At 44.1% G+C, this 144,179-nt stretch overlaps 4 protein-coding genes across 4 annotated transcripts; 2 read left to right on the plus strand and 2 right to left on the minus strand.

Moving 5' to 3' along the window:
* The first annotated feature begins 14,977 nt into the window (after positions 1 to 14,977).
* LOC120019946 (neuronal tyrosine-phosphorylated phosphoinositide-3-kinase adapter 2-like) lies at positions 14,978 to 18,230 on the plus strand. The gene is made up of 3 exons (XM_038963357.1): positions 14,978 to 14,987; positions 15,487 to 16,566; positions 18,214 to 18,230. Exons 1-3 carry the CDS (start codon positions 14,978 to 14,980, stop codon positions 18,228 to 18,230), a joined length of 1,107 nt encoding a protein of 368 aa, XP_038819285.1.
* A 6,169-nt stretch (positions 18,231 to 24,399) lies between these two features.
* LOC120020086 (zinc finger CCCH domain-containing protein 13-like) lies at positions 24,400 to 28,212 on the plus strand. Its single transcript, XM_038963523.1, has 3 exons — positions 24,400 to 25,958; positions 27,272 to 27,369; positions 27,491 to 28,212. The coding sequence occupies exons 1-3, from the start codon at positions 24,671 to 24,673 to the stop codon at positions 27,731 to 27,733; spliced, it is 1,629 nt and encodes a 542-aa protein (XP_038819451.1). The 5' UTR covers positions 24,400 to 24,670; the 3' UTR covers positions 27,734 to 28,212.
* A 3,549-nt stretch (positions 28,213 to 31,761) lies between these two features.
* On the minus strand, positions 31,762 to 82,353 carry LOC120019947 (collagen alpha-4(IV) chain-like). The gene is made up of 40 exons (XM_038963358.1): positions 82,331 to 82,353; positions 80,321 to 80,383; positions 80,089 to 80,124; positions 79,956 to 79,983; positions 77,710 to 77,790; positions 77,366 to 77,410; positions 77,212 to 77,274; positions 76,296 to 76,340; positions 75,748 to 75,801; positions 68,712 to 68,778; positions 65,658 to 65,765; positions 62,836 to 62,982; positions 62,575 to 62,583; positions 61,722 to 61,811; positions 61,188 to 61,348; positions 59,374 to 59,446; positions 58,590 to 58,696; positions 57,973 to 58,156; positions 57,723 to 57,791; positions 55,723 to 55,830; positions 53,793 to 54,011; positions 51,986 to 52,144; positions 51,474 to 51,641; positions 48,543 to 48,692; positions 48,107 to 48,214; positions 46,347 to 46,528; positions 45,722 to 45,785; positions 44,627 to 44,701; positions 42,410 to 42,508; positions 42,146 to 42,256; positions 39,923 to 39,994; positions 39,672 to 39,800; positions 39,089 to 39,196; positions 35,708 to 35,863; positions 35,466 to 35,573; positions 35,228 to 35,371; positions 35,027 to 35,143; positions 34,629 to 34,817; positions 33,820 to 34,103; positions 31,762 to 33,733 (listed from the first exon to the last, which is right to left on the minus strand). Exons 1-40 carry the CDS (start codon positions 82,351 to 82,353, stop codon positions 33,473 to 33,475), a joined length of 4,464 nt encoding a protein of 1,487 aa, XP_038819286.1. The 3' UTR covers positions 31,762 to 33,472.
* Positions 82,354 to 89,831: 7,478 nt separating this feature from the next.
* On the minus strand, positions 89,832 to 96,452 carry LOC120019948 (collagen alpha-4(IV) chain-like). Its single transcript, XM_038963359.1, has 4 exons — positions 96,322 to 96,452; positions 92,928 to 92,970; positions 90,526 to 90,597; positions 89,832 to 89,984 (listed from the first exon to the last, which is right to left on the minus strand). Exons 1-4 carry the CDS (start codon positions 96,366 to 96,368, stop codon positions 89,832 to 89,834), a joined length of 315 nt encoding a protein of 104 aa, XP_038819287.1. The 5' UTR covers positions 96,369 to 96,452.
* Between the last annotated feature and the right edge of the window lie 47,727 nt (positions 96,453 to 144,179).

The raw sequence follows: 144,179 nt of genomic DNA on the forward strand, positions 1-144,179 counted from the left end.
GGCCCGAGGAGGTGTGGTATATGGCCAATATACCACGGCTAAGGGCTGTCCAGGCACTCTGCTTTGCGTCGTAAAACAATATACCACAAACCTCCGAGGTGCCTTATTGCTATTATAAACTGATTTACAACGTAATTAGAGCAGTAAAAATACATGTTTTGTCATACAATGTGGTATACGGTCTCATATACCATGGCTGTCAGCCAATCAGCATTCAGGGCTCGAACCACCCGGTTTATAAATATATTTAAAGAAAAGCTATTTTTTTTGGTCCATTAAAATAACATCAAATTGATCAGAAATACAGCGTAGACATTGTTAATGTTGTAAATGACTATTGTAGCTGGACATTTTTTATGGAATATCTACATAGGCGTACAGAGGCCCATTATCAGCAACCATCACTCCTGTGTTCCAATGGCACGTTGTGTTATCTAATCTAAGTTTATCATTTTAAAAGCCTAATTGATCATTAGAAAACCCTTTTGCAATTATGTCAGCACAGCTGAAAACTGTTGTCTGATTAAAGAAGCAATACAACTGGCCTTCTTTAGACTAGTTGAGTTTCTGGAGCCGGAAGAAATGGCAGCAGTTTTACGGCGCCCAACCAATTGTGCTATTATGTGTTTTTTTTCCCGCGTTATTTGTAACTTATTTTGTACATAATGTTTCTGTAACCGTATCTTACAGCAGAAAATAGCTTCTGGATATCAGGACAGCGATCACTCACCTCGGATTAGACAAAGATTTTTTCAACATCAAGCAAGACTCACATGATATTCTCCAAACACCCGGCAGGGCCGACATCCCAGTTATTCGCAAGAGGAAGCGACGCAGGTACAGAGGACGAAGAGCCGAATGCCTCGTCAGGACCCGCAGAAGGCGAGTAGGAAAGCTGCCGTTACCGTCAATATTACTCGCCAACGTGCAATCATTGGACAATAAATTAGACGAGGTACGATCACGAATATCCTACCAATGGGACATCAAAAACTGTAATATCTTATGTTTCACGGAATCGTGGCTGAATGACGACATGGATATTCAGCTAGCGGTATATACGCTGCACCGGCAGGGTAGAACAGCACACTCCGGTAAGACGAGGGGGGCGGTCTGTGCATATTTGTAAACAACAGATGGTGCACGAAATCTAAGGAAGTCCCTAGATTTTGCTCGCCTGAAGTAGAGTATCTTGTGATAAATTGCAGGCCACACTACTTGCCTAGAGCGTTCTCAGCTATACTTTTCGTGGCTGTTTATTTACCACCACAAACAGATGCTGGCACTAAGACCACACTCAGTCAGCTGTATAAGGAAATAAGCAAACAGGAAACCACTCACCCAGAGGCGGCGCTCCTAGTGGCCGGAGACTTTAATGCAGGGAAACTTAAATCAGTTCTACCAAATCTCTATCAACATGTTAAATGTGCAACCAGAGGGAAAAAAATTCTAGATCACCTGTACTCCACACACAGAGACCCGTACAAAGCTCTCCCTCGCCCTCCATTTGGTAAATCTGACCACAACTCAATCCTCCTGATTCCTGCTTACAAGCAAAAACTTAAGCAGGAAGCACCAGTGACTCGATCTATAAAAAAGTGGTCAGATGAAGCAGATGCTAAACTACAGTTTTGCTATCACAGACTAGAATATGTTCCGGGATTCTTCCGATGGCAGTGAGGATTACACCACATCAGTCACTGGCTTTATAAATAAGTGCATCGAGGACGTCGTCCCCACAGTGACTGTACGTACATACCCCAACCAGAAGCCATGGATCACAGGCAACATTCGCATTGAGCTAAAGGGTAGAGCTGCTGCTTTCAAGGCGCGGGACTCTAATCCGGAAGCTTACAAGAAATCCCACTATGCCCTGCGACGAATCATCAAACAGGCAAAGCGTCAATACAGGACTAAGATTGAATCATACTACACCGGCTCCGACGCTCGTCGGATGTGGCAGGGCTTGCAAACTATAACAGACTACAAAGGAAGCACAGCTGCGAGCTGCCCAGTGACACGAGCCTACCAGACGAGCTAAATCACTTCTATGCTCGCTTCGAGGCAAGCAACACTGAGGCATGCATGAGAGCATCAGCTGTTCCGGACGACTGTGTGATCACGCTCTCCGTAGCCGACGTGAGTAAGACCTTCAAACAGGTCAACATACATAAGGCTGCGGGGCCAGATGGATTACCAGGACATGTGCTCCGGGCATGTGCTGACCAACTGGCAGGTGTCTTCACTGACATTTTCAACATGTCCCTGATTGAGTCTGTAATACCAATACCATGTTTCAAACAGACCACCATAGTCCCTGTGCCCAAGAACACAAAGGCAACCTGCCTAAATGACTACAGACCTGTAGCACTCACGTCCGTAGCCATGAAGTGCTTTGAAAAGCTGGTAATGGCTCACATCAACACCATTATCCCAGAAACCCTGGACCCACTCCAATTTGCATACCGCCCAAACAGATTCACAGATGATGCAATCTCTATTGCACTCCACACCGCCCTTTCTCACCTAGACAAAAGGAACACCTATGTGAGAATGCTATCCATTGACTACAGCTCAGTGTTCAACACCATAGTACTCTCAAAGCTCATCAATAAGCTAAGGAACCTGGGACTAAACACCTCCCTCTGCAACTGGATTTTGGACTTCCTGACGGGCCGCCCCCAGGTGGTGAAGGTAGGTAGCAACACATCTGCCACGCTGATCCTCAACACTGGAGCTCCCCAGGGGTGCGTGCTCAGTCCCGTCCTGTACTCCCTGTTCACCCACGACTGCATGGCCAGGCACGACTCCAACACCATCATTAAGTTTGCAGATGACACAACAGTGTCGTGTGATCACCGACAAGGACGAGACAGCCTATAGGGAGGAGGTCAGAGACCTGGCCGGGTGGTGCCAGAATAACAACCTATCCCTCAGCGTAACAAAGGCTAAGGAGATGATTGTGGACTACAGGAAAAGGAGCACCGAGCACGCCCCCATTCTCATCGACGGGGCTGTAGTGGAGCAGGTTGAGAGCTTCAAGTTCCTTGGTGTCCACATCAACAACAAACTAGAATGGTACAAACACACCAAGACAGTTGTGAAGAGGGCATGACAAAGCATATTCCCCCTCAGGAGACTAAAAAGATTTGGCATGGGTCCTGAGATCCTCAAAAGGTTCTACAGCTGCAACATCGAGAGCATCCTGACTGGTTGCTCCACTGCCTGGTACGGCAATTGATCGGCCCCCGACCGCAAGGTACTTCAGAGGGTAGTGCGTACGGCCCAGTACATCACTGGGGCAAAGCTGCCTGCCATCCAGGACCTCTACACCAGGCGGTGCCAGAGGAAGTGTTATGCTGGTGAATGAGGACCCAAAAGCGACTTAATAGAAACAGAGTCTTTATTCCAGTCTTAACAAAACACGATACTCCTGGATATTATCTTAGGTAAATCCAAAACAGGAAAACTGAAATCCTCTCGTCAGTAGAGAGGAACGACTGGAGACGCGACCACAGACTGCAGGTCGCTTCGGGAAGGCACAGGCCGTAGCTGACATAGACACCTGCTCACACGCAGCATCTGAAGAAGGCAAAAACACGACAGGGCGGAACAAGGACACAGAACAGCAAACATCAAACAAGGATCCGACAAGGACAGAAGCGGAAAACAGAGGGAGAAATAGGGACTCTAATCAGAGGGCAAAATAGGGGACAGGTGTGAAAGAGTAAATGAGGTAGTTAGGAGAATGAGGAACAGCTGGGAGCAGGAACGGAACGATAGAGAGAGAGAGCGAGAGAGGGAGAGAGGGAGGGGGAGAGAGAGGGATAGAAAGAGGAAAAGAACCTAATAAGACCAGCAGAGGGAAACGAATAGAAGGGAAGCACAGGGACAAGACATGATAATCAAAGACAAAACATGACAGGAAGGCCCTAAAAATTGTCAAAGACCCCATTCACCCCAGTCATAGACTGTTCTCTCTACTACTGCATGGCAAGCGATACCGGAGTGCCAAGTCTAGGACAAAAAGGCTTCTCAACAGTTTTTACCCCCAAGCCATAAGACTCCTGAACAGGTAACCAAATGGTTACCCGGACTATTTGCACTGTGTGCCTCCCCCCTCTTTTATGCTGCTGCTCTCTGTTTATCATATATGCATAGTCACTTTAACTATACATTCTTGTACATACTACCTCAATTGGCCCAACCAACCAGTGCTCCCGCACATTGACTAAGTGGGCTTTCTGCGTTGTGTCCCACCACCCGCCAAACCCTCTTTTTACGCTACTGCTACTCTCTGTTCATCATATATGCATAGTCACTTTAACCATACCTACATGTACATACTACCTCAATAAGCCTGACTAACTGGTGTCTGTATATAGCCTTGCTACTGTTATTTTCAAATGTCTTTTTACTGTTGTTTTATTTCTTTACTTACCTACACACACACACACACACACACTCTTTTTTCGCACTATTGGTTAGAGCCTGTAAGTAAGCATTTCACTGTAAGGTCTACACCTGTTGTATTCGGCGCACGTGACAAATAAACTTTGATTTGATTAGCATGTGAGTTCGATTACAGGCTCAAAATGGCCAGAAACAAAGAACTTTCTTCTGAAACTCGTCAGTCTATTCTTGTTCTGAGAAATGAAGGCTATCCCATGCGAGAAATTGCCAAGAAACTGAAGATCTCTTACAACACTGTGTAAAAATCAGCCATTTCCAGCTACAATAGTCATTAACACCATTAACAATGTCTACACTGTATTTCTGATCAATTTTATGTTATTTTAATGGACAAAAAAAAGTGCTTTTCTTTAAAAAAACTAATACTTTTCTAAGTGACCCCAAACCTTTGAATGGTAGTGTATATATAAACTCCCAGTAATTTATTGGGTTAAAACACCAATGTTTCGGCATCACTGTGCCTTCTTCAAGAAGCGTTTATGCCGAAACGTTGGTCCTTCTTCTGACACCACCTGGTATAGAGGTCCTGGATGGCAGGGAGCTCAGCCCCAGTGATGTTCTGGGCCGTACGCACTACCCTCTGTAGCACCTTGCGGTCGGATGCCAAGCAGTTGACATTCCAAGCAGTGATGCAGCCAGTCAAGATGCTGTCAATGGAACAGCCATTCGTCCTGTATCATAACAAACATTTCTCTCTCTCTCCCTCTCTCTCTCTCTGTCAGGACGGGCGAAGAGGTGGTGACCGAGGAGAAGCACCTGCGTATGGGCTCCATGACCATGCCAGCCCCCCCACAGCTTGCTTGTGGGCCGGGCTTTGCCGTGCGCTCCCAGTCACTACACTCGGTGGGCGGGGGCAGTAACGGTGGTGGAGAGGAGGAGGTGGGCAGCCCCACCTCCCGCAAGCAGCCCCCACCCAAACCCAGGAGGGACCCGGCTACCAAGCTGAGCATTTCCTCTGAGACAGTGGACCACAGCCCCACCTTGGTCTGCAGGGGCTGCAGGGCCAATCCAGATGGTAAGTGTTGAACAACGAGACTAGATACGCAAACATAGCCTGTAACTCAAGTAGCTAGGGGAAGATAGGCCTACTAAACAGCAATGGAAAATGCTACTTAACGCACAGCTACGCAAACAAACAAGACCATTATGCAACAGCCAACAATCACGGGAAAATACTACACAACTACAACAAATAATGCTGCGTACCACAAAGCTAAGAAAACAAACTACACGACAACACACAACTACTCCAACATTCTACTCAACTACAGAAAAAAAACGACCAAATATGCACCAGGTGGTGTACACTGAGTGAACAAAACATTATGAACACCTGCTCTTTCCATGACATAGACTGACCAGGTGAAAGCTGTGATCCCTTATTGATGTCACTTGTTAAATTTTACATTTACATTTAAGTCATTTAGCAGACGCTCTTATCCAGAGCGACTTACAAATTGGAAAGTTCACACATATTCATCCTGGTCCCCCCGTGGGGAATGAACCCACAACCCTGGCGTTGCAAGCGCCATGCTCTACCAACTGAGCCACACGGGACCCGCTCCACTTCAATCAGTGTAGATGAAGAGTAGGATTGTGTATGTGTGTAGACAAAATATTTAAGTGCCTTTGAACGAGGTATGGTAGTAGGTGCCAGGCGCACCGGTTTGTGTCAAGCACTGTAACACTGCTGGGTTTTTCACGCTCAACAGTTTACCATGTATCAAGAATGGTCCACCACCCAAAGGACATGACTTAATTGTGGGAAGCATTGGGCCAGCATCCCTGTGGAATTCTTTTGACACCTTGTAGAATCCATGCAGTCTCTAAGGGCTGAGCTGTAAACAAATGAAACATCAGCAGCAGTGAGATTGAATGAGCCGAGCAGCCAGAGTGCCGTGTACATGAGGTTGAGCGCAGTGTACATGAGGTTGAGCGCAGTGTACATGAGGTTGAGCGCAGTGTACATGAGGTTGAGCGCAGTGTACATGAGGTTGAGTCCAGTGTACATGAGGTTGAGTCCAGTGTACATGAGGTTGAGTGCAGTGTACATGAGGTTGAGTGCAGTGTACGTGAGGTTGAGTGCAGTGTACGTGAGGTTGAGTGCAGTGTACATGAGGTTGAGTGCAGTGTACATGAGGTTGAGTGCAGTGTACATGAGGTTGAGCGCAGTGTACATGAGGTTGAGCGCAGTGTGCATGAGGTTGAGCGCAGTGTGCATGAGGTTGAGCGCAGTGTGCATGAGGTTGAGCGCAGTGTGCATGAGGTTGAGTCCAGTGTACATGAGGTTGAGCGCAGTGTACATGAGGTTGAGCGCAGTGTACATGAGGTTGAGCGCAGTGTACATGAGGTTGAGTCCAGTGTACATGAGGTTGAGTCCAGTGTACATGAGGTTGAGTGCAGTGTACATGAGGTTGAGCGCAGTGTACATGAGGTTGAGCGCAGTGTACATGAGGTTGAGTCCAGTGTACATGAGGTTGAGCCCAGTGTGCATGAGGTTGAGTGCAGCCATGTGGATGAACAAATCAAACATTGTCATCTAGTGAGTGTGGCTCTGCTCAGGTCATTCAAACCCACTGTTCCTGATGGTCATGAATGATGTTTATGTAGGCCAGATTTAATTTCAGCCCAGGTGGCCAATGTTTGCTACAATCATTGGATGTTGGATGTGCGTACAGACTTTTATTTCATCATAGGGCGGCCTTTAGGGCCATGGGGCGGCCTTTAGGGCCTTGGGGCGGCCTTTAGGGCCTTGGGGCTGCCTTTAGGGCCATGGGGCTGCCTTTAGGGCCATGGGGTGGGGGGCCTTTAGGGCCATGGGGCTGCCTTTAGGGTCATGGGGGGCCTTTAGGGCCATGGGGCTGCCTTTAGGGCCTTGTGGGGGGCTTTAGGGCCATGGGGGGCCATGGGGCTGCCTTTAGGGCCTTGGGGCGGCCTTTAGGGCCATGGGGCTGCCTTTAGGGTCATGGGGCTGCCTTTAGGGCCATGGGGTGGGGGGCCTTTAGGGCCATGGGGCTGCCTTTAGGGTCATGGGGGGCCTTTAGGGCCATGGGGCGGCCTTTACGTCCTTGGGGGGCCTTTAGGGCCATGGGGGGCCATGGGGCTGCCTTTAGGGCCTTGGGGCGGCCTTTAGGGCCATGGGGTGGGGGGCCTTTAGGGCCATGGGGCTGCCTTTAGGGTCATGGGGGGCCTTTAGGGCCATGGGGCTGCCTTTAGGGTCATGGGGGGCCTTTAGGGCCATGGGGCGGCCTTTACGTCCTTGGGGGGCCTTTAGGGCCATGGGGCTGCCTTTAGGGCCTTGGGGTCCTTTAGAGCCACGGGGCGGCCTTTAATGGGCGGCCTTTAGGGCCATGGGGGGCCTTTAGGGCCATGGGGCTGCCTTTAGGTCCATCGGGCGGCCTTTAATGGGCGGCCTTTAGGGCCATAGGGCGGCCTTTAGGGCCATGGGGATGCCAGTAGCAGTGCATGGGTAAAATCACTGGGGAAGCCAGTGAGTTGTGATAATTGCGTTGTTTACTCTATAACCTGTTAGTTCATATGCCTTGACACTGTGATATATACAGTGCCTTCGGAAAGTATTGAATTTTTCCACATTTTGTTAGGCTACAGCCTTACTCAAAAATGTATTAAATTGTTTATTTCCCTCATCAATCTACACACAATACCACATAATGACAAAGCAAAAACATTTGCAAATGTTAAAAAATAAAACAAAACTGAAATATAACATTTACATAAGTATTCAGACCCTTTACTCAGTACTTTGTTGAAGCACCTTTGGCAGCGATTACAGCCTCCAGTCTTCTTGGGTATGACGCTACAAAACTTGGCACACCTGTATTTGGGGAGTTTCTCCCATTCTTCTCTGCAGATCCTCTCAAGCTCTGTCAGGTTGGATGGGGAGCGTTGCTGCACAGCTATTTTCAGGTCTCCCCAGAGATGTTCGATCAGGTTGAAGTCCGGGCTCTGGCTTGGCCACTCAATGACAATCAGAGACTTGTCCCAAAGTCACTCCTGCGTTGTCTTGGCTGTGTGCTTAGGGTCGTTGTCCTGTTGGAAGGTGAACCCTCGCCCCAGTCTGAGGTCCTAAGCGCTCTGGAGCAGGTTTCATTCAAGGATCTCTCTGTACTTTCCTCCGTTCATCTTTGCCACTGAAAAACACCCCCACAGCATGATGCTGCCACCACCATTTTCTTTATTTTTTATTTAACTTTTATTTAACTAGGCAAGTCAGTTAAGAATAAATTCTTATTTACAACGACGGCCTAGGAACAGTGGGCTAACTGCCTTGTTCAGGGGCAGAACGACTGATTTTTACCTCTTCAGCTTGGGCATTCAATCTAGCAACCTTTCGGTTACTGGCCCAACACTCTAACCACTAGGCTACCATGCTTCACCATAGGGATAGTGCCAGTTTCCTCCAGACGCGACGCTTGGCATTCAGGCCTGGTTTCATCAGACCAGATAATCTTGTGTCGCATGGTCTGAGAGTCCTTAGGTGCCTTTTGACAAACTCCAAGCGGGCTGTCATGTGCCTTTTACTGAAGAGTGGCTTCTGTCTGGCCACACTACCATAAAGGCCTGATTGGTGGAGTGCTGCAGAGATGGTTGTCCTTCTGGAAGGTTCTCCCATCTCCACAGAGGAACTGTAGAGCTCTGTCAGTGACCATTGGGTTCTTGGTCATCTCCCTGATCGAGGCCTTTCTCCCCCGATTGCTCAGTTTGGCTGGGCGGCCAGCTCTAGGAAGACTCTTGGTGGTTCCAAACTTCTTCAATTTAAGAATGATGGAGGCCACTGTGTTCTTGGGGACCTTCAATGCTGCAGAAATGTTTTGGTACCCTTCCCCAGATCTGTGCCTCGACACAATCCTGTCTCGGAGCGCTACGAACAATTCCTTTGACTTCATGGCTTGGTTTTGGCTCTGAGATGCACTGTCAACTGTGGGACCCTATATAGACGGGTGTGTGCCTTTCTAAATCATGTCCAATCAATTGACTTTACCACAGGTGGACTCCAATCAAGTTGTACAAACATCTCAAGGATGACCAATGGAAACAGGATGCACCTGAGCTCAATTCCGAGTCTCATAGCAAAGGGTCTGAATACTTATGTAAATAAGGCATTTCTGTTTTTTTATTTTAATAAATTTTCCCAAATTTCTAACAACCTTTTTTGCTTTGTCATTATGGGGTATTGTGATGTCATTATGGGGTATTGTGTATAGATTGCTCAGGCTTTGTATTTATTTAATCAATTTTAGAATAAGGCTGTAACGTAACAAAATGTGGAAAAAGTCAAGGGGTCCGAATACTTTCCGAAGGCACTGTATGCCTTAGGCAGAGACAAGAAGAAGACACAATGGCAGAATAAATTCAACCACACCTTTGTTTCATCACAAAACCGGAGAGCAACCTATGTCTGGTGAAGTCCACAAAGCATATTGCATGTAACAAACAGTTACATGACCTACAGCATGGTCTAACAAGTTAATGTTTCTGACATTTTTGGACCTCTAAACAACTATTGATTTAGAACCACATAGAGTCCCAAAGAAAACATTCCAGCACAATTTCAACTTCAACATTTCAACATCATCAAATCACCTCTGCTTAGTCTAATACAGTGACAAGTAAAATATACCAAAAACGATTTAGTCCAATCAACGTAAGCTAAATATGATGCGGCTTTCCATGGTTCTGGTGTGTGTGTGTGTAGTAGAAAAGTAGAAAAAACATGTTGACTCACTCTACATGTAGAGAAACATCGATGCCATCCTCCTCTCTTTCATGTTGGTGAAACATTCTATGACTCTGTCATACTGTACACGCTTTTATTTGTTGTTGTCCTAGGCTACCTGGTTAAAATGCCTGCTCGCTAGCCTAACTTCCTTTCATGGGCAGTGTTAGCTAGTTCACATTAGCCTTCTACATCAAGCTACATGTTGAACTTCCATCCTCTCAGTCCCGGGGCACAATTTATGAATTTATGGTTGGATCAGAATCGGCGTTATAGTCATTGGCCAGTACGGAGAATTAAGTAAAACCACAAGGCCAAATCCCTATCTCTATCCATGGCTAATTTAGAAAAGGGACAATTTTTGCTAGCTAGCCACCGGAGGACAACAACACAATAATATGCGAACAATTCAAGTTGTTTCTGTCAATCACGTATTTCTATCGATGCGATTTAATAGGAGTGAAGCCAAATCCAAACTGGCTTCCCTTGACACTTTTTTATGGTGCGCAATGACCATTCATAATTGAGCTCATTCAGTTTAGCTCATAGATGATTGGCTATTATTTAATTTTTTTTAAATATCAAAGGAGGCCAAATGCTCTCTGTCTTCCCTTGCATTCAATGCTACAGGCGGCAACAATGTCATACTCTTTATGACCAGACAGCATCAGATAGATGGCCTACACATACAGAGACAGAGGGGCGCTGTTTTGCTCTCTCTAATGCTTTCTCCAGTGAGATGCATTCATCCTCTTGCGAAATGAAGGAAAATTATGAAACACAGAGAGTTGAAAGATAAATTGTTTGTTCTTGGTACATTTTTGGTGAAGCCTGGCTTCCCTTGGCATCCATGAATACACGCCTGGGGGCTGCCTGCAATCATGGGACTGCTGGTTAGCAAGATTTGATTTGGGCCTTCTCCTCTCCACACGGACATGTCGCAGTTCTAGATCCCACGATGATGTCACAGTGTTAGATCTCTCGATGATGTCGTGTCAAGGATGAGCAGTCCCTAAGTCAAGGTCATTCAGGTTTCTCTCACCCCCCCCCCGCCCCTCATTTTCCTCTGGGATTACACAGTAACACAACCTGACTACTGACTCATTCAGGCTTGAGAAGGTTTGAAAGGTGCGTGCGAAGTGACCGGTCCCATTTGTGATGTGGTGATGAAAGCGAACCACCTGCAAAATGCCTCCCCAGAGTATCTGCGTTCTACAGTATCTGCGTTCTACAGTATCTGCGTTCTACAGTATCTGCGTTCTACAGTATCTGCGTTCTACAGTATCTGTGTTCTACAGTATCTACGTTCTGCGTTCTACAGTATCTGCGTTCGACAGTATCTGCGTTCTGTGTTTTACAGTATCTGCGTTCTACAGTATCTGCCTTCTACAGAATCTGCGTTCTGCGTTCTACAGTATCTGTGTTCTACAGTATCTGTGTTCTGCGTTCTACAGTATCTGCGTTCTACAGTATCTGTGTTCTACAGTATCTGTGTTCTGCGTTCTACAGTATCTGCGTTCTACAGAATCTGCGTTCTACAGTATCTGCGTTCTACAGTATCTGTGTTCTACAGTATCTGCGTTCTGTGTTCTACAGAATCTGCGTTCTACAGTATCTGTGTTCTACAGTGTCTGTGTTCTGTGTTCTACAGTATCTGTGTTCTACAGTATCTGCATTCTACAGTATCTGCGTTCTACAGTATCTACAGAATCTGCGTTCTGCGTTCTACAGTATCTGTGTTCTACAGTATCTGCGTTCTACAGTATCTGTGTTCTACAGTATCTGTGTTCTACAGAATCTGTGTTCTACAGTATCTGTGTTCTACAGAATCTGCGTTCTACAGTATCTGTGTTCTACAGTATCTGTGTTCTACAGTATCTGTGTTCTACAGAATCTGCGTTCTACAGTATCTGTGTTCTACAGTGTCTGTGTTCTGTGTTCTACAGTATCTGCGTTCTACAGTATCTGCGTTCTACAGTATCTGCGTTCTACAGTATCTGCGTTCTACAGTATCTACAGTATTTGTGTTCTGCGTTCTACAATATCTACAGTATCTACAGAATCTGCGTTCTGCGTTCTACAGTATCTACAGAATCTACAGTATATGTGTTCTACGTTCTACAATATCTACAGTATCTGTGTTCTGCATTATACAGTATCTGCGTTCTACAGTATCTGCGTTCTACAGTATCTGCATTCTGCGTTCTACAGAATCTGCGTTCTGCATTCTACAGAATCTGCGTTCTACAGAATCTGCGTTCTGCGTTCTACAGTATCTGCGTTCTGCATTCTACAGAATCTGCGTTCTACAGAATCTGCGTTCTGCATTCTACAGAATCTGCGTTCTACAGAATCTGCGTTCTGCATTCTACAGAATCTGTGTTCTGCATTCTACAGAATCTGTGTTCTGCATTCTACAGTATCTGCGTTCTGCATTCTACAGAATCTGCGTTCTGCGTTCTACAGTATCTGCGTTCTGCGTTCTACAGTATCTGCGTTCTGCATTCTACAGAATCTGCATTCTACAGTACCTGCGTTCTACAGTATCTGTGTTCTACAGTATCTACGTTCTGCGTTCTACAGTATCTGCGTTCTACAGTATATGCATTCTATAGTATCTGCGGTCTACAGTATCTACGTTCTACAGTATCTGCTCATCTGTTTTCCTCGTAAGGCTTTTTAAAATCCTGCAAAGACCCTGTTTACATATGGCAAAGGAATTTGCGGTCACATCCGAAGAGATCAGGGTTGGTTTCCTGATAGCTTAGGCTTATGAGTGTTTTAACATGATGCATCTTTCCTACAAACGGACGGAGATGTAAAATACGTTTCCCAAATCACCACGCAGAGAGAACGGTTGCTAAGTGGGTTGTTGGAGCATGTCAATACTGATAGGATCGAAAGAAAGGAAGCGCTGCTCTCGGATCAGTTTTCTCCATTCAAATCTTTCCTTAACGTTATAATTATTTCACAATACTGACAACAGATCAGCCCCTAGAGAGAGATTCTCACATACGGCTGCAAATATTGAGGCGGCTTATTCTAATGCTTACCCCCCAAAAAACGCACTAATACACCAATTTGGCACATCATTGCACACGTTGTCACACATCATGAAATATGTTGAGACAAATTACAAACAGTAGCCTACAAGTAGCAAAATAAACCTCAATTGATTGAACATGAAATGTATTTCAATATGATTGAAATGGGCCTATAGCTTACTGTTTATATTTGAATGCAGTCATCTCAGTTTTCATTTGAACCATCTTTGTTTTATACGTCTCTTGTTTGTATTAATTGCAAAGACATTGGCAACTTTTGTATTTGACTGTCAACTTTGTTCTGATGTTATCGCAGTCACATAGACATGTTTAGCAGAGATCTTCTGTGTATAAAGTGGACAAAGAAAAGCATCTAACGACGCATTTATCTGTTCTACTGGTCTGAGCCGTTAGATTACGAATGTTTTCAAGTGCAACTTTAATAACGATGGTTTTTCGTGAAAAAGCTCAGAGATTTAACGATGCTCCTACGAAGGCTCTAACGATGAACTTAAGCCTTAAAATGCTCTTGGGGAAACTGGGCCCTGATCTTCATGTCCTGGTTGTGAGCCGTTTAGTTTAACTTTTATCCTCACCACGTAGATGAAAGTAATCTTCTCCGCATCTGTCGTGAGGAAAAGTGTAAGAGGACACTGCCAACTGTTACATGTTCACCTGCATTTACTAATAACAGTGGATCTCAAATGAAAACAGAGGAATGAAACGAATGATGGGAGTTGGACACATTGAGGGAAAAAAAGGATGGTGATAGAAAACGTAAGTAGAAAGTGTAGAGACGAGGTAACGAATGGATGGACATTTGACCATCTCTGATCAGATACGATTTGTCTTTACTTTATTCAAATCAAATATTACTGGTCACAAAGACATATATTTAGCGGATGTTACTGTGGGCGTAAGGAAATGCTTGTAATGCTGTAAAAGCAGTAGTGTGGCCTTGCGTTTACTGGTTAGGGGTGTAAACTAACGGAGCATAAGCACCTACCTATAAACTCAATCACTGTGCAGCTGTACAAATGTATGCCTATATCATGTAGCATGTAAACAACCAGATACTTTGACAGAACAGAAACCACCTGCTGATCAAGGAAACAACAAGTGCTGCAAAATGATCAAGAAATGAACAGGCTATTGAAAGTAATATAATATAGTAATATAGTCTTAAGGGGCTGTGAGAGACTTAAGGGTGAATATACGGTCGCATTTGACCGCGTTGCAGTTTGATGTGTATGACGGTTTGAGTTTGACGTGTTGTGACGGTTGGTTAGGGAGTTGCCTTGACTGCCTCAGATTGGAGGGGATCCCCGTGTGCACACAGTTCTTCCCCTGCGCCACGGCAACCATCCCACAGAAACAAGACCCCCCCCCCCAGTAGCCCGGCCAATCAGAACGACAGCAGGCAGCGTGTGCCAATGAGGCGGCGGCAACGGTGGCTCTCTAAGACGTCCAGGCCAATCGCCGTCTGAGTGTGGGGGGTGTCCCTCACCGAGGGGAGGGTTGTTACGTGTGCCAGATCGGGTTCTGAGCGGAGCAGGGGGAGGGACCAGTCAGAGGCAGAATTCATTCAGGAGAAGCGACTGACCTAGATTCCATTTCCCCCAGGATGGAGAGGGGGTGAACACATCCACTACGGGGGAGGGGGAGAGAGAGCCGGGGAGGATGAATTCATCATCAGTGCATGAAACAGATCTCAAGAGCCACCATGCAACCCAGTTAGCATAATGATAGTAATAATAACAAGTCATCCGAGTACAGAGACACAAGTTACACTGAGACGTCTATACACACATTGGACCACAGCTTGCTGAGCTCAAATCTCCTATTGTCACCTCAGGTTGAGATGCATGGCTAAAAAGAGTATATAGTGGTTGGATTAAGGTTCAGGGTGTATATGAAATATATGAAAGGGATAAATTGTGTGTGTGTGTGTGTGTGTGTGTGTGTGTGTGTGTGTGTGTGTGTGTGTGTGTGTGTGTGTGTGTGTGTGTGTGTGTGTGTGTGTGTGTGTGTGTGTGTGTGTGTGTGTGGTGAAGGTGGTTGAGTCATAGAGAGGAGCCCCTGGGACTGTCTCTGTATGTAGTCATGTATCAAATATATCTGACTCAATGAATGTCGTTCAGCTATTGTGACCTAATGCCATGTAACATGTAGTAATACAACGATAAGGTTTATGCTGATTGGCTGAACGCTTTTTGTTTTCTGTTCCTTCAGCGCCACAAGGCTGCGGCGAAGACTGCAAGAGCGTTCCTCCGCCCAAACCCAGGAGGAACCCCAACACCCAGCTGAGCACCTCCTTCGATGATTCCTGCATCAGGAAGCACATTGGCTCCAAGAGTCACTCCCCTTCTGGCGAGCGCGAGCGCAACCCCTCGCCGCCGAGCGACGAGAGCCCCAGCCACCACTCCGACTCGGATGAGCCTGTCTACATCGAGATGGGCGCCAGTGTTGGGGGCGGCGGGCACACAGAGGCACCCAAGAGTGAGGACGAGGAGCCGGGAGAATCTGTGTACGAGGAGATGAAGTACCCTCTCCTGGATGAAATGGACTACTGCTGGGCTCCCCTGGGGTGCCGCTCTGCCTGCCCCACCCCGGCACCACTGGACCCTGAGCCCCTCAGCCGCTGCTCCACCCCGCGTAACATCCCCCTCTGCGACATCCCTGCGCCGTTCCCCAACTTGCTCACCCACCGGCCGCCCCTCCTGGTGTTCCCCCCAGCGCCGGCCCAGTGCTCGCCAAACTCGGACGAGTCCCCGCTCACCCCTCTGGATCCCCTGACGACGCTGTCCATGATGGACAACCCCTGCGCCTACAACAAGTCGCCCACCTCCTCTTCCGAGCCCCCCTTGGCGCACCTCCGCAGGGAGCTGACAGCCACGCCCACCCTGACCGTGTCGGGACGCTCGTCGGCTCCACCCCTGCCCTGCACCCTCTACAAGTCCTCAGCCTCCTCAGCCCACGGCTATCAGCGCAGCCACTCAGCCTGCCCCTCTCCCGTCAGCATGGGCCGCTGCCTCACGCCGCTTAGCCTGATGCGCACACCGCCCTTCGACGCCCCCATGCCCTTCCCGGGCGGGCTGCCACGCAGCGCCTCCACCACGCCCCATGGAAAGGGCTCGCCCCCACAGGACTGCGTGGCTGGGGGCAGACTGCATGGGTCGATGCAGAATGTGTCCACGGGACGCTCACGCACACCGACTAGCCCCCTGGACGAGCTGACCAACCTGTTCACCGCCGGCAGGAACATGATGAAGAAGAACACCGGCGGCAGGAAGTCCAAGGAGCCCGGGGAGAGTGAGTGTCAATCAATCATTCAGTCAATACATCACACCATCATCTATTTGTCAATATAGTTACAGAGTCAGTCAATACATCACACCATCATCTATTTGTCAATATAGTTACAGAATCAGTCAATACATCACACCATCATCTATTTGTCAATATAGTTACAGAATCAGTCAATAGCTACATAGAGCTGAAATAACAGAATAGTTACTTCATATGTATCCAGTCTGATCCAATATGACTGCCGTGTCGTAACCCACACAGTGTAACATTGACACATTGACTCACAAAATACAGCCATGTTAATTTTTTAATTTATTTAAAATTAGTTGTTAGTGGTCTCATCCACGTCGTATCAACGTAACTCCCTTTTCATCTGGTAAAACAACGTCCAATCCCGCTAAAGTAGGAGATGCTGCTGATAGCAGGCATGCAGGACATGCCATGGGTGTTTTGTGGCTCTTTGCAAGCATTTCCTCCATTGATACAGATCATATGATTTTAATTTGGCAGGATTAGGGAGTAGAGCGGCCGGCATTAGGACCTCTCAAACCCTGCAGTGGCATTAAGCCACCGCACAGCATTACTGATAAATATGTAAACATCAGGTTTAAACACAGGAAGCCAGTGTGTCCAGTCCAGGACCCAGACAAAATGACATTAATGGTGAATTCAGATAGGTTCCCAACACCGGAGATGAACACATTTCTATATAGCTTCAGAAACCGTCCTATGAGCTGTATTTTCAATCATGAATTCATACTTAATTTGTATGCATAATTTAGCCATTACTTTTCTCCTAATGAACGATCTCTATTGAGACATAGCCTGAAACTTTAATGGGCCTCTAATACAAAGGAATAAAACATGAATTTGTGTTTAAAACCACGTAGGCTATGCATTGCATATGCACACTGTACTGCAATCCGTAAAGAAGTAACTCATGTGTAGGTATTCAGAATTTACACGTTTGTGTTCCTTAATAATGGGCACAAGAGCAGTGAAGTGTGTGAGTGGGTTTTTATCAGATTGGCAGAAAAGAGCAGCTGATGATTTGGAGAGAGATCTAACATACTGTAGCAACTAACTCAATAAGGGAATTCCCACCAGTTGAGTGCATTTGAATCCATTTAGTTCAAAAAGGACTGGGCATGTGTCAATCAATCTGCACTTAACTCCCAGAGCTTCATAGCAACCATCAACTCCAAACCAGTCATAGCAACAGAAGAAGGAGCCTCTCTTATTTCCCTCCCTGTGAGGAAGTGGGCCAATCACAGTGCAGGTCACGCCCGGCTTCCAAATGATCTTGTGCAAGGCAGTGGGCTCCTGAGAGACAGCCAAGGCTTTTACACCTGATCAAAGAGTTATATTCCTCTGTTGGCCCAATCAGCTAGTAGAGATTTAACCAATCAGGGAAACATCTTCACAGTCACCAATCAGGAGAGAGAAAGAACAGTTGCTGACTTCTATGACAGTTGCTTGACTTCCTGGAATTATACCACAATCTTCTCTGACTGTTGGAAATCTTAGTGGTTGTGGCAAATGTTTGCATCTTGCCTTTTATGCAATTTCTGTTTAATTCTTTGGCTTGTGGAAAAATGTATGCCTATGTAGTAATGTCTTATTGATGCATGGTTCTGATTTGTCCTTTAGCCCCATATGGCTCATAAACCATGTTTACTCACACTATGTAATGGCGGGCAATGCTGTGAAGTCTACAGTTAAAAAAAAAATCTTATTCGTTTCTATTGTAGCACCTGCGTCCAGCCAGCCTATTGGGGCTCACGTAATGGCAGGTCTGCTGAGCAACGTTCTATGATTGGTCACGTGCAGGCATCCTCTTTCTATCCGGGAGGATAGACGATAGGAACACAGCTGGCTAGCATGACCCACTTTTCCCCTGGTTCGTCACCTCTATGAGACCGTAACAACCAGCACGCGCTGGTGACACGCAGGCCTTGTGATATTGGACTTCTGTGAAAGCAGTAATGCACCAAAGCGCTCTGCTGGGAATCAACGATGCATGTTCGTTTTTGATTTTTTTTGTTGCAGAGATTGACCAATGTCTTTTATGGAAGGCAGATGTTAGTCTCTGTAGGCTGTTGCCTTTTGGTTGTCAAAACGTCGAGGAACGCTCTCTGACTTCTAACTTCCTTTACATAGTTTACAAATCTGGACAGAAGAACAGTGCTGCCCATAGACATTTTGTGAATGAGGGATCTAAACGAGAGAGAACATTACAATCATCATATAGGGCCACTTTCACCAAATTCGATAGATTAAGGGTTGCACACATCGCTACGAATGTGGATCGCTTAAAGATCGTCTGCCGATTTTTATTCGAACTGTGTTAAAGGGACATTTCTGAAATGTTCGATGTCATATTCATCATCAATGTCATCAATGTTCCATCTAAACTGCGCGTGTGCGCACCACCTCCACGACTGCCGCGCAGACACAAGCGATTGGACTTCACTTGAGTTCGACCCATTAGTTTGCACTTTATAGAATCAACATTATATCACACCCTTTTCAATGCAACAAACCAAAACAAATCTAACTTTGCAAGATTGAGTCTGTGATTTTGTTGTAGGCAGAGCCAGAGCGCAACGGAGTAGAATTCTATTGGTGGAGGTAGCCCACGAGCGGTCGTTCAAATACCCACGAATGAATGAGCTGCGCATGTGCACATTTGTTGACATTCTTTTCTAGTTAGCGAGTTATTAGCCCAGTTAGAGATACCGCTTCCTACAAGAGTACAAAACGTCTAGGCTATATTTCAAGCAGTCTTTGAAAAACCAGTCAGGTAAAAAGCTTATGTTTTAATTAAAGGGGCAGTGTTGTATTTTGAGACAGGCTTGACTATGCAAATAAGCGAATAGGCAGAGGGGTAGCCTACAGTGTCTAATTCTCTGTATGGTAATACTAATAAATGCTATTTTGTAAAGTGGTTTCTTGCATCATACAATACAATGCAATTTACAGTCATCTATTTGACCCATGGTGTTAAAGACCAAGTCAAAAATAATTTATAATTATCAAGCCCTTCATAATGTAAAAATCTATCAATCTATTTCCATGTGAAAATTGTATGGGATTTGCTCCATTGGTTTTGTTGGTTTAGGCCTGCATTATGCTCAAATAGCCACAATAGTCTATTGGCTACTATCTAAAACTGTAAGGGTACAGCCTCAGTGTTCACTGTGTTCATTGTTCTCTCTATCAGCATGTTAAATGTGCAACCAGAGGGAAAAAAAACTCTGGACCACCTTTACTCCACACACAGAGATGCATACAAAGCTCTCCCCCGCCCTCCATTTGGCAAATCTGACCATAATTCTATCCTCCTGATTCCTGCTTACAAGCAAAAATTAAACCAGGAAGCACCAGTGACTCGATCAATAAAAAAGTGGTTAGATGAAGCAGATGCTAAGCTACAGGACTGTTTTGCTAGCACAGACTGGAATATGTTCTGGGATTCTGATGGCATTGAGAACTACACCACATCAGTCATTGGCCTCATCAATAAGTGCATCGACGACGTTGTCCCCACAGTGACCGTACGTACATACCCCAACCAGAAGCCATGGATTACAGGCAACATCCGCACTGAGCTGAAGGCTAGAGCTGCCGCTTTCAAGGAGCTGGACTCTATATCCCGCTATGCCCTCAGACGAACCATTAAACAGACAAAGCGTTAATACAGGACTAAGATCGAATCGTACTACACCGGCTCTGACGCTCGTCGGATGTGGCAGGGCTTGCAAACCATTGCAGACTACAAAGGCAAGCACAGCCGAGACCTGCCCAGTGACACGAGCCTACCAGACGAGCTAAACTATTTCTATGCTTGCTTCGAGGCAAATAACACTGAAACATGCATGAGAGCACCAGCTGTTCCGGACGACTGTGTGAACACGCTCTCCGCAGCCGATGTAAGTAAGAGCTTTAAACAGGACAACATTCACAAGGCCGCAGGGCCAGATGGATTACCAGGACGTGTACTGCGAGCATGCACTGACCAACTGGCAAGTGTCTTCACTGACATTTTTAATCTCTCCCTGTCCGAGTCTGTAATAACAACATGTTTCAAGTAGACCACCATAGTGCCTGTGCCACAGAACACTAAGGTAACCTGCCTAAATGACTACCGACTCGTAGCACTCACATCTGTAGCCATAAAGTGCTTTGAAAGGCTGGTCTTGGCTTACATCAACACCATTATCCCAGAAACCCTAGACCCACTCCAATTTGCATACCGCCCCAACAGATCCACAGATGATGCAATCTCTATTGTACTCCACACTACCCTTTCCCACCTGGACAAAAGGAACACCTACAGTATGTGAGAATGCTATTCTTTGACTATAGCTCAGAGTTCAACACCATAGTGCCCTCAAAGCTCATCAATAAGCTAAGGACCCTGGGACTAAACACCTCCCTCTGCAACTGGATCCTGGACAACCTGATGGTCCGCCCCCAGGTGGTAAGGGTAGGTAGCAACACATCTGCCACGCTTATCCTCAACACGGGGGCCCCTCAGGGGTGTGTGCTCAGTCCCCTCCTGTACTCCCTGTTCACTCATGACTGCACGGCCAGGCAAGACTCCAACACCAGCATTAAGTTTGCCGATGACACAACAATGGTAGACTTGATCACCGACAACGACGAGACAGCCTATAGGGAGGAGGTCAGAGACCTGGACGTGTGGGGCAAGGACAACAACCTCTCTCTCAACATGATCAAGACAAAGGAGATGATTGTGGACTACAGGAAAAAGAGGACCGAGCACGCCCCCATTCTCATCGATGGGGCTGCAGTGGAGCAGGTTGAGAGCTTCAAGTTCCTTGGTGTCCACATCACCAACAAACTAACATGGTCCAAGCACACCAAGACAGTTGTGAAGAGGGCACGACAAAACCTATTCCCCCTCAGGAGACTGAAAAGATTTGGCATGGGTCCTCAGATCCTCAAAAGGTTCTACAGCTGCATCATTGAGAGCATCCTGACTGGTTGCATCACTGCTTGGTAGGGCAACTGCTCGGCCATCCGACCGCAAGGCACTACAGAGGCTAGTGCGAACCGCCCAGTTCATCACTGTGACCAAGTTTCCTGCCATCCAGGACCTCTATACCAGGCGGTGTCAGAGGAAGGCCCGAAAAATTGTAAAAGACTCCAGCCACCCTAGTCATAGACTGTTCTCTCTGCTACTGCACAGCAAGCGGTACCAGAGCACCGCCAAGTCTAGGTCCAAGAGGCTTCTAAACAGCTTCTACCCCAAAGACATAAGACTCCTGAACAGCTAATCAAATGGCCACCCAGACTATTTGCATTGCCTCCCCTCTCTTTTACACCGCTGCTACTCTGTTATTATCATCTATGCATAGTCACTTTATCTTCAGGCTGCAGGGTGAATATTGAAAAAACTGGAAAATATGCGCACATTTTCAAACGGCCTCTTAAGAATTTTTTGATCTTCCAATATGCATATATTTACTATTATTGGATAGAAAACAGTCTATAGTTTCTAAAAACGTTTGAATTGTTTCTCTAAGTTGAACAGAACTATTTTTACAGCCCATTTCCTATCCAGAATTGAGATTTCCAAATGCGAGGTCTCTCTTTAAGACCTTGTCTATATAAGGTCATGTCACTTAGGACCGTAGAAACACGTCACACGCCTTCATCTGGGTGTAATGCGGAAGTGAGAGAAGAAAGGAGTCGAATATCTCTTTCAGGGGCTGAACACCACAACTTCTTGTGAGACCTACGCAGTTTAATTTTTTTTCCGGGCGCGAGTCAGAACCTGGACTCGGCTCCTGGAATACGCTCGTTTAAGGTGAATATGACCTCTGCCTACGATATTATTTGATACATGTCACAAAATCATCCTAAAGTATGTTTTTTCAATATACTTTAATTATATTATTGCAATTTATTCTGGACTTTAGACGTGATGCTTTGGAAGAATTGTTTGAAGAAGGAGAGGTTAGCGCCGCACGGCCATTGTGCTTGCTAAACCAAGAGGGAAATAGTTCGTTCTGGAACCCAACTAAAGACTTTACTGGACAATGGACCCCGTTACAACATTCTGATGGAATATCAACAAAGATAAGGACCCAATTTGGGATGCTTTTTCATATATCTGTCGAACTGTGCTATGCTAGCGCTTGACTAGAATCAATGCTGCCGTATGCTAGCTAATGTTGTAAGCTAATATAACGATATATTGTGTTTTCGCTGTAAAACACTTCAAAAATCGGAAATATTGGCTCTATTCACACGATCTTTGTCTTTCATTAGCTATCCACCATATGTTTTTCTGAAATGTTTTATGAGGTGTAATTAGTAGTTGACGTTGGTGTCTGTATTTTCTCTGGCTACTCCCGTGCGATTTCAGACTGTAGCTATGATGGTAGCAGTAATGTAAAACTGATTTATAGCTAAAATATGCACATTTTATGAACAAAACATAGATTTATTGTGTAACATGTTATAGGACTGTCATCTGAGGTAGTTTTTTCTAGGTTGTTTAGGTTGGTTGTAGGTTAGTTAGGTTGGCTTGTGCATGCTACTTGAATCATACTTGTGCTGCTGCTACATGTCTGTCCACTTTTTTATTTGGTGGTGAGCTAACATAAATATATGTGGTGTTTTCTCTGTAAAACATTTAAAAAATCGGACATGTTGGCTGGATTGACAAGATGTTTATCTTTCAAATGCTGTATTGGACTTGTTAATGTGTGAAAGTTAAATATTTTTAAAAAATAGATTTTGAATTTCGCGCCCTGCAATAGAGCTGGATGTTGTCATAAGTGTACCGATATCGGGACAGCCCGCCTAACAGGTTAATACCCACTTTGAATACATTCTTATTTCAATGTCTTCTCTCTGTGTTAGGGCTCAGACACACCAATAGCATTTGCTGGCTGAAAGTACTTTAAAAAGGGACATTTCAAAATGTTTAAACTTCATATTCATCATCTCCAGCTCCAACCCCAACCTCAACATATGTGAAAATGGTGGGTTTCTATGTTCTGTAGTATAAAATATAGAGATAGATAAGTGCTTCCAATGACATTGTTGTGAGTCGTGTGATTTTTAACCAATTATGAGGAGGCATTGCCTACTAATTGCCTCCTAATTGGTTGATGATGTCATTGGAAACACTTGTCTTTCTCTATCTTTTTTACTACAAAACATAGAAACTTGCCATTTTCACATATATTGATATTGGGGTGGTGCTGGAGATTCAATTTTTTTGGGGCACTGAGCAAATTTTAGGACTTGTGAGCGGAAACTTGAACGTTGTGAGAATTTTGTGCAACTTCCGGTGCGCATTTCAAATCAAATCAAATGTTGTTAGTCACATGCGTTGAATACAACAGGTCGTAGACCTTACAGTGAAATGCTTACTTACGAGCCCCTAACCAACAATTCAGTTTTAAAAAATACGGATAAGAATAACAAATAAAAGAAACAAAAGAGAGCAGCAATAAAATAACAATAGCGAGACTATATACAGGGGGGTACCGATACAGAGTCAATGTGCAGGGGCACCGCTTAGTTGAGGTAATATATACATGAAGGTAGAGTTATTACTGCGCCTTTACCTAACCATTTGATAATAGCATCTATGCAAATCACATCCTGGATGTCTCCATGGCAACTGTGGAACGAAACAGCGTTATATCCCAGCATAACCATAGTTCATAGCTCCCACAGCGCATGGGTGACACCAAGTGGCCGTCCAGCGGTAGTGCAGTATAAATACATAGATATTACAGATGTACTTACATTTTTCATCTTCTTTATGGTATATAGGCTATGTTTACTAGTTATTTTTGTGTGGACATAACTTGGGATTTTTCGGTACGTTGACTGTTTGTCCTCTGTTACAGCCGAATCCAAGAGTAAGTCTCACAGTGAGTCAAAACGTGATGGCAAGGAGCGGCACAGTCACAAGGAGTCCAAACGGGAGAGGAAGGATCGTAGCAAAGAGTCTTCTTCTCACCTACGCAACACCAAGGACAGGAGCTGTAGCAGCGTGGAGCCGCTGCCCAGGCGATATAGCAAAGACCGGGGTTGTAACAGTGTGGAGCCCTTGGCTATGAAACGGGACAGCAGAGACCGGGGTTGTAACAGTGTGGAGCCCTTGCCTATGAAACGGGACAGCAGAGACCGGGGTTGTAACAGTGTGGAGCCCTTGCCTATGAAACGGGACAGCAGAGACCGGGGTTGTAACAGTGTGGAGCCCTTGCCTATGAAACGGGACAGCAGAGACCGGGGTTGTAACAGTGTGGAGCCCTTGCCTATGAAACGGGACAGTAAAGGCAGAGGATGTAAAAGTGTGGAACTCCCGCCTGTCAGACGGTACAGCAAAGACAGAAGTGTCCACGGCATGGAGCCGTTACTGCAACTGGACAGCAAAGACTCTCCCCGGAATGGTGTGGAGTCCAGACATGACAGCAAAGACTCTCCCCGGAATGGTGTGGAGTCCAGACACGACAGCAAAGAAAGGCTCAGCCACCAGAACCCACCGGAACTTCTACCAAGGCAAGATAGCAAAGACCAAACCAGGAACGGAATGGATTCGAGACATGACAACAAAGAACAAATGGACCAGCCACCAGAGCTTCTACCCAGGGAAGATAGCAAAGACCGAGTCAGGAACGGAATGGATTCGAGACATGACAACAAAGAACAAATGGACCAGCCACCAGAGCTTCTACCCAGGGAAGATAGCAAAGACCGAGTCAGGAACGGAATGGATTCGAGACATGACAACAAAGAACAAATGGACCAGCCACCAGAGCTTCTACCCAGGGAAGATAGCAAAGACCGAGTCAGGAACGGAATGGATTCGAGACACAACAGCAACGAACAAATGGACCAGCCACCAGAGCTCCTACCCAGACAAAAAAGCAAAGATTCACCCAGAAATGGCCTTGAGTGCAGACGTAATAGCAAAGACAGAGACAGGGAGAGCTACGGCCTAGAATCTAGACATGAGGGCAAAGAACGAAGTTACAATGGAATGGAGCCCTTTCCCTTACCCCGACAGGAAATCAAAGAGTCAGACAGAAATGGCCTTGAAGCCAGGCGTGACAGCAAGGACAGAAACTGCAATGGCTCAGAGTTGCCCCCCCGGCGCGACAGCTACGGCAAGAGTGCCAATGGGGTTGATCTTAGGTGCGTCAATAAAGACCGGGTTTGCCATAGCTCAGAGGCCTTGCCCAGGCGTGATGTCAGAGATAGGGGGACCTATAGCGTGGAGCAATCAAAAGCTCAAGCGAGGAACGGTGTATCAGGGCAACAACAATCATCGACTGCCACACCAACTCGGCATGGGAGACCTGCTGGCAGTCCGCCAATGGTGTTTGGAAGTGGCAATACAGGTGAGGATAGCCTAAATGAAATTGCAATCCTTCAACACAACCAGACAGACACCATGAAGTGACTATGGTAAATTATTTGCAGACGGTAAACATGTCCTCATCATGCACAATAATCTGCAAAGTTTACTGAGATGCTATACTGTTGATTGCAATTTAACATGCCATTTACTGAGAGTCAGTAGTCTATCCATAATTTAAAAAAAATAATTAAAGTGAGCATTCTCTGACTGGGTTGGGTAACTAACATGTATATAACCAAGGTAGTAAGGTTCACACTGGGCAAAAACTGGTTGAATCAATGGTGTTTCCACGTCATTTCCTCACAAAAAAAAATCTATGAATCAACTTGGAAAATTTATTGGATTTGCAAAAAGTTATCAATTTAAGGGAATTTCGTATTTTTTTTTCACACAACTTTTAACCTAAATCCAATGTTGATTTCCCATTTAAATTCATGGTAGTTGACAACTCAATCAAATGTAAATCAAAAATGTGCCCAGTGGGTTATTATTGATATTTGAAGTTATTGGCATAAAATAAACTTGCTGAAGTAAATTAAATATTTAGGCCTACTAGCTGAAGAAAACCATCCACACATCAGTTTAGCAAGTGTTTGTTAGTTTGGACAGGCCGGATTGCAGAATCTCATTGCTTTGACGGAATATAGGTTTTCAGCAATAGGTAAATTGGCTATTGAAATTGGTAGCTAAGTTAAGATAACTATTCAGCGACCCACTGTCGAAGTTAGTTTAAGCAAAGTTGTTAGGACTATGTGTAGCCTTCTGAGTGAGCTTGTTAGCTAGCTAGCTAGACATTGATAATAGGATATTTCATATTCTACCAGTAAAGTTACAAAGAATAAATAAAATTGTACACTTTATACATGAAATAAGCAACATACCTAGGCTACTTCACCAACTGTGCTCATCAAGTTGCAGTCTAAAACTCTATTTAAAACTCTATTTTTCTATGGTTTTGGTGGGAAGATAATCACACTGTGCACACCCTTCACCAGGTGCAGGTGCTTTTTGAAACATTGTATAGCCGAAAAAAGCTAGTAGCTTAGGCTACATAACATAAAAGTAAATGCGATTCCAAGCGTTATCTTATAGACAAGACAGAAAAACATGGTGAGAGTACAATATTTATTCTGGTCTTAAAAGATGGCAACGGGTATCAATGCATGTGGTGGGTTTGAGATTGTGTTTAGGCTTACAACTGTGTGTTGTTTCACCGTAACGTTTTGTTGTATGTAAACCATTAAAAGAGTGAGCTCAATTAATTAATTGAAATGCATTTGTCCCTCTTTGTAGAGCTGAAACCAGCACCTACGAAGTATGGCCACTCCTCCTCTGGCCCAGTTACACCCTCTCCCTTAGGGACCCCACAGAGGCAAGCATCAGAGGCACAGGTAAGTCGATGAGATAGGCCCCTCCTGCAGACCTGGATGAATATAGATTTAGTTTTCTTTCATTCTTGAGATGTGCTTTACTTTCCCTGGTTGCTTACCGCTCCACTCCGCTTTTCCCCAGGCGTCCCAGATGCCGTGGAAGTGTGGGGACAGCACCATGCTGGAGCAGATCGAGAGGAAACGCTCCCTGTGCATGGAGATCCGCTCCAGGCAGCGGCCAGACAGGAACCCCCCGGACAGGAACCTCTGTAAGCAGGACAGCATGCCTACCCTCCCCATCTGGGGGAAGAGCAACGGGGCCAAAAAGATCCGGCCTCCCCCCTACCCAACACAAACCACCGTGTTCTGGGACACAGCCATCTGACAATAACCCGCTTGGCCTCACGCCCATCCTCCTTCTGAACTCTGTGCCTACTGATTGGCCTTCTCCACATCAGAGGTGTCAGGGGCAGCCAATAAGAGCAGGGGGGGGGATCGCTGATGTCAAAGGACAATGGTGGTTACCATAGCAATATTTCAGCTTGTTCAGGTTTACATTTTTCTTATCATCACCAGTGATATTTGATATTTTTCTATTTCATGTGACTTCGTATGAATAGATATTTTCTAAACAAAAAGCTATGAAGCAGCAAAAAACGATGTAGTTGTAGATCAATCCGATGTAGTTTTTCAAATGTTTTTTTTGTATTTAACATTTTAAAGCATAGTCTTTCAAGCATAATTCTTTATGCCAAATGCTCTATTCATTTCCAATGCTAGACGTACTCTTTTGAATGGAGGATATTCTGACGGTCAACACGCTGTCACTGTTATGGGTTGAGGAGTTCAGTTGACATACAATACAGTACCAGTCAAAAGTTTGGACACACCTACTCATTCAAAGGTTTTTCTTTAATTCTTACAATTTTCTAGGTTGTAGAATAATAGTGAAGACATCAAAACTATGAAATAACACATATGGAATAAGGTAGTAACCAAAAAAGTATTTTATATTTGAGATTCTTCAAAGTAGCCACCCTTTGCCTTGATGACAGCTTTGCACACTCTTGGCATTCTCTCAACCATCTTCACCTGGAATGCTTTTCCAATAGTCTTGAAGGAGTTCCCATATATGCTGATCACATATTGGCTGCTTTTCCTTCACTTTGCGTTCCAACTCATCCCAAACCATCTCAATTGGGTTGAGGTCGGGTGATTGTGGAGACCAGGTCATCTGATGCAGCACTCCATCACTCTACTTCTTGGTCAAATAGCCCTTACACAGCCTGGAGGTGTGTTGGGTCATTGTCCTGTTGAAAAACAAATGATAGTCCCACTAAGCGCAAACCAGATGGGATAGTGTATTGCTGCAGAATGCCATGCTAGCCATGCTGGTTAAGTGTGCCTTGAATTCTAAATAAATCACTGACAGTGTCACCAGCAAAGCACCATCACACCTTCTCCATGCTTCACGGTGGGAAGCACACATGTAGAGATCATCCGTTCACCTACTCTGCGTCTCACAAAGACACAGTAGTTGGAACCAAAAATCCCAAATTCAGACTCATCAGACGTAAGGACAGATTTCCACCGGTCTAATGTCCATTGCTAGTGTTTCTTGGCCCAAGCAAGTCTCTTCTTCTTATTGGTGTCCTTTAGCAGTGGTTTCTTTGCAGCAATTCGACCATGAAGGCCTGATTCAAGCAGTCTCCTCTGAACAGTTGATGTTGAAATGCGTCTGTTACTTGAACTCTGTAAAGCATTTATTTGGGCTGTAATCTGAGGTGCAGTTAATTGCCGATTTCTGAGGCTGGTAACTCTAATGAACTTATCCTCTGCAGCAGAGGTAACTCTGGGTCTTCCTTTCCTGTGGCGGTCCTCATGAGAGTCAGTTTCATCATAGCGCATGATGGTTTTTGCGACAGCACTTGAAGAAACTTTCAAAGTTCTTGAACTTTTCCGGATTGACTGACTTTCATGTCTTAAAGTAATGATCGACTGTCATTTCTCTTTGCTTATCTGAGCTGTTCTTGCCATAATATGGACTTGGACTTTTATCAAATAGGGCTATCTTCTGTATACCACCCATACCTGATCACAATACAACTGATTGGCTCAAACGCATTAAGAAGGAAAGAAATTCCACAAATTTACTTTTAACAAGGCACACCTGTTAATTGAAATACATTCCAGGTGACTACCTCATGAAGCTGGTTGAGAGAATGCCAAGAGTGTGCAAAGATGTCATCAAGGCAAAGGGTGGCTACTTTGAAGAATCTCAAATATATTTGGATTTGTTTAACACTTTTTTGGTTACTACATGATTCCATATGTGTTATTTCATAGTTGTGATGTCTTCACTATTATTCTACAATGTAGAAAAACCCTTGAATGAGTAGGTGTGTCCAAACTTTTGACTGGTCTATAGGTTTCTATCTGAGCCATAAATGTTGATCTAAATTCCTGGCTCTGGTTGCCATGGGCCAATGTGTTCTAGAATGTATAATACTTAGTTCCAGAACAGGTCAGGAATCTTGTGCCTCAGTTTGTAAGTTCACTAGCTGTGTAGTCAGTCAGAGCCTTTGATGAGGATTAATTAGTAATGAGATGGGTTTGCTGGCATGTAGTGCACAAGTGACAATTTTCGATGACATTACACAACATTATCAGCCGGAACAATGATCGCCTGAGATTTTAGACAAATACGTATGCTTACATCAGAATATGTGTATATTATGCACTTGCTTGAGAAATATATTTGGAAAATATGCTTATATATTTTTTTGTGAGTAGTAGAGCTGTACCATGTAATGCGTTTTCATTGGTTGGATGAGTGGTATGGTCGCGGATGATTGGCTTTCTGTGACATGCCGTCACCCATGACTGGCTGTCTGTGACGCATTACCCCCTGTGATTGTCGGCTGCTTGGTGGCATCCATTTTAGGCATCAGATGATAAGGACCTATAGCGTGGCCGCAGCTCTGCCCAAGTATTAAGAACATAGAACAAGGGTTGCACAAGGACCTACAGATCAAGACTTAAGGTTAGTAATTAAAAACTGCACTACCCATAACACTCAATTAGGCTGTATCCATGACCACCTGCCTTTCCTCTATCTCAACCTCCTGCATCGACTGCAGTGATTCTTTTTTGTACGTAAGAAATGCAATGTCTGCATATAATAAAAAAAATCAGAATCCCCCTCTGATCTCCTTTTCCTGTCTTGTCCATAGACCTTGCCTGGCTACCCAGACTCCTTGCTCTGGCCAAAAGCTACATTAGTTTCTTCTCCACAATGAGTCTGGATCTGAGTACCTCCCCCGACAATTTCTAGAATGGAAATCCGTTCTTGACCATCTGATTGGTCCCAGAAACCAATGGGTTGGGCTACAGCCAAAACACACGTGGGTAAAGCGACATTTGACAACTTGTCATTGGCTTTGATACTCTGATTGGTTAGAGATGATCCAATCGCTGATGACTGTTTTGTACGACACCCCTCATTTTGACGTCACCACAAACGACTTCAATGATGTCAGTCTCAGACTGAAGTATGTAGAGATAAATTCAGTTTGAGTCGTCAGGCAAGCATAGACCAGCATGCACCTGAAGTCAAGGTGAGTCAGGAGTTGCCTCTAACTGCTGGTCCAGTGCCATCTTTTTTAATGATCTCCTAATGGTTAAGGTTAGGATTTGGGTAATCTGACCCCAGATCTGTGTTGCGGGCAACTTCTACATGAATCACTTTGAGGATATTTAAGGTGCAATGCACTGTAGTGATGTTGGGCATTGAAATGGGTTCGAGACCCAAATCTGTCCATCCATTGGCAGACATGAGCAGCAGGCCAATAGGAATGGAGGAAAGGAAACCTAAGAGTAGCATGAACAACCTAACTGGTTAAACCAGTGCAGTACCCCTTCCATTGAGAAATCAACACGGCGGTCCGCACCAAGTCCCTTATACCTGTGCGTGTGTGTTAGTGTGTGCCGAGCTACACTGTATGCAGGTCAACTCAAATGATTGTTTTAAAACATGAACTTTACAGCGCAGGTCCGAAATGTATAACGATGTTTAACTATCTTTTTTTGTTGTGTGTGTAAATAATGTGCAGTGTGAAAGCTAGAGAAAGAACACAGCACTGACTGTGCTCGTCATTCTAAAAAGGAAAAAAAGAAAAAAACATGTTTGAGAAAGTATGCTGATTGGTTCTGTTGTCGAGAGAAATAAATATTACCTTCGTCTCACTGTGGAAGAGCTGGGAGTCCCGGTGAAATATGTGATTGTGCTTTTGGTCTTTACATTTTACTCTGATTTACTTGGATACATATATGGTTTTCGATAAGAGTAACCTTAAAAAAAAAGTTCATGGAAAAGGTCCCTGAAAATGATGACATGATACACAAGGATTTTTTCATTGTGGATAAAACTTTTAAAAGAATAAAGACATTTGCGTATCTGCAATACAAACATGGCAGAGCTCGATTTGATAAGAAATGCAAAACAATAACAGCACGACTGTAATAATCAGCACCAACATCAACATAATTGATATTCACACCACGACACAAGAAACTAAATTAAACTATTTCATTTGTCATCACAATTTATACAACTGAAAACCGGTATATAAAACAGTTATGATGTATGAAAAAATGGGACCAGTGCATTTCAAAGCTGTAATAGCTGTAGTGTAAATGATACATTATAAACAGGGTAGGTCCTGGATGCTGATTGGCTGAAACAGCATTCCAGCCGTGCGTATATCAGACAATATACCACTGCGTTGACACAAAAATACTTCTTACCGACAAAAATAGAACAGTAAACACGTTTTTTTTAATAGCAATAAGGCACCTTGGGGGTTTGTGGTATATGGCCAATATATATCCAAGAACAGCCCTTAGCCGTGGTATATTGGCCATATACCACACCCCTCACGCCTTATTGCTTAATTCTAACATGGATATTGATACAACAATACTAGATCATTGGTTATTTTAACTACACATGTTAAGATTATTTCTGATTAAGGCACACTGTCTTTTGGCCTGTCGTCTTTGTGGGAGTGAATAGCTGGTTTTCCAATGATGAGCGCGCTCTGAGTAATCCAGTGTGTTCACATGGCTTACTCCTTTCCCACTGTGTGTCCACTGTCACTTCCTGGTCTGGGAGGTGCTCAGTGCAGGTTGATCAGTGCTGAACCATTGTACCAATAGATGGGTTAGCGGACAACGTCACGAAAACAATGAGCAATGGGCCAGAACGCTGTGTGTCGTTCTGATTCTGGACGGCCAAATACTGTAGCTAGCAACAATGACAAAAAGGCTGCCAGGTGGGGAATCGTAGGTGGCTCGTTATTTATCTTGTTCTTGATGTCTTGTTTTGAGGTGTTTTGATTGTCACGTCGATGCTAAAATGGCTCAAATTCGCTAGCTAACCAATAACTAACGTATTTGAGAGACAACAAGTGCCCATTGAGCACATTAATTTACGTTTTCAATAAACACGGGAGATGAAATATAGTTTACATGTTGTCAACCATCTAAGCCAACCCCGTCTGTTTTGCCCCATAGTTGCACACGCGTCGGTTTTGTTGCTAAACAACCAACCCGTCTATGACCTGGCCAATGGCCTCCATCACGAAGTCAGTTAAAGGGATAGTTCAGCAAAATGACATCATCCTCCACACTTGATAGATGTTTCCTTCCCTTGAAAGTGGCCTATGGACTAGTATAGACTGCAATCCACACTATGGTTTCGTTAAACTAGCCACCATAGTCAAAATGGTAAATGGTAGATAATGATTGTATGTATTCCTGACAAGTTAACAAGTGGGACTGGGCGCTGACAGGGCTAGCATAGCATAGCATTGGGACAGTGATGTAGTGGGGTCACGGGTAGTTTGGTAATCATATTATGAGGCAACTTGACTCATGGATGAAATAGGAGGTGACGTGGCCTGGGGTGGTCTAGTGGTCTGGAGCCGCTGGCCACTGCCAGTATGGATTGAAATCTGTCCTACTGCCTGTTCAGAACACGCTCTTCTCTGTCAATCCAATAAACATACAAAATACCAACAAACAAAAATATTTAAGAAAAGAAATAGGAGGTGACATAAGGTGTTCAGCCCTTGGTGCACACGTGGCAGCGGCTGGCCTGCTGGCGCTGTTGATCGGCGGCCTTCAACACGCTAGGGACGGGGCCGTGGCCAAACTGCTCGTCCAGGGAAACATGGGTCAGCCAGAAGCTGTAGACATTGGCGAAGTAGTGGCATGTGCCCCGCGGGCCCTGGCACTCCACAAAGGGCTGGGCACGGAAGTCTTGCAGGCAGCTGCCGGATGAGGTCAGAGATTGGCCGCCACCATCGTCGCCCGCTCCAGAGTGCTGGAGAGACGAGAGGATAGTGTGAGCGATATACAGTCATATACACACACACACAGATATCCCCCCCACCACCACCACACACTCACCATGAGGAAGGAGTAGCCAGCCCACAGACTCCTCCACCCAGGGGGGCAGGTGGGGGCGATATAATCCTGGCTGTGCACTGCCACAGCGGGCGAGGGTGTCTCACACACGACACAGCGGCTGATATGGGCGCGGATGTCGTGGCCCGACACGGGCATCATGGGCACGGCAGCGGTGGTGGAAAGCCAGTAGGACTTGTCGTTGCGGCTGGCGTAGTCACAGGTACCTGTGTTGCAGTAGGAGAAGGGCATGGTGCTGAAGATACGCAGACATGAGCCGGCCTGGCCTGGGGTGAGGAGAGAGAGAGAGGGGCGGGGGGGGGGGGGGGGGGGGGGGGGGAGGAGAGAGAAGGCGGGGGGAGAGAGAGAGAGAAAGAGAGAAGGGCAGGGGGAGAGAGAGAAAAGGGCAGAGCAAGAGAGAAGGGCGGGGGGAGGAGAGAGAGAGTTGTGTACATGTGAATCAAGGTTGCGGTCAATTCCTTTTTTAATTCAGCCAATTCAGGAAGTAAAAATAAATTCCAATTCTATTTTTTCCTCATAGGAAAACTGAAAAGGAATTGACCCCCAACTCTGATGTGAAGACATTGAAAGACAGACCTGAACACATTGATGAGCTGACACAAAATGGAGATACCTTATTAGTCACTATCCTCTCTCTCACTCCCATACACACACACAAACTCTACCCTCGGCCCACCCCTCCACCCTCAGCCCATCCCTCCACACCCCTACACTCGGCACACCCCTCGGCCCCTCACCCCTCCACACCCCTCGGCCCACCCCTCCACACCCATCTAGGGGTTCGTACGTACCCAGGTCCTGTGTGTGTGTCTTCTCCTGCCCCTCCAGGTAGAACAGGCTGTAGCCGGTCCACAGGGGGCTGCTGCCCTCGGGACACACAGGGACCTCCACCGACTGGCTGTGGATCACCAGCAGGAAGCCTGAACTCACAGAGCCAGTGGAACCGGGGTGGCCACGGTCACCCTGAGAACCCGGAGGACCTGTGAGGAGGAGGAGTATATGTGTTTACACCGAAAGACTAATGTATACACGTCAGATGCGAGGTTAGTATATTGCATTATGTTGAGGTGCACGGTGAGATGGCTTACTTCTGTTACTATTTGTTATATATTCTGTCTCTGTGTGTGTGTGTGTGTGTGTGTGTGTGTGTGTGCATGTATGTGTGCGTGTACATTGTGTGTGTCTTTACCCTGATGTCCCACAAAACCTTGCTGTCCATGATCACCTGGGTCTCCTAAAGGTCCAGGTGGACCTGGAGGTCCGTTTCTCCCTGGGGGCCCTCGTGACCCAGCCGGGCCCTTAGGACCTAGAGAGAATGACACACAAAACACCACCATCAGTCAGTGTGAAAATAACACACATACACATCATGTTTCTGTAGGTCACTTACCGTGAGGCCCAGGGTTCCCACGGGGCCCAGCCTTTCCGGGGGTCCCATTTGGACCTGATGGACCTGAGGGGCCATGGATCCCACGGTGGGGTTCCTGAGTGGTAAAGACATCATCCAAAACCTGACCGGGCAGGCCTTTGGGACCTGCAGGGGGATACAGAGGAACCTCATTGTCAGAAGAACAGGACAGGCTAAACAGCTAGAATTATCTGAGTTCTCTATTGGTCTCAGTCCTCACCTGCATCCCCAGGTCTGCCTTTGTCACCTTTGGGCCCCAGGAGGCCGTAGGCGCCTGGACGACCTCTTATTCCGTTGGGGCCCATGTGACCCACAGGGCCTCTGGCACCTATCAGAAAATAACATTAGGCACCAAACAGAGAAAACAGACTGCATCAGGGAGGGACTACCTCGACCATTTTTGTTATCCCATTTTAAATGTTTTACAGTTTTCTGTTTCGGAGTTGTGTGTTATGTGGTTACCTTTGGGTCCTTGTGATCCTGAGTAGTCTGTTGGCCCTAGGGGTCCTGGGGGGCCTCTCTGTCCTTTATGGCCATTGGGCCCTGGTGGCCCTTGGGGGCCTGGGTCTCCTGGAGATGGCTCTGCAGTACCAGTAGGACCCGGTTCACCGGGTGGTCCTGAAAACACTCAAATACTGAGACAAGAAAAACACATAGAAACACCTGACACCTGGTACACACTGACATCTGACACCATAAATGCAATTTATTTTTCGAAGTAGGGGATGGCTGCCGTCTACTTGGCTCTTAACCAACTATGATATTTTTTTTATTTTTTTTGCGTTGTTCGTAACTTGTTTTGTACATAATGTTGTTAATACCGTATATTATGACAGCAAAGAGCTTCTGGACATCGGAACTGTGATTACTCAGCTCAAATTGGACAAATAGTTTTTCTTCAAACGGGAGGGATATACTACAGACACACGACTAGGCCCAGATCCCTGTGATTCGCTGGAGAAGGAAACTGAGATTTCGTGGGAAAAGATCAGGGTGCCTTGTGAGGATCAGGCGACGAGTGGCTAATCTGCCTTTGCCTTCCGTCCTGCTAGCTAACGTTCAATCGCTGGAAAATAAATGGGACGAACTGAAAGCACGTATATCCTACCAACGGGACATTAAAAACTGTAATATCTTATGTTTCACCAAGTCGTGGCTGAACGACGACATTAAAAATATACCGCTGGCGGGTTATACACTCTATAGGCAGGATAGAACAGCAGCCACTGGTAAGACACGGGGCGGGGGGTTATACACTCTATCAGCAGGATAGAACAGCAGCCTCTGGTAAGACACGGGGCGGGGGGTTATACACTCTATAGGCAGGATAGAACAGCAGCCACTGGTAAGACACGGGGCGGGGGCCTATGCATATATGTAAACAACAGCTGGTGCACGATATCTAAGGAAGTCTTGAGGTTTTGCTCGCCTGACGTAGAGTATCTCATGATAAGCTGTAGACCACACTGTCTACTTAGAGAGTTTATCTGTATTTTTCGTAGCTATCTACATACCACCACAGACTGATGCTGGCACTAAGACCGCACTCAATGAGCTGTATACCTCCATAAGCAAACAGGAAAATGCTCATCCAGAGGCGGCGATCCTAGTGGCCGGGGACTTTAATGCAGGGAGGCTTAAATCAGTTTTACCTCATTTCCATCAGCATGTTAAATGTGCCACCAGAGGGAAAAAAATTCTAGACCACCTTTACTCCACACACAGAGACGCGTACAAAGCTCTCCCTCGCCCTCCATTTGGCAAATCTGACCATAATTCTATCCTCCTGATTCCTGCTTACAAGCAAAAGATTTAAGCAGGAAGCACCAGTGACTCGGTCTATAAAAAAGTGGTCAGACAAAGCAGATGCTAAACTACAGGACTGTTTTGCTAGCACAGACTGGAATATGTTCCCGGATTCTTCCGATGCCATTGAGGAGTACACCACATCAGTCACTGGCTTTATCAATAAGTGCAGAGAGGACATTGTCCCCACAGTGACTGTACGTACATACCCCAACCAGAAGCCATGGATCACAGGCAACATCCGCACTGAGCTAAAGGGTAGAGCTGCCGCTTTCAAGGAGCGGGACTCTAACACGGAAGCTTATAAGAAATCCCGCTATGTCCTCCGACGAACCATCAAATAGGTAAAGCGTCAATACAGGACTAAGATCGAATCGTACTACACCGCCTCCGATGCTCGTCAGATGTGGCAGGGCTTGCAAACTATTACAGACTACAAAGGGAAGCACAGCCAAGAGCTGCCCAGTGATACGAGCCTACCAGACGAGCTAAACTACTTCTATGCTCGCTTCGAGGCAAGTAACAAACATGCATGAAAGCACCAGCTGTTCCGGACGACTGTGTGATCATGCTCTCCGTAGCCGATGTAAGACCTTTAAACAGGTCAACATTCACAAGGCCGCAGGGCCAGATGGATTACCAGGACGTGTACTGCGAGCATGCGCTGACCAACTGGCAAGTGTCTTCACTGACATTTACAACCTCTCCCTGACCGAGTCTGTACTACCAACATGTTTCAAGCAGACCACCAACAGTTTTGCTTCCGTCCCTCTCCTCGCCCCAACCTGGGCTCGAACCAGGGACCCTCTGCACACATCAACTGCCTCCCACGAAGCATCGTTACCTATCGCTCCACAAAAGACGCGGCCCTTGCAGAGCAAGGGGAACAACTACTTCAAGGTCTCAGAGCGAGTGACGTCACCAATTGAAACGCTATTAGCGCTCACCCCGCTAACTAGCTAGTCATTTCACACCGGTTACACAAGGACAACAACCTCTCCCTCAACATGATCAAGACAAAGGAGAAGATTGTGGACTACAGGAAAAGGAGGAATGAGCATGCCCCCATTCTCATCGTTGAAGCTGCAGTGGAGCAGGTTGAGAGCTTCAAGTTCCTTGGCGTCCATCACCAACAAACTAACATGGTCCAAGTACACCAAGACAGTTGTGAAGAGGGCTCGACAAAACCAATTCCCCCTCAGGAGACTGACAAGATTTGGCATGGGTCCTCAGATCCTCAAAAGGTTTTACAGCTGCACCATCGAGAGCATCCTGACTGGTTGCATCACTGCCTGGTATGGGAAGTTCTCGGCCTCCGACTGCAAGGCACTACAGAGGGTAGTGCGAACGGCCCAGTACATCACCGGGGCCAAACTTCCTGCCATCCAGGACCTCTATACCAGGCGGTGTCAGAGGAAGGGCCAAACACTTCGCCACCCAGGTCATAGACTGTTCTCTCTGCTACCGCACAGCAAGCGGTACCGGAGCGCCAAGTCTAGGTCCAAGAGGCTTCTAAACAGCTTCTAACCCCAAGCCATAAAACTCCTGAACAGCTAATCAAATGGATACCCAGTCTATTTGCATTGCCCCACCCCCCTTTTCTACGCTGCTGCTACTCTCTGTTATTATCTATGCGTAGTCACTTTAATAACTCTACCTACATGTACATTACCTCAATTACCTCGACACCGGTCCCCTGCACATTGACTCTGTACCGGTACCACCTGTATATAGCCCCGCTATTGTTATTTACTGCTGCTCTTTAATTATTTGTTATTCTTATCTCTTACTTTTTTTCTTGTATTTTCTAAAAACTGCATTGTTGGTTAAGGGCTTGTAAGTAAGCATTTCATTATTCGGCACGTGACAAATAAAATTTGATTTGGTACACACTGACAGACTGTTTGACATCTGACACCTGGTGCACAATGACAGACATCTGACACTTGATACACACTGATAGACTAATAGACAGAGATATATACAGATACAGACAGACACAGATACAGACAGACAGACACACATGCACACACACACCTGGAGGTCCATGAATGCCTTGGTATCCTGGCTCTCCGTTGGGTCCTCTGTGACATTCTGTGCACTCTCCACCTGAACCACCAGGCTCACCAGTGACTCCTTTTGGTCCTGGGTGACATTACACTTTCAGTCAACCGTACAGGAGTCATACAGTAGCTAACATCATGTCAACACCCCATCCACTCAACACTCACATGTACCCCACTCCACCGGGGAACTACGCAGTAATGACACACAATGTACTGTATCTACTGTATAGAAACTTAAAAATCAAATCACACAGTTAAAATGGTTTTGTTTTTATTACATTTGGAAAAAAATGTCTAAAAACCTGTTTTTGCTTTGTCATTATGGGGTATTGTGTGTAGATTCATACATTTTTTAAATAAATCTGTAATGTAACAAAATGTGAAAAAAAAAGTCCAGGGGTCTGAATACTTTCCGAATGCACTGTATATAAACTTAAAATAAAATCGCACACCAACCTTTTGCTACATTCTGACGCATGATGGTCTCTTACATCAATCCATGCAATTACTATCTTGAAAAGCACGTTTTCACTCATGACTGATACAAACAATACCTTGGTAGCCTGGAGGGCCCCTTAGGCCTTTAGGTCCGGGGTAAGAAGCTCCCGGGGGTCCCTGGGAGCCTGTGTGACCTTTGACTCCGGTGAACCCAGATGGCCCTCGTGGGCCCAACACATCTGGTCCTGAGAGAGTGAGATGTGACACATAAGGACTACTGGTACCTGCTTCTATTAGTAACATACTTTACCTGGATTTAGATTTCTATTCAGAGACAGTTATTTATTGATAAGTGTTGTAATCTCACCTCTTGCTCCCTTCTCTCCTTTCTGGCCTTGTAGCCCGTTCAGACCATGCAAACCTGGGGGTCCTGGGAAACCTGTGGAGAAATTCACATCAAGTCAATCCCATATACATCAAAATCATGCCCGGGTCAACTGCACACATGTACAGTATCCATGTATACCATGTCAGCTAAATGTTTTTGATTGCTAGGTAAATGAGTCCAGCCAGCTATCTAAACCTTGTAGTAATCATGACTGAATTACTGACCGGGCACCCAGGGCACGGGGCCCTGACCTCCAGGGGGCCCCCATTGACTGTGTAAGTTACTCTCACCCAGATATTGTATGAACATGGCATTAAGTCATGGCAACATGTAGAATTTCAGGAAATTCGTTTTCAAACTACAAGATTTCTTTCCGCCCCATGGTAAAATCTGTAGAATTGCAGAAAATGTGTATTTAAAAACAGCAACATTTTCTCTATGCATGGCAAAATGTGTAGAATTGCAGGAAATTAACTTTGAAATAGCATTTAATTTTTTTTCGTCGCCAAGAGGGGGGAAACTTAAAATGTTTTGACCGAGGTGAGGGGGCCCCCCAACCAAATCTTAGGGCCTCAAAACGGCTAGGGCCTGTCACTAGGTGGTAAGTATAGTTGAAGTCGGAAGTTTACATACACTTAGGTTGGAGTCATTAAAACTCGTTTTTCAACCACTCCACACATTTTTGGCAAGTCGGTTAGGACATCTACTTTGTGTATGACACCAGTAATCTTTCCAACAATTGTTTACAGACAGATTATTTCACTGTATCACAATTCCAGTGAGTCAGAAGTTTACATACACTAAGTTGACTGTGCCTTTAAACAGCTTGGAAAATTCCAGAAATGTATGCCATGCTTTAGAAGCTTCTGATATGCTAATTGACATAATTTGAGTCAATTGGAGGTGTACCTGTGGATGTATTTCAAGGCCTAGCTTCAAACTCAGTGCCTCTTTGCTTGACATCATGGGAAAATCAAAAGAAATCAGCCAAGACCTCAGAAAAAAAATGGTAGACCTCCACAAGCCTGGTTCATCCTTGGGAGCAATTTCCAAATGCCTGAAGGTACCACATTCATCTGTACAAACAATAGTATGCAAGTATAAACATCATGGGACCACGCAGCCATCATACCGCTCAGGAAGGAGACGCGTTCTGTCTCCTAGAGATGAACGTACTTTGGTGCGAAAAGTGCAAATCAATCCCAGAACAACAGCAAAGGACCTAAAGTATCTATATCCACAGTAAAATGACTCCGATATCGACATAACCTGAAAGGCCGCTCAACAAGGAAGTAGCCACTGCTACAAAACCGCCATTAAAAAGCCAGACTAAGGTTTGCAACTGCACATGGGGACAAAGATAGTACTTTTTGGAGAAATGTCCTCTCATCTGATGAAACAAAAATAGAACTGTTTGGCCATAATAACCATCGTTATGTTTGGAGGAAAAAGGGGGAGGCTTGCAAGCCGAAGAACACCATCCCAACCATGAAGCATGGGGGGTGGCAGCATCATGTTGTGTGGGTGCTTTGCTACAGGAGGGACTGGTGCACTTCAAAATAGATAACATCATGAAGGAGGAAAATGATGTGGATATATTGAAGCAACATCTCAAGACATCAGTCAGGAAGTTAAAGCTTGGTCACAAATGGGTCTTCCAAATGGACAATGACCCCAAGCATTCTTCCAAAGTTGTGGAAAATGGCTTAAGGACAACAAAGTCAAGGTATTGGAGTGGCCATCACAAAGCCCTGACCTCATCCTATAGAAAATGTGTGGGCAGAACTGACAAAGCGTGTGCGAGCAAGGAGACCTACAAGCCTGACTCAGTTACACCAGCTCTGTCAGGAGGAATGGGACAAAATTCACCCAACTTATTGTGGGAAGCTTGTGGAAGGCTACCTGAAACGTTTAACCCAAGTTAAACAATTTAAAGGCAATGCTACCAAATACTAATTGAGTGTATGTAAACTTCTGACCTACTGGGAATGTGATGAAAGAAATAAAAGCTGAAATAAATAATTCTCTCTCCTATTATTCTGACATTTCACATTATTAAAATAAAGTGGTGATCCTAACTGACCTAAGACAGGGGATTTTTATTAAGATTAAATGTCAGGAATTGTGAAAAACTGAGTTTAAATGTATTTGGTTAAGGAGCATGTAAACTTCTGACTTCAACTGTAGGTTGGGTCTTAGTACCTGTAGGACCGGGCAGTCCAGGATTGCCCTTGGGTCCTTGACCTCCGAGAATTCCTCCGGGAGGCCCTGGGGAGCCTGGACGACCCGGCGGACCTGAAGGACCAGGGAAACCTGCACACACACACACAAACTTTAGAATCTAAAATGCTTACATATGTAGACACTAAACAAGGACATATACACAAATGAAATGTCTTGTACCCTTTCCTAAGGAGAAAATATGAAATGAGTGACATACAGAAAGGGACTTTAGAGGTCCATTACCTGGGCCACCCAGTGGGCCTCGGGCTCCGTGGACACCAGGCTGTCCTGGTGATCCTCTGGGTCCTGGGCCCCCTGGATCTCCTGGGTCCCCCTTTGAATCTATAGAGGGTGACAAAGATCAATTAGGGTTGCACATTTCTAGTCACTTTCCCAGAAATTCCGGTTGGGAGGTTCCCAGAATCAGGAGGAAATAAGAAGGAAATCTGTAATCCTCCAATAAGGATTTCTGGAAAAGTTACCGGAATTTTGCAACCCTAGTACCAATCACACCTGCACATACCTTCTAGGAGTGTGAATCACTCCCCAACACAAACTTTTTTGGAAGTGAACGCAAATACAGAAAACAGCAGCAGCCTGACTGACTGACTGACTGGGAACAACAGCAGCAGCAGCCTGACTGACTGACTGACTGACTGACTGACTGACTGACTGACTGACTGACTGACTGACTGACTGACTGACTGACTGACTGACTGACTGACTGACTGACTGACTGAGAACAACAGCAGCAGCAGCAGCCTGACTGACTGACTGACTGACTGAGAGCAGCAGCCTGACTGACTGACTGACTGACTGACTGGGAACAGCAGCAGCCTGACTGCCTGACTGACTGACTGACTGACTGGGAACAGCAGCAGCAGCCTGACTGACTGACTGACTGACTGACTGACTGACTGACTGACTGACTGAGAGCAGCAGCCTGACTGACTGACTGAGAACAACAGCAGCAGCAGCAGCCTGGCTGACTGACTGACTGACTGGGAACAGCAGCAGCAGCCTGACTGACTGACTGACTGGGAACAGCAGCAGCAGCCTGACTGACTGACTGACTGACTGACTGACTGGGAACAGCAGCAGCCTGACTGACTGACTGACTGAGAACAACAGCAGCAGCAGCAGCCTGACTGACTGACTGACTGGGAACAGCAGCAGCAGCAGCCTGGCTGACTGACTGAGAGCAGCAGACTGACTGACTGACTGACTGACTGACTGGGAACAACAGCAGTAAATTGACTGACAACAACGGCAGCAGATTGGAAAGAGTTAAGAGCTGACCTGGGAAGGCACCTCATCTTCCCCCAGGACATTGTCAGCACAACATTCAGACCAGACCTGCCAGTCTGGTCAAGGAGCACCAACATCTAAATGGCCATGCTAAAGACTCCACGGGAGAAAAGCATTAAGGAAGCGTATGAAAGGAAGCTGTTGACGTGCCAGACACTCGTGGATGAATGCACTGACAAGGGATGGAAGGCCAAGTGTCTACCAGTAGAAGGACACTAAGGATTCTATGAGTAAAGGGAGCACAGCGTTAGAAGATCTGTTGCATAGCTAGGCAGGAGGCAGAGAGGGCATGGTAATGTCTGGAGGAGCAGTTGGCAAGCCACCTGGCTCAGATGGGGCCTGATCAACCCGATCGGCGCACCCTTCAGAAGGTGTAGTGAGCAGCGCCAAAACACCTAATGCATTGGGGACCTCACCTGAGCATAAGCCATTTTGCAGCTATCCTCTGTTTGCAGGTAAAGTATGGCAAGCTAGCCATAGCATATTCAGTTAATATCTCTGAATATCATATGTGACCTGAAGTTACTCCTATTCTAATGACTCAGCATCACACTCTGGATAAGAGCAGTACCAAGATCAGGATCATGGGAGAACATAAACACAAATGAATAGACAGGAGAGGTATGGTCATGATACATACATAGCACACAGTTCTGTCATGCTGCACTCTTAGAAAAAAAAGGGTTCCAAAAGGGTTCTTCGGCTGTCCCCATAGGAGAACCCTTTTTGGTTCCAGGGAGAACACTTTTTGGTCCTACGTGGAAAGGGTTCTACAAAGAACCAAAAATGGTTCTTCAAAGGGTTGTCCTATGGGGACAGTTGAATAACCCTTTTAGGTTCTAGATAGCATAGTTTTTCTAAGAGTGTACTGTGCACTGATGTGACTTCTAGACTGTACGGGCCAGAATCCCCATTGGAAGTGAGTATTTAATTTAGTTACTTTTTTTGTCTGGTAGGTCTGGGAGTCCTAAACATCCTGTATCCTGTTGTCATCATCTCAAAACTGTAATAGCGTTGTTTGTGATTGTTCACTCAGTTGGAAATGTGTCCAAATGTAGTGCCCCAGATACTCTGGCTCTAGCCAAGAGGAGTGTAGAGCTCTGTATGGGGAATAAGGCGCCATGTTGTAAGTAGACGTTGTATTGTGATCACCTATGGTTCTGCTTTCTCCTGGAGGACCTGGTGGTCCAGGTAGTCCTGGTTGCCCTATGGAGTCTCCTGGGTCACCTGCAGAATAGGGTCAGGGTTTTAGTTTCAGTTGCTCATGACGGCAGGATACAGAGAAGATATCAGTCGTAATTACAGCACTTTCACTCTGATAATAACCCACGTTTTGGGATCCTCTCTTCCTGTCCCTTTATGACCTCCTCTTCCTCTCTTCCTGTCCCTTTATGACCTCCCCTTCCTCTCTTCCTGTCCCTTTATGACCTCCCCTTCCTCTCTTCCTGTCCCTTTATGACCTCCCCTTCCTCTCTTCCTGTCCCTTTATGACCTCCCCTTCCTCTCTTCCTGTCCCTTTATGACCTCCCCTTCCTCTCTTCCTGTCCCTTTATGACCTCCACTTCCTCTCGTCCTGTCCCTTTATGACCTCCACTTCCTCTCTTCCTGTCCCTTTATGATCTCCCCTTCCTCTCTTCCTGTCCCTTTATGACCTCCCCTTCCTCTCTTCCTGTCCCTTTATGACCTCCCCTTCCTCTCTTCCTGTCCCTTTATGACCTCCCCTTCCTCTCTTCCTGTCCCTTTATGACCTCCCCTTCCTCTCTTCCTGTCCCTTTATGACCTCCCCTTCCTCTCTTCCTGTCCCTTTATGATCTCCCCTTCCTCTCTTCCTGTCCCTTTATGACCTCCCCTTCCTCTCTTCCTGTCCCTTTATGACCTCCCCTTCCTCTCTTCCTGTCCCTTTATGACCTCCCCTTCCTCTCTTCCTGTCCCTTTATGACCTCCACTTCCTCTCTTCCTGTCCCTTTATGACCTCCCCTTCCTCTCTTCCTGTCCCTTTATGACCTCCCCTTCCTCTCTTCCTGTCCCTTCATGACCTCCCCTTCCTCTCTTCCTGTCCCTTCATGACCTCCCCTTCCTCTCTTCCTGTCCCTTTATGACCTCCCCTTCCTCTCTTCCTGTCCCTTTATGACCTCCACTTCCTCTCGTCCTGTCCCTTTATGACCTCCCCTTCCTCTCTTCCTGTGCCTTTAAGATCCCCTTATCCTTATCACGTTTGTGTGTATTTTCTGTTGTCTCTCTACTCACCTTTTAAGCCTGTCACTCCTGGAAGGCCTGGGTTCCCAGGAGGTCCCGTGTGCCCAGGGTCCCCCTGCAAGGGGGACAAACCAACAGTCACTGGCATAGCAACATACAGTAACACCCACTGGCATAGCAACATACAGTAACACACACTGGCATAGCAACATACAGTAACACCCACACACCAAAATACTCACACATCCTGTGTCTTAACAAAGACATCTGTTCTTACATTACTTCCAAGACCACTAACTTGGGAAGGAATATATTCTCAATTTAATTACATACAGACATACTGCACCTCATTTATCAATCTTGAGTAGCATTAATTTGTCTGGAAAACATTCATAATAGTCTGGAAACCATCCATTCATAATTCATAATTTTTACAAAAATGTTAAATGAAATCAAGTTTATTTTATATAGCCCTTCGTACATCAGCTAATATCTCGAAGTGCTGTACAGAAACCCAGCCTAAAACCCCAAACAGCAAGCAATGCAGGTGTAGAAGCACGGTGGCTAGGAAAAACTCCCTAGAAAGGCCAAAACCTAGGAAGAAACCATGTTAATGGTTGAATGAGGTAAACAAAGAACATCTAAGATGTAGTGATGAGTATCAGTACTGAAGTACCTTATCACCGACTGGTCCAGGGAAACCAACTATACCACTCAAGCCTTTAGCTCCTCGAGGTCCGGGGGGTCCGGGGAGACCAGGTCTGCCAGGTTGTCCTGGGAACCCTTTCTCATATCCAGGGGGACCAACCTGTCCATTCCCCCCTGGTTTACCTGGTGACCCACTTGAGCCCTTGGAACCTGAGAAGAAAGAACAGTGCATTGTTTATCCATGTATTATCAGAGAATCTATAATACAGTCTCACCGTCTTCCACCTGCTAAAATACAGCCCCGCCGTCTACCACCTGCTAAAATAGTCTCACCGTCTACCACCTGCTAAAATACGGCCCCGCCGTCTACCACCTGCTAAAATACGGCCCCGCCGTCTACCACCTGCTAAAATACGGCCCCGCCGTCTACCACCTGCTAAAATACGGCCCCGCCGTCTACCACCTGCTAAAATACGGCCCCGCCGTCTACCACCTGCTAAAATACGGCCCGCCATCTACCACCTGCTAAAATACGGCCCCGCCGTCTACCACCTGCTAAAATACGGCCCCGCCGTCTACCACCTGCTAAAATACGGCCCCGCCGTCTACCACCTGCTAAAATACGGCCCCGCCGTCTACCCCCTGCTAAAATACGGTCCCGCCGTCTACCCCCTGCTAAAATACGGTCCCACCGTCTACCCCCTGCTAAAATACGGTCCCGCCGTCTACCACCTGCTAAAATACAGTCTCGCCGTCTTCCACCTGCTAAAATACGGCCCCGCCGTCTACCACCTGCTAAAATACAGTCCCGCCGTCTACCCCCTGCTAAAATACGGCCCCGCCGTCTACCCCCTGCTAAAATACGGCCCCGCCGTCTACCCCCTGCTAAAATACGGCCCCGCCGTCTACCACCTGCTAAAATACGGCCCCGCCGTCTACCACCTGCTAAAATACGGCCCGCCGTCTACCACCTGCTAAAATACGGCCCCGCCGTCTACCACCTGCTAAAATACGGTCCCACCGTCTACCACCTGCTAAAATACGGCCCCGCCGTCTACCACCTGCTAAAATACGGCCCCGCCGTCTACCACCTGCTAAAATACGGCCCCGCCGTCTACCACCTGCTAAAATACGGCCCCGCCGTCTACCACCTGCTAAAATACGGCCCCGCCGTCTACCACCTGCTAAAATACGGCCCCGCCGTCTACCACCTGCTAAAATACGGCCCCGCCGTCTACCACCTGCTAAAATACGGCCCCGCCGTCTACCACCTGCTAAAATACGGCCCCGCCGTCTACCCCCTGCTAAAATACGGCCCCGCCGTCTACCCCCTGCTAAAATACGGCCCCGCCGTCTACCCCCTGCTAAAATACGGTCCCACCGTCTACCCCCTGCTAAAATACGGTCCCACCGTCTACCACCTGCTAAAATACGGCCCCGCCGTCTACCACCTGCTAAAATACGGCCCCGCCGTCTACCACCTGCTAAAATACGGCCCCGCCGTCTACCACCTGCTAAAATACGGCCCCGCCGTCTACCACCTGCTAAAATACGGTCCCACCGTCTACCCCCTGCTAAAATATGGTCCCACCGTCTACCACCTGCATCCTCTTATTTTAGTTTTAAGTATTTTTCTAAATAAAACCCCTAGTCCAACATCTATTACCAAAGCAGAACTTATATGGAACTCAAAAGGGTTCTACTTGGAACCAAAACGGGTTCTTCAAAGGGTTCTCCTATGGGGACATCTAAGAGTGTGCAGAGGGGGTATTGTTGTGTTTCTCTCACCTCTGGCTCCAGTGAAGCCGTCTTCTCCTGGTGGTCCTTCAGAGCCCTTCTGTCCTTTAATGGTTATGACTCCTACTGGTCCAGGACTTCCGGGGGGACCTCTATGACCTGGGGACATTCTACACTGTCAACATGTAATATACTGAACAATATAATATACTACACTATGTGTACATATAAGTACAACATATATAATACTGTGAATGCAACAACAACGGGTGATATGGCGTTCCATGCAGAAACAGTCTACGATGAGGGACAGCACACTGAAAATGTAATGTTGTGTAAAGTATGCACAGAGAGGAAATCATGCACATAGTCATGAAGATAGATAGGATACTGTAAACAATAGATAAACACAATACTGGGTATCTATTTTATTCTATGGATGCTGCAAAGTGCATACATTATAATGTACAGTATATTCACTTTGTACCTTTGGCACCTTTGTACCCCTGGTCTCCATCCTGACCGTCACGTCCTGTAAAACCCCTTTCCCCTTGCCTCCCTCGGGATCCTGGGTTTCCAGGCCGACCCGGTGTACCAGGAACAGCCAATCCATCTCTACCAGGATATCCCCTGGGCCCTGGGAAAGATGACATCATTGGGAAGAGTTAGATAGTCCATTGGCTGGGTCATGTTCATTAGGGCACCACATGAAAATGTTTTAAAATATTTTGCAATGGGAAAAACAATTTGTGTTTCTTATTGGTGCCTAATGAACACGGTCCTGGTATATTTTGTACTCCAAATGGGATACCAGGGTTGTGGATGTCTATTTTGCAAGCTATCTATTTTGAGGCAGGCGATACCCAAAACATGGCATCCATATTTATATATCCTTATCCCAATTCAAATGAAATCGTTGTGCGAACAGAGAATCACGTAAATGTCATAACACTACAGTGCCTTTGGAAAGTATTCAGACCGTTGACTTTTTCCACATTTTGTTACGTTACAGCCTTATTCTAAAATGTATTAAATAAATACAAAGCCTGAGCAATCTACACACAATACCCCATAATGACATCACAATACCCCATAATGACATCACAATACCCCATAATGACATCACAATACCTCATAATGACATCACAATACCTCATAATGACAAAGTGAAAAAAGGTTGTTAGAAATTTGGGCAAATCTATTCAAATTAAAAAACAGAAATACCTTATATACATAAGTATTCAGACCCTTTGCTATAAGACTGTTGAGCTCAGGTGCATCCTGTTTCCATTGATCATCCTTGAGATGTTTCTACAACTTCATTGGAGTCCACCTGTGGTAAATTCAATTGATTGGACATGATTTGGAAAGGCACACACCTGTCTATATAAGGTCCCACAGTTGAAAGTGCATGTCAGAGCAAAAACCAAGCCATGAGGTCGAAGGAATTGTCCGTAGGGCTCTGAGACAGAATTGTGTCGAGGCACAGATCTGGGGAAGGATACGAAAAACATTCTGCCGCATTGAACCAGTGGTGTAAAGTACTTAAGTAAACATACTTTAAAGTATTACTTAAGTGTTTTTTGGGGGTATCTGTACTTTACTATTTATATTTTTGACAACTTTTACTTCACTACATTCCTAAAGAAAATAATGTACTTTTTACTCCATACATTTTCCCTGACACCCAAAAGTACTTGTTGCATTTTGAATGCTTAGCAGGACAGGAAAATGGTCCAATTCACACACATCAAGATAACATCCCTGGTCATCCCTACTGCCTCTGATCTGGTTGACTCACTAAACAGTGAACAACCTGGTCATCCCTACTGCCTCTGATCTGGTAGACTCAGTAAACATACATGCTTCATTTGTAAATGATGTCTGAGTGTTGGAGTGTGCCCCAGGCTATCTGTAAATTTGATTTGGTTTGCTTAATATAATGAAAGTGAAATGATGTATACTTGTACTTGTACTTTTACTTTTGATACTTAACTATATTTAAAACCAAATACTTTTAGACTTTTACTCAAGTAGTATTTTACTGGGTGACTTTCACTTTTACTTGAGTCATTTTCTAAATGAAAATGACTCAGAAAATGACTCAAAAGGTATCTTTTATTTTACTCAAGTATGAAAATTGGTTACTTTTTCCACCATTGCCAAGAACACAGTGGCCTCCATCATTCTTAAATGGAAGAAGTTCGGAACCACCAAGACTCTTCATAGAGCTGGCCGCCCGGCCAAACTGAGCAATCGGGGGAGAAGGGCCTTGGTCAGGGAGGTGACCTGACAGAGTTCCAGAGTTCCTCTGTGGAGATGGGAAAACCTTCCAGAAGGACAACCATCCCTGCAGCACTCCACAAATCAGGCCTTTATGGTAGAGTGGCCGGACGGAAGCCACTCTTAAGTAAAAGGCACATGACAGCCCGCTTGGAGTTTGCCAAAAGGCACCTAAAGACTCAGACCATGAGAAACAAGATTATCTGGTCTGATGAAACCAAGATTGAACTCTTTGGCCTGAATGCCAAGCATCACGTCTCGAGGACATCTCGCGGACATGATGCTGCCACCACCATGCTGTGGGGATGTCTTTCAGCTGCAGGGACTGGGAGACTAGTCAGGACTGAGGAAAAGCTGGAGCGAAGGTTCACCTTCCAATAGGATAACGACCCTAAGCACACAGCCAGGACAACGCAGGAGTGGCTTCGGGACAAGTCTCTGAAAGTCCTTGAGTGACCCAGCCAGAGCCCGACCTGAAAATAGCTGTGCAGCAACGCTCCCCATCCAACCTGACAGAGCTTGAGAGGATCTGCAGAGAAGAATGGGAGAAATACAGATGCAGCGTATCTGTATTCGCTGCCAAAGGTACTTCAACAAAGTACTGAGTAACTGAGTAAGGGTCTGAATACTTATGTAAATGTTATATTTCAGTTTTTTTTAAATAAATAAATTAGCAACAAAAAAATCCCATCTGTTTTTGCTTTGTCATTATGGGGTATTGTGTGTAGATTGATGAGGGGAAAAAACTATTTTATCAATTTTAGAATAAGGCTGTAGCGTATCAAAGTGTGGAAAAAGCCAGTGGGTCTGAATACTTTCCGAAGGCACTGTATTTTAGTCACCCGGGTGGATTTGCTTGCGTGTGTGCCGAGACAAGCTGGAAACAAAAATAGCTTCCGTTTATTAAATATGTAATACAATAGTAAAAGTAACCAGCATATTATTCAACATTGCCTGTTGCTGTGGTATGTTCAGATGATAATAATAACCATCATCATCAAAATTTGAATTAATAGTGATAAAAATGCTAATAATAATAATATTGATAATAATAATATTGGTATTAATAATATAGATTTTTTTTTTTAAGTAAAAAAAATATTGATATTAATAATAATAATGGGACCTGGCTCACCTTTGGTCCCTGTTACACCAGGGAAGCCCGGGTCACCTGGTGACCCACTGAAGCCCTTGGCACCAACGGGGCCCGGGGGACCTGGAGGCCCGGGGATCCCTGCTGGTCCCTTCACTCCACGTCCAGGAGGACCCATTGCACCCTTATGTCCTTTATCACCACGGAAACCTAACAAGACACACCACTAAATGACTGAAAGTAGTACATGTCTTTTTAACTAAATGTGAGGTGGAGGACTGTTCAGAGCATATTGTACCGTGGGAAGCGCTGTGCAGTGAGAATTTTATATTTATGTAGTGCTTATGAATACTTTATCGATGCCATATTAATCTTTTATAATTTATAGTTCCCTTTAAAGTGTGACTGTTAAAATGACCATGGAAAGATGACATGCTCTGGGGAAAGTTCCAAAACCTAATTGATTCCAAATATGGGCCCTGATTTTAGCGGTGTGTCAAACAGATCAAACATGAAAAGAACTGTACCATGTGGTGGCTATTTTAGATCCTCACCCGATGGGCCCCTGACTCCTGGTGGTCCTGAGGCTCCCGGTGGGCCAACAGTTCCTTTCTCTCTACATTCTATTGGCCCTGGAGGACCGCTCGGTCCTGGGTCCCCAGTGTCTCCTTTTGACCCCTTGTAACCCACACCTCCGTACGGGCCTGGTCCCCCTGTTATGAAATCACCATATGGTTAGAGATGCAATGAGCCCAATCTTAGAGTCACCAAGAACAATGAAAGATTGTAAAGCATTCAAAATACAGTACCTGTCAAAAGTTTGGACGCACCTACTCCTTCTGTAGTCTGGCTTTAAGGGTTTTATTTTCTACTATGTAGAATAATAGTGAAGACATCAAAACTATGAAATAACACATATGGAATCATGTAGTAACCAAAGAAAGTGCTAAACATCAAAATATATTTGATATTCTTCAAAGTAGCCACCCTTTGCCTTGATGACAGCTTTGCACACTCTTGGCATTCTCTCAACTAGCTTCACGAGGTAGTCACCTGGAATGCATTTCAATTAACAGGTGTGCCTTGTTAAAAGTTAATTTGTGGAATTTCTTTCCTTCTTAATGCATTTGAGCCAATCAGTTGTGACAAGGTAGGGGTGGTATACAGAAGATAGTCGTATTTGGTAAAAGACGAAACTACTACTAAAGGACATCAATAAGAAGAAGAGACTTTCTTGGGCCAAGAAACACGACCTCCACAACCAATGGACATTGGTTGTGGAGGTCCCGGCCAAGCTGTCCCTCATACCATCATGGTCACCTAATCATCCCCAGCTTACAATTGGCTCATTCATCCCCCTCCTCTCCCCTGTAACTATTCCCCAGGTCATTGCTGTAAATGAGAACGTGTTCTCAGTCAACTTACCTGGTAAAATAATGTTAAAAAAATAAATAAATAAAGACCGGTGGAAATCTGTCCTTTGGTTAGATGAGCCCAAATGTTATATTTTTGGTTCCAACTGACGTGTCTTTATGAGACGCAGAGTAGGTGAACAGATGATCTCCGCATGTGTGGTTCCCACTGTGAAGCATGGAGGAGAAGGTGTGATGGTGTTAGGGTGCTTTGCTGGTGACACTGTCAGTGATTTATTTAGAATTCAAGGCATCACAGCATTCTGCAGCAATACGCCATCCCATCTGGTTTGCATTTAGTGGGACTATCATTTGTTTTTCAACAGGACAATGATCCAAAACACACCTCCAGCCTGTGTAAGGGCTATTTGACCAAGAAGGAGAGTTATGAAGTGCTGTATCAGATGACCTGGCCTCCACAATCACCCAACCTCAACCCAATTGAGATGGTTTGGGATGAGTTGGACCGCAGAGCAAAGGAAAAGCAGCCAACAAGTACTCAGCATATGTGGGAACTCTTTTAAGACTTGTGGAAAAGCATTCCAGGTGAAGCTGGTTGAGAGAATGCCAAGAGTGTGTAAAGCTGTCATCGAGGCAAAGGGTGGCTACTTTGAAGAATCTCAAATCTCAAATATATTTTGATTTGTTTAACACTTTTTTGCTTACTACATGATTCCATGTGTTATTTCATAGTGTTGATGTCTTCACTATTATTCTAAAATGTAGAAAATAGTAAAAATAAAGAAAAACCCTGGAATGAGTAGGTGTGTCCAAACTTTTGACTGGTACTGTACATATACAGTAACAGTGTCTGGTGGGCCAATGCAATGTTCTTCCAATGTCCACTGCTCTATAATGGTCTCTCTTTCACTGTGTTGACTACTAGATGTTATGACAGTGAAATATTGTGTGTGTGTGTATGTGTGTATTAACAGTGAGTTAGATTCACCTGGAGGCCCAGGGATGCCTGGCAAACCAGGACCTCCCTTGGGTCCCAGTAACCCAGGTAGTCCAGGTGGACCCATGGGACCAGGTCCGGTGTTGACGGTGTCTCCTGGAGGTCCCGGCCAGCCTGGAGAGCCTGGTGGTCCAGGGAGTCCTGGTGGTCCGTCCAGGTTGATTCCAGGTTGACCAGGGTCACCATTATCTCCAACACATCCTTGGTGTCCTGATTGGGAAGAGGGATCCAGACATGAACCATCTAACTACTCACACTAACTACAAACACTAACTACAAAAACTAACTACAAACACTAACTCCCCAACCAGTCCCTTAATTTATTCAGTCATAACCATTATAACCCATCTTAATTTTAAGATGATATCTATTTACTGTGTAAATATTACAGGCCCGAGGAATGACCACGGTCAAGTTTTGTGTCTCTATTCTGTATCGGCTGGATTAGCACTGCTGAGGTAGGAGTTTTACTGGATTAGCACTGCTGAGGAAGGAGTTTTACTGGATTAGCACTGCTGAGGTAGGAGTTTTACTGGATTAGCACTGCTGAGGTAGGAGTTTTACTGGATTAGCACTGCTGAGGAAGGAGTTTTACTGGATTAGCACTGCTGAGGAAGGAGTTTTACTGGATTAGCACTGCTGAGGAAGGAGTTTTACTGGATTAGCACTGCTGAGGAAGGAGTTTTACTGGATTAGCACTGCTGAGGTAGGAGTTTTACTGGATTAGCACTGCTGAGGTAGGAGTTTTACTGGATTAGCACTGCTGAGGAAGGAGTTTTACTGGATTAGCACTGCTGAGGAAGGAGTTTTACTGGATTAGCACTGTTGAGGAAGGAGTTTTACTGGATTAGCACTGCTGAGGAAGGAGTTTTACTGGATTAGCACTGCTGAGGTAGGAGTTTTACTGGATTAGCACTGCTGAGGAAGGAGTTTTACTGGATTAGCACTGCTGAGGAAGGAGTTTTACTGGATTAGCACTGCTGAGGAAGGAGTTTTACTGGATTAGCACTGCTGAGGAAGGAGTTTTACTGGATTAGCACTGCTGAGGTAGGAGTTTTACTGGATTAGCACTGCTGAGGTAGGAGTTTTACTGGATTAGCACTGCTGAGGAAGGAGTTTTACTGGATTAGCACTGCTGCGGAAGGAGTTTTACTGGATTAGCACTGCTGAGGTAGGAGTTTTACTGGATTAGCACTGTTGAGGAAGGAGTTTTACTGGATTAGCACTGCTGAGGTAGGAGTTTTACTGGATTAGCACTGCTGAGGAAGGAGTTTTACTGGATTAGCACTGCTGAGGAAGGAGTTTTACTGGATTAGCACTGCTGAGGAAGGAGTTTTACTGGATTAGCACTGCTGAGGAAGGAGTTTTACTGGATTAGCACTGCTGAGGAAGGAGTTTTACTGGATTAGCACTGCTGAGGAAGGAGTTTTACTGGATTAGCACTGCTGAGGAAGGAGTTTTACTGGATTAGCACTGCTGAGGAAGGAGTAGCACTGCCCTCTACTGGACGTATAGCGGAACCTAGCCAGGTCCAATCCATTTCATAAAGATAGAATGCAACGCTGGTTTGATTTTACTTGAGCCTTACAAATGAACCCACTGACCAACAAACACACCAACCACCAACCACAGCTAATCCAGTAAAACTCCTCTGTCTATTAATGACATAAAAGCTAATTTACAAAATAAACCCAGAATGCAATGTCATTCATTTGGAATGGATAACATCGCTGGCCCAATTGCGCGCCGCCCTATGGGTCTCCCGGTCACGGCCGGCTGCGGCAGAGCCTGGACCCGAACCAGGATCTCTAGTGGCACAGCTAGCACTGCGATGCAGGGCCTTAGACCACTGCACCACTCAGGAGGCCACACGTACAAATGATTAACACTTATGTGATGATTCCTTCCAAACAGTCATTACCTGGTGGTCCAGTTCCTCCATCTGTCCCGTCATCTCCTCTCATGCCTTGAGGTCCAAGAGAACCTGTGGGACCTGGGAAACCAAGTGGTCCTGGTGGCCCAGGATTCCCTGGGGAGGGTCAATCAGAACAGGTTGATCAGTCAGTGGCAATCAATCTATCCCCTGTCAATCAATATATCAACACTGTCAATCAATCTGTCAATCAATCTGTCAATCAATCTATCACCACTGTCAATCAATATATCCCCTGTCAATCAATCTATCACCACTGGCAATCAATATATCAACTGTTAATCAATCTATCACCTATTAATCATATTTCAGACTCCCAAAGCATGCTAAGAAAGCCTAAAAAAACACACACACACACACACACACACACAATCTTTAACAGTGTCAGTATGTACAGTTGAAGTTGGAAGTTTACATACACCTTAGCCAAATACATTTAAACTCAGTTTTTCACAATTCCTGACATTTAATCCGAGTAAAAATTCCCTGTTTTAGGTCAGTTAGGATCACCACTTTATTTTAAGAATGTGAAATGTCAGAATAATAGTAGAGCGAATGATTTATTTCAGCTTTTATTTCTTTCATCACATTCCCAGTGGGTCAGAAGTTTACATACACTCAATTCATATTTGGTAACATTGCCTTTAATTGTTTAACTTGGGTCAAACATTTCGGGTAGCCTTCCACAAGCTTCCCACAATAATTGGGTGAATTTTGGCCCTTTCCTCCTGACAGAGCTGGTGTAACTGAGTCAGGTGTGTAGGCCTCCTTGCTCGCACACGCTTCTTCAGTTCTGCCCACAACTTTTCTATAGGATGAGGTCAGGGCCACTCCAATACCTTGACTTTGTTGTCCTTAAGCTATTTTGCCACAACTTTGGAAGTATGCTTGGGGTCTTTGTACATTTGGAAGACCCATTTGCGACCAAGCTTTAACTTCCTGACTGATGTCTTGAGATGTTGCTTAAAAAAATCCACATAATTTTCCTTCCTTATGACGCCATCTATTTTGTGAAGCGCACCAGTCCCTCCTGCAGCAAAGCACCCCCACAACATGATGCTGCCATCCCCGTGCTTCACGGTTGGGATGGTGTTCTTCGGCTTGCAAGCCTCCCCCTTTTTCTTCCAAACATAACGATGGTCATTATGGCCAAGTAGTTCTATTTTTGTTTCATCAGACGAGAGGACATTTCTCCAAAAAGTACGATCTTTGTCCCCATGTGCAGTTGCAAACCATAATCTGTCTTTTTATGGCGGTTTTGGAGCAGTGGCTTCTTCCTTGCCGAGTGGCCTTTCAGGTTATGTCGATATAGGACTCGTTTTACTGTGGATATAGATACTTTTGTACCTGTTTCCTCCAGCATCTTCACAAGGTCCTTTGCTGTTGTTCTGGGATTGACTTGTACTTTTCGCACGAAAGTACGATCATCTCTAGGAGACAAAACGCGTCTCCTTCCTGAGCGGTATGACGGCTGCGTGGTCCCATGGTGTTTATACTTGCGTACTATTGTTTGTACAGATGAACTTGGTACCTTCAGGCGTTTGGAAATTGCTTCCAAGGATGAACCAGACTTGTGGAGGTCCACCATTTTTTTTCTGAGGTCTTGGCTGATTTCTTTTGATTTTCCCATGATGTCAAGCAAAGAGGCACTGAGTTTGAAGCTAGGTCTTGAAATACATCCACAGGTACACCTCCAATTGACTCAAATTATATCAATTAGCATATCAGAAGCTTCTAAAGCCATGACATCATTTTCTGGAATTTTCCAAGCTGTTTAAAGGCACAGTGAACTTAGTGTATGTAAACTTCTGACCCACTGGAATTGTGATACAGTGAACTGTAAGTGAAATAATCTGTCTGTAAACAATTTTAGAATAAGGCTGTAGTGTATCAAAATGTGTAAAAAGCCTGGGTCTGAATACTTTCCGGGTTTTAATGACTCCAACCTAAGTGTATGTAAACTTCCGACTTCAACTGTAGTTGCTCACCTGGGGGCCCAAGTAGACCCTTTAAGCCAGGTAGGCCAGGGTTGTAAGGGCCACAGGGCAGAACCTCGCCTGGTGATACAAAGAAAAAGGTTTCCCGTCAGTAAAACAGATTTGAGCTGAACTTGATTTGGCATGATTAATTAGATCGATTCCATTTTGTTTCACTAAATATTAAATGACAATGTTAACCTAAGACCATTACCACTGAGGAAGATTTTCATTCAGGCGTTTCACTCTCTATCGGTCCTACCTAGAGGTCCAGGTTGTCCAGTTTGTCCAGGGGGTCCTGGGAGGCCCACGTCCCCTGGGGGCCCTTGGTGGCCATGACGGCCTGGAGCACCAGGGCCTGGGGGGCCCGGTCTGCCTGGGGGGCCTTCAGTTCCATGGAGCCCTGGGTAGCCTTTGTCACCTACCGAGCTCCCGTAACCGTCACCCTGACGGATGGCAAGGCATGACATGAAGAGGGCGAAGTTGTCCCTTACATGCTGATCTAAGGTCAGTTTTGTGTTTCCCTACTAATGATTCAGGTTGGGACTTGGGGAGGGCAAGCTGATCCTAGATCTGTACCTAGTGGAAGCCCGGAGCAGAAATCGTACACTGTGACAACACAGACAGACTGCAGATGCACTAACCCGCTGGGAAAACACTGGTTGAATCAACGTTGTTTCCACGTCATTTCAATGAAATTACATTGAACCAACGCGGAATAGACGTTGAAATGACGTCTGTGCCCAGTGGGAATTGACTGTTTCCCCAATATTATAGTGTAGAAATGTAGGAAATGATCGTAATGTCCCCCCCACATTTCAAATCAAAATGACCCTGGGAGGAATAATGTTCCTCTGACAGACTAGCCCACTAACTCACCGGGGGTCCGGGGTCTCCCACAGCGCCAGGGAAGCCATCGGATCCTGGCCGACCGGTGGCCCCAAACGGTCCGTTGGGGCCATTGAAGCCAGGGTCACCCTTCGCACCTGTCAATTAAAATGTCCAAAACAACAAGTTATGTAATGTCAATGTATTACACCAAAATACTAAAGGCAATGTTATGAAGAGGTTTGAGGGGTCATTTAAAGTGCATTTTACAGTTCATGTAATTTGACAAACGTCATTTCAAACCAGCATGGGTTAAAATATACAGCACTGACATATGTTTTCCTCTGTGGCTCAGTTGGAAAAGTATGACACAAGGTACGGGTTCAATTCCCACAGGGATCACATACACATACTAAAATAACTCACTGTCCTGTCAGTGGTATATATAGTGTGTGGTGCTCTGTAGAGACTCGTAACGACTCGATCAGATCGACAGCGTCATTGCTGCTTAATAAATACTGCAGTCAGACTTCCATCACTATGTAATCCAACATGTTTACTGGTTATGTGTGTGTAAGTAAGGTTCAACATTCACCTTCTGCCAACCTTTCTATAAAGTCTACACATACAGTTTGATGCATACTTGGATAAATCCAACGCATGCACCAACCAGAATGCACTGCAACTGCCTCTACAATGCAAGGCAAACGCAGCGTTCCATTGGAAATGAATGTAAATCTGGTGTACCAAAACGCAATGACGCTGATGGTCTGATCGAGGCGTAAGAGATTTTCTTACGTTTCCCATTCTAATCTGGATCACATCTTCCACTCACCTTTATAGTTGATCACATAGGACTCTCCCTTCTGTCCCTTCACTCCATTGTAACCAGGCCTGCCTGGGTTTCCCTACAGGGGGAAGCATGTCCAGACAACATCACTGTAACCTGCCTGGTTTGCCCTACAGTCCAGACAACATCAATGTAACCTGCCTGGGTTGCCCTACAGTCCAGATAACATCACTGTAACCTGCCTGTGTTGCCCTACAGTCCAGACAACATCACTGTAACCTGCCTGGGTTGCCCTTCAGTCCAGACAACATCACTGTAACCTGCCTGGGTTGCCCTACAGTCCAGACAACATCACTGTAACCTGCCTGGGTTGCCCTACAGTCCAGACCACATCACTGTAACCTGCCTGGGTTGCCCTACAGTCCAGACCACATCACTGTAACCTGCCTGGGTTGCCCTACAGTCCAGACAACATCACTGTAACCTGCCTGGGTTGCCCTACAGTCCAGACCACATCACTGTAACCTGCCTGGGTTGCCCTACAGTCCAGACCACATCACTGTAACCTGCCTGGGTTGCCCTACAGTCCAGACAACATCACTGTAACCTGCCTGGGTTGCCCTACAGTCCAGACCACATCACTGTAACCTGCCTGGGTTGCCCTACAGTCCAGACCACATCACTGTAACCTGCCTGGGTTGCCCTACAGTCCAGACCACATCACTGTAACCTGCCTGGGTTGCCCTACAGTCCAGACAACATCACTGTAACCTGCCTGGGTTGCCCTACATTCCAGACGCCATACAACTTAACGATCCTCTGGGTTACACCTTGTGCATGAGACGTCTGGGTTACACCATGTGCATGAGACCTCTGGGTTACACTTTGTGCATGAGACGTCTGGGTTACACCTTGTGCATGAGACGTCTGGGTTACACCTTGCGCATGAGACGTCTGGGTTACACCTTGCGCATGAGACGTCTGGGTTACACCTTGCGCATGAGACGTCTGGGTTACACCTTGCGCATGAGACGTCTGGGTTACACCTTGTGCATGAGACGTCTGGGTTACACCTTGTGCATGAGACGTCTGGGTTACACTTTGTGCATGAGACATCTGGGTTACACTTTGGCTTGATTATGTGTCTTTTAACGTGTTGTGTATAAGTCGTCTGTCTAGGGATGTTTAATCTTGTTTTGTACACTAGCGGCACTCTCATTTGGGTCACAGGCATATAGGTAGCACAGGTGACCAGGAAGGGTTAGCACAGGTGACCTGGAAGGGTTAGCACAGGTGACCAGGAAGGGTTAGCACAGGTGACCAGGAAGCGTTAGCACAGATGACCAGGAAGGGTTAGCACAGGTGACCAGGAAGGGTTAGCACAGGTGACCAGGAAGGTTTAGCACAGGTGACCAGGCTAGGACAGGTGATCAGGAAGGTTTAGCACAGGTGACCAGGCTAGGACAGGTGATCAGGAAGGTTTAGCACAGGTGATCAGGAAGGGTTTGCACAGGTGACCAGGAAGGGTTTGCACAGGTGACCAGGAAGGGTTTGCACAGGTGACCAGGAAGGGTTAGCACAGGTGATAGAGCATAGAGTTTATACCATCCCACAGGAATCATAGATTACTCCTCTGCATATTGGAATATCCTGTATTGTTTCATATGCAAGAAATAGGAACATCACCCAAAGATATATCTACGTTTGGAAAGACGATTCTGTGGACACGTCATGAACTACTCTCAACCTGTTACAGTGGCGTCTTATAGGGATTCGCCATTACACTTTACACTTTGCAATACGTTTTATAAAAGGTTTTATAATTAGTTTCTATGTTCTACAATATGGGTTAGCCTTACGTGGGATCCTTGTGAGCCAGGGTCCCCATTATATCCATGGTCACCTTTCTCTCCGCTGTGCCCTGGCAGCCCGTCATACCCTATGGGTCCGCGGGGGCCCGGAGGACCTGGGATCCCTCTGTGACCATTCTCGTATGTACACTCACACTCACCGTTGTAGCCTGAAAGACAGACGCAGACATGGTTAGTGTAATCACACGCAGACGTACGTAGACAGACATGCACGGACGCACACACACACATACATACAAACACACACACAAACAAACACATGGAAGAAACACACAACCAACGGGTCCCAAGTGGCGCAGTGGTCTAAGGTACTGCATCTCAGTGCAAAAGGCGTCACTACAGACCCTGGTTCGATTCCAGACTGTATCACAACCGGCCGTGATTGGGAGTCTCATAGGGTGGCACGCAATTGGCCCAGCGTCGTACGGGGTAGGCCTTCATTTTAAAATAAAAATGTGTTCTTAACTGACTTGCCTAGTTAAATAAAGGTTAAATACATAGAAAGAAATAAAGGTCACTCACCTTTTTCTCCTTTGTGTCCCGTTAATCCTGGATATCCGGTATCGCCATCGTCTCCTCGTATACCCGGCTCACCAGGAACACAATAAATGCCTACAGGACATGATTGGCAACCCCCCCCCCCCAAAAAAAATGTTTATAATTAAAAACATAACTCCACGGATCATTAGTGCCAGTTATATCAGCGACTTTAGAAAATGGACTAACAACCTGAAACTTTGCATTATGTCAGACCAACATCTAGTCTGCGTCCCAAACAGCCCTATTCCATACATAGAGCATTAGTATGTACCCTCTGGGCCCTCTGGTTAAAAGCAGTGCACTATATGAGAAATAGGATGCTTTTTGGGATGCTGACCTAAGCAGTATTTGAAATATGTTGACAGTTTAATTAAGCAATAAGGTCCGAGAATGTGTGGTATATGGCCAATACACCACGGCTAAGGGCTGTTCTTAGGCACGACGCAACAGACCAAAAGGCTCCTTAACAGCTTTTACCACCAAGCCATAAGACTGCTGAACAATTGATAAAATGGCCACCTTACTATTACATTGACTCCACCCCCCCACCTATTTGTTTTGTACACTGCTGCTACGCACTGTTTATTATCTATGCATAATCAGGAAGGAGTTTTATTAATTAATTAGCCGTGATTAATTGGCAAATATACCACAAACCCCCGAGGTGCCTTATTGCTATTATAAACTGGTAACCAACGTAATTAGAGCAGTAAAAACAAATGTTTTGTCATACCCGTGGTATACGGTCTGATATACCACGGCTGTCAGCCAATCAGGATTAAGGGCTCGAACCAGACAGTTTATCACAATCAATATACAATGACACCACGCTTACCTCCACATCCTAACAGAATTCCAGTAATTATACACCGTCGAAACACAGTGATGATGTTAGGCCAAGGAGGTGCACACAATGGAAGGGAAAACGTACACCATGTCAGTAAAAGTTCACAGTATACCTTGTATTTACGCTAGAACGTGCATCATTTAAGTTCCAATGACTGCATGAAAAGGGCAGATCATATCTAAATCATGGACAGTGGCTAGAGAGAGCTTGTGGTGTGACTCCATACGGTCTGGTATTGTGTGGTCCTACCTGGACGGCCTCTGAACCCCTTGGCTCCGGGACGCCCTCTTTCCCCTGGTTGTCCTGGTATTGGCTCTATAGTGTAGTACCTGCCTGGCTCCCCCTTTAAACCCTTAGGACCAGGGAGACCGGGGTAACCTAGCTGCCCTGGTTGACCTGGACAATGAAAAGGAGAGATAAGGGGTCAGGGGTAAAAGGTGATGGAATGAATGAGAAAGACAATAGTGAGTGGTGCATGGTAGCAGAGCTTACGGGTAATACAGTGCTGTAATACAGTGTTACAGTGCTGTGATACAGTGCTACAGTGCTACAGTGCTGTAATACAGTGCTACAGTGCTGTAATACAGTGCTACAGTGCTGTAATACAGTGCTACAGTGCTACAGTGCTGTAATACAGTGCTACAGTGCTACAGTGCTGTAATACAGTGCTACAGTGCTACAGTGCTGTAATACAGTGCTACAGTGCTGTAATACAGTGCTACAGTGCTGTAATACAGTGCTACAGTGCTGTAATACAGTGCTACAGTGCTGTGATACAGTGCTACAGTGCTGTAATACAGTGCTACAGTGCTACAGTGCTGTAATACAGTGCCACAGTGCTACAGTGCTGTAATACAGTGCTACAGTGCTGTAATACAGTGCTACAGTGCTGTAATACAGTGCTACAGTGCTGTAATACAGTGCTACAGTGCTGTGATACAGTGCTGTAATACAGTGCTACAGTGCTGTAATACAGTGCTACAGTGCTACAGTGCTGTAATACAGTGCTGTGATACAGTGCTACAGTGCTACAGTGTTGTAATACAGTGTTACAGTGCTGTGATACAGTGCTACAGTGCTACAGTGCTGTGATACAGTGCTACAGTGCTACAGTGCTGTAATACAGTGCTGTGATACAGTGCTACAGTGCTGTAATACAGTGCTACAGTGCTGTAATACAGTGCTACAGTGCTGTAATACAGTGCTACAGTGCTATAATACAGTGCTATAAAAAGTATTGGCCCCCTTTCTAATTTCCTCTATTTTTGCATATTTTTTTATACTGAATGTTTTCAGATCTTCAACCAAAACCTAATATTAGATAAAGGGAACCTGAGTTTACAAATAATACAACAACTACATACTTATTTAATTTATTTCATTAACAAAGTTATGCAACACCCAATGCCCCTATGTGGAAAAAGTATTTGCCCCCTTTCACTCAATAACTGGTTTTGCCACCTTTAGCAGTAATGACTCCAACCAAATGCTTCCTGTAGTTGTTGATCAGTCTCTCACGTTGCTGTGGAGGAATTTTGGCCCACTCTTCCATGCAGAACTGCTTTAGCTCAGCGACATTTGTGGGTTTTCAAGCATGAACGGCTCGTTTCAAGTCCTGCCACAACATCTCAATTGGTATTAGGTCTGGACTTTGACTTGGCTGTTCCAAAACTTCAAATTTGCTGCTTTTTAGCCATTTTCATGTAAACTTGTGTTTTACTGTCTTTTTTACTGTTGTTTTTATTTCTTTACTTATCTATTGTTCACTTAATACCTTTTTTGCACTGTTGGTTAGAGCCTGTAAGTAAGCATTTCACTGTAAGGTTTACACCTGTTGTATTCGGCGCACGTGACGGATGATCTGACATTCCACCATGCTTGACCGTTGGTATGAGGTTCTTACTGTGGAATGCAGTGTTTGGTTTTCGCCAGGCATAATGGGACACGTGTCGTTCAAAAAGTTATACTTTTGAATCATCTGTCCATAGAACATTCCTCCAAGAGTCTTGATGATCATCCAGGTGGTTTTTGGCAAACTTGAGTAAACAAAACTTGAGTAAACAAAACCAAACCCTGCATTCCACAGTAAGAACCTCATACCAACGTTCAAGCATGGTGGTGGTAGTGTGATGGTTTGGGGATGCTTTGCTGCCTCAGGACCTGAACGACTTGTCTTAATAGAAGGAACCATGAATTCTGCTCTGTATCAGATAATTCTACAGGAGAATGTCAGTCCATCCGTCTGTGAGCTGAAGCTGAAGCGCAGCTGGGTCATGCAGCAAGACAATGATCCAAAACACACAATCAAGTCTACATGAAAAAAGCAACACATTTGAAGTTTTGGAATGGCCTAGTCAAAGTCCAGACCTAGTCCCAATTGAGATGTTGTGGCAGGACTTGAAACGAGCAGTTCATGCTTGAAAACCCACAAATGTCGCTGAGTTAAAGCAGTTCTGCATGGCGATGAGAGAGACTGATCAACAACTACAGGAAGCTTTTGGTTGCAGTCATTGCAGCTGAAGGTGGCAGAACCAGTTACTGAGTGAAACGGGGCAATTACTTTTTCACACAGGGTAACTGGGTGTTGCATAACATTGTTAATTAAATAAATAAAATAAGTATCACATTTTTGGGGGTTATTTGTAAACTCAGGTTCCCTTTATCTAATATTAGGTTTTGGTTGAAGATCTGACAACATTCAGTATCAAAAATATGCAGAAATCGAGAAAATCAGAAAGGGGGCAAATACTTTTTCACAGCTCTGTAAGTCTAAGAGCACAAGTTAGAACAGCTGTGCTCTTATTGTGTACAAATATGAGCAGTGTCTACTATAGTAGGACAGGAAGTGAATGGATAGAAAGGCAGGTTGACAGAAGACTGACCCTAGGCCCCAATAATCCGTCCCAAAGTGACTCTTGTTTACTTCCGTTCATGGATTAAAAAGGAAGAGGCTGGTATAAGGAATTGGTGGAAGGTGGGACAATTAGGAAACAGGACCAGAAAAGACAGAACATTTAGAAAAATAAGGGGATAGGATATATTATATATCATAAAGACGGTGAAATGTTGACCTGTGGAGTTTAATATCCCTGGTGGTCCCGGAGGTCCATTAATGCCCATCTCTCCAATGTCTCCTGGTGCTCCCCTTGGACCTTGGGGGCCGGGTTCACCAGGGTAACCTGCAATACAGTGGATACAGAGTCTGTTTCTTATTTTACCATGATTCCGATCTCATGCGCTGTTATGTTTTCTTCGTACAGTTAATTTCCTAATCATAAATCTCACATTGTCTTGGATCAGGTTTCTCTGGATAAACAAAAAAAGGTTAAAGAAATAAACATAACAAACAACATAAATAAACTCTATGGGTCCATATTTGAGAACATTAGAAAAAACTTTCTTTGGTCTCAAAATGTGCGTTAGCCAATTCAAATCGTTGATGTAGTTGCAGGTGATAAAATGCTACGTTAGTTTTTCCCATTACACAACCTGTCACATTTAGCCCTATGTCACCCTGACCAGGTGACAGTGATTAGGTTCAGTAACAAATTCCGCATCAACTTATCAAAAGATCTTAGACTTTATATCCACCAACCAATGGCACTTCTTAAAATAGGTCAATTTGTCCACCAGAGGGATATTGTAAGCCTCCAAATTCAAGGTTTACTTGGTCTGTAAAAGTGCAGCGTCCTGATAATACATGCACATTTTCACATGTGACAAAAGCGCGTGTTTTTGCTTATCCGTTTCACACACATCTTTTACATAAAAAAAGATAAAGGAGTAGGAGTGCCTTACGGTCTTGTCCAATAGTCGCTGTCAGGTGGCATACACACACTGTTCACTGCTGGTCCTCAATGCTTGATTCAAATAACGCATATGATTCTAATAATGCATATAAAACTGTGGTTTTTGAAGTGGGGGAGGGAGACATAATTATATTATTATTGTAAAAAAATAAATATCCAATCGGATAAACACTCCAAACAGCCTACCCGACCGCTCTGAGGCGTCCGCATGGTCCTAAATTGACAGCGTTGCCCTGTTTTGTGTCACATTCCAATGATAAAACTATGGGGGGAACAAAAATGCAATTTCAGAATGTGGGGGGACATGTTGCGCCCCCGCATGTTTGGACACACCTACTCATTCAAGAGATTTTCTTAATGTTTTACTATTTTCTAAATTGTAGAATAATAGTGAAGAAATCGAAACTATGAAATAACACATATAGAATCATGTAGTAACCAAAAAGGTGTTAAACAAATCAAAATATATTTTATATTTCAGATTCTTCAAAGTAGCCACCCTTTGCCTTAATGACAGCTTTGCACACTCTTGGCATTCTCTCAACCAGCTTCATGAGGTAGTCACCTGGAATGCATTTCAATTAACAGGTGTGCCTTCTGAATTTGTGGAATCTCTTTCCTTCTTAATGTGTTTGAACCAATCAGTTGTGTTGTGACAAGGTAGGGGTGGTATACAGAAGATAGCCCTGTTTGGTAAAAGACCAAGTCCATATTATGGCAAGAACAACTCAAATAAGCAAAGAGAAATGACAGTCCATCATTACTTTAAGACATTTAGGTCAGAACTTTGAACGTTTCCTCAAGTCGCAAAAACCATCAAGCCCCCTGATGAAACTGGCTCTCATGAGGACCGCCACAGGAAAGGATGACCCAGAGTTACCTCTGCTGCAGAGGATAAGTTCATTAGAGTTACCAGCCTCAGAAATAGCAGCCCAAATAAATGCTTCACAGAGTTCAAGTAACAGACACATCTCAACATCAACTGTTCAGAGGAGACTGCTTGAAATCAGGCCTTCATGGTCGAATTGCTGCAAAGAAACCACTGCTAAAAGGACACCAATAATAAGAAGAGACTTGCTTGGGCCAAGAAACACAAGCAATGGACATTAGACCGGTGGAAATCTGTCCTTTGGTCTGATGAGTCCAAATGTGATATTTTTGGTTCCAACCGCCGTGTCTTTATGAGATGCAGAGTAGGTGAACAGATGATCTCCGCATGTGTGGTTCCCACCGTGAAGCATGGAGGAGCAGGTGTGATGGTGTGGGGGTGCTTTGCTGGTGACACTGTCAGTGATTTATTTAGACTTCAAGGCACACTTAACCAGCATGGCTACCACAGCATTCTGCAGCGATACACCATCCAATCTGGTTTGCGCTTATTGGGACTATCATTTGTTTTTCAACAGGACAATGACCCAGCACACCTCGAACTGTGTAAGGGCTATTTGACCAAGAGGGAGAGTGATGGACCATAAACTGAAGGAAAATCAGCCAACAAGTGCTCAGCATATGTGGGAACTCCTTCAAGACTGTTGTAAAAGCATTCCAGGTGACGCTGATTGAGAGAATACCAAGAGTGTGCAAAGCTGTCATCAAGGCAAAGGGTAGTTATTTGAAGAATCTACACTTTTTTGGTTATTACGTGATTCCATATATGTTATTTCATAGTTTTGATGTCCTCACTATTATTCTACAGTGTAGAAAATAGTAAAAATAAAGAAAAACCCTGGAATGAGTAGGTGTGTCCAAACTTTTGACTGGTACTGTGTGGGTCGGTCTGTAAGAAGGTCTCCAACAATAAGTTCCTCATTAAATGTGTTCGTAATGTTCAGTTACAAGGTTTTGGCTGCACTTCTCTCTTCTATTCTCAACACAATAAAATGTAATTCTACATTTCAAAGGAAAAAATATATATCTCACCTGGGATTCAAACTTTCCGCAAACGGCGAAAACTACCAGGAGCCAGGCTACACTGAGCTATTCAGTTTACATGTGCGTTTTAGTAACTTTGACTAGTAGATGGTGCCGTTTGACTTTATTAAGGACGCTTTAATGGAAAAGTGATCGATCACATCCAACAACAATACGTCAACATTTGTAATTGGCCGATACAGAATTAGTTACCGGACATAAATCACTGCCAGCTGGTCAGGTTAGCATAGGGCTAAATGTGACATGTTATCTAATGGGAACAACTAACACGTAGCATTGTATCACGTGCAACTACGTCAATGATTTTAAATGGCCGTTTTTGAAGTTTAAACTTTTTCTAGTGTTCTTAAGTATGGACCTTGTATAACTGAGCTGTCCTCTAACCTGCTACAGTGTAATTGTGGTATATTTGGCGCGACGGTCCTCTGAAGCCTTTGTCTCCTGGGAAGCCCTGCGAGGATACAGAGAGAGAGGTTATTACCTAATGATAATAATAAAGCATTCATTTACACTGGCCTGCGGGGCAACATAGGAGATCATCACTCATAAATATGGCCAGGAGTTTTTCCTGGACAGATCATATGGTCAGGAAACACTCCCTGTGCTACTCATTATCTGGGTTGGCATCGATTTCAATTTAAGAGATGAATTTCAATTTAAATAGAAAAATGACCTTTTTAGAGTAAGCAATCAAAATATATTTAAATAAATGACTGAGACAAGAATATGATAACCACAAGGAGGCAGTTGAAGGGCTGGTTTACAGTAAACTGTTGTGAGAAAGTGAGTGGACTCTATAAAAATATCTGTCACCCTAGGTCCTAGATGAAGAACACCAAAACAGAATTCTCTTGCTCATCTACGTAGTAGATGATGCTAAAACTTGCCTCCCTGTACGCTAGCTAGTTAAAAGTGGGCCTTGACTTCGCCCAGTTCTCTGTCCGTTTCCTGCCCCTACTGTATTTTGATATTTAGTTCCTGCCAATCAACAGCTACTCTTCCTGGGATCCAATCACAATTAAATACAATAAAACAATACATAACACACTATTACACACTACTCTACCATAACATATCTACAATACAACATTTATAATACAGCAAAATAATCATATTAAAATGTATGTGTGTGTAGAGTGCATGTGTTAGCATGTGTTTGTGAATGCTGTGTGTGTGCCTGTGTGAATGCTGTGTGTGTGCATGTGTGAATGCTGTGTGAATTCTGTGTGTGTGCTGTGTGAATGCTGTGTGTGTTCTGTGTGAATGCTGTGTGAATGCTGTGTGAATGCTGTGTGTGTTCTGTGTGAATGCTGTGTGAATGCTGTGTGAATGCTGTGTGTGTAGTGTAGTTTTATCTGTTTTATAAATCTTATATTTTACTGCTTGACTGAGTTACTTGATGTGGAATAGAGTTCCATGTAGCCATGGCTCTATGTAGTACTGTGTGTTTCCCGTAGTCTGTTCTGGACTGTGAAGAGACCCCTGGTGGCATGTTTTGTGTGGTATGTATGGGTGTCTGAGCTGTGCGCTAGACGCTTAAACAGACAGCTCTGTGATTTCAACATGTCAATACCTCTCACAAAGACAAGTAGTGATGCAGTCAATATCTCCTCCACCCTCAACCAGGAGAGATTGACATGCATATTATTAATGTTGGCTCTCTGTGTACATCCAAGGGCCAGTCGTGCTGCCCTGTTCTGAGCTAATTCTAATTTGCCTATGTCCCTCTTTGTGGCACCTGACCACACGACTGGACAGTAGTCCAGGTGTGATAAAACTAGGGGCTGTAGGACCTTGTTGATAGCGCTAGGTGGGTTGAGGGAGGTGGGTTGAGGGAGAAAGAAAAAACAAGACATAGGAACGTGGCCAGAGAGGCAACGCAGGAATCCTGTCAAATATTCCTCACAGAACTAAGATGAGTGGAAGAGGTGAAGAGGAAGAGGGTGGAGAGAGTTGAAAAGAAAAACACACTTTGAGAGAGCAGAGGATGACATTCCAGAGGAAAATGTGGAGAAAACACCATGTCCTTTTCATCCAACCAGTGTGTAGGTTTGATAAGAATAAGGATTAAAAAAAAGATGGTCCCACTGTCAGAGGAGAGAAGAGCCAGGAAGAGCAGAGCAGAGAATCAAAACATGCACAATACCAAATCAACCGCTTAGTCCCGATCCCTTGGACACTTATTTAGATCTAAAAAGATTGGGTAGGCAATTAGATATGGCAATAGCTCCACCTTGACTTCAGACAGGCTAGGTGGAGTTTTTGCAATAGTGGTTACACTAATTCAATCTTTTCAGACTGTGGTCTGGCTCCAGATCCAGAACCCGGTTAATACGGACCCCCCCCCCCCCAAGTCGGGCTTTCAATGTAATGCGGTTTAGAATTGTAATAGTAGAATAGACAAGGTGCCATTTAGAAAATGACAGACCTTGGAGCGCTTTTTATAACCTGTCAGAAATGTCCAGTTGATCAACTATCCCATGTTATCTAGATACTGTAGGTACGTTAGGCTAACCAGCTATCTACATTTTGTAGTTATCGTTAACAGATCCCGTTTACCAGGGGCCTCGACCCCCAGGGGGACCCATTTATTTTGTTGAGTCACTCAGGTATCATATTAACACACATTTGGCAAAATGTGGAAAATTGCAGGAAATTTGCTTAAAAACTGCAAAATGTTCCTTCCGCCACAAGAGAGGTGTGAACAGTTTGGTGTCGCATGGGTCGCGAGGTGGAGGTTGGTTACTACGTCGACAAAGACAATATCCATCCGGACCTTTGCCACCTAGGACATTTGTGTGACCGGAACTTCTCAAATAGTGGTTGAGTACCCTTGGTTTAGGGGGTAGAGGGTAGGGATCAATTTGGGATTGGGATATATAGTGGCATGGGAGGTGTTGGGTTTGCGCTAGACATAGCGTTTTCCTTGATGGCCAAAAAGCTACATTTTAGTCTCATCTGACCAGAGTACCTTCTTCCATATGTTTGGGGAGTCTCCCACATGCCTTTTGGCAAACACCAAATGTGTTTGCTTATTTTTTTATTTAAGCAATGGCTTTTTTCTGGGCAATCTTCCGTAAAGCCCAGCTCTGTGGAATGTACAGCTTAAAGTGGTTCTATGGACAGATACTCCAATCTCCGCTGTGGAGTTTTGCAGCTCCTTCAGGGTTATCTTTGGTCTCTTTGTTGCCTCTCTGATTAATGCCCTCCTTGCCTGGTCCATGAGTTTTGGTAGGCGGCCCGCTCTTGACAGGTTTGTTGTGGTGCCATATTCTTTCCATTTTTTAATAATGGATTTAATGGTGCTCCGTGGGATGTTCAAAGTTTCTGATATTTTTTTATAACCCAACACTGATCTGTACTTCTCCACAACTTTGTCCCTGACCCGTTTGAAGAGCTCCTTGGTCTTCATGGTGCCACTTGCTTGGTGGTGCCGCTTGCTTGGTGGTGTTGCAGACTCTGGGGCCATTCAGAACAGGTATATATATACACTGAGATCATGTGACACTTAGACTGCACACAGGTAGACTTTAACTAATTATGTGACTTCTGAAGGTAATTGGTTGCAGCAGATCTTATTTAGGGGCTTCATAGCAAAATGGGTGAATACATATGCACGCACCACTTTTCCGTTAGTTATTTTTTTTCATTTCACTTCACCAATTTGGACTATTTTGCGTATGTCCATTACATGAAATCCAAATAAAAATGTTATTACAAGTTGTAATGCAACAAAATAGGAAAAACGCCAAGGGGGATGAATACTTTTGCAAGGCACTGTATTTGGACTGCAATTTCTGAGGCTGGTAACTCTAATGAACTTATCCTCTGCAGCAGAGGTAACTCTAGGTCTTCCTTTCCTGTGGCGGTCCTCATGAGAGCCAGCTTCATCAGGGCGCTTGATGGTTTTTGCGACTGCACTTGAAGAAACTTTCAAAGTTCTTGAAATATTCTGTATCGACTGACCTTCATGTATTAAAGTAATGATGGACTGTCATTTCTCTTTGCTTATTTGAGCTGTTCTTGCCATAATATGGACTTGGTCTTTTACCAAATACGGCTATCTTCTGTATACCACCCCTACCTTGTCACAACACAACTATTTGGCTCAAACGCATTAACTTCTTGAGCCTATGGGGGCGCCATTTCGACTTTGTAAAAATGAGTTCCCAAATTAAACTGCCTCGTACTCAATTCTTGCTCGTACTATTGGATAGAAAACACTCTCTAGTTTCTAAAACCGTTTGAATTATTTCTCTGAGTGAAACAGAACTCATTCTGCAGCACATTTCCTGTCAGGGAGTGAGATTTCAGAAATCGAGGTCCCTGTTCTGAGGTCAGTTTATAAGTCCCCATGTAAGCCATCGGGCTACATGCACTGCATACGTCTTCCTCTAGATGTCAGTAAGCGGGGAGAATTTGAATGGAGTGGATTGCGCAATCTGGGACCCTATATAAGACCGTGGAACGGAAGTACCGTCCTTTTCAACGGTGCGCCTGGCGCAAGAAGACATCACAATGGCGTCCTGCAAACGCTTTCGTTTTAGTAGTTCTATATCTCCGGTCATGTTTTTATTCGTTATAGGTGTTAAAGACATCATAAGGTAGTTAATTTAAACCAACTTATAGCAGTTTATAGCAGTTTATTGCGATTTTCTGGGATTTCTTTGTCATGCGCTTTCACGAGTTGGACACGTCTCCAGTGGGTGGCTATCGTTAGCTGCTATTTCGACAGGAGAAGAGGACATCTTTCAACCCAAAGACGATTGTTCTGGAGAAAGGACACCTTGCCCAAGATTCTGATGGAAGCTCAGCTAATAGTAAGCAGTCTTTATGCTGTTAATTCGTACTTATGTTGACAAATGTCAAATAATAATTCCGCCATGAATTTCGGTGCGTCTCGCTTTAGCGCACGCTGTATGCTTGAAGTAACGTTAATTTTAAAAATGTAACCCAGCGATTGCATTAAGAACTAATTTGTCTTTCAATTGCTGTCCAACCTGTATTTTTTTAGTCAAGTTTATGAATAGTTTTCGATTAGAATAGGTGCCTCTCCAAGATGGCGCCGGACAGATTGCTTGACGTTTTGGCCACTAATCACATTGTATAACCACGATTTGTGCCGCTAAATATGCACATTTTCGAACAAACTCTATATGCATTGTGTAATATGATGTTATAGGACTGTCATCTGAAGAATTCTGAGAAGGTTAGTGAAAAAATTAATAGCTTTTGGTGGTTTATACGTAATCGCTATGTTTGGCTTGAATCAATGCTGTTGTGATGTTTGCTATTGTGGTATGCTAATATAACGCTATATTGTGTTTTCGCTGTAAAACACTTAGAAAATCTGAAATATTGTCTGGATTCACAAGATCTGTGTCTTTCAATTGCTGTACGCTGTGTATTTTTAAGAAATGTTTTATGATGAGTAATTAGGTAATACACGTTGCTCTCTGTAGTTATTCTAGTCGCTTTGGTGAGAGTTGTGATGGTGGCTGCAATGGTAAACTATGATTTATACCTGAAATATGCACATTTTTCTAACAAAACATATGCTATACAATAAATATGTTATCAGACTGTCATCTGATGAAGTTGTTTCTTGGTTAGTGGCTATTTATATCTTTATTTGGTCGAATTTGTGATAGCTACTGATGGAGTAAAAAACTGGTGGAGTAAAAAACTGGTGTCTTTTGCTAACGTGGTTAGCTAATAGATTTACATATTGTGTCTTCCCTGTAAAACATTTTAAAAATCAGAAATGATGGCTGGATTCACAAGGTGTGTATCTTTCATTTGGTGTCTTGGACTTGTGATTTCATGAACATTTTATTATATGATATCCCTGTGGCTTTAGGCTAGGCTATGCTAGTCAGCTTTTTTGATGGGGGGGATCCCGGATCCGGGTTTGGGAGGTGTTAGAGGTTAAGGAATGACATTCCAGAAATTAACTTTTAACAAGGCACACCTGTTAATTGAAATTCCAGGTGACTACCTCATGAAGCTGGTTAAGAGAATGCCAAGAGTGTGTAAAGCTGTCATCATGGCAAAGGGTGGCTAATTTGAAGAATCTCATATATATTTTGGGTACTACATGATTCCGTATGTGTTACTTCATAGTTTTGATGTCTTCACTATTATTTTACAATGTAGAAAATAGTACAAATAAAGAAGAACCCTGGAATGAGTAGATGTGTTCAACCTTTTGACTGGTACTATATATATATATATATATATATATATATTTTTTTTTTTAACTCATATAAATGTAACCTTAATTTATTTATTGAACCATAAAACACCCCATTTAAGAAAAGCTGTTGAGTTTCTGGCTTGGTTACAGTGGCCACAAACCAGGCTTTGTTTATGTGCCAAGTTTAGATGATGGACCCTGATGTATCCGCTTTCTGGTTTTGTCTGTTGTTTCAGCATTCAGCCACAAGAGGGCAGACGAAGTACAGACCCAAACCAAGATGGCAAGAAAATCTATACAGATGTAGGATACTAATTTGAGCCAGTTTGCTACAGCAGGAAAATAATTCTGCAGCTACAGGAAATTTCTATTATTATGTGGATTAAATGTGTTCTGTATCCTCAACACTTGACACTACTTGATAAGAGTTATTATAGTTGGTGGGTGTTCATGGACTCAAATTGAAATTAATTTTAAAGAAGTCACACCCATAGAGCTCACTCCACAATTAAATCTGAATACTGAAAGCTATAAAGCCTGGGTAATAAAATACAGTATCTCCAGAATTTGTCCCTTTCTGGGTCAACTGAACTAATGGAGTTGAGCCCACCCAACCTACTGATAATACACAGATACTGTCTGGTTCTGGTTGAGCCCAGCTGGCTGATAATAGACAGATACTGTCTGGTTCTGGTTGAGCCCAGCTGGCTGATAATAGACAGATACTGTCTGGTTCTGGTTGAGCCCAGCTGGCTGATAATAGACAGATACTGTCTGGTTCTGGTTGAGCCCAACCTGCTGATAATAGACAGATACTGTCTGGTTCTGGTTGAGCCCAGCTGGCTGATAATAGACAGATACTGTCTGGCTCTGGTTAAGCCCAACCTGCTGATAATAGACAGATACTGTCTGGTTCTGGTTGAGCCCAGCTGGCTGATAATAGACAGATACTGTCTGGTTCTGGTTGAGCCCAACCTGCTGATAATAGACAGATACTGTCTGGTTCTGGTTGAGCCCAGCTGGCTGATAATAGACAGATACTGTCTGGTTCTGGTTGAGCCCAGCTGGCTGATAATAGACAGATACTGTCTGGTTCTGGTTGAGCCCAGCTGGCTGATAATAGACAGATACTGTCTGGTTCTGGTTGAGCCCAGCTGGCTGATAATAGACAGATACTGTCTGGTTCTGGTTAAGCCCAACCTGCTGGTTCTGGGTTCAGCTTACCGTTGGTCCTGTCCTGCCGATCAGACCAGGAAACCCTTGGTCTCCAGGATAGCCCTGAATGACAGGAGAACAACTACATTAATAACATACAGTATAGAAGTCAACATTCACAGAAAGGACAATATTTAGACATTCACATCAAAACTACAATTCCTGTGCCTGAGCCTGGTCTAGCCTGCAATGTCGCCACTTGCAGCACTTGTACTACACCCTCAGCTCGTTACAAATCCTAATTCCACCGCTACTCTACAGCTTCATCCCTCACTGTCTCCCCTCTCGTTGCCTACTGTGCCTATCTGAATAAAGTGAAAATAAATGTATTCTCGTTAAAATTACAATTCCTTCTCCTCCTTTAGTTTCCTAAAATAACCAAATCTGACAACAGACCAAACTATAGTAAAGTCAATCAAATCAGTTTCCTTCAGATGCCTTTCATGCAATATCACTGCAGATCCATTGGTAGTTAAACATAGCAAAGCAATATTTTGGAGAGTAATTATTCCACACAACATTGACGAGACTAAACTAAGGGGATGGAGAAGTCCCACCTGTGGTCCAGGCGTTCCAGGCAGGCCGGTAGCTCCAATGTAACCCTTGGACAGAGAAGATAAGAGACAAAAAATTAAAAAATGACAACTAATCAAGTAATATGGAAGACAACAACAGATGACTACATAATAACAAGGAGGACAGCTTTATGACATCAGATCACAACAGTACAGTGTTCCTACCCGAGGACCAGGAGGACGGCTTTATGACATCAGATCACAACAGTACAGTGTTCCTACCCGAGGACCAGGAGGACGGCTTTATGACATCAGATCACAACAGTACAGTGTTCCTACCCGAGGACCAGGAGGACGGCTTTATGACATCAGATCACAACAGTACAGTGTTCCTACCCGAGGACCAGGAGGATGGCTTTATGACATCAGATCACAACAGTACAGTGTTCCTACCCGAGGACCAGGAGGACGGCTTTATGACATCAGATCACAACAGTACAGTGTTCCTACCCGAGGACCAGGAGGACGGCTTTATGACATCAGATCACAACAGTACAGTGTTCCTACCCGAGGACCAGGAGGACGGCTTTATGATATCAGATCACAACAGTACAGTGTTCCTACCCGAGGACCAGGAGGACGGCTTTATGACATCAGATCACAACAGTACAGTGTTCCTACCCGAGGACCAGGAGGACGGCTTTATGACATCAGATCACAACAGTACAGTGTTCCTACCCGAGGACCAGGAGGACGGCTTTATGACATCAGATCACAACAGTACAGTGTTCCTACCCGAGGACCAGGAGGACGGCTTTATGACATCAGATCACAACAGTACAGTGTTCCTACCCGAGGACCAGGAGGACGGCTTTATGACATCAGATCACAACAGTACAGTGTTCCTACCTCGAGGACGGCTTTATGACATCAGATCACAACAGTACAGTGTTCCTACCCGAGGACCAGGAAAGCCACGGATTCCAGTTTCTCCCTTGAGTCCTTCATAGGATTTTTCTCCCTGTAAGGAGAGTTATAGTTCAAACACATGTAATTCGCAAACGCACAAACCACAGACACACACACACACGAGCATACACACACAAACTCACAGTTATGCCTCTGGGTCCACATGGTCCAAGAACCCCTTTATCCCCCTTAAACAGACAAAAACAACATCAAGAGTTAATCGTGGTAGACAAAAGCAAACTCTGTTACAGCAAGCCAATTATGGGTTAACTCATTCATTGCTCTGGACTTCAAGAAGAATATTGCAGTCCATATTTTGAGTTCTAATGCTCCAAACTATAAAATTACATTTCTTGGTTCCCACTGATGGTTTAGCATCAATTGTTACAACCCTTGGTAAGCATATAGTCCACGTGTTTCCTTGCACTATGAAGTACAGAGAAAGTCCATAATGTTCCCATAGAGGCAGTCGCCCTATGTAGGGTACCTTGGCTCCTTTGGGGTAGAAAAGGTCTGGAGGCTCGACGATCTCCTCAGGCCCCGGAGGCCCTGGTTGACCCTGGTCCCCCTGAGAGACAGCAGGAGGAGTAGAGCGATAATATTATCCATGTTGGCATGGAGAGACGGAGATGATTAGGAAAGCAAAGGCTAGTTTTTTCAAACAGAAATTCGCATCCTGTAGCACAAACTCCAAAAAGTTCTGGGATACTGTAAAGTCCATGGAGAATAAGAGCACCTCCTCCCAGCTGCCCACTGCACTGAGGCTAGGAAACACTGTCACCACCGATAAATCCACGATAATTGAGAATTTCAATAAGCATTTTTCTACAGCTGGCCATGCATTCCACCTGGCTACCGCTACCCCGGTCAACAGCTCTGCACCCCCCACAGCAACTTGCCCAAGCCTCCCCCATTTCTCCTTCACCCAAATCCAGATAGCTGATGTTCTGAAAGTGCTGCAAAATCTGGACCATTACAAACCAGCTGGGCTAGACAATCTGGACCCTCTCTTTCTAAAATTATCCGCCGCAAATTGTTGCAACCCCTATTACTAGCCTGTTCAACCTCTCGTATCGTCTGAGATATCCAAAGATTTGAACGCTGACACGGTCATCCCCCTCTTCAAAGGAGGAGACACTCTAGATCCAAACTGCTACAGACCTATATCTATCCTACCCTGCCTTTCTAAAGGTCTTCGAAAGCCAAGTTAACAAACAGATCACCGACCATTTCAAATCCCACCGTACCTTCTTCGCTATGCAATCTGGTTTCAGAGCTGATCATGGGTGCACCTCAGCCACGCTTAAGGTCCTAAACGATATCATAACCGCCATCGATAAAAGGCAATACTGTGCAGCCGTACTCGTCAACCTGGCCAAGGTTTTCGACTCTGTCAATCACCACATTCTTATCGGCAGACTCAACAGCTTTGGTTTCTCAAATGACAGCCTCGCCTGGTTCACCAACTACTTCTCAGACAGAATTCAGTGTATCAAATCGGAGGGCCTGTTGTCCGGACCTCTGGCAGTCTCTATGGGGGTGCCACAGGGTTCAATTCTCGGGCTGACTCTTTTCTCTGTATACATCAATGATGTTGCTCTTGCTGCTGGTGATTCTCTGATCCACCTTTACGCAGACGACACCATTCTGTATACTTCTGGCCCTTCCTTGGACACTGATAACTAACCTCCAGACGAGCTTCAATACCATACAACTCTCCTTCCGTGGCTTCCAACTGCTCTTAAATGCAAGTAAAACTAAATGCATGCTCTTCAACCGATCGCTGCCCGCACCTGCCCGCCCGTCCAGCATCACTACTCTGGACGGTTCTGACATAGAATATGTGGACAACTACAAATACCTAGGTGTCTGGTTAGACTGTAAACTCTCCTTCCAGACTCACATTAAGCATCTCCGATCCAAAATTAAATCTAGAATCGGCTTCCTATTTCGTAACAAAGCATCCTTCACTCATGCTGCCAAACATACCCTCGTAAAACTGACTAATCCACCGATCCTTGACTTCGGCGATGTCATTTCCAAAATAGCCTCCAACACTCTACTCAGCAAATTGGATGCAGTCTATCACAGTGAAATCCGTTTTGTCACCAAAGCCCAATATACTACCCACCACTGCGACCATGTATGCTCTCGTTGGCTGGCCCTCGCTTCATATTCTTGCCAAACCCACTGGCTCCAGCTGTCAGAGCAGCTTACAGATCACTGCACCTGTACATAGCCCATCTGTAAATAGCCCATCCAATAAATAGGCCGTAGTGGTAAAGTAATTACAATCTATCACTCCAGTGTTTAACCTCATCCCCATACTGTATTTATTTATTTATCTTGCTCCTTTGCACCCCAGTATCTCTAATTGCACATTCATCTTCTGCACATCTATCACTCCAGTGTTTAATTGCTAAATTGTAATTACTTCACCACTACGGCCTATTTATTGCCTTACCTCCCTAATCTTACCTCATTTGCACACACTGTATATAGATGTTTCTATTGTGTTATTGACTGTACATTTGTTTATTCCATGTGTAACTCTGTGTTGTTGTTTGTGTCGCACTGCTTTGCTTTATTTTGGCCAGGTCGCAGTTGTAAATGAGAACTTGTTCTCAACTGGCTTACCTGGTTAAATAAAGGTGACATAAAAAAAATAAGTAAAAATGATTACACAGCAAACTCCTGCAAAACACACACTCACACACTAGCATAGCTACTTACCTCATCACCTTTAATGCCCGGCAGTGATCTGCCAGTGTCACCCTGAAACACAAACACGTTTGTAAGTGTGTGTGTGTGTGTGTGTGTGTGTGTGTGTGTGTGTGTGTGTGTGTGTGTGTGTGCGCCCACTCACTGGTTCTCCTCTAGCCCCGGGTGGACCGTCTGGACCCTAGATGAAAGAGAGAGAAATATCTTAACACATAGCTTAACATACATACTGTTCACCACTATATAATCTCATTAACTACATACAGTACTGTAAGACATACAGGTCACACAAAAACAAAAGATATACATGTTTCACATCACAGAATCGTCTATATTCAATAGTAAAGACGATGATTACAAAAAGCCCTATTGCTCACATTATTTCCATTAGGTCCAGCAGGGCCTGTGTGACCCTTGGGTCCCGCATGGCCAGGTGATCCCTGGAGGAAAAACATGACAGAGCACAGGGTCGTGTTCATTAGGCACAAAATGGAAGAAAACCCCTCTGAAGGGATGTTAAACAGACAGGTACTATCTGTACTTGTCGTCCAATAAGAAACACCCATGTGTTCCTTTAACTAAATATTTTTGCTGCGGTGTGCCCTACTGAACATGACCCAGAACTTGTTGGCATACATTTGTTTTTTAACTTCTAATTTATGAGTCAAAAGGCAATACATGAGTGTGTTAGAGTTAAATGTTGTGAAACACAACTGCTACTACAACTTATATCCTTGTTTTACTCATGTAAATTGACTGAGAACATATTTTCTTTTACAGAAACAACCTGGTGGAAGAGTTACAGTGGGGGAGGAGAAATACTAGTACTATCAAAGTTTTACAGAGTAACTATGTCTGAACATCTACAGTGCCTTCAGAAAGTATTCACACCCCTTGACTTTTTCCCACGTTTAGTTGTGTTACAAAGTGGGATTAAAATTGATTTAATTGTCATTTTTAGTCAACGATCTACACAACATACTCGGTAATGTCAAATTTGAAGAAAAATGCTTTATTTTTTTAATTAACAGAAAATAAAACACTAATATATTTTGATTATATAAATATTTAAGCCCCTGAGTCAATACTTGTTAGAATCATCTTTGGCAGCGATTACAGCTGTGAGTCTTTCTGGGTAAATCCCTAAGAGCTTTACACACCTGGATTGTACAATATTTACACATTATTATTTTAAGAAATTGTCAAGTTGGTTGTTGATCATTGCTAGACAGCCATTTTCAAGTCTTGCCATATATTTTCAAGCCAATTTAAGTCAAAACTGTAACTAGGCAATTCAGGAACATTCAATGTTGTCTAGGTAAGAAACTCCACTGTATGCAGTATTTGACCTTGTGTTCTAGGTTATTGTCCTACTGAAAGGTGTCTTATTGCAAACAGGATTTTGGAATATTGTTATTCTGTACATGCTTCGTTCTTTTCACTCTGTCATTTAGGTTAGTATTGTGGAGTAATACTCCTATCACAGCCATTAAACTCTGTAACTGTTTTTAAAATCACCATTGGTGTCATGGTGAAATCCCTGAGCAGTTTCCTTCCTCTCCGGCAACGGATTTAGAATGGGCGCCTGTATCTTTGTAGTGACTGGGTGTATTGATACACCATCCAAAGTGTAAAAATAATAACTTCACCATGCTCAAACGGACATTCAATGTCTGCTTTTTTTTTTTTTTACCCATGTCCCAACAGGTGCATTCTGTGCGAACCATAGGAAAACCTCCCTGGTCTTTGTGCTTGAATCTGTGCTTGAAATTCACTGCTCAATTTAGGGACCTTAATTGTATGTGTGGGGTACAGAGATGGGGTATTCACTTAAACATCATGTTAAACACTATTATTGCACACAAGTTGAGTCCATGCAACTTATTACGTGACTTGTTAACCACATTTTCACTCCTGAACTTATTTAGGCTTGTCATAACAGAAGGGTTGAATACTTATCGGAGACATTTCAGCTTTACATTTTTTATTAATATGTAAACATTTCTAAAAACATAATTCCACTTTGACATTATGGGGTATTTTGTAGATCAGTGACATAAAAATCTCAATTTAATCAAATTTTAAATTCAAGCTGTAACACAGGAAAATGTGGAAAAAGTCAAGGGGTGTGAATACTTTGAAGACACTGTACCTGTCATCTTCTCCCATCTCTGGAGTTCAAAGCTGCCGTAGCTGTAGACCCCCGTCACTGTGGTAACGTGTTTACGGGTGGTGTTCTAAGAGTGTGATAGTGAAAACGATGAAACACTTACAGATCTTCCAGGAGGCCCAGGGTCGCCCTGTCAAATATCAACAAGTCAAAGTTTGTGTAATATAACGCACATATCTGTACACAGACACACACACACACAGCAAAGATTACTCACAGGAAGGCCAGGTACAGATACATCGTAGACAGGCTCCCCTTTTGTTCCTTTGGGACCGAAATATCCCTGAAGGAAAGTCAAAACGATAGGTTAGGAGATATCCCTGAAGGAAAGTCTAAAGGAAAGGTTTGGAGATATCCCTGAAGGAAAGTCTAAACGATAGGTTTGGAGATATCCCTGAAGGAAAGTCTAAACGATAGGGTTGGAGATATCCCTGAAGGAAAGTCTAAACGATAAGTTTGGAGATATCCCTGAAGGAAAGTCTAAACGATAGGTTAGGAGATATCCCTGAAGGAAAGTCAAAACAATTTAGCTGATAAAGCATTCTGCTTGTGCGACTCCCCTGACACACAAGATGTGTAAATGAAACCTGTCAATGTCTTCCACAGTGTATGAGACTCCTGTCAGAATGTTAGCTAGCTACATGAAGGAAACACGACATTCACATGCTGTACATACATCATGAAGTTATATTCTATTCTATGGTATTTCTCTTGTTCGGAACAATTGAGGGGTGAAGGGCTTCAAAGGGAGTTGGGTGAAGGTAAAGACCATATCATGTCTACCCTATCTCTAGACTGGAGGTGGGTGAAGGTAAAGACCATATCATGTCTACCCTATCTCCAGACTGGAGGTGGGTGAAGGTAAAGACCATATCATGTTTACCCTATCTCCAGACTGGAGGTGGGTGAAGGTAAAGACCATATCATGTCTACCCTATCTCCAGACTGGAGTTGGGTGAAGGTAAAGACCATATCATGTCTACCCTATCTCCAGACTGGAGGTGGGTGAAGGTAAAGACCATATCATGTTTACCCTATCTCCAGACTGGAGTTGGGTGAAGGTAAAGACCATATCATGTCTACCCTATCTCTAGACTGGAGGTGGGTGAAGGTAAAGACCATATCATGTCTACCCTATCTCCAGACTGGAGGTGGGTGAAGGTAAAGACCATATCATGTTTACCCTATCTCCAGACTGGAGTTGGGTGAAGGTAAAGACCATATCATGTCTACCCTATCTCCAGACTGGAGGTGGGTGAAGGTAAAGACCATATCATGTTTACCCTATCTCCAGACTGGAGGTGTGGTTACTAATAGGAGTCCCCTCACCCTGGGTCCAGGGAATCCGTCCGTGCCATGAACACCGGGGATCCCCGTCTGTCCCCTGGTCCCGTTACAGCCGTCTAGCCCCGGCAGACCAGGATTCCCCCCAGCACCAACGTGACCCTGAAACCACACATCGACAGGCCCGAGAACCACACAGTTATGGAAAGATACTCAGAGTACACCCTGTAAACACCATGAACACCACGCCGCCATGTTGTGTATAAGCGCTAGAAATGTATAAGCGCTAGAAATGCACTAGAAATGTTTATTAGTAACTTCATTACATGAAGTCTGTTTCATTTTCTCTTTATAAATAAAAACATGTGTCTTTTTAATGTTCTTTACTAGGGTTAGCTGGCCTTTTAGTTGTAATATATTTCATAAATATGTAACCACTAAAAGGCCATAAGAGTTCAGTAAACTCTAATATCAATCACAGCCTTTCTGGACGATTTAAAGAAACTTTCCAGTGTTTACAGATTTCTATGAAGTATGACCTATAATTAACCGATAATACAATATGAGTGAAATACCTTTCCTTCCAAAACGTTTCAATTAAGTATGTTAAAAATAAGCTTTTCTCTGTTGGAATGGTGTGGGTGTACCCCAACAACAGAATGGTGTGGGTGTACCCCAACAACAGAATGGTGTGGGTGTACCCTAACAACAGAATGGTGTGGGTGTACCCCAACAACACCAACAACAGAATGGTGTGGGTGTTCCCCAACAACAGAATGGTGTGGGTGTACCCTAACAACAGAATGGTGTGGGTGTACCCCAACAACAGAATGGTGTGGGTGTACCCTAACAACAGAATGGTGTGGGTGTACCCTAACAACAGAATGGCGTGGGTGTTCCCCAACAACAGAATGGTGTGGGTGTACCCCAACAACAGAATGGTGTGGGTGTACCCCAACAACAGAATGGTGTGGGTGTACCCCAACAACAGAATGGTGTGGGCGTATCCAAACAACAGAATGGTGTGGGCGTACCCCAACAACAGAATGGTGTGGGTGTACCCCAACAACAGAATGGTGTGGGTGTACCCAAACAACAGAATGGTGTGGGTGTACCCAAACAACAGAATGGTGTGGGCGTACCCCAACAACAGAATGGTGTGGGTGTACTTCAACAACAGAATGGTGTGGGTGTACCCCAACAACAGAATGGTGTGGGTGTACCCCAACAACAGAATGGTGTGGGTGTACCCCAACAACAGAATGGTGTGGGTGTACCCCAACAACAGAATGGTGTAGGTGTACTTCAACAACAGAATGGTGTGGGTGTACCCCAACAACAGAATGGTGTGGGTGTACTTCAACAACAGAATGGTGTGGGCGTACCCTAACAACAGAATGGTGTGGGCGTACCCCAACAACAGAATGGTGTGGGTGTACCCCAACAACAGAATGGTGTGGGTGTACCCCAACAACAGAATGGTGTGGGCGTACCCCAACAACAGAATGGTGTGGGCGTACCCCAACAACAGAATGGTGTGGGTGTACCCCAACAACAGAATGGTGTGGGTGTACTTCAACAACAGAATGGTGTGGGCGTACCCTAACAACAGAATGGTGTGGGCGTACCCCAACAACAGAATGGTGTGGGCGTACCCCAACAACAGAATGGTGTGGGTGTACCCCAACAACAGAATGGTGTGGGCGTACCCCAACAACAGAATGGTGTGGGCGTATCCCAACAACAGAATGGTGTGGGCGTACCCCAACAACAGAATGGTGTGGGCGTACCCCAACAACAGAATGGTGTGGGCGTACCCCAACAACAGAATGGTGTGGGCGTACCCCAACAACAGAATGGTGTGGGTGTACCCCAACAACAGAATGGTGTGGGCGTATATACCGGTCATTAAAAAAAAATCATGAGAGTAGACCGCTGATTGGCCAGCGTGTTCTATGAGGAAATACCAAATCTGTTTGAGATACAAGTTTGAGGTGTTTTAAAAAAAAATATAGTGTTTTATGCTTTTACAATATAGGACAAGTCAACATTATGAGTTGCCAGAATATGAACTTTTAAAAAGTTAGATTTTCACTGGACAGTTACTTTAATACTTATAACCAATATAACATATAAGTACGAAAAGTACAAAAATGTATGCACTCCCTCTGGATAAGACCATCTGCTAAATTGCTAAAATGCTAATTGTAAATAAGCCTGATAATAAGATGTAATAAGGCACAGGTGTCAAACTCATTCCACGGAGGGCCGAGTGTCTGCGGGTTTTCGCTCCTCCCTTGTACTTGATTGATGAATTAACATCACTAATTAGTTAGGAACTCCCCACACCTGGTTGTCTAGGGCTTTATTGAAAGGAAAAACCAAAAACCTGCAGACACTCGGCCCTCCGTGGAATGAGTTTGACACCCATGTAATAAGGGCTTATAAATGGTTACAAGTAATACAGTAAGGTTCCCCAACTAGCGGCCCTTGCGCCAAATTTTGTTGGCGCACGGGCCTCCAGTTTTCCATACACACCCCCAAAAATATACACAATGTACAATGTAGAAAACAGTTAAAAATAAAGAAAAACTCTGGAATTGTCACACCCTGACCTTAGAGAGCCTTTTTATTTCTCTATTTGGTTAGGTCAGGGTGTGATTTGGGTGGGCATTCTAGTTTGTCTATTTCTTTGTTGGCCGGGTATGGTTCCCAATCAGAGGCAGCTGTCTATCGTTGTCTCTGATTGGGGATCATACTTAGGCAGCCCTTTTCCCACCTTCAGTTGTGGGATCTTGTTTTTGTAGAGTTGCTGTATAGCCTGCAGAACTTTACAGTCGTTTTGTATTTTGTTGGTTTTTGGTGTTCATTTTAAATAAAAGTAAGATGTTCGCCTACCACGCTGCACCTTGGTCTCATTCCAACAACGGACGTAACAGGAATGAGTAGGTGTGTCCAAACTTTTGATTGTATATACAGTAATATATATATATATTACATACACACACATACACACAGTGCCAGTCAAAAAGGGACACACTTTACTCATTCAGGGTTTTTCACAATCAGTTGTGTTGTGACAAGGTAGGGGTGGTATACAGAAGATAGTCGTATTTTGTAAAAGACGAAGTCCATATTATGGCAAGAACAGCTCAAATAAGCAAAGAGAAACGACAGTCCATCATTACTTCAAGACATGAAGGTCAGTCAATACGGAACATGTCAAGAACTTTGAAAGTTTCTTCAAGTGCAGTTGAAAAACCATCAAGCGCTATGATGAAACTGGCTCTCAAGAGGACTGCCACAGGAAAGGAAGACCCAGAGTTACCTCTGCTGCAGAGAATGTTCAGAGGAGACTGCGTGAATCAGGCCTTCATGGTCGAATTGCTGCAAAGAAACCACTACTAAAGGATAGCAATGGACATTTGACCTGTGGAAATCTGTCCTTTTGTCTGGTGAGTCCAAATTTGAGATTTTGGGTTCCAACCGCCATGTCTTTGTAAGACGCAGAGTAGGTGAACGGATGATCTCCGCATATGTGGTTCCCACCGTGAAGCATGGAGGAGGTGGTGTGATGGTGTGGGGGTGTTTTGCTGGTGACACTGTCAGTGATTTATTTAAAATTCAAGGCACACTTAACCAGCATGGCTACCACAGCATTCTGCAGCAATACTCCATCCCATTTGGTTTGCGCTTAGTGGGATTATCAATTGTTTTTTAACAGGACAATGACCCAACTCATCTTCAGGCTATTTGACCAAGAAGGAGAGTGATGGAGTGCTGCAACAGATGACCTGGCCTCCACAATCACCCAACCTCAACCCAATTGAGATGGTTTGGAATGAGTTGGACTGCAGAGTGAAGGAAAAGCATCCAACAAGTGCTCAGCATATGTGGGAACTCCTTCAAGACTGTTGGAAAATCATTCCTCATGAAGCTGGTTGAGAGAATGCCAAGAGTGTGCAAAGCTGTCATCAAGGCAAAGGGTGGCTGCTTTGAAGAATCTCAAATATCAAAAATATTTTGATTTGTTTAACACTTTTTTGGTTACTACATGATTCCATAGTTTTTTGTGTTATTTCATAGTTTTGATGTCTTCACTATTTTTTGAAAATAGTACAAATAAAGAAAAACGATGAATGAGTAGGTGTGTCCAAACTTTTGACTGGTACTGTATATATTATTATTATTATTACTATTATTATTATTATTATTGGACATAAAAGACCCGCAAATCAGCTCCAAGTGATTTTAATTTTGGAAATCTGTTCCAATGTATTCCCACAGATATATGTGATTGTATACCAATGTAAGCAAGGTTTGAAATTATTATGTTTTAATCAAATATTATATCTGTTTGGGCTTCTTGTGGTCAGTTTGCAGTCTACAAATAATGTTTTATATCTTTCAGTCCCCTGACCATCTGCGCAAGGTAAAAAAATATAAAATTCCATCGCAGACCGGCACTGCAGGCTACACTACTGTAGATTTGCGGGGGAGGACTGCAATTGTTTCTGTCTCGTTAGGCCAACAGAATGGCCAGGACTGGGCCTGTGTGTGTGAACTAGCGTGTGCTAGTGTGTGTTTACGTGTGTGTGTGTGTGTGTGTGTGTGTGTGTGTGTGTGTGTGTGTGTGTGTGTGTGTGTGTGTGTGTGTGTGTGTGTGTGTGTGTGTGTTGCCTCAACTGTACAAATATCCACTGTGTGTATCTATGTTGTTTTAGTAAACCTTCGAGGCATGCTCTCTTCATGCTCTCTTCTCTTCTAATCTCCCATATATATATGTGATAATATTTACATACTCAGATGACAAATTATGAGGATGCCGATGGTGATTTACTTACATTGACACCATGGATACCAGGAAATCCTGGGTGACCAGTCTGACCCTGAAATACAAAACAAGGTGGCATCAAACTGTCCACTGTTAAAAACAGGTAGAGAACATACTCTCACTCTGCATATCTGTTTCTCATACAGACAGACTCTCACTCTGCATATCTGTCTCTCATACAGACAGACTCTCACTCTGCATATCTGTGTCTCATACAGACAGACTCTCACTCTGCATATCTGTCTCTCATACAGACAGACTCTCACTCTGCATATCTGTCTCTCATACAGACAGACTCTCACTCTGCATATCTGTCTCTCATACAGACAGACTCTCACTCTGCATATCTGTCTCTCATACAGACAGACTCTCACTCTGCATATCTGTTTCTCATACAGACAGACTCTCACTCTGCATATCTGTCTCTCATACAGACAGACTCTCACTCTGCATATCTGTCTCTCATACATACAGACAGACTCTCACTCTGCATATCTGTCTCTCATACAGACAGACTCTCACTCTGCATATCTGTCTCTCATACAGACAGACTCTCACTCTGCATATCTGTCTCTCATACAGACAGACTCTCACTCTGCATATCTGTTTCTCATACAGACACTCTCACTCTGCATATCTGTCTCTCATACAGACAGACTCTCACTCTGCATATCTGTCTCTCATACAGACAGACTCTCACTCTGCATATCTGTCTCTCATACAGACAGACTCTCACTCTGCATATCTGTCTCTCATACAGACAGACTCTCACTCTGCATATCTGTCTCTCATACAGACAGACTCTCACTCTGCATATCTGTGTCTCATACAGACAGACTCTCACTCTGCATATCTGTCTCTCATACAGACAGACTCTCACTCTGCATATCTGTCTCTCATACAGACAGACTCTCACTCTGCATATCTGTTTCTCATACAGACAGACTCTCACTCTGCATATCTGTCTCTCATACAGACAGACTCTCACTCTGCATATCTGTCTCTCATACAGACAGACTCTCACTCTGCATATCTGTCTCTCATACAGACAGACTCTCACTCTGCATATCTGTCTCTCATACAGACAGACTCTCACTCTGCATATCTGTGTCTCATACAGACAGACTCTCACTCTGCATATCTGTCTCTCATACAGACAGACTCTCACTCTGCATATCTGTCTCTCATACAGACAGACTCTCACTCTGCATATCTGTTTCTCATACAGACAGACTCTCACTCTGCATATCTGTCTCTCATACAGACAGACTCTCACTCTGCATATCTGTGTCTCATACAGACAGACTCTCACTCTGCATATCCGTTTCTCATACAGACAGACTCTCACTCTGCATATCTGTTTCTCATACAGACAGACTCTCACTCTGCATATCTGTTTCTCATACAGACAGACTCTCACTCTGCATATCTGTTTCTCATACAGACAGACTCACTCTGCATATCTGTCTCTTATACACTGATATAGCCGCACTCATCAAGTGAAGTCACATCAACCCAAGGTAAGACAGGCAGAGACAGAGACAACATAGAAAGACAACTACACAAACAAAGAGAAAGACAGACCAACACACAAACAAAGTCACACCCAGACACTCACCCTTTCCCCTTTTTTTCCATCCAGCCCAGGTGGTCCCTCGAAGCCCCTCCTCCCCTTCTCTCCGTGAGGCCCTGCGGAGCCCCTGATGCCATCTGGGCCCTGTGGCCCCTGCTTCCCCAGCTTCCCTGGGGCCCCCTGGAGAGGAAAAGAGAGCTCAAGTAGTAACAATGTGATTTACACAGCACACACTTCTGATCTGGATGTAGTAGTCCTCAATATCCCATTAGCCCTTTGAGCTAAAGCCTAGGCCTTAGCTATGAGAACTAACAAGTATTCAGGTCTGGAAAACAAGGATATGTATGAGCTGAAAACGTATTGAATCCCTGCTACTGCACTGAGCACAATATTACCCTTTTCCCCTTTCCACCAGGTAAATCTATCAATTCATCTGCAGCTTCTAGTCATTCCTTTACACGTCTTGTATTTACAAACAGTGTGCAGACATCACTTTCTTATCGAGTTTCTCATCAAACCTATACATTCATTTGTACCACCGTATCATACATAATAGGCTACTGTACATGTCTGAGCACTAGCTCAAAGTGGTCTCTGTATAAAACACTAGAATGTCGGACTCAGGTCTGTCTGGGAGGTTCCTTGGGCTTTGGGGTCATGGTTGCACAGTGGTGGACTGTGGGGGGTCCGGTGGAGCGAGGTGAGAATTGAAAAGTCGTACCCGGGCTCCCTTGGCGGGGAGACAGCTGCACACTGAGCAGTCTCTGCCGTCACACGTGCCCAGCGTCTCTCCCTGAAAAACACATATCACACACACACAGATCAATGAGACGTTGCCACACTGTGACAGCCATGAAGATTGACCAATGAGACGCTGCCACACTGTGACAGCCATAAAGATTGATCAATGAGGCGCTGCCACACTATGACAGCCATGAAGATTGACCAATGAGGCATTTAAGAGATCAGTTAGAGGGACAGACTAGTGATGGGCACCAACATGGATAATTCAATATGATATTGATATGAGCAAGGCATAATACGGTTTCACCTTCCTTTTAACCTACACTATTATGTATAAAGCATGCATGACTGTTCCTGCATGCACAAAACCCTCTCACAGACCTTCTCAATAGACTCTCAACTCAGCATACTGCATTGCCTGCTGATGGGGCATCAACAGTAGATGGGCTTCCCATTGTATTCAAACTTGTTGGGTAGGTTTTAGGCTCCCAGAACATTCACATCTGGCCTAATGGGCAACCAGTTGTCTGGACTTCACAGAGACATGGAAGCTAACAGAAAAGTGAACATTTACACAATTGCAATGTTGTTGATTTCAAACATTGCAAGTGGGGTAATCTGAGGTAAAAAGTGTTTCCGATATACATTTCGACATGATTTTGATATCAAATGGAAAAAATGCTACTGATATCGATATGAACTTTCCATAAATCGGTGCCCAATCCCTAGTGTGAACTGTGAAACTTTGCATGTTTTATGACAGAAGACCCTAAAGATGCAAATTGAATTTCATCGATTTGCTTTGACTACTTTCAACCATAGTGTCAAACACAAGTTGTGTGGGCTACACACGGTCGTGTTCATCAAACTAGGCCATCCTTCATAGACCCACAAGAGAGTAAAAAGTATATACCGTATGTGCTTGTGTTGTCAGTGCGTTTGAAGGTTTCTGTGTGAGAAAGGTATTTCACAGCCTGTGTGTTTTTTTTTTAATCAACTAACCGCTTTCTGTCTCCTTCTCTGTAGCTTGTGTTGAAAGCCAGTTGCACAAACACTGAGCTATGTTTTTTTTAGAGTTCCTAAATATTTGTATTTTTATGTTATTAGGCAGGAAGGGCTCCCCACTACACATTTGGCAATAAAACAAAGCTTCAATCCCTGTGTGAACTCTTAAACCAGACTCACATTTAACAGTTTAATTCATTAATGATTTTAATACCGTGGATGTGGACCAAGTCTGTAGAGGACGGGGATTTGGGTTTTGTTTACACGGAGTGCAACCATACAAATGTTGAGGGCGTAGGGGAATTCCATTCAGATTATATTGCCCTCGATCAATATTCCCCAAAACTGTCAGTACCAGGATGTTAGCTAGGGGTACAACAATAGGTAGGTAAATGTTGGATGCCAGTGAAGATCACGAGCAGCAGCTCACTGGGAACACACTGGTTGAATCAACGTTGTTTCCAAGTCATTCCAATGAAATGATGTTGAACCAACATGGAATACACGTTGCATTGACATCTGTGCCCAGTGGGCGGTGACATAAACGATAATGCAAACAACACTTACTTGTCTTAAGTACAGTAGGGGCAATATTTTCCTGTCGCAAAAACAGCTGAGCTGTGAACTAACGTACCGCAACGTTCTAAACAACGGGATTTTCGAAACTGTACGTCACGATTGCATTGCATGTGGCGTGTGTATCATGCTGTGACTAAAACAATGCAGACGAAATGTGATTTTTCCTGTGTTTTATATTTCCACACTATACTATAGTGTACAACTATATACTGTACAATTGTGAAAATTATGATAATGCCCCTTTTCGTGTAAGAGCTGTTTGATAAGACTGCCTGAAATCTCTGCCTGTTTTGGCGGAATAGTTTTGGCCTGCCTGGTGACCAGGCAGTAAATTAGTTAATTAACCAATGAGAAAGTGAGTTCCAAAACTCTCTGCAAATAAAAGCTAGTTTTCCGTTTTCCCCTTCCCACCCAGAACACTCCCAGACAGTCCTAGCAAAATTAACATAGTTTACCCTCCACTACAACCCTTGTACGGCACCATGTGGGGGGGGGGGGGTTCACAGTGTGCAATACTGAACACGGACGAGGACAGACCAAACTACTGACACACCGCATAATCACTCTGACTGAAACAGGTGGACTTGAGGTCAAGGCAGAAATTCCACAGTTGATGGATTTAAGTTTATCTTAATTCTAAACAACTACATTCCAACAGTGAAGCCAAAACAAACTCTTATGAGGTCAGCAAAGTTTAGATAAAGAGAGTAAAGCTGATGCTAGATCTGTTTCTGTGGGAAACTTCTACCATTTGAAACTGCTGTACAGAGGAGGTTAAATATTACTTCTACTTACAGCATTGACCCTCTGTTCAGAGATGTGCAGCAGGACGATCCACCTGTAATTTCACAAAGTGTTACAGTAAACCTCCATTCATCAAAATCACATGGCTGGGAGGCCTCTTAACTCATATGTTTTGTTTGGCGTCTCTGCAAGCTGGCATCCCCCCATCCAGGTGACCTGCAGCCTCAGAGAAGTGGACCACTCGGTGTGTGTGTTTAAGTTCTTTGTGTGTGTGTGTGTGTGTGTGTGTACACATGTTGCATGTGCCTCTACGCACATTTTTTGTGTGGGTTGAGATTGAGAATGGGTTGAGAATCTAAAAGTAAATGTGCACGCCAACTGTTTGTCACAAGGCATTTCATCAATTTACACTGGTGTGTCTAGTCTAGCCTATAACATGCCCCATAAACTACTTCAGACAGGAATTCTCATCCATTGCTGTTTGAGGCCTAATGCACAGATATAGGACCTTCATTTAATCATAATGTTGTTGCAGGAAATGCATCAACCCCTACAAAAATGTCCATTAATTAACATCCTACATCTGTATAGTGTTGTCAAGTGGGAAGGCACTGTCTTGGTCTGAACATGTGGGTCTGAACATGTGGGTCTGAACATGTGGGTCTGAACATGTGGGTCTGAACATGTGGGTCTGAACATGTGGGTCTGAACATGTGTGATATCATACATGTACAGCGCTGTGAAAACAACTATTTTCCCCCTTCCTGATTTCTTATTTTTGTTGCACATTTGTCACACTTAAATGTTTCAGATCATTAAAACAAATGTTAATATTACACAAAGATAACCCAAGTAAACACAAAATGCAGTTTAAGTGATGATTTTATTTATTAAGGGAAAAAATCTATCCGAGCCTTCATGGCCCTATGTGAAAAAGTAATTGCCCCCTAAACCTAATAACTGGTTGTACCACTCAGCAGCAACAACTGCAATCAAGCGTTTGACATAACTGACAATGAGTCTTTCACATCGCTGTGGAGGAATTTTGGCCCACTCTTCTTTGCAGAATTGTTATAATTATAAGTTATAGTTATAATTCAGCCACATTGGAGGATTTGCGAGCATGAACCGCCTTTTCAAGGTCACGCCACAGCATCTCAATCGGATTCAAGTCCAGACTTTGACTAGGCCACTCCAAAACCTTAATTTTTTAAAGCCATTCAGAGGTGGACTTGCTGGTGTGTTTTGGATCATTGTCCTGCTGCAGAACCCAAGTGCGCTTCAGCTTGAGGTCACGAACTGATGGCCGGACATTCTCCTTCAGGATTTTTTGGTAGAGAGCAGAATTCATGGTTCCATCAATCACAGCAAGTCGTCCAGGTCCTGAAGCAGCAAAGCAGCCCCAGACCATCACACTACCACCACCATCACTACCACCACCATCACCACCATCACTACCACCACCATCACTACCACCACCATCACTACCACCACCATTACCACCATCACTACCACCACCATATTTGACTGTTGGTATGATGTTCTTTTTCTGAAATGCTGTGTTACTTTTACGCCAGATGTAACGGGACGTACACCTTCCAAAAAGTTCAACTTTTGTCTCGTCAGTCCAAAGAATAGTTTCCCAAAAGTCTTGGGGATCATCAAGATGTTTTTTTGCCAAAAGTGAGACAAGCCTTTATGTTCTTTTTGGTCAGCAGTCGTTTTCGCCTTGGAACTCTGCCATGGATGCCATTTTTGCCCAGTCTCTTTCTTCTGGTTGAGTCATGAACACTGACCTTAACTGAGGCAAGTGAGGCCTGCAGTTCTTTAGATGTTGTTGTAGATTCTTTTGTGACCTCTTGGATGAGTCGTCGCTGCGCTCTTGGGTTAATTTGGTAGGCCGGCCACTCCTGGGAAGGTTCCTCACTGTTCCAAATTTTCTCCATTAGTGGATAATGGCTCTCACTGTGGTTCGCTGGAGTCCCAAAGCTTTAGAAATGGCTTTGTAACCCTTTCCAGACTGATAGATGTCAATTACTTTGTTTCTCATCTGTTCCTGAATTTCTTTGGATCGCTGCATGATGTCTTGCATTTTGAGATCTTTTGGCCTACTTCACTTCGTCAGACAGGTTCTATTGAAGTGATTTCTTGATTCAACAGGTCTGGCAGTAATCAGGCCTGGGTGTGGCTAGTGAAATTGAACTCAGCTTTCCAAAAAATTTGATTAACCAGTAAATTCATGATTTAACAGGGGGGGGCAATTACTTTGTCACTCACATAGGGCCATGAAGGTTCGGATAGCTTTTTTCCCTGAATAAATAAAATGATCACTTAAAAACTGCATTTTGTATTTACTTGGGTTATCTTTGTGTAATATAAAAATTTGTTTGATGATCTGAAACATTTAAGTGTGACAAATGTGCAAAAAAATAAGAAATCAGGAAGGGGGCAAATAGTTTTTCACAGCGCTGTACATGTATATGTTCAGTTGTCTATTGTTTTTGTCTATTTATAGCAAAAATAATAGCAAAAAAAGTAAAATAACATATACATAAAAAGAAGGGAAGTCACTGTCTATCTTTTGGGTTCAAATCAAATTGTATTTGTCACATGCGCCAAATACAACAGGTGTAGTAGGCCTTAGAGTGAAATACTTACTTACAAGCCCTTAACCAACAATGCAATTTTAAGAAAAATATTTTTTTTTTAAATGTTTTATATACAGATAAAAGAAACAAATAATTAAAGAGCAGCAGTAACATAACACTAGCGAGGCTATATACAAGGAGGTATCGGTACAGAGTCAATGTGCGGGAGCACCGGATAGTCGAGGTAATTGAGGTTCACTGAACGTATGCCTGAATCTGTCAAGGTGTGTGTGTTGAGCATCTTTCCCTGTGCACGTCCCTTCATATTATTGTATCCATAGGTATCAAATCCTTCCCATGTTAAAATTGGCATATGATGTCATACTTTCTAACTATTGCTGTTCCAGAACGTCAATCTAGGTTGCCAGGTCTTCTATTTTAACACGTGGATCCTACTGCTGCCACCAAGTGTTAAGATAGAAGACCACATTACTCCCAACTTCTCCACTGCAAAAAAATGCTTTCTGGTAGTAAGTGGGTGCTATGCGTCTGCTGCATGTACAGTACCGTAGCAGGGATGCTCCCATGAGCCCTTAACTATTATGGGTCAGGCACAACAGTTTGTGTCACAGTGCAAGGTTAAGCTAGCTACAACTAGCCATCTACCTCTAATAAACATCACCAAGCCAAGCCATTAGCCCTGGGAGCTAAGCTGACACGAGTCTTCAGGTCTCGCAAGGCAAGTTCACCAAACCACCTCTGGTATGATTCACCCCCTTTGATACCCTTCTCTTCTCTGTAGAAAACCCATCAATGAATATAATATATAAATTATGTGCTGAGGCAGGAGGACTCACCAGATAGGCAGAGAACAGAAGGTCACCCAGCAAGCGAAGGGACTCATTGGTCACTCCTTCAGATGACTCCACCCACTTAAGTGCTGCACCCTGTGATAGGTTAGGGTCACGTCAAACTGGTCAAGCTACTGAAGGCTACACCTGCCAAGCACATACAACATAACATACCAACTAAACATACATGTAGAGTTCACACATTTAAACGTGCAATAGTAGACCTACAGGTTTGAGCCTGGGTTGTTATAAGATGTGGTAGTGGGTCTATCAACTTTATTGAGCTGTGAATCTGCATTGACATAATGATCACAGTCTACAATGTCATTTTGAAGGCAGACTGCAGACAGCATTACATGACTAGAACCAACAAACTGAAAAAGAATAGGTAAAGACAAAAGCAAGACTGGAAATAGATTAATTTAGACAATAAACAACACTTGAAAATCTGATTGAAAATCTGACTGAAAACACTCAGCATGAAGCTATCAGTTGCACAATGAAAATGAGTCTTCAGCTATGGAAAGGTCTATAGACTTATGTTTACAGGTTGTCAAATGTTAAATTGAAGCTGTCATTACACAACTTTTCAAAATACACTTTTTCTCATTCTTAAATAGTTTACAGAACTTTACAGTTCTCATTGGCTTACTGGCTTGAAACGTCATGCACACAATCTGTTTTTAATTGAAAGGTCCACACAATGTTCTTAAAATCTTTTAGTAGGCAATATAACCTAATATTCATAGGCTACATTTCTTAAGATTGATCAAAATGTTACGTTTTTAAGTACTCACCTTATTCGTGTGTTGACTCCGTCCTCAACTCAACGATTCCTCCGCATCCACAATAGTATATGTGTGAATATTGTAGAGCGATATGCCTTGGCTCTCGCGACTCGTTATCATTGTATGATAACACCTGCTGCCGATGCAAGCGAGGCAAAGAGAGTTCTTGAAAGATGACTGGCCATCTAGAGGAGAATATCTAGGCTAGACCGCCCCCCACTTCACAACCTGGGCTGTCCAAAAACGAAACCCTGACTTGCTAACTCACTTCACTAACTACAGTGAAGCTTCTACATCTTTTAGCAACCATTTCAAAGTTTTGCTGCAGTTTGAGAGGTTCATTGTCGTTAAATCAGATCAAAGCTGAGCACAAGGGTCGTTTTGCGCCTTTGAAGACGATGACAGATGACGCTAGATGACCGACCGGGTCCTTCTATTGTCCTTCCATTGGGACAACGTTGAAAAACGGAAAACGGCTCGTTTTTCGTTTCTGAATTTGGAAATCGGAAATCGGAAATTTTTCTCATTCATCATCTCACAATTGGGCATGGAATATGGGAAAACAAATAACAACAACATCTATTACATTTTTCAATTTTCCTTTTGCATTTTGCTCATACCTGGAAGTACAGGCCCCCTCATTGAATATTCACAGGGATTAGGAAATATGTTTAGAGTCTAGGTTGGCAGCACAAATAAAGGAGGAAACTGTGTGTGTGACAGGAAGATGAAAATACTCATTTTAACTAAGATGCAGAATATATCATGAAGTTAGCATGGCAATAGGACAAACTCAACAACAACTGAACAAAGTTGTCTTGCACTAGCTGGCTAGATAGCACTGGCTGTCTACTGCTGTGTGTGTGTGTGTGTGTGTTCCGAAACTTTTTTGTACAGTTAAGGTGTTGAATCCGGATTGGAGGCCCGGTCGAGGATACCCCCCGAATTTGTTACAATATCCTTCCATGGTTGGTTTCATAGAGCCTACCCTTTAACTGCCCTTTAACTGCCCTACCCTTTAACTGCCCTTAATTGACCAATTGTTTTCTACAACTTCCATTTCCATTTAAGTCATTTAGCAGACGCTCTTATCCAGAGCGACTTACAAATTGGAAAGTTCATACATATTCATCCTGGTCCCCCCGTGGGAAATGAACCCACAACCCTGGCGTTGCAAGCGCCATGCTCTACCAACTGAGCCACACTGAGCCACACGGGACCAACTTCTGAGTCTGTTGGAGAGGATCAGCATGAACAAAGTGAGGCGTAGAATCACAGATCTACAAATAGTAATCCCTAACCAATAATAGGCATTGTGTGATTAAGATTAGAAGAACTACGCCTCCCCTGGTTTATGCGAGCCCCCAAAAAACACACACGCACAACCAGACATTGATTGATTGAACGGAGACAGCTTGTGTCAATTAAAGAAAATTTCCTAGGATTTTCTACCTACAACAAACCTAGTGGATCATGCTGGAAATACCAGTAAAAATAAAGTGCAAAAAAAAAGCAAGGCCCATATCCTGGGTCAAGTCTCAAATATGGCTGAATTGTTGTGCATGTACAGAATACCCTTGTGTTGTACACTTTTTCATCCACTAGATGGCAGTAATGTGCTACCACCTCCACTGAAAGTTGACAGATGTATGGAGTCCATTGTTTCCGCTGTTTCAAAGGGTAACGTGAGCATAAAGCCCCGTTGGTTTTTGGTTAAGAGTAAAACAACGTAAATCACCACAATCCCAGTGCTAATTTCAAAGTAGTAAATCTTACTTGTTTGTCACTGGTCGTGAAATTGAGCCATATTTATTTTTACCTATTTGCCACTTCAATACCAAAATGATTTTGCTGCTCCCACAGGATATCTTAATGATCAACGTGTACACCACTGAAAGTAGAGACTGTGTTTAAAAGCTTAATTTTGATGGGTGTTATGCTGGACCAAAGGTTCCATGGCCACGATAATTCTGAATGAGAATGTCATGGTAATTTTAGTGCCAAGTTGGACAAGAATTTGCCCCACTATGGCTCTGTCCCTGCCTACACCTACTCAGTGTAATATTCTGCTAATGGATTTAGGGATGGTTTCCCGGACATTGATTGAGCCTAGTCCTAGACTAAAAATCAAGATCAATAGAAAGTGCTTTATAGTCTAGGACTAGGCATAATCTGTATCAAGGAAACCATCCCGTTAGTGTACCACAGGTACCATTTCCTTTCATCTAGTTTAGAGGTCGACCGATTAGGATTTTTCAACGCCAGATACGATACCGATTATTGGAGGGCCAAAAAAAGCCGAAACCGATCAATCGGACGATTTTTTAAATGTATTTGTAATAATGACAATTACAACAATACTGAATGAACACTTATTTTAACTTAATATAATACATCAATAAAATAAATTTAGCCTCAAATAAATAATGGAACATGTTCAATTTGGTTTAAATAATGCAAAAACAAAGTGTTGGAGAAGAAAGTAAAAATGCAATATGTGCCATGTAAGAAAGCTAACGTTTAAGTTCCTTGCTCAGAACATGAGAACATATGAAAGCTGGTGGTTCCTTTTAACATGAGTCTTCAATATTCCCAGGTAAGAAGTTTTAGGTTGTAGTTATTATAGGAATTATAGGACTATTTCTCTCTATACGATTTGTATTTCATATACCTTTGACTATTGGATGTTCTTATAGGCACTTTAGTATTGCCACCAGAAACACCAGTCTCGATCTCAACAGTGAAGAGGCAACTCCGGGATGCTGGCCTTCTAGGCAGAGTTCCTCTGTCCAGTGTCTGTGTTCTTTTGCCCATCTTAATCTTTTCTTTTTATTGGCCAGTCTGAGATATGGCTTTTTCTTTGCAACTCTGCCTAGAAGGCCAGCATCCAGCAGTCGTGTCTTCACTGTTGACATTGAGACTGGTGTTTTTCGGGTACTATTTAATGAAGCTGCCAGTTGTGTTTTGCTGGTACTATTTGCGGGTTCTAGTGCTAGTTTGACCACCAGGGCATCTTTGAGAAGCATTTGATAGTCTTCAATAGTGGCTGTACTAGAGAATTTAAAACCTTTTTTTGTAAGAACATAGTATATGAGAAGGATTTTAAGAAATTTAGCTTAATTAATTCGATTAATATTATGGTGTTTCTATTTCAAGAAAAATGAAAAACCCTCAAGGTTTCCATTAGGATGGAACGGAAAATATGGCGCTGTACAACGTGACAGTCGGGAGTAGGCTACTCAGAGCATAACATTTCCACACCCTAATTGTATAATTGCAGTCTAACCAACACTCAAACGGAGATTCAATGAAAATACAAATCTCTTTGATTTATCAAGACCAGTCCCCATGCTTGTCTCAGAGCAGCGCAAAAAGGTGCTAAAATAGTTGACCACAGCGGGTAGGCTATAATCCTATTGCTTCTAACTTCAATGTGCTCTTTAAATAAATAAGACCTACACCCCTTTTAACAGCACATTACTCAACACTAGTGAGACTCATGTCACCTACATTAGGCCTACAGTATATCGAAAAATATTTTAATCAACGCCAATAATTACGTTGGGGTGTCCCAGTGGCAGCCGGCATCGAACCTGCATCTGTAGCAACGCATTTTGCACTGCGATGCTGTGTCTTAGACTGCTGCGCCAATCGGGAGGCCCCAATATAATAATGTACATGGTGTCCAGGTCAGGATAACCAAAACATTTATTTATTAAAGACAATCAGAAAGAATGTCCAAAGCCATGAATGAGTGAGTCACTCAGCTTTATGTAGGTGCAGGGCTATATGACTGTGCCATCAACTTGATAATATATAACGATATTTTGGAAGTTATTTCGTTGTTGTTGTTGTTTTTAAACTAAAGTGAGTGATTGTAATGTCAATAAAGGCCAAAATAATATTTGTAAAGGCCAAAACATTTATTTATGTTTTTAGAGGGGAAGAAAGGCTGGGCCAATTGTGCGTAGCCCTATGGGACTCCCAATCATGGTCAGATGTGATACATAATCACAATAATACTTATTGTTCTATTATTTGTTTTGTCTTTTCTGGTAGATTAAACTGAAATTGCAACTAATCACAGCCAGTTGTGATACAGCCAATTTAACTAAGAAATACATTTGACGATAGAATTCTCCCCCTACCCTCCTAGGCAAGTCTATTGTCCAGCTACCTGCTAATAGCCATAATGGCGCTGTACAACGTGATGGTGTGTGTTTGAAAGAGTATTTTCAACAATTAACAATTTGTTAACCTTCAATAGACCAATTTGTTCCAATATTTATGTAATTCAGTGTTATTTATTCCCATAGTAATTCGCTATGGATCCATAACCAAATAAACATCTGAATCTTGAAGAGTATTTTTATCATTATTTTATTAATGAAAGCATAAAGATGCTGATGAAGAAATACAGTACTGTAGAGTATATGCTTTTACATTTGGATAATAAAGCATTTACAGCATTTGAAGATATAAGCCACCTGCATTTGTTTATTAGGCTACTGTGCTGTCTGACAAGTAAACATAGCCTACAGTACATACTGTAGTAAACATGGTAAAGTGCCTAATTTCCTTACATAAGGGAGAGCAGGCCATGTCCAGACTTTCTCGGTGACCTCAAGTACTCAATAACCTTTATAGGACACACGTTCCGCTAGCGGAACCCCTGACAACATTCCGCTGAAAAGGCAGCGCGGGAAATTCAAAAATATTCTTTTGAAATATGTAACTTTCACACATTAACAAGTCCAATACAGCAAATGACAGATAAACATCTTGTTAATCTACCCATCATGTCCGATTAAAAAAATATTTTACAGCGAAAACACAACATATAATTATGTTAGATCACCGCCAAGTCCAAAAAACAAACAGCCATTTTCCCAGCCAAAGATAGGAGTCACAAAAAGCAGAGATAAAATTAGTCACTAACCTTTGATGATCTTCATCAGATGACACTCATAGGACATCATGTTACACAATACATGTATGTTTTGTTCGATATGCATATTTATATAAAAAAATCTCAGTTTACATTGGCGCCATGTTCAGAAATGCCTCCAAAATATCCTGAGAAATTGCAGAGAGCCACAACAAATAACAGAAATACTTATCATAAACTTTGATGAAAGATACATGTTATACATAGAATTAAAGATACACTTGTTCTTAATGCAACCGCTGTGTCAGATTTCAAAAAAACTTTACGGAAAAAGCACACCATGCAATAATCTGAGACGGCGCTCAGATAGAAATAACATTTCTCCGCCATGTTGGAGTCAACAGAAATACGAAATTACATCATAAATATTCCCTTACCTTTGATGATCTTCATCAGAATGCACTCCCAGGAATCCTAGTTCGACAATAAATTGTTGTTTTGTTCGATAATGTCCGTTATTTATGTCCAAGTAGCTACTTTCGTTAGCACGTTTAGTACACATATCCAAACGCCCGCGTAGATCCAGGCGAACATCGGACGAAAACTTCAAAAAGTTATATTACAGGTCGAATAAACTTGTCAAACTAAGTAGAGAATCAATCTTTAAGATGTTGTTATCATAAATATTCAATAACGTTCCAACCGGAGAATTCCTTTGTGTCTATAGAAGTAATGGAACGCAAGTCGATATCATGTGGAATGCGCGTGACCAGGACCACTGACTCAAACACCTCCCATCCGGCTCAACATCACAGTAGAAGCTTCATTCAACGTTCTACAGACTGTTGACATCTAGTGGAAGGCGTAGGAATTGCAAACAGATCCATATCCCACTGGGATTTCAATAGGCGATGAGTTGAAAATCGACCAGCCTCAGAATTCTCACTTCCTGTTTGGATTTTTTCTCAGGTTTTTGCCTGCCATATGAGTTCTGTTATACTCACAGACATCATTCAAACAGTTTTAGAAACTTCAGAGTGTTTTATATCCAATAGTAATAATAATATGCATATATTAGCATCTGGGACAGAGTAGGAGGCAGTTCACTCTGGGCACGCTATTCATCCAAAGTGAAAATGCTGCCCCCTATCCCTAAAAAGATAACTCTTTAATGCTTTTTCGGGTTGCATCAGTCATGGACAGAAACTTCTGAGACACAGTATTAATGATGAACACCCAGCGGTTCACTGGTAAGCCACATTTGACTTGGTCAAGTTCTGTTGTCAGAACAGGAATGGAAATGTCAGGGTAAACCGATGACCTGATGAACCCGCCAGGTATGTTGACTCTGCCTGTCGGAGGTGGAGTTCCAGAGCTCACAGGTGTGCCTGGCATGTACCAATATGACCAATATGACCAATATATAGCTCTGGAGACTACTGCAAAATGATCCGTTTCTCTGGTTGTACTATTTATAGGTATGTGTTTGGGTAAAATTAACATTTTTGTTTTATTCTTTAAGTATATTTCACACCAAATACTGTTAGACTTTTACTCAAGTTGTATTTTGCTGGGTGACTTTCACTTGAGTCATTTTCTATTAAGGTATCATTACTTTTACTCAAGTATGACAATTGGATACTTTTTCCACCACTGTGTGTGTGTGTGTGTGTGTGTGTGTGTGTGTGTGTGTGTGTGTGTGTGTGTGTGTGTGTGTGTGTGTGTGTGTGTGTGTGTGTGTGTGTGTAAGAGAGAGAGTGGGGAGGATCAGTAATCAAGTATTATCAGATCGTGTCATTGATCATCAGCCCCCCAGACAGAGGGTGTATATGCATTCAGGGAAGTAGATCAATAGTCGTGTTCACAACTGAAGAGTATAGCCTTCGTCTGCCTTTCAGTGAGCAGGAAAATATGTTTGTGTGGTATACCCATGCCAATAAAAAGGCTCATTTTAACTTACTGTATTGGCTGATTTAACTAACTGAAGTTCACTATGATCTGCTCAGATGCCATACTGCTCAGATGCCATACTGTGCCCTTCTCCGCGGAGAAGGGCACAGTATGAAGACACATTACGGTTGAATGCATTCAGTTGGCAACTGACTAGGTATCTCCTTTCCTTTCCTCCGGTAACATTCAAAACACACACACACACACACACACACACACACACACACACACACACACACACACACACACACACACACACACACACACACACACACACACATCAGCACTGACAATAGCTTAATTGAATACTGTTGTATGTGTAAACAATAGATGAGTTAGGTATGCAAAATAACAGATAGGTTACCATTTACAGTAGCTGTAGTTAATCATTACGCAGCCAATAAGCACCATCAGCCAGCCATAAGATCGAGCTAAGTTAGCTACAGAAGGTAATGGAGAAATATCACCTTTCTGCAGCAGGTAGCTCTGTCCGGGCAGCTTCATCTTGTAGCATGTTGAGGGACTTTCTTATTTCCACTAGCTAGTATAACTATAGCCAGTAGCCAGTTAGGGATAGCTAGCCAGCCGACTAGCTAGTCAGTAGCCAGCTTGCTAGCTAGTCAGCAGTAGCCAGCCAGTGCTAGCTAGCCAGCCAGTCCTTGCCAACTTTGTTCAGTTGTTGTTGAGTTTGTTCTATTGTCATGCTAACTTCATGCTAAGTTCTGCATTTTAGCTAACACTAGTAATTTTATCATCCTGTCACACTCACACCAAAGATTTGTATAACTAACCCAAGATGTGCACGTTTGCAATAACTCAATTTGCCCTTGCACTCCTTCTAAACAACACAATGCAAAACTACAAAACTTAGTCCACTCCCTTCATAACATATTCTTGTTTTGGGAACAGAAAACTGTACTGAGATCAAATGTTTCATCGATGAGAAAATTTGTAGAATGTCGACCCAGTTCCATCTCGCTCCATACTCTCCCACTGCCGGCCACTGGGAAATTCCATATTTAAACATCCGGTGAAAGATCGCTCTCCTTGATTTATCTGTGCTCAAACAGTCTAATACATTCTTTGTGCTGCCAACCTAGGCTGTAAACACACACCCTAAGCCATGTGAATATTATATGAGGGGCCATGTACTTTGAAAACTTTTTGTTGTTAGTTTTTCATTATTCCATGTCCAATTCTGACACAATAAATTAGAAAACATTTCTTTTTTTTCCAGAAACTAAAAACGAAAAACTTGCCTTTTTCCGTTTTTCAGGTCATCTTCTGAATTAAATAACCAGTGAACTGATGATACAGGATTACCATTCTCCTAGCAGCAGGATATTATAATGGCAGCATAATCGCTGATTTTCATTTTTTTAAATAAGTCTCCCTGCAAAGATATGCTAAACTTTGGAATATGGTGCAATACACCTGTTTTTCACAGCATTGCAACCACCTTTGAAAAAATTGATGGATCATTTTTATATTGTATTATTTTTACCAGCATTTCTTTTAAAAGTTTACACATGTTGAAAGCTATTGTTAGCTATATTTCAATAAATACACTTTTAATAAAATACATATATATATATGTTATTGGAATTACTCAATACACACACCGATACACACACACAGGACTATTGAAGGAATCTTATTTCAGTCAGAAAATTATATTTATACGAGTGGGAAGATATACGATTTAGAAATAACTTATGTTGGCACAAGATGGTGGGAAAGTTGGAGCATAACTGATGAAATTACAATTAACGAAAACGTATGCTTAATTTTAATGTATAGAAATTCACAAATTCTACAGCACAATGGCAGAGTAATGTCTTAAGTGTCAAACTAATAATGACTCAATAATCCATGCCTTCTGGGAATCCTATAAAATCACCAAATTATGGGCGGAGCTAGAACATTTTCTGTCAGAAGTGTTACATTGTAAACTTACTTTTAATCCGTCTGTTTGCATATTTCAAGACATGGCATATGAGGGTGTAGTGAGATACCCAATGGGCTGGACGATTCTCTTCTCATCACTCATCTTGAAAAAACGTAGGCTATACTAAATACTTGGAACTCAATCAATCCGCCATCATTAACACAATGTAAAAATCTAATGATTTATTATTTAAATATTATGGGCAACCGAAAAAAACGAACTGGTTCAATTTAAGGCCAAGTGGCAAACAATATGGATGGGGGTGTAAGCATGCGGGTCTGGCCAGATGAGATGTAGTCATTGTTTGTGTGCATCTGTAAGTTGTTGTTCGTATGTAGAAGTTTGTATCTGGAGTGAAAAAAATAGAAAAATGTATTTATTTTAAAAAAAATATATAAAACATAAGGAATTACTCAATAGAGACCGCAAAACTTAAATGGGTCTCGTGCTGGGCAATGGGTTTAATACAGAGTACTAGTGACTCTTTCACTAAAAACAACAATAAAATGACCAAATTCGCTAAAGCTTTCTAGATAACCTCCAACGAATGACAGAATATCTCCCATTTGGCAAAATCGAGTTGACGATTATACAGATAGCAGATCAGCTCATGAATAACGGGGAGATGAAGAGTGGAAATAACAAGGTATCTTAACCCGGACCAACTCTGTTAAAAAAAATATCCATATGTACTCTCATACCGTTTGTAGATGACACACTATCTGGTGAAGCTCTCATATGGGCAGCAATACGAGCCAGCGCAGAGAAGCGGGGGAAATGTTATAGCGGTATTTTGACATGCAGTCAGTGCATACATTACAGAATAAAGTTAGGAATGTTCATGCGAGACAGGAGTCAGGATTTTGGTTTCCAGTGGGATTGGAACAATAGGAAAATAGCCTACGAAAGGCTATATAAGACTACTACAACAGTCAGCGGATAAATAATAGTTTTATGCTACATTATTGCATGTTAAATGTTTCTGTTCAGTGTTAGATGAGCAAACAAACACATTAGCTACCACTTCCTCTTATCCAGCCAGGCAAAATCGAGTTAACGATTATACAGATAGCACATCAGCCAATCAGCTCATGAATAACGAGGAGATGAAGAGTGGAAATTGTTTAAATATCAAGGTATCTTAACGGAGACCAACTCTGTTTAAAAAAAATATTAATATGTTGTCACGTCTGCTCCTGCTCCCCTTCTCTGGCGCTCGAGGTCGCCAGTTACGCACACCTGTCACCGTCGTTACGCGCCAGCGCTTCATCGGACTCATCTGGACTCCATCAGGTCATTGATTGCCTCCCTTATATCTGTCACTTCCTCCGTTTCATTCCGGTGTCTGCATTGATATTGTTTTGTTTCTCTTGTCCGGACGTTGTTCTGGTTTAGTTTCATCTGTATTTATTATTAAATCCTCATCCTGTACTTGCTTCCCGTCTCCCAGCGTCTGTAGTTACGGAACGGTTCCATATGTACTCTCATACCGTTTGTAAATGACACATTGTATGCTGAAGCTCTCATATGGGCAGCAATACGAGACCGCACAGAGAAGCGGGCGAAATGTTATAGCGGTATTTTGACATGCATAGGTGAGACGTGCTTTGATGGTGCAGCCTATGGATTACAGAGTAAAGTTAGGAATTTTCATGCGAGACATGAGTCAGTATGTTGGGTTTCAGTTGGATAGGGACAGTAGGAAAATAGCCCACGTTCTATATAAGGCTATATAAGACTACTACAACAGTCAGTAGATAAATAGTAATTGTATGCTACATTATTGCATGTAACCAAGGCTACTACGCTAGTGAAGAGCAAAATCCACTTGTATAAAATGTTAGCAAACTAGAATAAAGAGGATCATTAAACTGAACTCAACTTTGCTAACGTTTCCACAGCCTAATTGTTACCAAATATCCAAACGGAGATTCCCCGACGCTTGTCTCAAAGCAGCGCGATGGTACTGTCCCAATCAAAACGGTGCTGAAATTATAATCTAGGCGACCGACCACACAACACTATTACTGTATATGGTTGTATATGACATAACTAATGTGTTTTCCCCTCTGTGCTTTTTCTAGGCCCAATTGCTGTTTCCTCGTCTCCTCACTCCGCTGCCACCCGCCTCTCCCTTGTTGTTCTCAACATCAATATAAATCAATATAACCTACTGTTTTCTAGAAATCTGGCTTTTTTTTCGGGTTCTGGCTCAATTGATTTCTGTAATGTAGAACCAGGCCTGGGCTCGGGCTTCAACTCACCGGGTTTGTCGGACCGGGATCGAATGTTCACTTCTGATGAGAACTTGAAACTGCATTCGGGTCTCGTGTCCCGTCCGGCAGTGTCAATTATGCGTGTGCTTTGAATTTATGGCGACTGTGTGAAACATATACACTAGGATAAAGTATTCCATGCTACAACCTGTCTGGATAATGTGATATCTTATTTTGGCCAATCTGCTGCTGGACATGTTGTGTATTTTGTGGAATTGCATTCGTGCGACAATTGGGGGAAAATGTAGTAATTACATTTTTTTCCGGAAATGTGAAGATTTGTCCGGTGACAGTCCAAAGCCAGCAGCAAGCCGTGTAACACAGTCTCCCTGGAAATCACAATATTTGGTTAGTAGAGACCCTACTGAATATTTCCCGCTACACTTTAACTGAGACAGGTGGAAAAGCCAATATTCTCAACATACCAGTGTCAACATAGTATTTTTTCATTATTTATACACATTTTTAAAGCATATTTTTTATTTGTTCCATATCTTTTAAATTCGTTATTTACATTGCAATGTTTTGAAATACGGGCTGTTATTTTGAATGTTTTTCCTCATTACCATACGAACGTGACGTCACCGTTTGTGCTGCTGACAGATTACTAGTGGGTACACGCTCCCCCAACCGCACTGACGCACCTGTCGCTTGCCGCGCACACAGGTGTCGTCCCTGGCTGCTTGTATGTTGCAGGAGATAGAGGAGAGGAGCACGCGAATTTGCTAAATCCAATAGTGGCGGGAAGATCATCTTCAAGATGAGGACTGCATTGCTTTGTTTTGCTTTGGGGGTGATGCTGCGAGGAACTGAGGCGAAGGATGTAAGCATCATACCCTTTTAAAAATACATGTTTTTTTCCCACTGAATGTTCATGAAAAGGAAGGCTGTAAGGAAAGCTTATGGACAAATGTTTATAGGGAAATGTAGGCTACATGAAAATGAAACGGGTTCACAGATTTAGCCTATATTAGTCCTGCATAACTTGCTGTCTTAAACATAGGTCCACGTTATCCGGGAATCTTGGGATGGCTCTACCCCATTGAAGTTTAAATATAAAATGGTTAAGGTAAGGGTTAGGTTCAGGTAAGGGTTAAGGTTAGGGTTAAGGTATGGGTTAATGTTAGGGTTAAGCGTAGGGACATCCCAAGTATCCCGGATTGACCATGTGCTAGCCTATGAAGAAGACTGTGGGACTTGCTTTTCGTGTGTGATAATAGTTTGGCCTATGTCTGTCCTATACTGAACTTTAGATATTTGCTGTATTGATTCATTAATTTATTCACAGGGAGCTATATCATGCTGTATGCAATTTGTGTATTGGGCCTTTGGGAGACACTCTTAGAAAAAGTGTACTATCTAATAACCAAAAAAAGGGTTCTTCGGCTGTCCCCATAGCAGAACCCTTTGAAGAACCCTTGTGGGTTCCAGGTAGACCCCTTTTGATTCCAAGTAGAACCGTTTTGGGTTCCATATAGAACTCTTTCCACAGAGGGTTCGACATGGAACGCAAAATGGTTCTACCAGGAACCAAAAAGGGTTCTACCTGGAACCAGACTACGCATTGTAGCCTTCTAGGATGCCTATCCTATAGGGCTAGATACCCTGGCCAGGTGTAGGCCTACAACAGAAGGTTTAGTAGGCTATCAGGCTATATAGGCCAGAAGGTTTAGTAGGCTACCAGGCTATATAGGCCAGAGGGTTTAGTAGGCTACCAGGCTATATAGGCCAGAAGGTTTAGTAGGCTACCAGGCTATATAGGCCAGAGGGTTTAGTAGGCTACCAGGCTATATAGGCCAGAGGGTTTAGTAGGCTATCAGGCTATATAGGCCAGAGGGTTTAGTAGGCTACCAGGCTATATGGGCCAGAAGGTTTAGTAGGCTACCAGGCTCTATGGGCCAGAAGGTTCAGCAGGCTACCAGGCTCTATGAGCCATAAGGTTTAGTAGGCTACCAGGCTATATAGGCCAGAGGGTTTAGTAGGCTACCAGGCTCTATAGGCCAGAAGGTTTAGTAGGCTACCAGGCTATATAGGCCAGAAGGTTTAGTAGGCTACCAGGCTATATAGGCCAGAGGGTTTAGTAGGCTATCAGGCTATATAGGCCAGAGGGTTTAGTAGGCTACCAGGCTCTATAGGCCAGAAGGTTTAGTAGGCTACCAGGCTATATAGGACAGAAGGTTTAGTAGGCTACCAGGCTATATAGGCCAGAGGGTTTAGTAGGCTATCAGGCTATATAGGCCAGAGGGTTTAGTAGGCTACCAGGCTATATAGGCCAGAAGGTTTAGTAGGCTACCAGGCTATATAGGCCAGAGGGTTTAGTAGGCTACCAGGCTATATAGGCCAGAGGGTTTAGTAGGCTACCAGGCAATATAGGCCAGAGGGTTTAGTAGGCTACCAGGCTATATAGGCCAGAAGGTTTAGTAGGCTACCAGGCTATATGGGCCAGAAGGTTCAGCAGGCTACCAGGCTCTATGAGCCATACGGTTTAGTAGGCTACCAGGTTCTATAGGCCAGAAGGTTTAGTAGGCTACCAGGCTATATAGGCCAGAGGGTTTAGTAGGCTACCAGGCTATATAGGCCAGAAGGTTTAGTAGGCTACCAGGCTATATAGGCCAGATGGTTTAGTAGGCTACCATGCTATATAGGCCAGAAGGCTTGGTAGGCTACCAGGCTATATGGGCCACAAGGTTTAGTAGGCTACCAGGCTCTATGGGACAGAAGGTTTAGTAGGCTACCAGGCTATATAGGCCAGAGGGTTTAGTAGGCTATCAGGCTATATAGGCCAGAGGGTTTAGTAGGCTACCAGGCTATATAGGCCAGAATATTTAGTAGGCTACCATGCTATATAGGCCAGAGGGTTTAGTAGGCTACCAGGCTATATAGGCCAGAGGGTTTAGTAGGCTACCAGGCTATATAGGCCATAAGGTTTAGTAGGCTATCAGGCTCTATGGGCCAGAAGGTTCAGCAGGCTACCAGGCTCTATGGGCCAGAAGGTTCAGCAGGCTACCAGGCTCTATGAGCCATACGGTTTAGTAGGCTACCAGGCTCTATAGGCCAGAAGGTTTAGTAGGCTACCAGGCTATATAGGCCAGAGGGTTTAGTAGGCTACCAGGCTATATAGGCCAGAGGGTTTAGTAGGCTACCAGGCTATATAGGCCAGAAGGTTTAGTAGGCTACCAGGCTATATAGGCCAGAGGGTTTAGTAGGCTACCAGGCTATATAGGCCAGAAGGCTTGGTAGGCTACCAGAATATATGGGCCACAAGGTTTAGTAGGCTACCAGGCTCTATGGGACAGAAGGTTTAGTAGGCTACCAGGCTATATAGGCCAGAGGGTTTAGTAGGCTATCAGGCTATATAGGCCAGAGGGTTTAGTAGGCTACCAGGCTATATAGGCCAGAAGGTTTAGTAGGCTACCAGGCTATATAGGCCAGAGGGTTTAGTAGGCTACCAGGCTATATAGGCCAGAGTGTTTAGTAGGCTACCAGGCTATATAGGCCAGAAGGTTTAGTAGGCTACCAGGCTATATAGGCCAGAGGGTTTAGTAGGCTACCAGGCTATATGGGCCAGAAGGTTTAGTAGGCTACCAGGCTCTATGGGCCAGAAGGTTCAGCAGGCTACCAGGCTCTATGAGCCATACGGTTTAGTAGGCTACCAGGCTCTATAGGCCAGAAGGTTTAGTAGGCTACCAGGCTATATAGGCCAGAGGGTTTAGTAGGCTACCAGGCTATATAAGACAGAAGGTTTAGTAGGCTACCAGGCTATATAGGCCAGAGGGTTTAGTAGGCTATCAGGCTATATAGGCCAGAGGGTTTAGTAGGCTACCAGGCTATATAGGCCAGAAGGTTTAGTAGGCTACCAGGCTATATAGGCCAGAGGGTTCAGTAGGCTACCAGGCTATATAGGCCAGAGGGTTTAGTAGGCTACCAGGCAATATAGGCCAGAGGGTTTAGTAGGCTACCAGGCTATATAGGCCAGATGGTTTAGTAGGCTACCAGGCTATATAGGCCAGAGGGTTTAGTAGGCTACCAGGCTATATAGGCCATAAGGTTTAGTAGGCTATCAGGCTATATAGGCCATTAGGTTTAGTAGGCTATCAGGCTCTATGGGCCAGAAGGTTCAGCAGGCTACCAAGCTATATGGGCCAGAAGGTTTAGTAGGCTACCAGGCTCTATGGGCCATAAGGTTCAGCAGGCTACCAGGCTCTATGAGCCATACGGTTTAGTAGGCTACCAGGCTCTATAGGCCAGAAGGTTTAGTAGGCTACCAGGCTATATAGGCCAGAGGGTTTAGTAGGCTACCAGGCTCTATAGGCCAGAAGGTTTAGTAGGCTACCAGGCTATATAGGACAGAAGGTTTAGTAGGCTACCAGGCTATATAGGCCAGAGGGTTTAGTAGGCTACCAGGCTATATAGGCCAGAGGGTTTAGTAGGCTACCAGGCTATATAGGCCAGAAGGTTTAGTAGGCTACCAGGCTATATAGGCCAGAGGGTTTAGTAGGCTACCAGGCTATATAGGCCAGAGGGTTTAGTAGGCTACCAGGCAATATAGGCCAGAGGGTTTAGTAGGCTACCAGGTTATATAGGCCAGAAGGTTTAGTAGGCTACCAGGCTCTATGGGCCAGAAGGTTCAGCAGGCTACCAGGCTCTATGAGCCATACGGTTTAGTAGGCTACCAGGCTCTATAGGCCAGAAGGTTTAGTAGACTACCAGGCTATATAGGCCAGAGGGTTTAGTAGGCTACCAGGCTATATAGGCCAGAAGGTTTAGTAGGCTACCAGGCTATATAGGCCAGAGGGTTTAGTAGGCTACCAGGCTATATAGGCCAGAAGGCTTGGTAGGCTACCAGGCTATATGGGCCACAAGGTTTAGTAGGCTACCAGCCTCTATGGGACAGAAGGTTTAGTAGGCTACCAGGCTATATAGGCCAGAGGGTTTAGTAGGCTATCAGGCTATATAGGCCAGAGGGTTTAGTAGGCTACCAGGTTATATAGGCCAGAAGGTTTAGTAGGCTACCATGCTATATAGGCCAGAGGGTTTAGTAGGCTACCAGGCTATATAGGCCAGAGGGTTTAGTAGGCTACCAGGCTATATAGGCCATAAGGTTTAGTAGGCTATCAGGCTCTATGGGCCAGAATGTTCAGCAGGCTACCAGGCTATATGTGCCAGAAGGTTTAGTAGGCTACCAGGCTCTATGGGCCAGAAGGTTCAGCAGGCTACCAGGCTCTATGAGCCATACGGTTTAGTAGGCTACCAGGCTCTATAGGCCAGAAGGTTTAGTAGGCTACCAGGCTATATAGGCCAGAGGGTTTAGTAGGCTACCAGGCTATATAGGCCAGAGGGTTTAGTAGGCTACCAGGCTATATAGGCCAGAAGGTTTAGTAGGCTACCAGGCTATATAGGCCAGAGGGTTTAGTAGGCTACCAGGCTATATAGGCCAGAAGGCTTGGTAGGCTACCAGGCTATATGGGCCACAAGGTTTAGTAGGCTACCAGGCTCTATGGGACAGAAGGTTTAGTAGGCTACCAGGCTATATAGGCCAGAGGGTTTAGTAGGCTATCAGGCTATATAGGCCAGAGGGTTTAGTAGGCTACCAGGCTATATAGGCCAGAAGGTTTAGTAGGCTACCATGCTATATAGGCCAGAGGGTTTAGTAGGCTACCAGGTTATATAGGCCAGAGGGTTTAGTAGGCTACCAGGCTATATAGGCCATAAGGTTTAGTAGGCTATCAGGCTCTATGGGCCAGAATGTTCAGCAGGCTACCAGGCTATATGTGCCAGAAGGTTTAGTAGGCTACCAGGCTCTATGGGCCAGAAGTTTCAGCAGGCTACCAGGCTCTATGAGCCATACGGTTTAGTAGGCTACCAGGCTCTATAGGCCAGAAGGTTTAGTAGGCTACCAGGCTATATAGGCCAGAGGGTTTAGTAGGCTACCAGGCTATATAGGACAGAAGGTTTAGTAGGCTACCAGGCTATATAGGCCAGAGGGTTTAGTAGGCTATCAGGCTATATAGGCCAGAGGGTTTAGTAGGCTACCAGGCTATATAGGCCAGAAGGTTTAGTAGGCTACCAGGCTATATAGGCCAGAGGGTTTAGTAGGCTACCAGGCTATATAGGCCAGAGGGTTTAGTAGGCTACCAGGCTATATAGGCCAGAGGGTTTAGTAGGCTACCAGGCTATATAGGCCAGAAGGTTTAGTAGGCTACCAGGCTATATAGGCCAGAGGGTTTAGTAGGCTACCAGGCTATATAGGCCAGAGGGTTTAGTAGGCTACCAGGCTATATAGGCCAGAGGGTTTAGTAGGCTACCAGGCTATATAGGCCAGAAGGTTTAGTAGGCTACCAGGCTCTATGGGCCAGAAGGTTCAGCAGGCTACCAGGCTCTATGAGCCATACGGTTTAGTAGGCTACCAGGCTCTATAGACCAGAAGGTTTAGTAGGCTACCAGGCTATATAGGCCAGAGGGTTTAGTAGGCTATCAGGCTGTATAGGCCAGAGGGTTTAGTAGGCTACCAGGCTATATAGGCCAGAAGGTTTAGTAGGCTACCATGCTATATAGGCCAGAGGGTTTAGTAGGCTACCAGGCTATATAGGCCAGAGGGTTTAGTAGGCTACCAGGCTATATAGGCCAGAAGGCTTGGTAGGCTACCAGGCTATATGGGCCACAAGGTTTAGTAGGCTACCAGGCTCTATGGGACAGAAGGTTTAGTAGGCTACCAGGCTATATAGGCCAGAGGGTTTAGTAGGCTATCAGGCTATATAGGCCAGAGGGTTTAGTAGGCTACCAGGCTATATAGGCCAGAGGGTTTAGTAGGCTACCATGCTATATAGGCCAGAGGGTTTAGTAGGCTACCAGGTTATATAGGCCAGAGGGTTTAGTAGGCTACCAGGCTATATAGGCCATAAGGTTTAGTAGGCTATCAGGCTCTATGGGCCAGAATGTTCAGCAGGCTACCAGGCTATATGTGCCAGAAGGTTTAGTAGGCTACCAGGCTCTATGGGCCAGAAGTTTCAGCAGGCTACCAGGCTCTATGAGCCATACGGTTTAGTAGGCTACCAGGCTCTATAGGCCAGAAGGTTTAGTAGGCTACCAGGCTATATAGGCCAGAGGGTTTAGTAGGCTACCAGGCTATATAGGACAGAAGGTTTAGTAGGCTACCAGGCTATATAGGCCAGAGGGTTTAGTAGGCTATCAGGCTATATAGGCCAGAGGGTTTAGTAGGCTACCAGGCTATATAGGCCAGAAGGTTTAGTAGGCTACCAGGCTATATAGGCCAGAGGGTTTAGTAGGCTACCAGGCTATATAGGCCAGAGGGTTTAGTAGGCTACCAGGCTATATAGGCCAGAGGGTTTAGTAGGCTACCAGGCTATATAGGCCAGAAGGTTTAGTAGGCTACCAGGCTATATAGGCCAGAGGGTTTAGTAGGCTACCAGGCTATATAGGCCAGAGGGTTTAGTAGGCTACCAGGCTATATAGGCCAGAGGGTTTAGTAGGCTACCAGGCTATATAGGCCAGAAGGTTTAGTAGGCTACCAGGCTCTATGGGCCAGAAGGTTCAGCAGGCTACCAGGCTCTATGAGCCATACGGTTTAGTAGGCTACCAGGCTCTATAGACCAGAAGGTTTAGTAGGCTACCAGGCTATATAGGCCAGAGGGTTTAGTAGGCTATCAGGCTGTATAGGCCAGAGGGTTTAGTAGGCTACCAGGCTATATAGGCCAGAAGGTTTAGTAGGCTACCATGCTATTTAGGCCAGAGGGTTTAGTAGGCTACCAGGCTATATAGGCCAGAGGGTTTAGTAGGCTACCAGGCTATATAGGCCATAAGGTTTAGTAGGCTATCAGGCTCTATGGGCCAGAATGTTCAGCAGGCTACCAGGCTATATGTGCCAGAAGGTTTAGTAGGCTACCAGGCTATATGGGCCAGAAGGTTCAGCAGGCTACCAGGCTCTATGAGCCATACGGTTTAGTAGGCTACCAGGCTCTATAGGCCAGAAGGTTTAGTAGGCTACCAGGCTATATAGGCCAGAGGGTTTAGTAGGCTACCAGGCTATATAGGACAGAAGGTTTAGTAGGCTACCAGGCTATATAGGCCAGAGGGTTTAGTAGGCTATCAGGCTATATAGGCCAGAGGGTTTAGTAGGCTACCAGGCTATATAGGCCAGAAGGTTTAGTAGGCTACCAGGCTATATAGGCCAGAGGGTTTAGTAGGCTACCAGGCTATATAGGCCAGAGGGTTTAGTAGGCTACCATGCTATATAGGCCAGAGGGTTTAGTAGGCTACCAGGCTATATAGGCCAGAAGGTTTAGTAGGCTACCAGGCTCTATGGGCCAGAAGGTTCAGCAGGCTACCAGGCTCTATGAGCCATACGGTTTAGTAGGCTACCAGGCTCTATAGACCAGAAGGTTTAGTAGGCTACCAGGCTATATAGGCCAGAGGGTTTAGTAGGCTACCAGGCTATATAGGCCAGAAGGTTTAGTAGGCTACCAGGCTATATAGGCCAGAGGGTTTAGTAGGCTACCAGGCTATATAGGCCAGACGGTTTGGTAGGCTACCAGGCTATATGGGCCACAAGGTTTAGTAGGCTACCAGGCTCTATGGGCCACAAGGTTTAGTAGGCTACCAGGCTATATAGGCCAGAAGGTTTAGTAGGCTACCAGGCTCTATGGGCCACAAGGTTTAGGCTACCGGGCTATATGGGCCACAAGGTTTAGTAGGCTACCAGGCTCTATGGGCCACAAGGTTTAGTAGGCTACCAGGCTATATGGGCCACAAGGTTTAGTAGGCTACAAGGCTCTATGGGCCACAAGGTTTAGTAGGCTACCAGGCTATATGGGCCACAAGGTTTAGTAGGCTACCAGGCTCTATGGGCCACAAGGTTTAGTAGGCTGCCAGGCTCTATGGGCCGGTTTCCCAGAAACAGATTAGGCCTAGTCCTGGACTGAAAATCATGTTTAATGGAGACAGCTGTTTAGTCCAGGACTAGATTTAGACTTAATATCATGTCTGGGAAACATGCCCTATGAGTGTCAGGTGTGAAGTAGACTCTGGTGTTTTCTCTTGTAAACAGGACTGGGGTCAAAAGAAATTCTATATATATATATATTTTTTTTTTACATCCACATTAATTTAAATTCATCCCCTGAAATGATTATATTGGATTGGAACTGACCCCAAACCTGACAGCAAGGCCTCGTGTACCTCAGTAGGTCATTTATGATCAGAATGGTCATAAAACACATTTCTTATTAAGGTTTTCATACACCCTTAATAAAGCATACATAGATGTTTCATTAATAATTTATAAGCAAATGTCATATTAGGATTTGGAAAATAACCAGTTGAATGAAGACCTGTCACCCTAAGAAATAATGATTTATGAAGCATCTATGTAGGTCTTATGAAATATTTATGAAAAATTCAATAATCCTTTACAATATATGCTGCATTGAAAATGTGACCCTCTGAATTGGGGTTCTAAAGTTGGACGGTGGCCAAAAATATTAAGGTGTTTGTCAATTGCGGTTATTCTTATTCATGGATCGTAGAACACCTTTCAGAAACAATCAAATGATTTGGTGATATATTTGAACAAGACATTTTACCATAGCTTTAGAAAAATATTTACAGGATCAAACCTTTACCGGTCAAAAAGTTTTAGAAGACCTACACATTCAAGGGTTTTTCTTTATTTGTACTATTTTCTACATTTTAGAATAATAGTGAAGACATCAAAACTATAAAATATCACATATGGAATCACGTAGTAACCAAAAAAGTTTTAAACAAATCAAAAAATATTTTATATTTCAGATTCTTCAAATAGCCACCCTTTGCCATGATGAAAGCTTTGCACACTCTTGGCATTCTCTCAACCAGCTTCACCTGGAATGCTTTTCCAACAGTCTTGAAGGAGTTCCCACATATGATGAGCACTTGATGGTTGCTTTTCCTTCACTCTGCGGTCTGACTCATCCCAAACCATCTCAATTTGGTTGAGGTCGGGGGATTGTGGAGGCCAGGTCATCTGATGCAACACTCTATTACTCTCCTTCTTGGTAAAATAACCCTTACACAGCCTGGAGGTGTGTTGGGTCATTGTCCTGTTGAAAAACAAATGATAGTCCCACTAAGCCCAAACCAGATGGGATGGCGTGTCGCTACAGAATGCTGTGGTAGCCATGCTGGTTAAGTATGCCTTGAATTCTAAATAAATCACAGACAGTGTCACCAGCAAAGCATCCCCACACCATAACACCTCCTTCTCTATGCTTTACGGTGGGAAATACACATGTGGAGATCATTCGTTCACCCACATCGGGTCTCACAAAGACACGGCTGTTGGAACCAAAAATCTCCAATTTGGTCTCCAGACCAAAGGACAAAATTCCACCGGTCTAATGTCCATTGCTCGTGTTTCTCGGCCCAAGCAAGTCTCTTCTTATTATTGGTGTCCTTAAGTAGTGGTTTCTTTGCAGCAATTCGACCATGAAGGCCTGATTCACACAGTCTCCTCTGAACAGTTGATGTTGAGATGTCTGTTACTTGAACTCTGTGAAACATCTATTTGGGCTGTAATCTGAGGTGCAGTTAATTGCCGATTTCTGAGGCTGGTAACTCTAATGAACTTATCCTCTGCAGCAGAGGTAACTCTGGGTCTTCCTTTCCTGTGGCGGTCCTCATGAGAGCCAGTTTCATCATAGTGCTTGATGGTTTTTGCGACTGCACTTGAAGAAACTTTCAAAGTTCTTGAAATGTTCCGTATTGACTGACCTTCATGTCTTAAAGTAATGATGGAATGTCATTTCTCTTCGTTTATTTGAACTGTTCTTGCCATAATATGGACTTGGTCTTTAACCAAATAGGGCTATCTTCTGTATACCCCCCTGCCTTGTGACAACACAACTGATTGGCTCAAACGCATTAAGAAGGAAAGAAATTCCACAAATTCACAAGGCACACCTGTTAATTGAAATGCATTCCAGGTGACTACCTCATGAAGCTGGTTGAGAGAATGCCAAGAGTGTGCAAAGCTGTCTTTAAGGCAAAGGGTGGCTACTTTGAAGAATCTGAAATATAAAATATATTTTGATTTGTTTAACACTTTTTTGGTTACTACATGATTCCATATGTGTTATTTCATAGTTTTGACGTCTTCACTATTATTCTACAATGTAGAAAATAGTAAAAAATTAAGAAATACCCTTGAATCAGTAGGTGTTCTAAAACCTTTGACCGGTAGTGTAAATAACATACATTTTTCTGTTTCTTGGACTTATTGCACCCATTACTGAAATAGTTCTTCCAGTTTAGATGGTTAAAGTAGAATTATATTTTAATGATAACATATTTGCTTAGGATCTGACTTGGCGAAGGCCACAGGATGGAAAATTGAGGAATGCAACAACCATGTCTCTGTTTTTGTTAGTGACAGTCATGGGAAGTAACTCTACAATTCACTCGAAAGGCAAGGCACTCTGGAAATATGCAAATAAGGCTTTACACTAAGTGGTGTGTTAATTGAACACTGAAAAGTGTAGGCCCATATGGACACAGGACCAGTATTAAATTGAACACTGTGTTGATTCAACACTGGAGAATTTTCTGTGTGGCTATGTGGATGTTTGGCGTAACTCACATCACTCGTCCCAACGTTCTAGTACATTTCCTTTCATGTAAAGTAAGTCAGTGTCTCACAAACATGCAATCTGCTAAAAGCTATTAAAGATGAACACACTGTACTTAATGTCTTGATCTGGCTTGAAACGTCGTGTTTATACACCGGTGGTCCACGATGTTTGCGTTGATGTGCAAACAGCGTCCATCGTGCGGATGGGCCGGTAAACAGACGTGTGCGAGTCCCAGTGTGTTTGTTTGTGGTGCCATAAGTACACTGGGACTTGAGTGTTTTCACCTGTCCATACTAGGTCAAGTTTGAGGGGGTCAACAAGTGCCTTTTGGGGAACACAGGAAGGAGGATGGTACAGTATGCGTGTGTTTAGTCTGAGTATGGGGGACACTTACAGTATACTGCTTTCACAAAGGATTTATGGTATTTTGCCTGTAAAAAAAATTGGGCAATGTTTATATGACCCACTTACAAACAGGTCCATTTTTACCATACACCTTTTATAATGTTTATATGACTCACTTACAAACAGGTCCATTTTTACCATACACCTTTTATAATGTTTATATGACCCACTTACAAACAGGTCCATTTTTACCATACACCTTTTATAATGTTTATATGACCCACTTACAAACAGGTTCATTTTTACCATACACCTTTTATAATGTACCATGCCGGCATGCCGAGGACAAGTGTACAGATGTGAGTGGGCATCTATTTTAATAAATCCATTGAGAATATACACCATCAAAAATAAATCTGTTATTCATTTGTTTAGGCAGGTCCTAAGAAACATTTTAAGACTAATAAAATTTATTTTCAAAAGAATAGAAGAGCATATTTTGAGTTTATTAGACCTATGTTACGGGTCTGTGCAGCCATGAATTCAATAGTTGGTTATTTTGTTAATTAAACAGACAAGACCCGATCACATTCAACACACATATTTAATACTAAGAATTTAATGAAATGTAACAGAATAAAATACAAAAAACAAAAAAAAGGGTCCGTTTGAAAGAGAGCGCATGCTTTTTCTATCCAGGTTTATTCTCTTTCCTACCCTCACTACGCTTTTTTAGGGAGCAGACGTAGGGTCTTAACTTCATCATGCAGTGGCGGTTGATGCCGTTTAAGATGAGATGACACATTTTCATTTTTTTCATGAGCATGGCCTTATTTCTATTAGATCATATTGGATGACTGTCATTCATATTCCATTCACCCAGTTCAATGGAACATCGATAAGTTTAGGCTACTATATGATACTCAAATGTTCCTTATACCCATCATGAGGTTGCTACAACCTAGCCTATAGTATGAATGACAATTTACAATGTAGGTGCACACAGGGATGCCTGCCTGGAGTGTCAGATGGCAAGTGTTTATACTTTTGGGACAATTTCAGCTCAGTCATGTGCTGTAAGGACAAACGCTGGGAGGCGAGTAGCAAGTACAGGGAGTGAATATTTAATGAATAAACAGGCAGGAAACAAAACACGAACAGCGTCTGGATAAGGGACACATAACGACATTAATGCTGACTCGGGAAAGAAACTGAGGAAGTGAAAAATATAGGGGAGGTAATTAATAACGTGATGGAGTCCAGGTGAGTCTGATGAAGTGCTGATGTGCGTAACGATGGTGACAGGTGTGCGTAATGATAAGCAGCCTGGCGACCTCGAGTGCCAGAGAGGGGGAGTGGGAGCAGACGTGACAGTACCCCCCCCCCCCTCTGGGCGAGCTGAGGCGCGGGAGCCCGACGAGCCGGATGAGGCATGGCGTGGGAGCCTGACGAGCCAACTGAGGCTTATGAGCCTCTCGAGCCAGCTGAGGCATGGGAGCCTGCTTCGGCAGCGGCAACCGGACGCGACATCACCAACAAAAACAAAAAACTCCCTGATGCTTCAAATTGTGGAGTCAGCATTCTGTAAGGACAGGGGCTGGGAGACGAGAAGCAAGTACAGGGAGAGAATGTTTAATGAAAAACAGACAGGAAACAAAACACGAACAGTGTCTGGACAAGGGACACATAACATAATATAATGTTGACTCGGGAAAGTGGAAGATATAGGGGAGGTAATTAATAACGTGATGGAGTCCACTTGAGTCTGATGAAGCCCAGATGCGCGTAACGATGGTGACAGGTGTGCATAATGATAAGCAGCCTGGCAGACGTAACATGTGCAGCAAAAGTATTTGACTGACAACAAACACAATTAGAATCAAGGTCCGAGGTCAAGGACAGCACATGAAATGAAGGGAGGGATGGGGAGAGGAGGCTACTGCTAATATTGTGCTTTCATACTGAAAGTATGTCATACTGACTTGTGCTTTCTGACCTGACCAGGAAGACCTCCTGTTTTTAGTCTTCCTCCAGTGGTCATTGGACACTTCGGGGTCAGATGGGACATTATCCTGAAGGAGATCAGATAGTACTTTATTAATCCACCAGAGGGGATATTTGATTGCACCAGCGAATACATATATCACCAATAAATTCACAATAAAAACACAACAAGGACAGATAGACACTAAAAGCAGCACATCATCAATGAATATAAAAAGTGTTCACGTTAAAAAGCCTCATAGGAGCATATGGTGAAAAGCATAGCCATATAGCGTCTGTAGCCAAATAGTGTCTGTAGCCTGGAGTGGCAGATGGGAAGTGTTTATACTTTTGGCACAATTTCAGCTCAGTCAGGTGCAGCAAAAGTATTTGACTGAAAACAAACTATTTGTATCCAGGTCCAAGGCCAAGGACAGCACATGAAATGAGGGGAGGGATGGGGAGAGGAGGCTACTGCTAATATTGTGCTTTCATACTAAAGAATGTCCAAACTTTGGAACTCCCCATTCCATTCTTCCACTTTAACCTGTACACTCATCATGATACTACAACATGTTTGAAAACCCCTTATGAGATATTCAGAGTTAGATATTGGATTAATCTAGACATTATACACCAGACCTGTAGAACCAAGATTTGTTCCTGTACAGCAGATCTGTAGAACCAGGATTTATTCCTATACAGCAGACCTGTAGGGCCAGGATTTATTCCTGGTCATCTAACCTGACTGTCTGTAGCCATATAGCGTCTGTAGCCATATAGCGTCTGTAGCCATATAGCGTCTGTAGCCATACAGCAGCTGTAGCCATATAGCAGCTGTAGCCATATAGCGTCTGTAGCCATATAGCAGCTGTAGCCATATAGCAGCTGTAGCCATATAGTGTCTGTAGCCATATAGTGTCTGTAGCCATATAGTGTCTGTAGCCATATAGCGTCTGGAACGATAGCGTCTGTAGCCATATAGCGTCTGTAGCCATAAAGCGTCTGTAGCCATATAGCGTCTGTAGCCATATAGTGTCTGTAGACATATAGTGTCTGTAGACATATAGTGTATATAGCCATTTGGTGTCTGTAGCCATATAGCGTCTGTAGCCATATAGCAGCTGTAGCCATATAGTGTCTGTAGCCATAAAGCGTCTGTAGCCATATAGCGTCTGTAGCCATACAGCGTCTGTAGCCATATAGCGTCTGTAGCCATACAGTGTCTGTAGCCATATAGCAGCTGTAGCCATATAGTGTCTGTAGCCATACAGCGTCTGTAGCCATACAGCGTCTGTAGCCATATAGTGTCTGTAGCCATATAGTGTCTGTAGCCATACAGCGTCTGTAGCCATACAGCGTCTGTAGCCATTTAGCGTCTGTAGCCATATAGCGTCTGTAGCCATAAAGTGTCTGTAGCCATAAAGCGTCTGTAGCCATATAGCGTCTGTAGCCATACAGCGTCTGTAGCCATACAGCGTCTGTAGCCATACAGCGTCTGTAGCCATACAGCGTCTGTAGCCATATAGCGTCTGTAGCCATACAGCAGCTGTAGCCATATAGCAGCTGTAGCCATATAGCGCCTGTAGCCATATAGCGTCTGTAGCCATATAGCAGCAGTAGCCATATAGCAGCTGTAGCCATATAGTGTCTGTAGCCATAGAGTGTCTGTAGCCATATAGCGTCTGGAACGATAGCGTCTGTAGCCATATAGCGTCTGTAGCCATAAAGCGTCTGTAGCCATATAGCGTCTGTAGCCATATAGCGTCTGTAGACATATAGTGTCTGTAGACATATAGTGTCTGTAGACATATAGTGTATATAGCCATTTGGTGTCTGTAGCCATATAGCGTCTGTAGCCATATAGCAGCTGTAGCCATATAGTGTCTGTAGCCATAAAGCGTCTGTAGCCATATAGCATCTGTAGCCATACAGCGTCTGTAGCCATATAGCGTCTGTAGCGATACAGTGTCTGTAGCCATATAGCAGCTGTAGCCATATAGTGTCTGTAGCCATACAGCGTCTGTAGCCATACAGCGTCTGTAGCCATACAGCGTCTGTAGCCATACAGCGTCTGTAGCCATATAGCGTCTGTAGCCATACAGCGTCTGTAGCCATACAGCGTCTGTAGCCATATAGCGTCTGTAGCCATACAGCGTCTGTAGCCATAAAGCGTCTGTAGCCATAAAGCGTCTGTAGCCATAAAGCGTCTGTAGCCATATAGCGTCTGTAGCCATACAGCGTCTGTAGCCATACAGCGTCTGTAGCCATACAGCGTCTGTAGCCATACAGCGTCTGTAGCCATATAGCGTCTGTAGACATATAGTGTCTGTAGCCATATAGTGTCTGTAGCCATACAGCGTCTGCAGCCATATAGCGTCTGTAGCCATATAGCGTCTGTAGCAATAAAGCGTCTGTAGCCATACAGCGTCTGTAGCCATACAGCGTCTGTAGCCATACAGCGTCTGTAGCCATATAGTGTCTGTAGACATATAGTGTCTGTAGCCATATAGTGTCTGTAGCCATACAGCGTCTGTAGCCATATAGTGTCTGTAGCCATATAGCGTCTGCAGCCATATAGTGTCTGTAGCCATATAGCGTCTGCAGCCATATAGTGTCTGTAGCCATATAGCGTCTGTAGCCATATAGCGTCTGTAGCCATATAGTGTCTGTAGCCATATAGCGTCTGTAGCCATATAGCGTCTGTAGCCATATAGTGTCTGTAGCCATATAGCGTCTGCAGCCATATAGTGTCTGTAGCCATATAGCGTCTGTAGCCATATAGCGTCTGCAGCCATATAGTGTCTGTAGCCATATAGCGTCTGTAGCCATATAGTGTCTGTAGCCATATAGCGTCTGTAGCCATATAGCGTCTGTAGCCATCACACTGCCAGGCTCCAGCAGATACTGTGGAGGGGGTTCACCTAAAGTTAGTTCACCTAAATGATGTAATAAGTAACGTAACATATTATCTGTTGATCATGGGAGTTAAGGGAAACCCACTGGCCAAAAACTGGTTAAATCAACATGGAAAACTGAATTGGATTTTTTTTTAAAGTCCTCAGTGTAAGAGAATTCACTTTCTTTTTACCTAAATCCAATGGCATGGTGAATTGTTGATTTCATGATGAATTCACGTAAGTTGACAACAACCAATTGTGAATTAAAACTAGAAATTGAACTGATGTCTGTACCAAGTGGGAGGTTTTATGGCTTTCACAATTATTATTACCGTTGTTGTGGGCCAACGAATGGGCTATGATAGCATGTCCTATCTTCCACACTACCTTTTCCCATGGGAAGCAGCACCAGATAATTATTCTCCTATTCTTGTTTTCTCCTAAGAAAGATGTTTCCTAAGACACAAGGTCACATTTGTGTGTGTGATAAAGAGAGAGAGAGAGAACGAGAGAGAGACTAAAGCTTGCAACAAAGGCATTTCATTGTACCCGTGCACGCGACATTAAAACTTGAAACTTGATTAGATACACTACAGCCATATATTGGACACTTATGATCATGACAGATAAACCTCATACTATTATTGAACATCATTTCCAACTGAACAAGTTGTGGCCAAACCGGGGCCTGTACAGCTACGTGGTTGCAGGCTTTAATCCCAGCCCAGCATTAATACATGATTCAATCGATCACTTAGCTGTATCAGGGCAGGAACAAAAGTAATCATTGGGAAATTCAAATCAAATCAAATTTTATTTATCACATGCGCCGAATACAACAGATGTGCATTGTGTCAAGAAGCAGTGCGGCTTGGTTGGGTTGTGTTTCGGAGGACGACCTTTGCCTCTCCTGAGTCCGTACCGGGGGTTGCAGCGATGAGACAAGACTGTAACTACTACCAATTGGGGAGATAAAAGGGGGTACAAAATAATAATACATTTCAAACATGCAGTGCAGATAAATTCTTCAAATTCATTATTATACAGCACTGGCAAACCATGGTTGACCTTTATCAAATCAAACTTTATTGGTCACATAAACGTGTTTAGCAGATGTTATTGCGGGTGTAGCGAAATGCTTTGTGTTTCTAGCTCCAACAGTGCAGTAATATCTAACAAGTAATACAATTTTACAACATATACCCAGGATATATGGAATGGAATTAAGAATATATAAATATATGGACGAGCAGCATAGACAAGATACAGTAGAATATCCAGTAGAATATCCCATCATAAGAAGGTTAATGTTCATTCTAGTATTCCTAATTCTATTGGCCAGACAAGGTCTTCATCTGCTTGTTGCTATGTAGGGCTGTTATGTAGGGTTGTTATGTAGGGTTGTTATGTAGGGTTGTTATGAAGGGTTGTTATGTAGGGCTGTTATGTAGGGTTGTTATGTAGGGTTGTTATGTAGGGTTGTTATGCACTCTCTACCTCCCACCAATTTGGGCGCATTCATTGTTTCATTATTTACATGTTTCATTATTTAAATTTATTTGCCCTTTGTTTGTTAAATATTTATCAATTCCCCGCTAAACAGCTCACCAGTAATTAATTTACTGTTTAATCCTTCTAATTTCCTAGTAACATGACTAGATATCTAGAACATAGTGGTTACATCGGTCATTTATGTTCATTCATTCATTTCAATCACATTATTTACCATTCAAATTTTCTCGGAGTGGACACATTGTTTACAGAGCTCACAAACAATGCTACATTTGTGAGAAATATGTTTTTGCTTCATTTTATTCCATTGAAGGGTTTTTCTGCAAATCTACTTCAATTTATTTTGTTTGAGCTACACAGTCATACTTTTAACTTTGAAAAATTCGGTTTTACGTCTAACTGAATGGATATTGAGTTCATTATTGTTTCTCCACTGAAGGTGTTTCTGTGCTGGGTTTTTAAAAACATTTGCCAGCTATAATGAGTGTGTTGTTTTTTTCTAGTGTGCGTGTACTGGGAAGTCCATGTGTCACTGTGAAGGAGTTAAAGGCAATAAGGTAACCAGAACACCAGCACACAGCTTTGAGACTGTATTGATTTAGAATCAATCAATTTCATACTACATTATTTATGCTTCATGATCACTGTTATTTCTCCCCATGATCTACACACACACACACACACACACACACACACACACACACACACACACACACACACACACACACACACACACACACACACACACACACACGCACACACACACACACACACACACACAGGGAGAAAGGGGTTGTGCAGGAGAGACGGGTCCACCTGGGTCGGTTGGGCATCCAGGCTCAGAGGGTCACCCTGGACCAGTGGGGCCAAAGGTAAGGTGTCTGTTATCATTCTTTACTGTCCTTTCCTAGGAAGTGTAGAACTTGCCCTTAACACACAGATCTAGGATCAGATCCCCCATTCCTTAACCATTAGGGGGGTGAACAACTATCTGACCCTGTTTCAGTGGTTTCTAACATCTCCCCTGTTTCATACCATGTACCAAAACCAATTTAACACACGGATGTTGTTCTGACTGAATTGTACATATTAGTGTGCAGAGACTTTTTCCTTCCTTCATTGCTACTACTGTGAATGACCTAGTCACTTCTGTAACTGCTACTTCTACAGTCACTGATAGTTACTACTACTGCACCTTCCTTCTGTTACGGAACCCAATAATTAGCCTACAGATAATGTTGCACTCACTTTGTCTAGGGGTCTTAGGCCTTGTTAACTGGTCCGTAACCTAATTTAAGATGTGCATCTATGTTAGAAATCAGTCTATGTGCCCAGGGAGACAATACATGTACAAAAAAGAAAAATACAAAAGACATGCCTCAAACTAAAGACAAAAACAAACAAAAGGCCTCATGGCCACCAAACAAACCAAGCAGCCTTACAGCTTACCAGCTGCTACTATGACTGACCATCACCTTCATTGGCAGCACCTGATGTGCTTATCAACAAGGCTCAGCACCTGGACAAGGTTGCTGCTGCCCCCTGGGGGATGGAGTGGGGAAGTGTATCCTGTCAAAATGTTTGCCTAACTGTGCGCTAACACGACACTGCCCACTACATAACACTATCATGAAAAATACTTTGATACAAGCAAGCACACAATTTTTCTTCAGGAAATTAAGTTTTTCAAGTTTGAATTACTAGCTATCACAACATGCTCCTGACCCTCCTGATGTATTTAAAGTTTAAATGGCGATTCTACTGTAATTACAATAGGCTACATCAACATTAGTTTCCATTCATACAAAGCGTGTCGGGTAAATTTCCACAGTAGATTTGCCTTGGTAAATGAGGAAATACATCATTTCTATTGTACGGAGAACTTGTCAAATAGATAAATCCCTCTTAGTCTGTTCAGAAAGGACTAAGTTGTTCCGGTGATAATACCAACCAAGGCGAACATATCTCAAAAGGTTGCAAGCCGGACTAACAACAACATAATCTTTTAGGGAATGATAATTAGGTGACGAATAATGGTTTCAGAGACATAAAGGAAGAGGCGAAGCAGGACGGAAAGCTGGGCCCGATATGTATCTCTCACAAAGCGAGGAGTTTTTGTATGGAGGTCAATGAGAGAGTGTTGAATTTGGTTAACAAAAGATGTAATGGCTTATTTGCTACGTGTGGCTTATTTGATCAAATAAATGTTTTGTAATGCTTAGGTTGTTACGAGTGTACTCGTATAAGTAGGAAATACGTTGCAGACGCACAAATATATACCCCCAAGACATTTTTAGGGGGGGGGGGGTATGATATTTATGCCTCTGTAACTTTCTCACTCATCATTATTCACGATTCATTCAGGATTATCTGTAACCATGGTAGCATCCACATTAGAAGTGTTTAGAAACATGTTATATTCTTATTTACAATAAAAGTGACAAAATACATAATTTACCATTCATTTCTATTGGGCACAAAATAATCTGAAACACAACCTAAACAAACAGCTAATGCTTCCAAAAAATGTGTAGAGTCACACACTTGATGTAGTCATTGCGTGCTATGAATATGGAACCAAATACTTAACTTTTTACTAATTTAATACACATATAAGTGAATTTGTCTCCAATGCTTTTGGCCCCCTAAAATGCAGGGACTATGCACAAAAGGTCTTGTCATTTCTTAACGGTTCACCCAATATGGATGAAAATGAAAGCCTACAGTTTGCACTTTAACCTCGTCGTCATTGTATCATTTCAAATCCAAAGTGCTGGAGTACAACAACAACAACAAAATGTGTCAATGTCTCAACACTTTTAGAGCTCACTGTGTGTCTATCGGATTCAAAAAACAACAATGTCAATGTTTTGGTTGAACAAGAAGCCACCAGCAGAACACATCAGATGTCTAAAGAAACCGTCCTCCATAATAGTGCCTGTGGACAAGGCCTTACAGAGTGAGAACGGGCGCCTGAAACTGTTCCTCCGCCTCTTTCTCAGCCTCACACTGGAGTCTAATCAGACTCACTTACGAGACTTTCTGAAAACAAAAAAGGAGGCAACTGACAAAATCAATGAGGAAGCAGTCAAGTACGTCAAGGAGAAGATCAGGGAGAATCCCTCCAGAAAGGTGAATCAATCTGTACCACTGTCTGAATTAACTAAAATACCATTCTCTAGTGGAGGAGATTCAAAGCTACCTGAGCTCAGGAAGTCTCTCAAAGCCAAACTGTCACCTGCCCAGTGGTCACCTCTGGTCCCTGTGTTACTGACTTCAGAAGAGGAGCTGGATGTGTTTACCTGAATACATACTCTAGATCAGAGGAAACTCTTCTTCGGTTGCTACCAGTGGTCAAAGCCTCCAGAACAGCTCTGTAAGTATAAAGATTAAAAAAATATGTAATAATTTCCTCTTCCTCCCATTCTACACCAGATTAGCTTGTCATTTGTCATTTAGCTTGCAATTTTCACCTGGAGACCATGTTGATCCAATCAGGGAGATAGTGTATGACATTCAATCTCCATTTCTCTGTGGAAAGTCTTGCCAATAGTATCAATCAACACACTGCACCTGACACTGTATTGTGTGTGACCATATTGTTTTGTCCATTGTCTAGGCTGAATGGATGTAACCTCTCAAAGCGATGCTGTGAAGCGTTAGTGTCAGTTCTCAGCTCTAAATCCGCACACCTGAGAGAGCTGGACCTGAGTGACAACAACCTACAAGATTCAGGAGTGCAGCTGATCTTTGCTGGACTTGGGGATCCTCACTGTAAACTAGAGACACTGAGGTCAGTATTCTCCCACATGGCAGTGTTTCCTCTGTATTCCTCTATATATTTCAGTGTAAACTTAAATGAGTAACACTAAATATAAAGTATGTAGAAAAGATAATGATACATTTTTAAACAAGATCATCTTTGATAACTAACAATCACCAAAATAAAAACTAGACAGTCAGTAAACTCAAGAAACTCAGGTAGAATCGCATCTGTTAGTAATACAGCCCTTATAGTTCCCAAACTTACGAAACTTTTAGCTGAATTTATCCCTAAACGTAATTCCAAGTTGCAGTATTCCAAAATACCTTTGAATGAAATGCCATCAAATATATTTCAAATGTTACTTATTTTAGGCAGGTTAGTAGTGGAAAGATTGAGCAGATAGTTTTGTATTGTTTGTGAACAGACAAAAATATGCCGTCTGAGTTCAGTGTGGACCATAATGCTAACAGTGTGGACCATAATGCTGACAGTGTGGACCATAATGCTAACAGTGTGGACCATAATGCTAACAGTGTGGACCATAATGCTAACAGTGTGGACCATAATGCTGACAGTGTGGACCATAATGCTAACAGTGTGGACCATAATGCTAACAGTGTGGACCATAATGCTAACAGTGTGGACCATAATGCTAACAGTGTGGACCATAATGCTGACAGTGTGGACCATAATGCTAACAGTGTGGACCATAATGCTAACAGTGTGGACCATAATGCTAACAGTGTGGACCATAATGCTAACAGTGTGGACCATAATGCTGACAGTGTGGACCATAAGGCTAACAGTGTGGACCATAATGCTAACAGTGTGGACCATAATGCTAACAGTGTGGACCATAATGCTGACAGTGTGGACCATAATGCTAACAGTGTGGACCATAAGGCTAACAGTGTGGACCATAATGCTAACAGTGTGGACCATAATGCTGACAGTGTGGACCATAATGCTAACAGTGTGGACCATAATGCTGACAGTGTGGACCATAATGCTGACAGTGTGGACCATAATGCTAACAGTGTGTACCATAATGCTGACAGTGTGGACCATAATGCTAACAGTGTGGACCATAAGGCTAACAGTGTGGACCATAATGCTCTGTGTTATTTGAAATGAGTACTTGAGAAATGTAAGTCTTGGTTGCATTGAGGACCAAGATAATAGTATTCAAATATTGCATTTATAACAACTACAGCTTCCCAAACATTTATAGTCAAACAAAATGTTGGGCATTATTCACTCATTATCCAAAACCCTATTTATGACCTTTTATAAATGATGGTGATCAGTTTTTGTGTCTTCATCAGATGCGTGTGAGTTGACACTGGACCCCAACACAGCAGACAGAGACGTCTCTCTGTCTGAGGAGAACAGAAATGTGACACGGATAGAAGAGGAGCAGCCCTATCCTGATCACCCAGACAACCCTATCCTGATCACCCAGACAACCCTATCCTGATCACCCAGACAACCCTATCCTGATCACCCAGACAACCCTATCCTGATCACCCAGACAACCCTATCCTGATCACCCAGACAACCCTATCCTGATCACCCAGACAGCCCTATCCTGATCACCCAGACAGCCCTATCCTGATCACCCAGACAGCCCTATCCTGATCACCCAGACAGCCCTATCCAGATCACCCACACAGATTTGAGTTCTGGCAACAGGTGCTGCGTAGAGAGGGTCTGACTGGGTGCTGTTTACTGGGTGGTAGAGTGGAGGGGGGCTGAGGTTCAGATAGGAATGGCTTACAGTGGAATCAACAGGAAGGCAGTGGGTCCTGAAAGTGGGCTCAGTTACAATGATAAGTCCTGGGGTCTTGTTGGATATGATGACTGTTTCACTGTCAGATGCAAAAACAAACTCACTACCTTACCAGTCCCCCCCCCCCCAAGTCCAGCTCTAACAGGGTAAGACAGTATCTGGACTGGCCTGCTGGCTCTCTGTCCTTCTACAGGGTCACCTCTGATGCAATGAACCACCAGGGCACATTGTACACCACATTCACTGGGTCCCTTGTCCTTGTGCCAGGGAGAATTGTCTCTGTTTCCCCAGTCGCAGGAGCTCTACCTCTATAACGTTATACTATATATGATATCTAATGGCTATTCTTTACAATTGTCATTTTTTTAACGTTGTCTAAACTCTGTCACTGTATGTGGTCTTCATTTGTTTGTGTAATATGTGCTAAGTAATAGCATATTGTAATGTTGGCAATAGAACTACGTTGTGTGTGTGTGTGTGTGTGAGGGAGGGAGGGAGGGAGGGAGGGAGGGAGGGAGGGAGGGAGGGAGGGAGGGAGGGTGGGTGGGTGGAATGAATATGACACATGTGTTCTTGTCAAAAGTCTAGGTGATGTGGGTAAGGCGGAGTCAGGCGCAGGACACAGAGATAAGTAATAATCGTAACTTTACTCAAAAATCAATATTCCATGAAGGAGACAATAATCCAGATCACAAAGCGAGACATCATGACAAAACAAACACACACAAAAACCAAGAGGAAACCAGAGGGTTAAATAGGGAACAATGATATTGGAATGGAAACCAGGTGTGTACAATGAAGACAAAACAAATCGAAAATGAAACATGGATTGGTGGTGACTAGAAAGCCGGTGACGTCGACCGCCAAACGCCGCCCGGACAAGGAGAGGGACCAACTTCGGCGGAAGTCATGACAGTACCCCCCCCATGAGCCGCGCGCCGACACCGGCCTCGGGGACGACCCGGAGGACGAGGCGCAGAACGATCAGGGTGGAGACGGTGAAACTCCCGTAGTAACGATGGGTCCAGAATGTCCTCCACCGGCACCCAGCATCTGTCCTCCGGACCGTACCCCTCCCACTCCACGAGGTACTGAAGGCCCCTCGCCCGATGCCTTGAGTCCATAATGGCTCGAACAGTATACGCCGGGGCCCCCTCGATATCCCGAGGGGGCGGAGGAACCTCCCGCACCTCAGATTCCTGGAGCGGACCAGCCACCACCGGCATGAGGAGAGACACATGGAACGAGGGGTTAATACGATAATCAGAGGGGAGTTGTAACTTATAACAAACCTCGTTCAGTCTCCTCAGGACTTTGAATGGCCCCACAAACCGCAGACCCAGCTTCCGGCAGGGCAGGCGGAGGGGTAGGTTTCAGGTCGAGAGCCAGACCTGGTCCCCCGGCGCGAACACCGGAGCCTCACTGTGGTGGCGGTCGGCGCTCGCCTTCTGCCACCTAATGGCCCGTTGCAGGTGCACATGGGCAGCGTCCCATGTCTCCTCTGAGCGCCGAAACCATTCATCCACCGCAGGTGCCTCGATCTGGCTCTGATGCCACGGTGCCAGAACCGGCTGATAACCTCGTACGCATTGGAAAGGAGATATGTTAGTGGAGGAGTGGAGGAGTGAGTTCTGGGCCATCTCTGCCCAGGGGATGAAAGCCGCCCACTCCCCGGCCGGTCCTGGCAATAGAACCGCAGAAACCTAACCACATCCTGGTTAACTCTCTACACCTGCTCGTTACTCTCGGGGTGAAAACCCGAGGTGAGGCTGACAGAGACCCCCAGACGTTCCATAAACGCCCTCCAAACCCTGGACGTGAACTGGGGACCACGATCAGAAACTATATCCTCAGGCACCCCGTAGTGCCGGAAGACGTGGGTGAACAGGGCCTCCACAGTCTGTAGGGCCGTAGGGAGACCGGGCAAAGGAAGGAGACGGCAGGACTTAGAAAACCGATCCACAACGACCAGGATCGTGGTGTTTCCCTGTGACGAAGGAAGATCCGTCAAGAAATCCACCGATAGGTGTGACCGTTGTGGAACGGGTAGGGGTTGTAATTTCCCTCGGGCAGGTGTCTAGGTGCCTTGCACTGGGCGCACACCGAGCAGGAGGAAGCATAAACCCTCACGTCCTTAGCCAGGGTAGACCACCAGTACTTCCCACTCAGACAGCGCACTGTCCGACCGATGCCAGGATGACCAGAGGAGGGTGACGTGTGGGCCCAACAGATCAAACAGTCGCGGACAGCAGACGGAACGTACAGACTTCCAACTGGACACTGGGTGGGAGTGGGCTCTGTACGCAACGCCCGTTCGATGTCCGCGTCCACCTCCCACACCACCGGTGCCACCAGGCAAGAAGCAGGAAGTATGGGAGTGGGATCCGTGGACCGCTCCTCTGTGTCATACATCCGGGAAAGTGTGTCTGCCTTCGCGTTCTGGGAACCTGGTCTGTAAGATAGGGTGAAAACAAAACGGGTGAAAAACATGGCTCACCTGGCCTGGCGAGGGTTCAGTCTCCTCGCCGCCCGGATGTACTCCAGATTGCGGTGGTCAGTCCAAATGAGAAAAGGGTGTTTAGCCCCCTCAAGCCAATGCTTCCACGCCTTTAGATCCTTGACGACAGCCAACAGCTCCCGGTCCCCCACATCATAGTTACACTCCGCTGAGCTGAGCTTCTTCGAAAAGAAAGCACAGGGGCGGAGTTTTGGTGGCGTACCCGAGTGCTGAGACAGCACAGCTCCTATCCCAGCCTCGGACGCGTCCACCTCCACTATGAATGCCAAGTAGGGATCAGGATGAGTCAGCACGGGAGCCGAGGTAAACAGAGCCTTCAGGTGACCAAAAGCCCTGTCCGCCCCAGCTGACCACTGCAGTCCCACCGGTCCCCCCTTCAGCAATGAGGTAATGGGAGCCGCTACTTGACCAAAGCCCCGGATAAATCTCCGGTAGTAGTTGGCAAACCCTAAGAACCGCTGCAACTCCTTTACCGTGGTTGGAGTCGGCCAATTACGCACGGCTGAAATGTGGTCACTTTCCATCTCCACCCCTGACGCGGAAAGGCGGTACCCTAGGAAAGAGACGGACTGTTGGAAGAACAGACATTTCTCAGCCTTGACGTACAGGTCATGCTCCAACAGTCGACCAAGCACCCTGCACACCAGGGACACATGCTCGGCGCGTGTAGCGGAGTATATCAGAATGTAATCAATATCCACACTACACCCTGCCCGTGCAGGTCCCTGAAAATCTTGTCTACAAAGGATTGGAAGACTGCTGGAGCATTCATCAACCCGTACGGCATGACGAGTTACTCATAGTGCCCAGAGGTGGTACTAAATGCCGTTTTCCACTTATCCCCCTCCCGGATACGCAGCAGATTGTAAGCGCTCCTGAGATCCAATTTTGTGAAGAAGCGCGCCCTGTGCATTGACTCAATCGCTCTGGCTATGAGAGGCAGCGGGTAACTGTACCTCACAGTGATCTGATTGATACCTTGATAGTCAATACACGGGCGTAAACCTCCATCCTTCTTCTTCACAAAAAATAAACTTTAGGAGTCAGGTGAAGTGGAAGGCCGAATGTATCCCTGCCCCAGGGATTCGGAGACATATGTTTCCGTAGCCGCCGTCTCCTCCTGTGACAGAGGATACACGTGACTCCTGGGAAGTGCTGCATCTGCCAGGAGATTTATCGCACAATCCCCCCGTCGATAGGGTGGTAGTTGAGTCGCCTTCTTTTTAGAGAAGGCGAGAGCCAAATCGGCATATTCAGAGGGGATGTACAAGGTGGAGACCTGGTTTGGACTTTCCACCGTAGTTGCACCTATGGAAACACCTACACACCTCCCCGAGCACCTACGTGATCATCCCTTGAGAGCCCTCTGTTGCCACGAAATAGTGGCCAACCAGGGTAGGCCCAGCACCACGGGAAATGCAGGAGAATCAATAAGGAAGAGTTTAATTCTCTCCTCATGACCCTCCTGCATTATCATGCATAGGGAAGCGGTGGCCTACCTAATCAGCCCTGACCCTAATGGTCTACTATCTAAGGCGTGCACAGGGAAGGGCATATCAACAGGAACAATAGGGATCCCTAAACTATGTGCAAATGAACGATCAATAAAGTTCCCAGCTGCGCCTGAATCTACTAGCGCCTTATGCTGGGAATGCGGGGAAAACTCAGGAAATTCTATGAACACAAACATGTGAGCAACAGGGAGCTCTGGGTGAGTCGGGTGCCTACTCACCTGGGATGATCCACCAGTGCCCTGCCTGCTACCTCGCCTCCCTGGGGAACCTCCCCAGCACCGACCAGCAGTGTGTCCTCTGCGGCCACAGGTGGTGCAGGGAATGGCCCCCCCTCCGGTCCCCCTCATAGCAGCACCTCCCAGCTCCATAGGCGTCGGATCGGAGGTGCTGGGGGATGGAACTGACGAACCCCGATCCGGACGTCCGCGGGAGGCCAACAGGTTATCCAGCCAGATGGATAGGTCCACGAGCTGGTCAAAGGTAAGAGTGGTGTCCCTGCAGGCTAGCTCCCGACGAACGTCCTCGCGTAGAACACACCTGTAGTGGTCGATCAGGGCCCGCTCATTCCATCCCGCGCCGGCGGCCAGAGTTCGAAAGTCCAGTGCAAAGTGTCGTGGCATTTTCCTGTATTACCAAATGAGCAGAGTTACAAACCACTCACCAGTCAAGAGTTATACTTAAACTTCATATTTAATAATATGAGCTTTACCATAGCCCTGTGACTTTCAACAATTCACTATCTATAATGAATTTTTGAGAGTCCCAACATAATGGTAACTGAGATATTTTATAGCAAAGATCCACCCCCTTACTCGACATAACAAACCACAGATAATAGGAACTGTTCACAAAGAAAGACTTTTACTTGAGAGAGGAGTATCCCATAGCCAGATAGCATTCGCTATAAATTATCGTTCAGTTTGGTCTCTAAGACGAGGTTCTAATCTCGTTCCTGGTACTTCATAGCACAGAACTATTACCTCATCCAATGGCATAACTCAATTGTCAACTCTAGATACTCCCATCTCAAGTAAACCCCCACTTGACCCCACTCCTGGACAAGCTCACTGAGGGGAGTGACTTGCGCACAGCCATTGTGGAGACAAGTAATTGGTTCCCCCTTAATCACGCCATCCCTTCACATGGTTTAACAGATACATTCACATATAAAGACAATGTTTCATCATGTCCTCTTCCCTTTCTGATATTCTGCATAGCACCAGAGACATGTAAAAGACAAGCCTGACCTCTCCCCTCTCTGGGCCCCAAGTGACTGAGCCCCAGCTGAGGGAAGAAATGCGACTGCCAAAACTAGAGTCTATTAGAAATACATTCTAATAAAAAGTATATCACATAAGAATATTATGCAGATATGACATCTTAATTAATTATGTTACCCAACAAATTCTGATTCATCCACCACAAAAGTCTTGTGCGCTCCTCATCCCCTGTCTGAGATGGAACAAGTGTTCCCCCGCCGCTCTCCCTTCAGGTGGATGATCGAAAACCGCCCGGAGGCGGCGGGTGAAATCCTCATAGTTATTCAACGTCGCTCCTTCCCTTCCCCAGACGGCGTTTGCCCATTCAAGTGCTTTACCAGATAGACAGGAGATGAGGGCGTTCACACTCTCGCGTCCCGAAGGAGCCGGGTGGACGGTCGCCAGGTAGAGCTCCAGCTGGAGTAGGAACCCCTGGCACCCGGGAGCCGTTCCATCATAATTCCTCGGGAGCGCGAGCCGAATTCCACTGGGTCCAGGTGAAGGAGGGGTGGACAGCGGTGGGGGTTGTTGTGGGAGCTGGGGAGATGATGATGGGGTTGCTGGAAAACCCCCTCTCTCCCATCGCTCCATGGTTTGCAGCACGCGATCCATGGCTGTGCCGAGACTTTGCAACATAGTGCTGCTGGACGCGCTCCTCCACAGGTAGAGGAGGGCTGTGTGTACCTGCTGACTCCATTGGTTAGGTGCGTGTTTCTGTCAAAAGTCTAGGTGATGTGGGTAAGGCAGAGTCAGGCGCAGGCCACAGAGATGAGTAATAATCGTAACTTTACTCAAAAATCAATATTCCATGAAGGAGACAATAATCCAGATTACAAAGCGAGACAACATGACAATAACAAACACGCACAAAAACCAAGAGGAAACCAGAGGGTTAAATAGGGAACAATGATATTGGAATGGAAACCAGGTGTGTACAATGAAGACAAAACAAATCGAAAATGAAACATGGATTGGTGGTGACTAGAAAGCCGGTGACGTCGACCGCCGCCCGAACAAGGAGAGGGACCAACAGTTCTACTGCACCGTACAGTGAAGACCTAGTCTTCTTGGGTTGGTCGTTCAAAAAATACATTATAAATACTAAATACCTGTAAAAATGTTCTAAATTATTGTTCACCCAAAAATATGTTTTAAAGGCATTGATCATTTCAGAAGACTGAAACATCACTTTAACTAAAACTGTGTCCTACTTCTTCTTCGCTTATAAGACTGGACACTAGACCTCTTTCGTAGATGTAAGACTTAAATGTTGGCAGTTACTTAAATATGAAAAAGGGCGCTTCAAATATCACTTTTCCAAAGATGATGTCCCCTGTATTTGTAGTGTTCATAAGACACAAGACTTAAACAATGTCAGTTACTGATACATGAAAACAACTCGTTAACCTGTAACATTGCAAACCCCTTAGTTCTACCCCAGGAAGGGATGAACGTGTAACGAGGTGTGTGTGCTTGCTTGCTAGTGTGTGTAATGTGGTTAATGCAGGGCATTGTTCTGATCCACAGTAATCCATCCTCTTCTCTCAGGCTAGGGTAGCACAATATGACTCGTCCATGTTTTTGGGGACAGTAATGTGTGAAATCACATCTGAATCATGTTTTAATTGTCTTTCCCAGGGAGACGTGGGCCCTCATGGACCTCCAGGAACAGATGGCGATCGGGTAACTTTCCACAAATGTCTTTGCTGATATGTAAATGGTGTGTGTGTGTGCGTGTGCGTGTGCGCGTGTGTGTGTATGTTTGCTGTATATTTAGTAAATCTACAGTCCTGTTTATTTCTTCAGGGACCTGAAGGCAAAGAAGGATTTTCTGCGACACCAGGTCTACCGGTAAGACTGTGTGTGTGTGTGTGTGTGTGTGTGTGTGTGTATGTGTCTTTGTCAGTGTAATATTTACCTGACTCTTCCCTTAGGGCATCCCAGGCCTTCAAGGACCAATGGGCCAACCAGGTTCCCCAGGATGCAATGGGACAGAGGTGGAGTTACAATGGCGATTGTCCCATAAATCTCTCTCTATGTGAACCTCTCTGACAAAAAAAGGTATCACCCCAAGCTATCCAGATGTAGACAAGACTCACAGATACTCTAGTTAGACAGCAGGATCATCACTACCGTCTATCTTCACATAGTATCACAATCATCCCATATCATGGCACCCTATTCCCTAATATAGATCAGACTAAGTGTCCACTAGTTTTTCTGTTAAAAGGTAATGCATTATGTGGGTGTAACGATGTACGCTGAGAGTCAGGAAGCAAGTTCAGTGACTGAAAACATTTCATTAATAAATGGAACAAAACAAGAAACACAAACGGAGCACCGACATGGAACAGGAACAATGACGACTGGGGAAGGAAACCAAAGGGAGTTTTTGTTTTAACCTTTATTTAACTAGGAAAGTCAGTTAAGAACAAATTCTTATTTTCAATGACAGCCTAGGAACAGTGGGTTAACTGCCTTGTTCAGGGGCAGAACGACAGATTATTTTACCTTGTCAGATCAGGGATTCAATCTTGCAACCTTTCGGTTACTAGTCCAACACTCTAACCACTAGGCTACCTGCCGCCAGTTAGGTAAGCCTAGTGACATATATAGGGCAGGTAATCAAGGAGGTGATGGAGTCCAGGTGAGGCGTCATTATGCACAGATGCGTGTAACGATGGTGACAGGTGTGCACCATAACGAGCAGCCTGGTGGCCTAGAGGCAGGAGAGGGAGCACACGTGACAGTAGGGTAATAGTGTTCCACTTAGGACGTGGCGCCACATTCATTCTAAGTGATGTTAACAACATGTCTCCACAGGGTGAGAGAGGTCCTACTGGTCCAGCTGGTCCCAGTGATGGTGATGATGGATTAAGAGTAAGATTGATGGATACACAACTTTTTTTTATTTGTGTGTTTAACTACTGTCTGTCATAATATGAATTTTTTTGTCATGTTCATATTTGTCTTTCTTTTTATTTATTTTTATTTTTTAGGGTTTACCTGGAGCACCTGGGCCAAAGGTAATCTCTCCGGCTCTTCTTCCTTCTCCTGCTCATTCCTTCTTCTTCATCATCATTATCACCATCATTGTCATTATAATTACCAGCAGAATTAACATTTTGTGTGCATGTGTGTGTGCAGGGTGAATCCCAAATGTTAATTGAGATTGGACAGCCAGGGAGACCTGGACCCCGAGGAAGGGATGGTTACCAGGTAACTCACAGCAACCCATAATATAGCATCACTCTATTCCTCTGTCTATCTTCTCCTCAAGCTTCAGTTCCGTCCTCCACTTCCTCTATACTTCCTATTCAACCTTTTTCTCAATCCAAAATGGACCTCTGCTTCCTGCACGTGTAGAGATCAGAGAGGTTTTGATGAGTGTATGTGTAGTAGAAACTCACTCCTCAGCCTGCCCTGAAGTGTTGCCCCTTACGGCATTGAAGAAGGTCTTAATTGGTGGCGCGTTAGGCTGAAATGCTCCAGCAGGGTGGTCACGTGTGTTTGCGAGGCAGATGTCCCGAGTTTGAGCCAGGTATGAGCCCGATCGGAGGGAAGAGGTATTCACTAAGCAAGCAATATGGTAATACGGATCACCTTGCACACTGATAGGCAAGATGACAGTTTCACTATGAAAACACTAATCAAATCCTTTCAGACATCCACTAGTGCATTATGGGTTATGGGCTGGGCATTCTTCTCTTCTCCTGATCAGAAGCTAGGTTTCCATGCCAATATTCACAAAATCTGCATAAAGAAAATATGTGCATTTTCCCACCAGATGTGTGTCCACCAAACAGATTGTTTTTGCGCATAAAAATCAGTGTGTGATGACGTAGTGCACGCAAAATGTAATTTTTCGCTTATGTTTTCATGTACCGAATAAAAATCAAATGTTCAATGTGTTTCCATTGCATTTTCAACTCTATGGTTACACGTGGTCTCTAGTTTTGTCACAAACTGTTGCGTTAAATAGAAAATGTGCCTACTCTGGTCTTGGCATGTGCGCTCTAGCCAACAGCTCGCTGATACAGTGTGGGTAGGCTGTGAGGGTAGGTTAGTCTACATGATGAGGTTATTATTATGGATAATTATTGAAAGGAGCATCAAACTCATTCCATGCACTTTCACCACCCTGTGAAGTTAATCTGTGAGAGAAAAATTACATATTTACCTGATTTGTTTAATATTAATAGTTATCAATGAATTTGCTTAACTATAGACATTTATATTCTACCAATCCCTTTTAGCTCTCAGCAGTTGGTCTAGGCGTGTAGTCAAGGACATTCTCGGCGACTCCGGTTGGAGATAAACTTGAGGAACAGAATAGACCTGTATTGTTTCCAATCATCTTTGCTTCTGAACAACTCGGTCACACGGTATAAGACAAAGAGCCTCTGAGAAGTGACCACAGTTCTTCAGTCCATCCTGTTCTTCTCATATCTTCCAAGGGCACAGCTGTGTGGAGATATGAGGTGAACAGAGGCTGGCTTGAACATCGTTGACAATTCGATCAGCAGAAAGGAGTAACGTTATCATTTGTTTGTGCGCTGTGACCTCACACACCCGATACACATAGCCACGAAGAAGAAAACAAGCTAGCTTATGATGCCCCGATCTGCCAGGATATAGACATTAAACCATCTGTCTGTGGTGTCTTACAGGGATCCTATCAGAGATAGACATAAACCATCTGTCTGTGGTGTCTTACAGGGATCCTATCAGAGATAGACATAAACCATCTGTCTGTGGTGTCTTACAGGGATCCTATCAGAGATAGACATTAAACCATCTGTCTGTGGTGTCTTCCAGGGATCCTATCAGAGATAGACATTAAACCATCTGTCTGTGGTGTCTTATAGATATCCTATCAGAGATAGACATTAAACCATCTGTCTGTGGTGTCTTCCAGGGATCCTATCAGAGATAGACATAAACCATCTGTCTGTGGTGTCTTACAGGGATCCTATCAGAGATAGACATTAAACCATCTGTCTGTGGTGTCTTCCAGGGATCCTATCAGAGATATACATTAAACCATCTGTCTGTGGTGTCTTCCAGGGATCCTATCAGAGATAGACATTAAACCATCTGTCTGTGGTGTCTTACAGGGATCCTATCAGAGATAGACATTAAACCATCTGTCTGTGGTGTCTTCCAGGGATCCTATCAGAGATATACATTAAACCATCTGTCTGTGGTGTCTTCCAGGGATCCTATCAGAGATAGACATTAAACCATCTGTCTGTGGTGTCTTACAGGGTGTCCACGGGGTAACAGGACCGACAGGACAACAAGGGGACGTTGGACCCCGTGGTGTCGTTGTGAGTGAATTATTGCGCCTGGTCTCAACTGTGTTATAAATGTTTTGTGCTATATTAATGTATTGTGATGTGTGTCTTCTTCAATGACATGTTCACAGAGATGACATTGGATTGTATCTTACTGTGCAGTACTGTACTGCTCCATGTAGGTTTTGTAACAGTCAGTTCTCTGGTGTTAGTGTTGTTGATGTACTAGGTATAGTTATGTCTTGACCTCTTTCCCTGTTCTTACTACTCTCTATCTAGGGATTGCTAGGTCTACCCGGGGCCCCAGGGTTAAAGGTAATAGGTCACAGTGTGTGTGTGTGTGTGTGTGTGTGTGTGTGTGTGTGTGTGTGTGTGTGTGTGTGTGTGTGTGTGTGTGTGTGTGTGTGTGTGTGTGTGTGTGTGTGTGTGTGTGTGTGAGAATGTAGCTCAGCTGTGCTGTAACTGATGTTATTTGCTGTAGGGTCAAGAGGGACGCAGCTCCAGTATCCCTGGCTCTCGTGGTCCAAAGGTAAAGACACTACTTCACTGTAACTCACATTATGTTGTACCATTCATTCCACGTGTCACTCGCCTATATCCCTTATTCTTCATATTGTCTCCATAAACTGAGTCTATCAATTGGAATGCTTGAAATGCTCACTTTTAATTCTTGATTATATCTGACATTGTATATGCTAAAGCTCTTACGCTGAAGCTCATAACCCTACATATCATTTTACCTATACAGCAGCCAATTACTTCAGTCAAAGGCCTTTTAAAATTGTGTCATTGAATGTTTTTTTTTATGGAGTAGGCTATGTTTTGTAGTCGATAAGACATGACCACCACCTCTGCACTGCCACCACGTGGCCAGTCTGTGGAGCTGCACTTGAAATATGAAGTTGGGAATGCTTTCGATGTGTGTTTTTCTTGTTTGAAATGACATGTGTAACATAATGTGAACGTGTGTCATCATGTTTAATAATTATCTGTACTAACCCTCCTACCCTCTTGGACCAGGTTTCTCTGTTTAAATGAGTCATTCTAGCATCATGATGTCATATAACTAGCATACAGGTGGATGAAATTTGAATTCTATTCCAACTACAGGAAATATGTGTGACTGGTTCCCTTTTCTCTTGAAGGGACACCAAGGGCCCCCTGGAGTCCCGGGACCCAAAGGGATCAAGCTATATGTCCACGCTCCCTCCGATTTAAAGGTATAGTCACACCAAGTCAGACCTAGGTTGAAATACTACACTGAACACAAAATAGAAATGCAACATATTTCATGAGCTGAAATAAAATATCCCAGAATTGTTCCATATGCACCAAAAATGTATTTCTCTTAACTTGTTGTGCACAAATGTGTTTACATCCCTGATAGTAGGCATAGTGTAGCATGTCGGGATAATTGTCACGCCCTGGCCATAGAGAGGCTTTTATTCTCTATTTTGTTTAGGCCAGGGTGTGACTAGGGTGGGCATTCTAGTTTCTTTATTTCTAT

This window comes from Salvelinus namaycush, chromosome 25 (assembly GCF_016432855.1).
Source record: "Salvelinus namaycush isolate Seneca chromosome 25, SaNama_1.0, whole genome shotgun sequence".
NCBI classification, from domain to species: domain Eukaryota; kingdom Metazoa; phylum Chordata; class Actinopteri; order Salmoniformes; family Salmonidae; genus Salvelinus; species Salvelinus namaycush.

Bases quoted from the DNA above. Each gene is read 5' to 3' on its own strand.
- LOC120020086 (XM_038963523.1), top strand. From the start codon at position 24,671: ATGAAACGGGACAGCAGAGACCGGGGTTGTAACAGTGTGGAGCCCTTG. The intron at 25,959-27,271 runs GTGAGGATAGCC...CCCTCTTTGTAG, and splicing joins GTTTGGAAGTGGCAATACAG to AGCTGAAACCAGCACCTACG. The intron at 27,370-27,490 runs GTAAGTCGATGA...GCTTTTCCCCAG, and splicing joins GGCAAGCATCAGAGGCACAG to GCGTCCCAGATGCCGTGGAA.
- LOC120019947 (XM_038963358.1), bottom strand. From the start codon at position 82,353: ATGTATCTGTACCTGGCCTTCCT. The intron at 75,802-76,295 runs GTGGGACTTCTC...CCTGTCATTCAG, and splicing joins CTGGAACGCCTGGACCACAG to GGCTATCCTGGAGACCAAGG. The intron at 58,157-58,589 runs GTGAGTTAGTGG...GCCATCCGTCAG, and splicing joins TGGGAGACCCCGGACCCCCG to GGTGACGGTTACGGGAGCTC.
- LOC120019948 (XM_038963359.1), bottom strand. From the start codon at position 96,368: ATGAGTCCCTTCGCTTGCTGGGTGACCTTCTGTTCTCTGCCTATCTG. The intron at 92,971-96,321 runs GTGAGTCCTCCT...GTGAAATTACAG, and splicing joins TTCTGTTCTCTGCCTATCTG to GTGGATCGTCCTGCTGCACA. The intron at 89,985-90,525 runs GTACGACTTTTC...TTTCCTCTCCAG, and splicing joins TCCCCGCCAAGGGAGCCCGG to GGGGCCCCAGGGAAGCTGGG.